The following is a 121896-nucleotide window of genomic DNA, read 5'->3' as shown; positions in this document are numbered from 1 at the left end:
CAATCCGGGGGCGTCCGGTTCTGATCCGACCCCCCCCCCTCCCCAGACTACCGCGCTGGCCTGGAGCCCTTTTGGGCATAGAAAATAAATTTACACCGCGGCTTCGGCCTAGCCGAAGCCGCCGCCCATTTTCTGCCCCCCGGATGATGATTTTTACTCACTGCGGTGTCACACGGGGGCGGATCTAGGCTGCAGGGCGCTCATCTCCATAGCAACTGCCGCCCTTGCAGCGTTCAGCCCCCCTTCTCCTTCATCTCTGCAATCAGGAGAAGAGCTACGGCGGCCATCATAAGCTGCAGGACGCATACAGGCCAGCCAGGTCTCCGGGGAGGCACAGGACCAGGCTCTTTCAGCGCTGTTCACATGGGCACATTGGTGGGGTAAGTTCACAGTCTGAGTTACCTCAGCTGTCAATTTTATTACTCTGTATCCTCCTCTGCACAGTTAGCCCCCTTGCATAGCCACTCCAGGTGCACTATGCCGGGCTCAAAGTCTAAGAAAACCAGGCAGGACTGCTTTTACGCTTTCTGTACAGCCTGCAGTAATGCTCTTCCCAACGGCAGCACATATCCGCATTGCAAGGATTGTACTCAGACTACTGTGCCAGAGTCCCAAGTAGCCCCTACCAACCCTTCAGTGTCTAATGCTATGCCGGAATGGGTCACTCAAATGTCACAATCTATGACACAGTCCATAGATAACATGACCTCCAAATTGCTTCAGGCTCTGCAAAGCCATACCTCTACTATGAATGCTACCCAACAAAGGGAAAGCCGGACTCAGTCACATACTGACCCAGGCACATCCATGTCAAGGTCAGGACGCAAGCGCACCCATAGGTCACGCTCATCTGCGTCATCCCATAGCACACGGTCATCCCTGTCTAGGGAGAGATACCGTAGTCACAGGTCATCTACACAGTCCCCTACCAGGGACAGACATGATATTTCTCCGCACCAATCTCCGTCAAGACAAATCCTTCATTCTGGGTCACCTAGGACACACCTTAGTGATACACAGGAGTCAGAAGGCGTCTGCGATTCTGACTCAGACAAGGAAACTGATGGATCCCTAACTCCAATCCCACCTAGCAATGCAGCACTAGTTGAGGACATAATCTCGTCCATACATCGGGTGGTGGACATCTCTGATCCGATCCCGGACGCACCACAACATAAGATTTCATTTGAAGGAGCTCTGAAACCACCTAAGGTTTTCTTGGATCATCCAGAATTTAAATCTATCCTAACAAAACAGTTCTCACAGCCTCACAAGAAGCTTAACAATCTCAAGTTTCTGGAGGCCCGTTACCCCTTTCCAAAGGAAACCACCAAAGAATGGGCAGACCCACCAGCAGTGGACCCCCCAGTCTCCAGACTGGCAGCACAGACACTTCTTTCACTGCCAGATAGCTCAACCCTTAGGGATGCAGCAGACAAGCAGGTAGAAAGTATGGCTCGCTCAATTTGCGAAACCACAGGGGCCTCCCTAGCCCCCGCGTTCGCTTCAGTCTGGGCAGCCAAGGCCATACTGGCTTGGGCAAAAAATCTACGAACTGGCCTCCAAGCTTCTGCCCCTGAACTGTCGGACCAAGCAGTTCAGATAGCAGTTGTGGCAGATTACATGCTTCATGCAGCTCTGAATTCTGCAAGGGGTGCAGCGGGCGCAATTTCACACGCCATCACAATTCGGCGTATCCTTTGGCTGCGTGAATGGAAAGCGGACGCAGCCTCAAAGAAGTCCCTCACGCATCTTCCATACCTCAGCGGTCGACTTTTCGGTGAAAGCTTGGACATGATGATATCCAATGCCACAGGGGGTAAGAGTACCTCTCTTCCCCAACTGAAACCCAGGCGCAATTATAACAAGCGTAACCAAGTTCGCTTCCGATCCTTTCGGAACTCTTCCGGCTGGTCCTTTTCACGGCCACCACAAAATAACAGCCGCTTCACACGCAGGGAAGACTCGAGGCCGACACAAAAGCCGGACAAACCCTGGCAGTCAAAGGCAGGCCACTCAAAATCAAAAGGAGGAAAATCTAAGAATTTCTCCTCCTCATGACTCACGGACTCAGGAAGACACTCCACCTGTAGGAGGCCGACTTTTACTCTTTCATCAAGTCTGGCTACCTATTACAGAAGACAAGTGGGTCAGGGAACTAGTGTCTTCAGGATACAAAATAGAGTTCACTTCCAACCCACCAAACAGACTCCTTATATCTGTTCCCCCAAAATCGCCAGTAAAAGCTCGCGCCTTCCACCAAGCGTTCTCATCGCTTCTTCAAGCACGTGTCATAATAGCTGTTCCTGTACGCCGACATCGTACGACTCAAAGCAGACGTTCCCTGGCGTCTTCCCGACCGCCCGGATCTTCTGTCACAAGGCCCGTTTTACCACCAGAACTTAGAGGCCCTCAATTTGACGGCGTGGCCATTGAGACCTGGGTTATAACCCAGGCAGGTTTTTTCGCCAGACGTCATTAAAACCATGATCAGAGCATGAAAACCAACCTCTGCCAAGATTTACTACCGTACCTGGAAAACTTTCTTTACCTGGTGCGAATCTCGTAACCAGACCCCACTCCCTTATTCCCTACCCAGGGTACTCGGTTTTCTCCAATCGGGTCTGGAAGCCAGACTATCCCTGGCCTCCCTTAAGAGCCAGGTGTCGGCTCTTTCAGTGCTTTTTCAAAAATGCATTGCTCATAAACCGCAAGTAAGAACATTTCTCCAGGGGGTTTCCCGATTGGTTCCCCCCTACAGACGACCTCTAGAAGCGTGGGACCTCAACCTGGTGCTGACAGCATTACAGGAAACACCCTTTGAACCCTTTAGGGAAGTCCCACTCCGTCTTCTATCCCAGAAAGTGGTTTTCCTCGTGGCAATCACCTCGCTACGCAGGGTGTCTGAACTCACGGCATTCTCCTGCAGACAGCCTTTCCTGATTTTTTTTTTTATTTTTTTTTTTCCAGGACGAGGTAGTCCTTCGTACGGTTACATCCTTCCTTCCGAAGGTTGTATCCAGCTTTCATCTCAATGAAGAAATTTCACTACCATCCCTCTGTCCGGTTCCGGTTCATAGAGTGGAAAAGGCTTTGCATACGCTTGACCTTGTCAGGGCACTGCGTATCTATGTGTCTAGGACTGCGCCCTTCCGGAAGTCTCATTCTCTTTTCCTTCTTCTGGAAGGCGGCCGCAAGGGTCTACCAGCTTCCAAAGCTACCCTTGCCTGGTGGATCAAATCCACCATACAAGAGGCCTACCGCCTCAAAAATTTGCCTATTCCAGCAGGTATTACGGCACATTCTACACGTGCGGTAGGGGCCTCCTAGGCCCTTCGGCACCAGGCTTCGGCACAACAAGTGTGTAAGGCAGCCACCTGGACTAGCCTACACACATTTACAAAACACTACAGGGTTCATACCCAGTCCTCAGCAGATGCGAGCCTGGGCAGACGTTTTCTGCAGGCGGCGGTGCCCCAATTGTAGGGGCCCGTCTACACAATATTCGTCCATTGCTTCCCACCCAGGGACTGCTTTGGGACGTCCCAAGGTCCTGTGTCCCCCAATGAGGCGACAGAGTAAAGGAGATTTTTGTGTACTCACCGTAAAATCTCTTTCTCTTAGCCTCTAATTGGGGGACACAGCACCCACCCTTTGCCCGTTCCGGGCTGTTAAGTTGAGTTCTCATATTGGTTTTCCTTTGAGTTCTTACATAGTTGCCTTCTTATAGGCATGGTTATGTTATCTATGTTACGTTCCTCCTACTGCTTTTGCACAAAACTGGAGTAGGCTGATGCTGTCCGGGGGTGTATACTGCAGAGGAGGAGCCACGCTTAATCTTTTTCAGATAAGCATAGTGTCGCCTCCTAGTGGACGGCAGCATAACACCCAAGGTCCTGTGTCCCCCAATTAGAGGCTAAGAGAAAGAGATTTTACGGTGAGTACACAAAAATCTCCTCCTTTTTTAGGGTTCCCTTAGTATTGCACATGTGATGGAATTATCACCTGTGCAATACTAAGGAAATCATGAAAATATGACCTGTTGGGGGACACTGATGTAATGCCTCATTCCGATGTCCCTGCATTACTGACAGTGCAGGGCTACAATAAAATGGTGCCATCTATGCCTCCCAGCCAGGGGCGGTAGTCCTGTTCTCGGATGCAGTCAGAAACTGACCGCAGTCTCCTATGGCCTGGGGCCACCATATTTGTGGTTTGAAAGTGTTGTGCGCAAATAAAAAAATGGCAGCGGGGAAAAAAATTTTTTAAAACATGACATTTCATGTATTTAAAAATAAATGCTCATGTAATTAATAGTATAAAAATCGCAACACATTACCTTTTTAAAGGGAATGTATCGTCCCAATTTTTTTTTTTTAACAATTGAGTAAATAAGGCTTTCATTTTTTATTAAAAAAAGCAGCTGTTGAAATTTTGCCATGGAAGCCTAGTGTAGTGCTAGCTAGCATTACGACAACATTACTGTAAAGTTCACACGAAGCGTTATCCCGCCATGGAAACTGTTCGAAAACGCTTGTTAATAGGTCTGCCAGGTATAACAACGCTAATCCGAATGTGCTGTGCACATGATGAGGAAATTTCCGCTCCTGATTCGCATTGTGTTAAAAAACGCAGTATGACCATTGTTTAGGCGTTTCCTCCCCGAATTCGCGCCAATTGACTTGCATTGAATCGCAGCAAACCCGCAGGTATAATATCTAATACTTGTGGATTTGCTGCGTTTCAATGAAAGTCAATGGGCGTGAATTCACGCCGGAAACGCGGTGCGGGTGGTACCCGGGTTGGGAAAGGAGTACTACCGCTCCTCTCATTCGACCACCGCTCGCGCTAACAGCGAGAGCGGCGTGAATGGGAAGGGGAGTAGTTTGCCCTGCGTGCCTGCGGTAAAAATAAAAAAAAATAAACCTCTATACTCACCTGTCTGGCGGTAATCCTCTCCACCCGGGGGTACACTGTGGGAGCGCACCGAGCTGATGTCAGCGATCAGTTGATTGGTTTCGTGACGAATGTTCCCCGGGTGGTAAGTTCATCGGGGCTGATCAACCCCAGTGACCTCCTGCAGCATGTATACTGACAGGAGTGATTTTACACCCGTCAGTATACATTGCTGTCTTCTACAGCAGTGACATCAGTGATGGCTGATGTCACTGCTGTAGAAGTGACACGGATCCTCATGGGACAATCGGTGGTACGTGGACTACTTCGTTGACAGTGGATAGGTGAGGGATACGGTTGTTTATTTTAGTTTTTTTCAGGAGAGCGAAGGCTTCGGCGTAATAAAAAAAAACTGTAGAACCATGTGTTTTTTTATTTCATTAAAATACTTTATTCTGGCCGTGTCCATTTTTTGAAAAAGTGGCGACCATTTTACTATGCGGTTAGTAATTGCGTCTTATAGACTCCCTCCATTACTAACCTGTGCTTCACGTCAGCCGCCAATCCAAGGCTGATGTGAACCCCAACCCCATTACCCCACTCGCCACTGCTACAGGCCAGTGGGAAGAGCGAGGCTAAGCGCCAGATTTGCCGCATCTTATGGATGCGCCATTTCTGGGACTGCTGACGGGTGATATTAATAGCTGCGGAGGGGGCTATTATCCATGGCCCCTTCCCTGGCTATTAATATCAGCCCGGAGCTGTCTAGTTTACCTTTGGTTAAATTTTATAGGGGGACCCTATGTCAATTTATTTCTGGGGTCCCACTGTAATCTGGCCAGTAAAGACTAAACAAACAGCTGTGAGCTGATATTAATAGCCAGGGAACATTGTTGACTAATAGCCCTTCCCCGGCTACTAATATCAGCCCCCAGTGGTCGGCTTTCCCTCTGCTGGTTATAAAAATGACACGGGAGCCAACTCCATTTTCTTTTAAATTTTACTTTCCGTGCCCACGCAGCGCTTTTTATGCATATTTTTTGCTGCGTCCAAAACGTTGCATTCTATTGAACGCAGGTAAATCCGGATGTGTTCACTGAACCATGCGGATTTACCGCATTCTATACTTTCTAGTGGTCATATTTCTGTTGTGGAGACTAGCGCCTCCGCAAGAGAATTTAACCTGCTGCGTTCCTGAAAGACGCGCCCCATGTCAGTGTCCAGAGGTGATCTGCAGCCTCAGATGCACGCATAGTGAACATGGGATTTCTAGAAAGCCCATCCACTATGCTGTAACATCTGGACACTGCGAGTTTGATGCTGTTTAAACACGCAGCATCAAACCTGCAGCAGCTGCTGATCGTGGCCACGTACCCAAACTCGCCCGCAGCATGTCAGTTTCTGTAGTGGACACGCTAGTCTCCACTGCAGATTTTGACCGATTTGAAGTGTCATTATAGGTGGTGAATTCACATGTACCAACAACAAAAGTGCGGCATTAGAACACAGCGTTTTGGGTGCAACAAAAATATCCTGCATCCAAAGCGCTGCTTGTTGCTGTTCATGGGGACGTAGCGGCTAATGAACCAGCTGTGACGTTAATTATGGCCAGGGAAAATGTTTGCAAATTGCACCTTCTCAGGCTAAAAGTTACATGAATAGAAATGCTAATGAAGATTGGGTGAATGGGACTAGCTGACACCTAGCTCTATTGTTTGGTGATATCAAGGTGTTAATCAGATCTTTTCATGACCAAACCCAATTAAAGTAAAGAGTTAAATAAACACACAGAGTAAACATTTTATTTGAATTATAACAGACACATTCTTTAATCATTCAAATTAACCAATCTACTCTCCCCAGTTCTGATGGTAATCCAAGGTTTTAAGCAATGTCCCACCAAATAACTTTATTTAGCTCCAAAAAGCATTCATTGATGTACAAAAATGCATGCAAAATGCATCAAAAATGGGCAGCGGTTTTCCGGCCAAGGAGATGCGGAAATGCACATGAAATTTCTGCTTCAAATACGGACCGTGCGCACATAGCCTAAATGTAGACGGAATCTGCTCACCTATGTTTGATGTCTCTCATCCCCTCTCCTCCTGGGCGTTTGCAGAAGGATAAGGGATAATGAAGTTTAGGATCACAGTGCAGAGCCATTTTGTGGGTGACTGCAATGTGATACCGAGATGTGGATAGTGTCACCGAGAACAGCCGGCAGCACCAATTCTGTTAGTTGGTGCTGTGCTGCTCACTAGTTTTGAGAGATCTTTGCGAAGCTGTTGTATCGTTGCGGCTGCAGCGCGCAGATCACAGCTATAGCATAGTTCAGCAGTCAGTATTCCACATGCTAGGATTAGATACACAGCTCATAGGTCAATTACTGGGATCTAAGCAGAGCCGTCAAATCATTGCGGTTGCTCTGCTCAGATCACAGTAATAAGAAGTTAACGCTGGTCCGGACACCAGCACTGCAGCGGTGACTACTTCATCTAGTGATGTGTACTTGCTGCTGTGCTCGTGCTCACCGCTCATTACTGTGATCTGGGTGGAGTAGCTGCAATGATTTGACGGCTCTGCTCAGATTACAGGTGATAGAATGAAATACTAGCCAGCGCAGGTCTAAAATAAAACTACGCCGGGGTCTACCTACAAATGGGAATTGGGCATGCCTGGGGTTTACCCAGTTCACAGCTGATGTGACCACAGTATAGGAGATAGGGTAAGAGACCAACCGTAGCCTCTTATGGCATGGGACTGCTGTATTTCCCGTGTGTAAATGTCGTGCTCTGACACTTACCAGCAAATTTAAATGGCAGCTCAGTTTTTTAAAAAAAAAAAGCAAATCGAAAACCATTAAATTTAATTATATACACTAATAAACTTTTTAACATAAAGTAGTAACATTATAACACATTCCCTTTAGTGATTGGAGACCAGTTGACCGGTTTTCGATCAGGGTTTCGTGCTCCATGCTGCTTGTATCCAGGTAATTGGATTTCACAATGCCACATTCTCTTGAAATGCCACCATAAAAAGATGGTGCATCAGTAGTAGGATGATTGATAGACACCGTAAAACCATGATCCGTAAGTACTGAGGACTGAATATAATACTGTTTAAAAGCCAGTGATAGGTACAAGTGCGTCTATCGGCTTCAGAAATGTCAGAAGTTTTGATCGACGGGCATCCAGGTGCTGACACTCCACACCCCACCAGGGTCTTCTTAGACAGATTTTTGGCTGGAGTAAGCGCCTATCTGACTCCATTTACATGAAGCAATCATCTGCATTGTATGTAAATAATCACAAGTGTGAGCGTTTGTTCCATTGTCAGCAGCTCGTCGCCGTCTACCTGGGGCAATGCGCTGCTGCATAAAAGATGAGATCAAATATACACAGAATGTTGGGAACGAACAGTCATACACCTGATCATCGCCCCATGAAAAAATAAACAATTAGTGTCACTATAAGCAGCTGATGGATGACTTATTCCCTTGTTACTACATTTATCAACGCTCAATCATCATAAATTCAATTATATATTCAAAACACCATCTATTATGTTTATAGCTATATTTAAGGAGTATTCCCATCTCCAAGATCCTATCCCAATATGTAGTGGGTGTAATAATAGCAAATACTTCCAATTAGAAATGTAGTATAGTTCTTCCGATTGGCTATGTCACTTGCCCCATGTGCAGGGCATTGCAGGACCTTAGATATTCATGGTTATGACCACTCGTATAGTGACAGTTTGTTGCTAGTGGTCATAATTGGAGGTATTTGTAGAATTATTATTATTATACCTACTACATATTGAGTTAGGATCTTGGTGATGTGAATACCCCTTTAAACCTTCACGTAACTCCACCTAAATTCATGCTGATCAATTCTATAATATCTACTATGTGGAAAAAAGTATGTGCCACCTCCACGTTTCACTTACAGTAGCTTATCTGACCTCTCATTGCACATCCATAGACATTTAATATGGACCCCCTTTGAAACCAGAACAGCTCCCGCTCTTCTGGAAAGACATTCTACAGGATTTTAAAATTTAAAGAGGTTGTCCACTACTTTTACATTGATGACTCCTCAGGATAGGTCATCACTTTGTGATTGGTCTGGGCAAAACACCTGGCACCCCCGCCCCGTTGATCAGCTGTTTTTGGTGTCTATTGATTTGAATAGGAGGCGGATATGTAGTACCAAGCAGTACAAAGTAGTACTATCACAATATCACAAGATGGCTAGCTCCAAAAGTAAGTACTTCCAGCTGGCTGTCGCCGACACTGATAACAGCTGATCGGCGGGGGTGGTGGGTCTTGGACCCTGACCAATCACGCCTCTCATTCACAAGACTGGAATATCTCCAACCACTGAAGATGGAACTACCGAAACTTCAGAGAGGCCGAGCTACGCTGTTTCCATACAAATCAATAGGAGTTATGGTAACTGTGTAGTTCAGTCGCACTGGGCTATTTCCATAGTTCCACCTCCAGTTGTAGGAGATGGACGTAACTTTTTCACCAGCCGGGATATTGCTTGAAAAATAGTGTGTAAAATGATAATTAAAATGTTTTAACGATGAGCATAGCCCAAAATTGCACGATTCCACATAAAGAATAGTTTGTCTACATACCTTTACCATGAATGAAAATTCTCAATAAACCAGTGGCTGTTCAATATAAATCAGGGGTGGAGAACCTCAGGCCGGCGGGCCGTTTATGGCCCTCGATGACCTTTTATCCAGCCCCCAGGCAGATTCCCGGGGACCGCACTGCTTGGGCCGGCAGGTGTATTTAGATGACCGCCGGCCCATTAACTTCCCCTTGCTCTGTGAGCTTGAGCAAGCACTAACTGCTGAACACTGAGGCGCGTGCAATGAAGATTACAGGGACGTACCTTGTAGGCGGAGTTAGTGCACAATTTGTACGGTCCCCGAAGGATGATAGAAATATCCAAATGGCCCTTGGCAGAAAAAATTCCCCACTTCTGATATAAATTGACTCTCAGTAAGATGCTTGTACAGATTTGAACAATATTAAACTCATTAGTATCCTTATGTATATCACATCACATAACTCCAAAATATAATCTACAACAAAACTGGGGTCTAAAAAGAACCCAAGAGACCAGAGTTTTATGGAAAAAATATATCATCTTTATTGAGAAAAAAGTTTTAAAAAAATTATAGCAACATGGTCCTACAAAACAAGAACTCAGTCCTCCACCACTGTATCATGAGTAAGATAACTAATTGATATTATGTAATGATAAAACATGACCTTACCAAACCTAAGTAAAGTGGCTGTGCCACTTGCAATGATGAATATGGTTCCACTATTACACTCCTTGTGGGACTTCTTTGACCATAATTTTTTATATTATTATTAGCTCCACAGGTGCAACCATGAAACTTGATATAGATCCTATGTTGGTGATCATGGGCCTTGCATAATTAAAGTAAGAATATTGCACTTACTCAAGTTCCCAGTGGTGAGTATGCGTCCTCGCGCCCCTACGCGCGTTTCGCCCTTGCTTCTTCGGGGGGGGGGGTGGTTACATGCCGTAATATATAGTGTACCCCATCCAATAAAGGTGCTCACTACACACATGTGACGCATTGTGCCGCTGGATTCAATGTCCGCATACATCCTTTACGGCGCATGCGCCGCCGCACGTCACATCCTGCAGGACACTTCCGCTCTCCGGCGGTGGAACCGAGCGTGCCACCGGTATGCACACGAACGCACACTGTGCCAGAGAAGGGAAAGTCCGATGAGACTCGAGTTTCATGGTTGCACCTGTGGAGCTAATAATAATATAAAAAATTATGATCAAAGAAGTCCCCCAAGGAGTAATATAGTGGAACCATATTCATCATTGCCAAATGCACCAGCCACTTTACTTAGGTTTGGTAAGGTCATGTTTTATCATTGCATAATATCAGTTATCTTACTCATGATACAGTGGTGGAGGACTGTGTTCTCGTTTTGTAGCACCATGTTGCTGTAATTTTTTTAAAACTTTTTTCTCAATAAAGATGATATGTTTTTTCCATAAAACTCTGGTCTCTTGGGTTCTTTTTAGACCCCGGTTTTGTTGTAGATTGTACAGATTTGTGTATAAAATCTGACTGGGTTATCCTCGTTGTCTAACAGCTTTTGAAAGCTTCGACAGGACTTCTACATCTCCCCTCTTTCACTACTAGGAGTGTGTTGCAGATTTTAGCTTTCAGCAGAATAATTCAGAACTCAGACGTGGTTGGAGAATGAATTGTTGTTTAACTTAGGATGTACAGTACATCAGCCATCATCTTCATTATCACGCAATGGAGAATTGCAGGGAAGAGAACATGACACAAACAAGATCGAGAGGTCACGTAATACAGGCAAGAGAGGAACGGCTGTCTGATCAACACAAGTGCAAAAGCATAAGTCTGCAGCTGTTGCATATTCCAACATTACAAACGTATTCGATTTCAGCACTGAATGAACGATGCAACTAGATGTTACAGATAACCTTACCTGCAAGGAAAACTTTATCCAACAATGGCGACATGATTAGAAGTTCAACCAACAAGGCAGGGGGCTTAGTTATTCAGAACAAGTTGATTAAAGCTTTTAAAACTTTTGAATTAAAGATGATTAAAGCTTTTCAAACTTTTAGGAATTTTTGTGTCTGTGAATGACTAAAAGACTCTTATTAATACTGCCTGTAAAAGTCAACTTCTCGCTGAAAAAAACTTTTTTTAAAAAATGACGTGTTTTATACCTGTACCTGTTTTATAATTATTATTTTTTTATCATTTACTAAAAGTTCACAAGTTTGCTTTGAAACCCTTAGGCTATGTGCCCACGTAGCAGATTTGATGCAGAGCGATTTTGCCTCTCTCTGGCAGAGAAAAATGCATGCAGATTTACATGCGTTTTGTCTGCCAGAGAGAAGCGTTTTTACATGCGTTTTCGCATGCGTTTTTTCAAGCACTTTTCCAAGCGATTTTGAGCATCACTTGGAAAAGTACTTGAAAAGTTGGTTGCACAATGTAAATTTTACAGATTCTATGGTACCCAGGTCTGGATGAGAGTCTCCTCTCCTCCAGACTTGGGTACCATCCGCACATTAGAACGTGCCAATTACGCAAGTACAGATGCAGTCTTGCGGAATTGGCGCGTTCTAATGCAAGTCAATGGCGGCGATTACGCTGCGTATCTGCAAAATTAATGGACATGCTGCGGATTTTTGAGCGCAGCATAAACGCTGCGGAAAAATCCGCAGCATGGGCATTGAAAGTGCGGAATTGCATTGGAGACCATGGGGGAAGGTCTACCAGGCGCTTCCCAAGCGTTTACGCTGCAGAAATTCCGCAGCGTAAACGCTTGAAAAACGCATCGTGGGCACATAGCCTTAATCTGTCTCATTATCTTTGGAACCTGTAATCTCTCTCTTTGTTGACTTTCATCTACAAAAAAGTGAGTCACTACGCTGCCATCCACCCAACTTATTCACAATTTGCTGCATTTGAACAATTCCATCAGATTCTCTTAACTTTTCTCATCGCTGATGTGTCTGCGCTAATCCCAATAGAAAGGGAATGTGACCGAATGCTACAATACAGATCATTAATGAAAAAACACAATACTAATATTACCATAAGTGTCATGATACACAGGAGCTCTGTACATACAAGTAGTATGTAAGTGTACAGGTAATGCAGTGATCACCAGTGACATTATACACAGGAGCTCTGTATATAGTGTCAGTGTACAGGTATCTCCGGTGACATTATACACAGGAGCTCTGTATATAGTGTCATTGTACAGGTAATACAGGGATCACCCGTGACATTATACACAGGAGCTCTGTATATAGTGTCAGTGTACAGGTAATATGGGATCACCAGAGACATTTTACATAGGCGCTCTATATACTGTATAGTGTCAGTGTACAGATAACACCCTGACTCACCAGTGATGTCTCTAGTTGAAGCCCTTTATCTTCGCTTTTCTCCTTGATTCAGCGCAGGACACCACCACTTCTTCCAGCCAGGACTCGTCTCTGCAGAAAATAACACAGTTATCTAGAGCACATTCCTCAACTTCTACACTACGCAGCTGAATACAGACGTTCACCCACCATTAATAAATAATTAGTTATTATGCAACCCATCATTTCCAATATAAATTGTAATCCACCACTGCGCCCCACTAACTGTAAATAGCCACTTCCCCACCTAATAAATATATAAATTAAATAGCATCTCTACGGTTTCATTATTGGTCACACTCCGTCATCCTCAACGCCCCCCACCCTCCTGATTCATTAAATTTACATGCCCCCCTCTGCCCCAATTCATTTTGTCATGTCCTCTCTCTCTCCCACCCACCCCCACTTCATCATCATTTACTCCCCCCCCACTTTCCACCTGTACATTTTGTGTATAAACACAGATCTGCTTGACCTCTTTTAAATCCTTCTTCCAATAAGACTTTGTTCATTCTGGTGTTCCATACTCTTGCCGATTGCATAAGACCTTAGAGAGATTTTTGGAGTTTGCAAACGAGATTTTCTTCACCCTCTTTGATATAACCCTAAGGTTGACTCATGTACGAGTCCTCTTCAATGTCAACATTTTAAAAAGGCAGTTTTGATGTCTAAATATCTGACAAACATCTTTTGTACACCAACTATAGCCAGTAGAGTCCTGAATGTGGTCTGCTTAGTAACTGGAGAAAATATTAGTCGCAAAAGGATATTTCTGAGAATATCCTTTTGCAACTAATCTTGCTTTAAATATGTGAACCTTGCCTTCAGAGTCATACTTGGTCTTAAAAACCCATTTACATTTGAATGCTTTCTTGCCTTGAGGTAGTTTGGTGACTTTCCAAATTTGAAGTTGATGAAGGGACTCCATTTCCTCATTAGCAGCATTAATCCACTTTAGTTTTTCATGGACAGATAGTCGCTGCGGCTCTGACTCGGGTATTGTTTTGACAAAGTAGGATAGACGCTTAGCTGGTATTCCCTTGTTTGATCTCGACGATCTCTTGACTTCAGATTCAACCACTGAAGAAGCAACAGAAAAATCAGGTGAAGAACCTAACCAAAGTTCTACATCTTGTTCCTTGTTATTTTGAAATTGTGACTAAGATTGTTGTTGCTTCAGCAGGACTACTTGTATGATGTCATGAAACTTGAGCGACACAATGTTCTAATTAATCATTACATCTCTGCTTATTGTGACCTTGTTTGTTTCTGGGTGCAAAATTCTATATCATCTCTGAGTTTCACTGTAGCACACCAGGATACCCTCTTTTGCATGAGATTCCCACTTGGTAAGTTTTTCTTTGGGAATATGTATGTACAAATACTTTCACTTCCAAATATTCTTGTATTGTAGTTCAGACTTTTTGCTGTTGCATTGCACAAATGAAGTTTTCTCAGTAGCTTTACCTGGTAGTCTGTTTTGATGATAGCAAGCTGTCACCCCAATATGTTGTAGGCAAATCAGCGTCAAATAGCATACTTCTTCCACTTTCACAAAATGTCCGGTTCCTTCTTTCTGCTACACCATTTTGTTAAGGGTTATATGGTACAGTGGTCTGAAACAATTCCATTTTTCCTTAAAACGCTCTTCAGTCGTCACTACTCACCTAACTAAAATCTTCAACCTCTCCCTCTCTTCTGGTATCTTCCCCTCCTTCAAACACTCCATCATTACTCCATTATTAAAAAAACCTTCCTTGACCCTTCCTGCACAAACAACTATAGACCAGTCTCCAATCTTCCCTTCATCTCTAAACTCTTGGAGCACCTGGTCTACTACCGTCTTACCAGTTACCTCTCCATTCACTCTCTTCTTGTCACGCTGTCTCTGTATACTGGAGGTAGGGGGCCTAAGCTGACCCTAAGCTGGGGCCCTGGCTAATCCCTCAACCTGGAGGTACTGTTAAAGGTACAGAGGTCCAGGCCGCCAGCGTAACCCCTACCTCCTGAGGATCCCTGCACCTAAGTAATCTAGTCCTGAGAAGGACCCCGATCACAACAAAAGGGGACAAGTAATAATATGCCCACACACAGTACTTAGACGAACGAGACAGTACAAGGGAAAAACCAAAACCACCTTGCATACAAAAACTACACAACTACAACAGAGGGAACACCAACGGGAAAGGAGATAAATGATAAAGCGAGGAAGGGAAAAAACTCTCCGAATACACTTATCTCTGAAACTCCAAATACCACGATCCGCTCTGTTAGTCTGCATGAAATGCTTTCACCGACACTTCCCTAACAGACCAGCAGGCATTTGAAGGAGTCTCACTACAACAGCATTGATTGCAGCTGGGCGAGGCTGGACCTCGTCTAGCACAGAGAGAGAGAGAATTAACTCCCTCACTGCCGAAAAACACAAAGCACCAAAAAGTCAGCTGCGAGAAGTCAGGCTGTGTAATCGTGACGATCTTCGTGGCGACACACCCGTGACACTTCTAGACCCATCACAGTCCGGCTTCCGCCCCCTACATTCTACAGAAGCTGCACTCATCAAAGTAACCAATGACCTTCTGACAGCAAAACGTAATGGTAACTACTCTGCTCATTGTTCTTGACTTCTTTGCAGCTTTTGACACCGTTGACCACCACCTCCTACTCTCTATGCTCCACTCAATCGGCATAAAGGACACTGCTCTCTCCTGGTTCTCCTCCTACCTATCTGACCGCTCTTTCAGTGTATCATTCGCTGGCTCCACTTCTTCCCCCCCTTCCTCTCACTTATTGGGGTTCCTCAAGGTTCAGTCCTTGGCCCACTTCTCTTCTCTCTCTACACAGCCCCAATTGGACAGACCATCAGCAAATTTGGTTTTCAGTACCATCTTTATGCTGATGACACACAACTATACACCTCATCCCCTGACCTTACCCCCACTGTACTACAGAACACCAGTGACTGTCTGCCCACAGTTTCTAATATCATGTCCCCTCTCTATCTGAAACTCAACCTTTCCAAAACTGAACTTCTTCTGCTCCTGCCGTCTACTCACCTCCCTAAATCTGACATCTCTCTCTCCATGTGTGGCACCACAATAATACCGAGCCAGCAGGCGCGTTGTCTGGGCGTTGTGTTTGACACCAATCTTTCCTTCACCTTCCATATACAATCTCTTGCCCGCTCTTGTCGCTTGCACCTGAAGAACATCTCTAGAATCTGCCCCTTTCTCACCTTGGAAACAACAAAAACCGTCACTGTTGCCCTGATCCACTCCCGCCTTGACTACTGTAACTCTCTATTAATTGGCCTGCCCCTCACTCAACTTTCCCCTCTCCAGTCCATCCTTAATGCTGCAGCCAGGGTCATCTATCTGGCTAATCGTTACTTAGACTCCTCCGCTCTGTGCCAGTCATTGCACTGGCTGCCCATGAATTATAGGATCCAATTTAAATTGCTTGTTTTCACCCACAAAGCTCTCCACAGTGTGGCACCCCCTACATCTCTTCCCTCATTTCTGTTTATCGGTCTACCCGTTCTCTACATTCCGCAAGCGACTTTCGACTAACATCTGCACTAATCAGTACCTTCCACTCCCGGCTTCAAGACTTCTCCCGAGCTGCACCTATTCTTTGGAATGCTCTACCCCAAGAAATTAGGACGAACGACAACTTACACAGTTTTAGGCTCTCCCTAAAAACACACCTGTTTAGGGCGGCCTATCACGTTCCCTAATCGAAGTCCTTTTATATTCTTATAGCCCACCCTTATTTCTCCAAACATAAGTCTCCACCGAACCCAAAAGCACTACAGATACTGACTGGTGATGAGCTCATGCAGCCTTTATCTATCCCTCATCCCCTCAAGATGGCTGGACCATCATTGTAAATAAGCCATTGTCCCGTTGTGTCACCCCCACCTCATTGTAGATTGTAAGCTCTTACCAGCAGGGTCGTCATTATTTTTGCTTTAATTATTGTATAATCTTTAGCTATGTTACTTATGACTGTTGAATATGAACCTCTGAATTGTAAAGCGCTGCGGAATATGTTGGTGCTATATAAATAAAGATTCTTCTTATTATTATTATCTGTGACTCCTTACTTGTATATTCATTTCCATTATGTGCACACAGAATTTTTGGCATTCTCCCAAATTTGTTATATATTTCAGTGAGATAGATTTCAAGTTTCTCTGGAACTTAATCTTTGCCGTGAAGCAGATAGACAACTGTATATCTTGAATAATGTCGAAAAATGTGAGAAAATATCTCGTCTTCCCAGGAGTTTGAGTACTCATTGGACCACAAACATCTGTGTGTATTAAGTCCAGAAGCTGTTCCAATTTTGAAGTTCTATTCTTGGGAACAGATTTTCGTGACATTTTCCCTTTAAGAAAGCTAGTACATTTCTTTCTTTGATTACACAGATCGACTGTAATACCATCAGCAAGTTATTTTTGAACTCAGTGTTTAAATACTTTCATTCTGCTATAGGGCGGCACCGGTGATATTCACATGTTTCCTTGTGAAAGCTTGGAGCGAGTGCAGTCTGCTTACTTCCTCTCTGGAGCAAAGAGGACGTGTGTGTTATCTCTCTGGAGTCGACTAAAGCTAAGCTATTTTCCCCCGTGTCTGTCTACCTTGCTGTCTTTAGTGTTTAGTGGGCACTGACTAGTGTTCATCCCCCCCTTCCCTAGCCAGGGCCAAGCGCTAGAGAAATACAGGAGTAGGTTCCTGTGCGGTGATTGGTGAAGAAGCAATATAGGGACGGTAGGGAAGACAAGGTGATATAAGATCAGCCTAGGAGATCTCCACTCCCTTCTTTCCCTACCTAGAGTCTAGGCTCCCTTCCCCTCTTCCCTTTGTGTTGCACTTGGTCTTTCCTACACAGAGCGTGACATATACTGACTATTAGCCAAGATCACTTTCTCTGACTTACTTTGGTCAAGGTTAGAAAAGAAGCTTCTGTCATTAGTCATATGACCAGTTCCACCAGAGTCTATACACCATGCATGATTTGTTGTACTTGCATTAACAGTAAACACAGCTTCAGTACTTGAAATGTCATAATCTTCAGTAATAGTTCTTTTAACCCTTTGATTATTTTGATTTTTCAGCTGATTCATTCTAGCTTTCCAGACTCTGCAGTCAGCCTTTAGGTGCCCTGATTTCTTACAGACAAAACACTCACGGTTTCCTTCAAATGTCTTTTATTTTTGGTTAAATCTTGGGTTTTTAAAGCGTATTCTGCTTTGGATACCCTATTGCTGCTTACACTTTCTGTCTTTCGCTTATAGTCATCTACAAGCTTTCCTCTGACATACTCCAATAAAAGCTCATAATCTGGTAATCTGGGCATGCAACTAGTACAGTTACAAGTGTGTCATAGCTTTCTGGTAGACCACTTAGTAGTAGTGCAGCAACATGGAAATCCTTTAGATCTTCCCCAACGCAGGTGCTTCACAATTTCTACAGTATTTTCTTATGTAATCCTGCATATCTTACTTAGCTTAGACTGATACAGCTTTCTCATTAAATAGAACTTATTGATGAGATTTATCCTTTCATGCACTTTCTGCAGCTGCTCCCACATTTCTTTTGCAGTTTCATATTTACATACATGCAAGATCCGATCATCATCTATACTGAGGGAGATAGTGCTTTGAGTTCCTTCTCTACCCAGTCTTCTGGTAGTTGGTCAGGTCTAGACTCCTGTGTATATTTCCATATTCCTTCTCTTATCAGCAGCATCTTTACCATGAATTTCCAGGATTGGTAGTTCTGGTTAGTCAGATTTGGCACTGTGAACTTCACAGAGTTGCTTCTGGTCGCCATCTTTGCTTCTTCTTCTTAGTATACTGTTGTTCTCTCTCCTCTGGGCTGTTCTCTGGTCTTTGGATCTCTGGGCCCATAACCTATTGGGAGCAGATTAATCTCTGTACTGTCCAGCAATTCAACAGTGAATACATATTTATTCAGGAACAAAGATAACACGGCTTACAACCAATATTTCTTATAGCTTAGGATCTTAGCATCTTGGCTGTCAGCTTGCAAAATTAAAGTAAGAATGTGCTCCAGCTACACACACAGTGAACAGGAACTTCCTGGTTCCTTTTTTTTTATTTTTTTTTAACAATGCATTATTGGCAATACAACAGTACTGTGGGAGACAAAAACTCATGCCCTACTATACAGTAGTAAATAGTAGTTGATGCAATATGTGACATGCAGAAGTAGTGCTGTTGCTTCAAAAGCATCTAGCAACTATTACAAATAACACAAACACAAGAGACAGGAAGTGTTGTGCTTCAGAAGCATCCAGCAACTAGAAGGGTTAACACAGTCACAGGAGACAGGGAGTGTGTTAGCAGAGCCCCAGGGGGATAGTGGGGAACTTGTTATTGTAGTCTGACAGAAGGCAAGGGAACATAATTCAGATCAGGAGAGAAACCAAACACAGGTCAGATAAACTCCCTGAACTAACAGTGCTGAGTATTATCGGGCAGAAAGATAAGGACTGGAAGGAATTGTCTCACAGGGATCATCTCCCTCATCAAACCCTTCCCCCCTCCATCTCCATGCAGGATAAAGAATGTTGTGTACTATTGTGTCCTTGTGAAGGAAAAGCCTGTGGTTGAGTATGCATAGAAGTGTGCTGCTAAGAGATCTAACCTGTGCTGAAATATGCTACTGAAGAGACTGACGTTACTGTGCCTCCTTTAATAGACTGTACTGTAATGAAGAGTGTTGCTGTAATATCCCTGAATTGCACTGGCCATGCTTCAGATTGAATCCACTGTTAAACTGTTGAAAAAGACTCTTGTCAGATGTGTCTGGTCAGCAATTGAATCTATTGTGTGCCTGAGTGAAGCTGCAGCCTATGGTCTCCCTGAGTAATGCTTCCCCCAGGATTCCAAAGAATTCATGAAACCCGTCTCGTCCTATCTGAACCTAGCAGCGTGCGTGTAACATTATATATATATTAACGGGAAATCCTGAGCGGGAATTAGCGTATAGAGGGAGAAGAGGAAAAGTGTCTGGAAAAACACAGCAGCACAGCACCTCAACTCAACTCTGCTACACCAGTTAAAGAGGACCAGCCCTAAAGAAACTCACTAGCAGCAATGGATGTGGAAATACAAATGGACAGAATTAGTGAGCTGCTTCTTCAGTTAACCTATGAAGAATTGAGAACAGTAGCAGAACATATAAAGATGTCAGAAGAACAGATTTCTAAAGCACACAACCGCAGGCAACTGTTAGCTGCCATTAATGCAAAAATGGATGAGCTGCGGGAGAAAGAAGCTGAAGACGTCATGGTGACGTTCCTCCAGGAGCTAACACAGTTTCTAACCAGGTTGAAGTTGGAGGATGGAGGGGCAGCACCAATTACCAAAAGCGTGAATCTCCGTCCGCAGACTGAACTACAGGAATTGAAAGAACAATTCAAAGCCCTAACAGCCCTGCAGGAATCTACCAAAACCTCTGAATGGGTGATAGACTCAGACAGAACCTTTAACCTGCTCGGGTTAGATAAATCAGGAAGACAGTCCTCTCTAACACCACAAATCACCATAAGAATTCAAGATCCTTGGACAGATTGGAGAGTGTGAACAGAAAGAGAAACTGTCTTATATGAACTTGTTGCACCGGATTGATGCAGGCTTACAGAAAGGCTACCAGCCAGATGAGATCATTGAGGGGGTGGTGAAAGCGATCAGCCCAGGACTGAACCTCCATAGTATGCTAGAAATGAAGAGTCAATTGACCTTGCAACAGCTGAAGATGATTTTAAAAGGATACTATAAAGAAGAGAGTGCTTCAGAATTGTTCCACCAACTCATTAACCTCTCACAGAAAAATAATGAATCACCCCAAAGTTTCTTGTTCAGAGCAATTGAACTGAAGGATACACTGTTGTTTGCATCCAGAGATGTAGAAGCAGAGGAGAAGTTTGATGCTGGCCTAGTCCAGAAGAAGTTCTTGAGATCATTGGGAACGGGGTTAAGCAGCAAAGACCTCAAGTTGCAGCTGAAACAGGACCTAGAAGATCCTGGCATTCTGGACGAAGTCCTAATTGAAAAAATGAATGAGGCAGCATGTTTGGAGTCAGAGAGTGAACAGAAGTTAAAGAAAGGCTCTGCTCCTAAAATCACCAAAATAAGTCAGCTGAAGTTGGAGACCCCAGTGGCCAGTCTGAAGATCATCATGGAGACCCTCCAATGCCACCTCTGAGAGGCAACCTTAAATCACCAACAAAAGAGAGGACACCAGCACTAACTGGGAGGAAGTAATAGGAGAACTGTGAGCCCAGTTGATTGAGGTGAAAAAGTTGATTTGTTCCAGGCCAGAACCTGTATCCCTCAGACCCAGGAGTGGGTTCCAAAACAGAAGATACCCGGCTTGTGAAGCGTGCCGTTCATCAAATCAGAGTACGGTATGTGTCCACTGTCTAAGATGTGGTGAGGAAGGACATTATGCCAAGGAATGCCAATGGTCATGGTCGTTTGGGTTAAAAGACAGGAGGTTGCCAGTGCGCGGCGACTGGTAACAGCAACACGGAGGAGGCCCCAGAAGCAAATCCAAATCTCACTAAACCTCAGAATGGCGTATGAGGTAAAACGGCTGAGTTAGTACTATCCCCAAGTGTGTTCCCATCTACAGCATCTGCAAGAGAGACAGGGGCATCCGTTACTTAATGCCCTGTGTGGAGGTCAAACGATGTACTCCTGGGAGGAGGATTCCTCGGTCAGTAAAGATAGCCTCACCAGCCTGATCGGTGAAAGGTGCTTTATACAGTGCCAGCTAGATGGACTCGTGGTAAAAGCACTGTGGGACACAGGAGCCCAAGCGAGCCTTTTAAATGAAGAATGGAGAAGGCGTTACCTGACACATACCTGCCTTCGGTCGCTAAAAGATCTCTTAGGACCAGTGGAACTCCACGGCAAAGCTGTCAACCAGACCGAAATCCCTTTGATAGGCTGGGTGGAAGTGACTTTCCAACTGAGGGCCACGAAGAACAGCAACACCATTGAGGTTTTGGTATGTTTTCTCGTGACCAGTGATCAGAACATGGCTTAGGATCCTATCCTGGGTTATAATGTAATCAGTGAGGTCATCACGAAACACAAGTCAGGGACGTTGGTGGTGGATGCAATTGCCACATCGCTTGCCATACCCAACTCTGTGGCGGAAAATGTGATTCATAGAGTAAAGAAAGCACAGAATACAATAGACCAAAAAGAAGTCAAGGTAGGCTGGCGCCCAACCATCATCCCTGCAAACCAAATGGTGAGGGTGAGGTGTGGAGTCCGGGTAGAACTGGGAAGAAAAGTCCAGAAAAGACTGTTAGTGCCAAAAGACTCCTCACAACTTTCGGAAGGCCTAGTTCAAGGTGAGACTGTGCTTACGACTCCTACTGGTGGGTTTGCTCGAGTGACAGTACCGGTGATGAATACTATGGAACACGAAATTAGACTGGATCCAAAGAGCGTGTTAGGTCACATTGAAACCGTTAAAACGGTATATCCAGCCAGTGTGAGACCAGCCCAGGGATCTACCTTGAATTCAGTCTTCCCACCAACGAACAGGAGTTGTCCAGGAAAGGAAATTGCATGACCCACCTCGGGGTTCTAGGATCCCCCAGTACCCCTGGAACACTTGTGTGCTGAAGATCAAGCGGTAGCAAAACAGATGCTGAGAGAAGAGTGTCATGCTTTCTCCAAAGATTACTCTGATATAGGCTGTATCCCGTCGTTGCAGTTGAAAATCAATTTGAAAGACACGACCCCAGTAACCAGAAGTTACATGTCTGTGCCGAAACCATTACACCGTGAAATAACATAGTAACATAGTTTTTAAGGTTGAAGGAAGACTAAGTCCATCTAGTTCAACCCATAGCCTAACATGTTGATCCAGAGGAAGGCAAAGAGTATTTACAAGACCTAATCAACAGAGGTTGGGTCCAAAAGTCAAAGTCGTCTTATTCCTCTCCTATTGTTTGTGTTAGGAAGAAGGACGGTACGTTGAGACTCTGCTGTGATTACCCGGAGCTAAACTGAAAGTCAGTACCTGATTGTCACACGATACCAAAGATTTAAGATATGCTGGATAGCCTATCAGGAAGTACCTGGTTCTCTGTCCTTGATAAGGGTAAAGCATACCATCAAGGGTTTGTTGAAGAGTCCAGAAGACCTTTGACAGCGTTCATCACACCGTGGGGGTTATATGAGTGGATTCGCATACCATTTGGGCTCAGTTCAGCTCCAGCAGAATTTTAGCGTAGCATGGAGACCTGTTTAGAAGGATTGAGGGATGAAATCTGCCAGCCGTACTTGGATGACAATGTGGTACACAGCAAAACCTTCCGGGAGCATGTTGAATACGTGAGGACCGTATTACAGCGGTATGAACAACACGGAGTTAAGTTGACCCCAAAGAAGTGTGAACTGTTCAAAGATAAGGACTGGAAGGAATTGTGTCACAGGGATCATCTCCCTCATCAAACCCTCCCCCCTCCATCTCCATGCAGGATAAAGAATTCTGTGTACTATTGTGTCCTTGTGAAGGAAAAGCCTGTGGTTGTGTAGGCATAAAAGTGTGTTGCTAAGAGATCTAATCTGTGCTGAATTATGCCACTGAAGAGACTGACGTTACTGTACCTGCTTTAATAGACTGTACTGTAATGAAGAGTTTTGCTGTAATATCCCTGAATTGCACTGGTCGTGCTTCAGATTAAATCCCACTGTTAAACTGTTGAAAAAGACTCTTGTCAGATGTGTCTGGTCAGCAATTGAATCTACTGTGTACCTGAGAGAAGCTGCAGTATATGGTCGCCCTGAGTAACGGTTCCCCCAGGATTCCAGAGAATTCATGAAACCCGTCTCGTCCTATCTGAACCTAGCAGCGTGCGTGTAACATTATATATATATATATTAACGGGAAATCCTGAGCGGGAATTAGCGTAGGGAAAATAATGCTGACATTCCAATTTGGTATTTAGGTATTGGTATTTAGAAAACCAATGACTCCTGATCAAAAGACATGAATCACCTGGAATTTCCATATCTTAAACAAAAGCCTTCCCTGCCATACATCACTGGAGGTTTTTTCAGCCTCATTTGAGATGGATGGCGACGAACTGGAAGTTGTAAAGGACTTTAACCTAATCCGATCAATGATAACTCAAGGTGCAGCAAAGACACCGGAAGTCAATAGACACCTACTTCTGATCAGGACTGTATTTTCCAGTATGGTCAGTAGTAAAAAATATTAAAAAGTAATATCCATCCATGGACATTGTGCTGCTGAGCCAGTGTATATAGGCCTTACATGTACAACTTATCTCTGACATGAAGTGGGGATTCGGTACATATGCCTTGGCATTTGGGCCCATGATCTTCAAAGTACCACTCCAGTGGCTTTTCATTTTATTTTACTAATCGTTAGATATTAGTAATGCGCATGCATTAAAATGATTACTGGTTGCCGTCCTCTGCTATTTCCAGCTCTGTTCCAGTCCTCTCCTGAATCGCCTTTCTCAATTTAAGGCTACGAGACTAAAAAGAAGGATCTCATAGACTTACATTAAGAGAGGTGTAAGCCAGCAAAAAACAACTGCAGTCACAAGATCCAGGAGACGGACCGGAAAAGCATTATAAACTGAAGACAGCAACTGGTAACTGTTAATGCGTGCATTGAACATACATTACTGAAAGGTAATGGATGGGGATATATAAAAAAAAATGCTGGAATGGGATTTTAACACCCTAGCAAACACCTGCAGGGAGGTAACAAAGGGAAGATTGTAGCCAAAAATACTTTATCCAACTTGATCAAAAAGGCTACATGTGAAGCTTACGTACCCTGAGGATAAAATGATCTTTGGCTATTTTTCTGTGGTGATGTCAAGGATTTGAGATAATATAATTCGTTCTTACTGGTAATTTGGTTTCTCGGATTCCTCCATATTTATTTCCTATCATTATATATTTACTAGTGATGAGCGAACACTAAAATGCTCGGGTGCTCGATGCTCGGGTCGAGCACATTGGAATACTCGGGTGCTCGTGACGCGCCCCCTGGGCCATGGGTTACTCGGTAGCCGGGCCGGTCAATGCTGGGGGATGTCACAGTGGCGGTGACCCGGTCCGTGACCCAGGGCGGTCAATAAAAAGGGGAAAAAGTAAAAGGGGAATGAAGTTTCTAGAGATAATGTTCGTGACGCCACCTGTGATATGCGGCTATATGGAGCCACCGCTGCGGTGCAGATCCACTAGAGCTGATGGTGACGCAGCAGAGTTGGTTCAGCTCTCCACAGGCAGAGCTTAGCTCCAGGACAGTGTAGATGATGATTAGATGAGGTAGATGTTGCTGGACGGTGCAGTGCAGGGCTGGTGATGGCACAGCAATAATTCTAGGACACAGTGGGGTGCAGTCTTCAGGTTTTACTCACAGTTATCACGCTGCTCCTGGTTACAACTGCCAGCTTATAACCACCCACGTCGTCCTGTGTTCACCAAGGAAGGGGTTCAGCAGCTCTCAGGTATTTCAGGAGTACTTAAACGGGACCCCATTCTATGTTCCTTCCTCGGTTGTCTTCCTGCGCTGACTCTTGCCCTCCTGCCCTGCGCCTCAAAATCAGTGTCCCAAGCCAGTAGCCTCGGATCTTGTTGGGCGACAAGCAGTCCCCTGGACCCTATGCGACCACCTTTTCGGCTATATAATTGTGGTAGTGGGCAGCTGCACCTTGAAAGTACAGTAGCCTCCGGTTATCTAGCTGAGCCTGGTTGTTCTCCACTAGTTAGGGGCCGGTCCCCTCTGCGGCATGATCTCTCTACATCCGTGTACATTCGGGTGCACGGGTGCCTTCCTGCACTCACCGTGCCCCTGGGATCCCCTCTGTCTTCTGGAGCCCTCCTCACTGCTCCTCTCTTCTCTTCCTTCTTTCGTCCTCCTGGGCCTCTCTCTCTGGGCCCTGCTCCTTCCTCCATTCCTCCTGAGCAGAGCACCAGCTGAGCTCCTGCTCCCAACTCTCTCTCCTCTGACTGGCTTCTGACTCTGAACTCTTTCTAGATGTTTCCACTCTCCTTCTTATACTGCTTCCCTTCAGTGCTCCCCTGAACTACTTCCTCCACCCACACCGACTACATGGTTCCCCCTCTCTTGGTCCCCAGCCTTCTAGCCAGGGGCAGGGCTCAGCAGTGAACAAGTGCATCTTGCCCCTGCCTGCTGGCCTGGAATGGTGTAGTGTTGGATGCAGATGAATGGGTCCCGGGCAGTACTCCCTCCTTACCTGGCAGTGGGGCACCACATCTCTGGGTGAGATGCAGTACCTCTGTAGCGACTGAACCCACAGGGGCGCCGCACTCGACCCGAGCAACAAGCCCAATGTATGTCTATGGGAAACTCGAGCATTTTTTAGGCGGCTCCCCCGGCGGTCTGCAGAGGGCCTAAAAATTGCCCAAATCGATGGGAACAGTGCTCAAATTACAAGGGGACAGCATGGGGAAGACCCGTGGAAGCATTTCTGACTCCCAGGTCACTTCTGTCAACAATGTTGTCAGAAGTATTACGCCACTTTTACGGACTCACAATAAAACACACCAAAACAAAACCGAAATGGATTTTCCTGGGAAATATGTTAAGGAACATCCTTTCCAGGGTAATGACTTGTATATAAAGCAAAATAAATAACCAAAAACAAAAATTCTCCTCCACACCTTGGGCTATGTTCACACGTAACTTTTTTGATGCGTTTTTGCACTTTTGCATTGCTTTCAACCGTGACAAATGCATTCACCAGGAAATGTCATTTTAACATTTTATAACCTTATCTGGCCATGTGGTGTGTGAGATATCATCAGACACATCGTGTTTCATTTATGAAGGAGGGACTAGTCACAAAGCCTATTTTTATAGGGCCATCAGGTAGCCTTTACTATTCTTAAAGGCCCAGCAGTCGGCCCTCACTATTCTTATAGAGCCATCAGCCGGCTATGTTTTATTGTTCCCATTACTAAAGAGTGGGTCTCCTATACTGTTATTGCGTATGCAGTGAGTGGCAAAGCTACCCAAAATTTGGACGCACCCCAATACTACTTTGAAAATTTGGATGCACCCCAATACCCCTTTGAAGAGACTTAGAGGAGGGCCTCCTGAAAACAATGTTCCCATTATTAGGAAGTGGGTCTCCCATTGTGTTTGCCTATGCAGTGAATGCAAGGGCTGCCAAAAATTGGGAGGCACTCCAATGACCCTTGGAAGAGACGTGGAGGAGGGCCTCATAAAAAATGTTCCCATTATTAGGAAGTGGGTCTTCCATAGTGCTGGTCTATGCAGTGAATGCAAGGGTTTCCAAAAATGTGTAGGTACTTCAATGCCCCTTGGAAGAGACGTGGAGGTCAGAGGGCCTCCTCAAAACAATGTTCCCATTATTAGGAAGTGGGTCTCCCATAGTGCTGGCCTATGCATTGAATGCAAGGGTTGCCAAAAATTTGGAGGCACTTCAATGCCCCTTGGAAGAGACTTGGAAGTCAGAGGGTCTCTTCAAAACAATGTTCCCATTATTAGGAAGTGGGTCTCCCATAGTGCTGGCCTATGCAGTGAATGCAAGGGCTGCCAAAAATTTGGAGGCACTTCAATGCCCCTTGGAAGAGACGTAGAGGTCCTCATAAAAAAATGTTCCCATTAGAAAGTTGCGGGCCTCCTTTACTTGTTGCCCATGCACTAAGTGTATGGGCTGACAAACATTTACCCCTGGGGGGTATACATGAACATACTGTATAAAAAAAAATTAATACGGGCATCATAAACACCCATTAAAAAAATTATATGGGTGTTGCATCACGGACCAGGGTCACCCTGGTGATATGGTGGTGAAGGATGAGGAGAAGGAGGACAAGAGCAAATAGCCAAAATCAGGAAGCGTATACCCATGTCTGGGTGTGAAAAGGTGCATGGGAATACGCCTCCCAAGAAAAGACACTGGATTTGAGTTTATGTTACGCTGCTATCATTCGGTGATGTTGAGAAGTCTGGCCCAACCCAGCCCTTGTTCATTTTTATAAGAGTCAACCTCTCTGCATTTTCAGTTGACAGGCGGATGCGCTTATCAGTTATAATTCCACCAGCGGCACTAAAAACCTGCTCTGATAAAACGCTGACGGCAGGGCAGGCCAGGACCTCGAAGGCATAGAGAGCCAGTTCATTCCACGTATCCTGCTTGGATACCCAATAATTATAAAGCACAGAGGAATCACGGAGGACGTTGGTACAGTCGGCAAGGTACTCCCTCAGCATCTTCCCAAACTTTGCACTCCTTGTGAGAGTACCCCGCGCCTCAGGGCTTGTGCGATGGGAGGGGCTGAGAAAATTCTCCCAGAACTTTGACAGTGTTCCCCTGCCTCTGCTGGATTGGAGTTGTGTCTCTCTCGCCTGTACTCCTTGCTTGTCCAACGAAGTGTGCCCTCTGCCACCAGCGTTTTCAGATGGGAATTTTTTTAATAGTTCCGCTGTAGTATCGGCGTCTCTGCCCCCTGACAGGCAGAGACACCGTCCCTCTTACCGCCGAGCTCCCCGTCTGGCGTCCCCCGGCGCTCCTGCTGCTGCTGCCAGCGCGCGCAGCATCCCGGGCACTGTGCTTAGGGCGTGCGCGCACGCTCCCTCCCTCTTAAAGGGGCCGCGCGCGCCATCCTAAGGAGTCCCCGGCCAATGGCCGGAGGACCCCTCATATAAAAGGCACCTCCTCCAAAATGGAGGTGCCCGTGCAAGGTTGTAGCTTTGTGTCCTAAACTCTGCTTCAGCCCTCAGGTTCCGCTGCTAGTCTGACTACTAGTCCAGTCCGCCAGCCTGACTACCAGTCCAGTCCGCCAGCCTGACTACCAGTCCAGTCCGCCAGCCTGACTACCAGTCCAGTCCCCCAGTCTGACTACCAGTCCAGTCTGCCAGCCTGCCTACTAGTCCAGTCCGCCAGCCTGACTACCTGTCTCTGCCAGCCAAGTGTACTCTCCAGCCCGACGGTCTGCCTACGATCCTAACCCGCCAATCTGTCTATGGGCCTGGCTTGCCTGCCTACCCGGAGAATGTACCAGTTACCTGCCGTGCCTATCTGTCAGCCTACCTGGAGGCTCCTACCAGTTACCTGCCTTGCCTATCTGTCAGTCTACCTGGAGGCTCCTGCCAGTTACCTGCCGTGCCTATCTGTCAGCCTACCTGGAGGCTCCTGTCAGTTACCTGCCGTGCCTACCCGGAGGCTCCTGCCAGTTACCCGTGGGAGTCACCTGCTCTCATACAAGGACAACCCCAGAGTAGCAACTGGTCCCTCTGTTCGGTCCTTCCCTGGTTCACGGAGTCGATTGAGCCGCCGTGCGACCTTGGTCAGTCTGAGTTGATACCTAGTTACGCCCCTCTGGTCCCTCCTTGCACCGCAGCACAGAGGTTCCACCACCCGGATCCGTAACATCCGCAACTAGGACCTTCTGGTACAGCCCCATTTTTGTAGACCTGTCCGCCTCAGGAATAAGACATATAAAGTTCTCCTTGTAGCGTGGGTCTAGAAGTGTCACCAACCAGTAATGACCGTCACCCAAAATTTTGAGAACGCCAGGGTCATGGGAAAGGCAGCGTAACATAAACTCAGCCATGCATGCCAGACTACTAACAGGCAAGACTTCCGTGTCCTCACCAAGAGGATGACTGACCATGCTCTCCTCCTCCTCCTCTTCCTGCTCCTCTCGGTCCTCTGGCCATCCACGCTGAACAGACGGTATGACAGCTGTGCAGGTATTACCGTTTATAGCGCATGAAACAAGCTTCTGTTCTTCCTCCTCCTCCTCTTCCTCATTGTCACCCAATCCACGTTGGGATGAGATGAGGCTGGGCTGTGTGTAATCACCCTGTATGGTTCCTTGCTCCATCTCATCGTGCTCCGCCTGCAATGCATCCTCTTTGATTGTGAGCAGAGAGCGTTTCAGAAGACAGAGAAGTGGGATGGTGATGCTAATTATGGCGTCATCGCCGCTCACCATCTTGGTGGAGTCCTCAAAGTTTTGGAGGATGGTACATATGTCTGACATCCATGTCCACTCCTGAGGTCTTATGTGTAGAGTCTGAACTGAATACCGACGACCTTGTTGATGCTGGCACTCAACAACTGCCCTCTTCTGCTCACAAATCCTTCCCAATATCTGCAGTGTAGAGTTCCAACGCGTGGGGACATCACACACCAGTCTGTGAGCCAGAAGCTGCTAACGCTGCTGAAACACGGCAAGGGCGGCGGAAGCTGTAGGTGACTTTCTAAAATAGGCACACAGGCGGCATACTTTAACAAGCAGATCCGGCAGCTCCGGGTAGGATTTGAGAAACCGCTGAACCACGAGGTTAAGCACATGGGCCAGGCATGGTACGTGTGTGAGCTCGCCTCGCCTCAGAGCCCCACCAGGTTCCAGCCATTGTCACACACGACCATGCCTGGCTGTCGGTTCAGCGGTGTAAGCCACAGATCTGCCTGCTCTTTCAGAGCTGTCCACAACTCTTCAGCATTGTGTGGTTAGTCACCTAAGCATATTAGCTTCAGCACAACCTGTTGCCGCTTGGCTGAGGCAGTGCTGCAGTGCTTCCAGCTTGTGACTGATGTGGTCATTTCGGAGATGGAGGCTGAAGAGGAGGAGGAGGCTGAGGAGGTTGAGGTGCAGGAGCTGTAGACCGTGGGGGCAACCCTGATTGACCTAGGGCCCGCAGTCCTTGGCGTCGGAAGGACGTGTTCCGTCCCAAGGTTCGACTGGGTCCCGGCTTCCACTATGCTATCCCAGTGTGCCGTCAGCGAGATGTACCGTCCCTGCCCACAAGCACTTGTCCACGTGTCCGTGGTTAGGTGGACTTTCCTGGTAACTGCGTTGTTGAGGGCACGGTTAATGTTTTGGGACACGTGCTTGTGTAATGTGGGGACAGCACACCGGGAGAAATAGTGGCGGCTGGGGACCGAGTACCATGGGACGGCCGCCGCCATCAGGTTGCGGAATGCTTCCGTCTCCACGAGCCTAAAAGGCAACCTTTCGAGCGCAAGCAGTCGTGAAATGTGAGAATTTAGTAGTGTGGCCTGTGGGGCGTTGGCTGCATATTTGCGCTTGCGTTCCAAGGACTGGGGTATGGACAACTGAACGCTGCGCTGGGACAAGGACGTGGATGTGCATCCTGATGCTGCTACTTGAGGGTGTGCAACAACAGGTGCAGGGCAGGAGGCATCTTTGCATGCACCATGGACAGGGGATTGGCTTGCATGCACAACAGCGGAAGAAGCAATGGTGCCACCCACCGACACTGTTGCTGGACCCTGGGGTTTGGCCCACAAAGTCGGGTGCTTTGCTGCCATATGCCTGATCATGCTGGTGGTGGTCAGGCTGGTCATTTTGCCACCCCTGCTGATGCTGGCCTGGCAGGTGGTGCAACTGGCCTTTTTGGGTTTATCGGCAGAGTCTTTAAAAAGCAACCAGACTCGGGAAGACCTAACAGTTGTACTGGCAACTTCCTTTGTGTTGGTGTTACGGGGAACGGTTGCCTGCCTTCTGTCTGCGGCCATCACACTGCTTCTTCCTGCCTGTTGGCGTGCTCTGCCTCCCTCCCCCTGTGTGCTGCTGTCCTCGCTCTGCATGTCCTCCTGCTCGGTTGGGTCAGTTACTATTTCATCCACCACCTCGTCTTCCACTTCCGCACCCTGGTCCTCCTCCTGACTTTCTGGCAATTGTGTCTCATCATCATCCACCTCTTGTGACACTTTCCCACGGTCGCCTTCGTGTGTCCGTGGCCGCTCAAATATTTGGGCATCGCTACATGCGATCTCCTCTTGCCCCGCTTCAAGTGGACCGGGCGAGAGGTCCGAATCTATAAATGGAAAAGTGAACAGTTCTTCAGAGTGTCCAAGTGTGGGATCAGTTGTCTCCGGGCACTTGGCATGGTGGGAGGAAGGAGGATCAGGGTGAGGAATATGCGGTCCAGACTCACGGCTACTGAGACTTGACCGTGTGGAAGACAGGGTGGTGGTGGTGGTGGTGGCTAAGTGACTGGAAGCATTATCCGCTATCCAGCCAACAATCTTTTGACACTGCTCTGGGTTCAATAGTGGTGTGCTGCGGTCCCCTAGGAATTGGGACAGGAAGGTCGGGCGAGAAGATGTGGGTGTTTTTTGTGGCACAATTTCAGCTTGCCCACGGCCTTGACCTCGGCCTCTGCATGCACCATCACCATCACGTCCAGTTCCCCGTCCCTTGCCACGTGCCTTGCCCATTTTAAATGGAGGACAATATCTTCCACGCTCACTACAAATGACTGAGTTTGGAGCGAACTTATATGTGATCTGTGTGACGGAGGAAACAGAGTTTTAAATACCTGGCCTGTAGGTAAGTAGTTTGAACAGCAAACTGGTGTGAATTGCTTCACTGACACACTGAAACAAATTTTAATGGAGGCCAGAAATGGCAGTATTTTCTGACAACATATATGTGATCCGTGTGATGGAGAAAACACAGTTTTAAATAGCTGGATTTTTAGCACTGTAATATGGAAAGGACCTGGCTGTATTCTGCAGTGCCAACATGCAAATGGCGCAGAAACACGGTGTTCTCTGTATTGCTTTTAAAGCAAATAATGAGGATTAAGATCCAAAAAAAGTATTCCTGGCCCCTGAGACCTGGGCCTTTGTATAGAAATATCTAACAGCAGCAGAAGGCAGAATTGGAATGGAGCCTCTTGTGCTATATGCACTGCAGTCTGCTATATACACTGCCTGCCTATATACACTGCCTGCCTGATATCTCTGCAGATGGATTAGTCCTCAGAAGGACTGTTTGTTAAGATGGATATGTGTAATGAACGTTTTTTCTCCCTACACTACCTAATAGACAAGCGAATCTCTCCCTGACTCAGCAGCACCTCTCCCTACACTGTCTGATCCGGAGTGACTGTGACGAGCATGGTGGCGCCAGGTCTCATATAGACCTGATGATGCTGTGCGGCCAGCCAATCACTGTAATGCCACAACCACCATGGCTGTGGCATTACAATGAGTGGCAGGCAATCCCTGCATGTTGATTGGCACTCTAAAGAACGCCAAACATGCAGGGAGGGGACCCGAGCATCCACCCGAGCATCTCGCAAGTATTCGGCGAGCTCCGAGCATCTCGAGTACTGAGATGCTCGGGCGAGTACCGAGTACTTGCGAGTATGCTCGCTCATCGCTAATATTTATATATTGTAAAAATGATGATTCAGAAATCACTAGTGTCTTGACAGGGAGGAGTTGTCACACTATGATTTTCTTCCCTGGAAGGGAGTGGTGAACTCCTCCTAGAAACCAAACTCTTGGTAAGAACTAATTTTATTTTTAATATATTTTGTGATTGAACAGAATGCAGCTAGAAATTGCTGACAAGGTGTGGATTTTTATTTTACAAATTTAGCTGCACAGGTATTTAAGGAAGGTAGGAGTGTTTTCCATGAAGAGCGCATCGTGGCAAAAGTACAAGACAGAACAGTTGTTTAAAACAGGCAGAGGTTTCATTGGTGAGTACTTGATCTGACTTTTTGCAATGCAACACTGGTCTGGCTGCCTTGGAAGTTGGGATGGTGTCGGATTTGTATATGGATATCTGGGGACATTGCTAGGCTACAGGCCTTAGTTTTGCACTCTTTAATCTGAAGATGTAAGACTATCCCAGCCAATGATTTTTATCAAGGAGAAAGGTGAACAACCACCCCTGAAGTTCTCAATGGGAAAAGGACAGTTTGGACAAGTGTTGGTTCTGCGAGGGTGTTAGTGGTGAACCATCATCAATTATTAAATTGTTTTTCCAAACTAGATGGTGATGTAGCTGTTGTCCCTGCGTGTTTGGCCTGTTCTTAAGTGGAGCATGAGACTGCTGCCTGTATCAAGGAGCTTTAGGGGGTCAGCCCCTTCTACTAACTGAATTACACTGTGACTTTAAGAGACAATGCTTCCCTCTGATGTGTGTGCACTTGGACTAGTCCTTTCTCTCCAGCAGCTTGCTATGTGGTGGTTTTGACAAGAAGCATGAAATTAAAGTTCAGGAAGGATCTGTGAGACTCGTGCTGCTCTGTGAGAGACTTGTGGTGCCTATGAGAGACCGGTGCCTGTGAAAGACAGGCAGGACAATAAGTTTGTCCTAACAAGGGAGAAGATAGTGCCTGGTTATCACAGGATCGATTTCCAGGACCGTGACAGAAGGAAAGAAGTGCCTGTAACCTGAGGGAGGAAATAACTCTGTGGTACCAGTGATCCCTCAACATTGAAAGTGGGAACGAAACTTGCCCGGATCCAGAAGAGGACGGATCCATTAACCTGAAGGTAGAGCTCAACACAACAAACTCAGCCCTGCTACATCAGGACCAAGCAGCAGCTACCAGACTTTCCCCTAAGTGCTACAGAACTGTGAGTGTGACACTGGTGTTCAACTGTGTTAGGGTTTAGAGCAGGTTTCTCCAGTTAGGGCGCTGTGGCAATGCGGCCCGATTATCGGAAGCCAGGTAGGAATTTAGCAGAGAGTAGTTTGTAGAAATTGTTTATACTGTTTGTATTGAACTTTGCATTGCCATAGCTGGGGCCCAGCTTGTGTGGCACGCTTCATCTATCTCTCATTGGATCTATTATTGCTATTATCATTACAATAACTGTTACTCTTATTTTCCGGCATATAATCCTCTGTCTTTCAATAAAGCTGGTGTTTTTGTTTCTGCCTCCTCGTCTACTGTACCGTATTTGAGCCCTGCCCAGAGGTGTCGTTCAGGCACGGATACAGAGCAATGATGATGATGTCTGTGTCTGAGAATGGTCAGAGAGGAAGTGTGACAGTTCATACAGAGCGCCGGTGAAATGAGTGTCCACCTGAGGACAGGGAAAGACCATATGGGGAGTGTGTAGCCTGGAAAAGAGCCTGAGAGTAAAGAGACCGGCTAGTGCTAACATACAAGGTGCAAAGTTTGATTATGGCCAAGTGGGAGATGCTTCTTATAGAGTGTGCGGCAGGCGCTAGACTAATGTCATGGCCTACACACCCTGCTAGAAGATGGGCTGAGTGACAGGTGTCAGTCTAAGTGTGTGAGACCTTCCTGAGGATGAGAGCAGCAGAGGGACTGTGGTGAGGAGCAATTCAATGCAAGAGGGTGAGAAATACTGCGAGCCTGAGGGTAGAGTCATGGAGAAACAGGAGAGTGGCGTAGGCAAGCAAATCATGTAAAGTGTGGAGCAATCCTTGCCTTTCGGTCCCTGATAAGTGGACTGGAACTAGTTGTTTTAATGTTCAAGATCGGCACCTCCCAGTGAGAAGAAGAACCATCTATAGAACTGACTTTGCATTGCTTTATTCCCTCCGCACTTTTCCGAAAGTCAGGAGCATATTACACCAATAGGATGTACGTACATCTTGATCATGTTAAAGGTGTGAGCAAGGACAAAGTCATGGAGAAACAGGAGAGTGGCGTAGGCAAGCAAATCATGTAAAGTGTGGAGCTATCCTTGCCTTTCGGTCCCTGATAAGTGGACTGGAAATAGTTGTTTTAATGTTCAAAAATGGCACCTCCCAGTGAGAAGAAGAACCATCTATAGAACTGACTTTGCATTGCTTTATTCCCTCCGCACTTTTCCGAAAGTCAGGAGCATATTACACCAATAGGATGTACGTACATCTTGATCATGTTAAAGGTGTGAGCAAGGACAAAGTCATGGAGAAACAGGAGAGTGGCGTAGGCAAGCAAATCATGTAAAGTGTGGAGCTATCCTTGCCTTTCGGTCCCTGATAAGTGGACTGGAAATAGTTGTTTTAATGTTCAAAAATGGCACCTCCCAGTGAGAAGAAGAACCATCTATAGAACTGACTTTGCATTGCTTTATTCCCTCCGCACTTTTCCGAAAGTCAGGAGCATCTCACACCAATAGGATGTACGTACATCTTGATCATGTTAAAGGTGTGAGCAAGGACAAAGTGGTCTTTTACCGCTGTTGCTTCTACAGCCATAATGGTCTCCACTTTTCTGGGGAGACTTCTTACTAGATATGGGAGTGTGTCTTTGGGATGTTGTGTTCCTCTTCTGCCCAAAAAGTATTTATGAGGTCAAAAACTGTCGCTTGCGGAGAAGTGTTACACTCACGCCACTAGGTTCAGATAGGGCGGAACAGGTTTCATGAATTCTTTGGAATCCTGGGGGAACCGTTACTCAGGGCGACCATAGGCTGCAGCTTCTCTCAGGCACACAATAGATTCAATTGCTGACCAGACACATCTGACAAAAGTCTTTTTCAACAGTTTAACAGTGGGATTTAATCTGAAGAACGGCCAGTGCTGTTCAGGGATATTACAGCAACACTCTTCATTACTGTACAGTCTGAGTTTCTTGAGCAACTAGCTCCAGTAACAATACAGTAGTTTCTTCACAAGGCACAGTATTACAGTCTCTTTAGTAGCATAACTCAGCATAGATTAGATCTCTTAGCAGCACACTTCTATGCATACACAACCACAGGCTTTTCCTTCACAAGGACACTATAGTACACAGCATTCCTTATCCTGCATGGAGATGGAGGGGGGGGGGGGGTTGATGAGGGAAATGATCCCTGTGACACAATTCCTTCCAGTCCTTATCTTCCTGCCAAATAATACTCTGCACTGTTAATTCAGGGAGTTTATCTGACCTGTGTTTAGTTTCTCTCCTGATCTGAATCCTGTTCAGTTGCCTTCTGTCAGATACAGATAACACACCACCTTTCTCTTCGGCTTCAGCCAGACTACAGTAACAAGTTCCCCACAATCCCCCTGGGGCTCTGCTAAAACACTCCCTGTCTCCTGTGACTGTGTTAACCCTTCTAGTTGCTGGATGCTTCGGAAGCACAATACTTCCTGTCTCCTGTGCTTGTCTTATTTGTAACAGTTGCTGGATGCTTTAGAAGCAACAGTACTACTTCTGAATGTCACACTCTTCCCTCCTTTTTGAATGTCGTCCTCGACATTCGTCTTAATTGGTCAATCTGACCAATTCTGAGACAGTGGTGAAAGTTGAGCAACTTTATATACAAATTGGCATTGTCAAATTGGCATAAAATTTATAAACCTATTCTACGACCTTTGTCTTGTAGTACTACTGTAAGAAATAAACAATTAACACAATCAGCGTCTCTTCAGCTGGAGCTTTTCGTATGTCTTCAACCAGCTCTCTCTCTCTCACTAGGCCTTAACAGTTCATTGTTTCTACAAAGTCTTTTAAGGAAAATCAAACCATGAAAACAAGTGTTTCCACCAGGCAACATCTTCCATACTGCCTCTCGGTGGTGAATACCACTCCAGTGGGCTTACCAGGTCCGTCGGCAGAGATACCTGTTTCCAGTCGACAGTCCTTGGCACTTGACTCGATTCACCAAGTGTCTCATACATCAGCATCACAGCCCTCCTCACTTCTCGAGTCGAAATCCTCCTGGTGGGTTGTTCCTCAGATACCACGGGTTCTTCAGTCACAGGAGTTTCTTCCACTGCACTCATTTCCCGTGCTTCCTCAGATGCTCCTGGAACTGCCTCTGTGAGTTCCTGTGCTTCTCTTGAATCATCCGTTTCCACCTGGTCTGGTAATTCTGCTACTCCTAAGTGTCGATCTGTCTCTTCAGTGACTGGTGTTCGATCATCAGATCTGAATTGGACTTCATCTGTACTCCTTGGTACAAACTCTGGAGCCTCGGGACTTAGTTCACTCTCTTGAGGATGGTACGTCCCTCTCCTTGCCGGTCCTAAAAATACAGTACAGACCAAAAGTTTGGACACACCTTCTCATTTAAAGATTTTTCTGTATTTTCATGACTATGAAAATTGTACATTCACACTGAAGGCATCAAAACTATGAATTAACACATGTGGAATTATATACTTAACAAAAAAGTGTGAAACAACTGAAAATATGTCTTATATTCTAGGTTCTTCAAAGTAGCCACCTTTTGCTTTGATGACTGCTTTGCACACTCTTGGCATTCTCTTGATGAGTGGTAGTCACCGGAAATGGTCTTCCAACAATCTTGAAGGAGTTCCCAGAGATGCTTAGCACTTGTTGGCCCTTTTGCCTTCACTCTGCGGTCCAGCTCACCCCAAACCATCTCGATTGGGTTCAGGTCTGGTGACTGTGGAGGCCAGGTCATCTGGTGTAGCACCCCATCACTCTCCTTCTTGGTCAAATAGCCCTTACACAGCCTGGAGGTGTGCTTGGGGTCATTGTCCTGTTGAAAAATAAAAGATGGTCCAACTAAACGCAAACCGGATGGAATAGCATGCCGCTGCATGATGCTGTGGTAGCCATGCTGGTTCAGTATGCCTTCAATTTTGAATAAATCCCCAACAGTGTCACCAGCAAAGCACCCCCACACCATCACACCTCCTCCTCCATGCTTCACGGTGGGAACCAGGCATGTAGAGTCCATCCGTTCACCTTTTCTGCGTCGCACAAAGACACAGTGGTTGGAACCAAAGATCTCAAATTTGGACTCATCAGACCAAAGCACAGATTTCCACTGGTCTAATGTCAATTCCTTGTGTTCTTTAGCCCAAACAAGTCTCTTCTGCTTGTTGCCTGTCCTTAGCAGTGGTTTCCTAGCAGCTATTTTACCATGAAGGCCTGCTGCACAAAGTCTCCTCTTAACAGTTGTTGAAGAGATGTGTCTGCTGCTAGAACCCTGTGTGGCATTGACCTGGTCTCTAATCTGAGCTGCTGTTAACCTGCGATTTCTGAGGCTGGTGACTCGGATAAACTTATCCTCAGAAGCAGAGGTGACTCTTAGTCTTCCTTTCCTGGGGCGGTCCTCATGTGAGCCAGTTTCTTTGTAGCGCTTGATGGTTTTTGCAACTGCACTTGGGGACACTTTCAAAGTTTACCCAATTTTTCGGACTGACTGACCTTCATTTCTTAAAGTAATGATAGCCACTCGTTTTTCTTTACTAAGCTCCTTTTTTCTTCCCATAATACAAATTCTAACAGTCTGTTCAGTAGGACTATCAGCTGTGTATCCACCAGACTTCTGCACAACACAACACTTTTTCATTTTTATGAATCAATTTGTGAAGCACCTGGGGGATCCAAGTGCTCACTATGCATCTAGATTGGTGCCTTGGGGGTCTAGTTTCCAAAATGGCATCACTTGTGGGGAAGCTCCAATGTTTGGGCACACAGGGACTCTCCAAATGCAACATGGTATCCGCTAACAAATTGTCGGCTCAAATTGTTAGCGGACGCCATGTTGCGTTTGGAGAGCCCCCGATGTGCCTAAACAGTGGAGCTCCCCCACAATTGACCCCATTTTGGAAACTAGATCCCCAAGGCACCTATCTAGATGCATAGTGAGCACTTGGAACCCCCAGGTGCTTCACAAATTGATTCATAAAAATGAAAAAGTGAAAAAAAAACACTTTTTCATTTTTATTAATCAATTTGTGAAGCACCTGGGGGATCCAAGTGCTCACTATGCATCTAGATTGGTGCCTTGGGGGTTCTAGTTTTCAAAATGGGTTCACTTGTGGGGGAGCTCCAATGTTTGGGCACGCAGGGGCTCTCCAAACGCAACATGGCGTCCGCTAACAATTTGAGCCGATTTTCCATTCAATTTGTTAGCGGACACCATGTCGCGTTTGGAGAGCCCGTGATGTGCTTAAACAGTGGAGCTTCCCCACAAGTGACCCCATTTTGGAAACTATACCCCTCAAGGATTTTATTAAGGTGTATAGTGAACATTTTGAACCCAGAGGTACGACACAGAATTTGTTTACATTAGGTCATCATATTGAATAAGTTGTCATTAGTCTTGAGCGCAAGTGCTCGCTACTTGAGTTTGCATCGGGTACTCAGGTATGCACCATGTATAGCGTGTGCTCGAGTGACATGCTCGAGTCCCTGCTCCGCATGTTTCACGGTTATTAGACACCCAAAAAAAAACATGCGGGGATTGCTCGTGCATGGCAGGCAATCCCCGTAAAGTTTCTTTGGCCGCGAAGTATATGGGGCAGAGACTTGAGCATGTCACTCAAATACCCACGATACTCAATGCATACCAGAGCACCCAATGCAAACTCAAGTAGCGAGCACTTGCGCTCAACACTAGTCGCCATATCGTCATCTTTTTTTCTTACTTTTGAAAAAAATCCCAACCCCATCACAACCCTAACCCCAACCCTAACCCCAACCCCAGCCCTAACCGTAGCACAACCCTAACCGTAGCACAACCCTAACCCTAGCACAACCCTAACCCTAGCACAACCCTAACCCTAGCACAACCCCAACCCCAAACCCAGCCCTAACCCTAGCCCAATCCTAACCCAAGAGTTTATTTTTGACGCCGTTCCTCGTGCGGTATAAGTGATTAGACAACTTTATTCTTCGGGTCGGTGTGATTACAGCAATACCAGAATCATATGGTGTTTTTATGACTGACAGCTGTCACACACTAAAAGACGCATTTTTTGTAAATCTAGTTTTTGCATCGCCATATTTTGAGAGCTATAATTTTTCCAGATTTTGGCAGACAGTCATGTGACGGCTCGTTTTTTGCGGGATGAGTTGACGTTGTTATTGGTGCCATTTTCAGGCACGTGACATTTTTTGATCGCTTTCTATTCCGATTTTTGGGAGGCAGAATAAACAAAAACCAACAATTCAGGAATTGTTTTTTTTGTTTTTTTTTATTCTGTTCCGCGTGTGGTAAATTTGATAAGGCAGCTTTATTCTTCGGGTCAGTACGTTTACAGCGGTACCACATTTATATCGTTTTTCTTTGTTTTGCACTTTTACATAATAAAAGCAATTTTATAGAAAAAATTATTTTTTAGCATAGCTTTATTCTGAGAGCTATAACTTTTTTATTTTTCAGCTGATGGAGCTGTATGGCGCCTTGTTTTTTGCGGGACGAGATGACGTTTTCAGCGGTACCATTTTTATTTATATTTGTCTTTTTGATCGCGTGTTATTCCATTTTTTGTTTAGCGGTATGGTGATAAAGCATTGTTTTTTGCTTCGTTTTTTTTTTTTTTACCGTGTTCACTGAAGGGGTTAACTAGTGGGACAGTTTTATAGGTCAGGTTGTTCCGGATGCGGCAAGACCAAATATGTGTACTTTTATTGTTTTTTTTTTGTTTTTTTTATAATAATATTTATTGATGGGTACATTATATTTTTATTTTTGGTGGATTATTTTTTTTACTTTTTTTTTTATATTTTTGCAATTTTTTTTTTTTTTTCCACTTTCTGAAAGTTTATATACTTTTTCCCACTGTGGGACTTTCACTTTTTTTATTCTGATCGCCTGCATGGCACAGGAATGCAGCACCATCCCTGTGCCATGCAGGCTGTCAGCGCTGGAAAGGGAGAAGATTGTTTGGAGATGCACTGCGCATGTCCAAACAATCTTCCTGCTGTCTGGTGACCCGGATGTTGTCATGACGACATCGGGTCGTCATGGCAACACCCGGGAAGCCTTTGCAGACAGCGCTGGAAGCCGGAAGAGGAGGTGAGTATCTGCGATCACCTCCCCTTGCCCCCGCAATGCTGCGATCGACTTCGATCGACTTCGATCGCAGCTTCGCGGGGGTTAATGTGCTGGGAGCGGTGCAGGACTGCTCCCTGCACATAGTATCGGGTGTCAGCTGTGACAATCAGCTGACACCCGGCGGCGATCGCGCCCGCACAGCCTGTGTGCGCGCGCGATCGCCATGACGTACTAATACGGGTCTGGCTCTTAAGTTCCAGGGCACAGACGCGTATTAGTACGTCAGATGTTGTTAAGGTGTTAAAGACTAAACTTCAGACAGAAAGGCCCACAAACAAACAAAAACTGAAAATCACCGCAGTGAAGGCCTGGCAGAGCATCAAAAAGGAGGAAACACAGCGTCTGGTTATGTCCATGAGTTCAAGACTTCAGGCAGTCATTGCCAACAAAGGGTTTTCAACCAAGTATCAGAAATGAACATTTTATTTACAATTATTTAATCTGTCCAATTACTTTTGGTCCCTTTAAAAACAGGGTGGCACATGTTAAGGAACTGAAACTCCTAAACCCTTCATCCAATTTTAATGTGGATACCCTCAAATGAAAGCTGAAAGTCTGAACTTCAACTGCATCTGAATTGTTTTGTTTAAAATTCATTGTGGTAATGTCTAGAACCAAAATTAGAAAATTGTTGTCTCTGTCCAAATATATATGGACCTAACTGTATATAATTCCACATGTGTTAATTCATAGTTTTGATGCCTTCAGTGTGAATGTACAATTTTCAAAGTCATGAAAATACAGAAAAATCTTTAAATGAGAAGGTGTGTCCAAACTTTTGGTCTGTACTGTACAACAGTGTGCTCTTCCTCATCGGAACTTTCAAGGTCACTATCCACCTCCGGAGCTTTAGTCTGTGGTGGTCCTTTAGTCAATTTTGGTCTGCTTCTGGGAAGTTTTGTTGTGGTGGGAGATAATCACAGGATAGTAATAAATTCCGATGGACTATTCTGGTTTTCTTGTTCCCTCTTTCCAATCGGATTTCATATACTGGACTGTCATTGGCTTTCCTCTTTACGACCACATACACCTTGTCTTCCCAATTCGAACGAAGTTTTCCTGGACCACCTTTCTCACGTACGTTCTTGACTAACACTCGGCTTCCCGGTGCCAATTCTGCTCCATAACATTTTCGATCATAGTACTCCTTACTCTTGCTCTGTCCTTGCGTAACCACTTTGGACACTATGTTGTATGCCTCTGCCATCCGTTCTTTCCATTTCCGAACGTACTCCGGATACGTTCTGTAAGTCTCTGACACTGGAGTATCGAACATGATGTCGATTGGCAGTCTTGGCGATCGTCCATACAATAGGAAGAAGGGTGAGTAACCCATTGCATCGCTCTTTGTACAGTTATAGGCATGTACCACTTTTGACAGAGAACTCTTCCAGTCTTTCTTATCGTCAGCTGTTAAAGTGCGCAACATTAACAATATTGTGCGGTTAAAATGTTCCACTTGTCCATTGCCCTCTGGGTGATAGGGCGTTGTGTGGGATCTCTGAATTCTACAGTACTTTCCTAGCTTGGGAAAGAGCTGGTTCTCAAATTCTGTTCCTTGGTCGTGGTGGAACCTCGTAGGGAACCCAAACCTCAAAGCATAATCATTGAAGATCTTCTCTGCCACTGTTCGACTAGCTTTATTGGTGGTGGCATATGCTTGGGCAAATCGAGTAAAATGGTCCATCACCACCAATATGTATTCGTAACCACCCTTGCACATCTCGAGATGTAGAAAGTCTATTGAGACCATCTCAAACGGATACATAGTTTGGATGATGCCCATAGGTGTCGGGGTTGATGTGTTGGGACGTTTATCTTTCAGACACCCACACTCCCTGGTCACGTACCTCTCAATATTTCTATGCATGTACAGCCAGAAGAAACATTCACGGATCAAGTTGGTTGTCCTTTTCACTCCAAGGTGTCCCATGTTTTCATGGAGTTCTTTAAAGACCAACCTGCGGAATACTCTGGGTAGTACAAACTGCCGGTTTTGTCCTCCTTTACAATACAGGATGCCGTCTTCACTGAGGTAGAGCTTCTTCCATTCTTTAACTAAAACAGATACTGCTGGTGACTCATTATCTCTCTCCCATTTACTTGGAAACCGATTTTGGTCCACATAAGGTAGAATTCTACCAATTATCTGATCTTCCCATTGTGCTCTACTGATTTTTCCTTTTGGTAGTTGTTAAATGGACAGGGGGTGATCTTGTTCTCTCGCTTTTATGGTGGTTTCCACCGTCAACGGACACCACAGTGGTGTGACTTCCTCTTGATAAGCTTGCACTGCTTGGGTAGTGCTCTCAATTGCTTCCAGACTGACTTCCTCCGAGCATTCTTGCATGAACTCCTCAGGCTCTAGTGGCATTCTCAACAATCTGTCAGCATCCGCATTGCATTTTCAGCTAGTTCAGCGACCCATCTCTGACCCGTTGCATTCAGTTTGGCTGTAGTGAGGATATAGGTCAAAGGGTTGTTGCCAGTGTATACCTCAAACTCTTTTCTGTAGTAGAGATAATCTCTAAATCATTCACAGATGAATGCCAGGAACTCCAAATTTCCGGAATGTAGATGGTAATTCTTCTCGGCATCTGTCAACATTCTAGAACCGTAACCGATGACTCTCAATTTTCCATCTTGATGCTGATACAGGGCAGCTCCCAGTCCAATTTGAGAAGCGTCACAATGAAGAACAAATGGTAAGGTGAAATCAGGACATCCTAAGATGTGTGGTTTTACCAGGTAGTCTACTAGTTCTTCCAATACCTCCTGGTGGTCTGCTGTCCAGAGAATGGGCTGTTGGGACGAAACGGCGTTGTTTCTTTTAAGCCCAGTCCTACCCGCGTTCTTCTTTTTCTCCATGGGTGTTGTTGACTCTGTCGTCTGTCCCAAGAGGAGGTATAGCGGGGCGGCAATCCTGGAGAAGTTCCGAATGTAAGTACGATAGTAGGAGAGGAATCCAAAGATCTGCCTCAACTCCCCGACAGTAGAGGGCTGCTTGTCTTTTAAAGCCAGTACCGAAGCGATATCTGCTGGGTCCCTGGTATAGCCTTCTCTGGACACAATTTTCCCTAGAAATCGGACTTGCCATTTGAACAGTTCACACTTCTTAGTGGTCAACTTAACTCCGTGTTGTTGATACCGCTGTAATACGGTCCTCACATGTTCAACAAGCTCCCGAAATGTTTTGCTATGTACCACATTGTCATCCAAGTACTGCCGGCAGATATCGTTCCTCAATCCTTCTAAACAGGTCTCCATGCTCCTCTGAAATACTGCTGGAGCTGAAATGAACTCAAACGGTTTGCGGATCCACTCATATAACCCCCACAGTGAATGCTGTCAGGGGTCTACTGAACTCTTCAGCAAACCCTTGATGGTATGCTTTTCCCTGATCAAGGACAGAGAACCAGGTACTTCTTGATAGGCTATCCAGCATATCTTGAATCTTTGGTATCAGGTGCCGATCTGGTAATGACTTTTGGTTTAGTTCCCGGTAATCACAGCAGAGTCTCAACGTACGTCCTTCTTCCTAACACAAACAATTGGAGAGGAATAAGACGAGTACGACTTTTGGGCCCAACCTCTGTTGATTAGATCTTGTAAATACTCTTTCACTTCACGGTGTAATGGTTTCGGCACAGACATGTAACTTCTAGTTACTGGGGTTGTGTCTTTCAAATTGATTTTCAATTGCAACGACGGGATACAACCTATATCAGAGTCATCTTTAGAGAATGCATGACATTCTTCTCTCAGCATCTGTTTTGCTATCGCTATATCTTCAGCACACAAGTGTTCCAGGGATACTGGGGGATCCCAGGACCCTGAGGTGGGTCGTGCAATTTCCTCCCCTGGGCAACTCCTGTTCCTGGGTGGGGAGACCGAATTCACGGTTTACCCTTGGGCGGGTCTCACACTGGCTGAATATACCGTTTTAACAGTTTAAATGTGACCTAACACAGTCTTTGGATCCAGTCTTATTTCGTGTTTTGTAGTATTCATCACCGGTACTGTCACTCTAGCAAACCCACCAGTAGGAATCGTAAGCACAGTCTCACCTTGAACTAGGCCTTCCGGAAGTTCTGAGGAGTCTTTTGGCAACAACAGTCTTTTCTGGATTTTTCTTCCCGATTCTACCAGGACTCCTCACCTCACCCCCACAATTTGGTTTGCAGGGATGATGGTTGGGCGCCAGCCTACCTTGACTCCTTTTAGGTCCATTGTATTCTGTGCTTTCTTAACTCTATGAATCACATTTTCTGCCACGGCATTGGGTATGGCAAGTGATGTGGCAATTGCATCCACCATCAGCGTCCCTGACTTGTGTTTCGTGATGACCTCACTGATTACATTATAACCCAGAATAGGAGCCTCTGCCACATTCTGATCACTGGTCACGAGAAAAGGTACCAAAAGCTCAATGGTGTTGCTGTTCTTTGTGGCCCTCAGTTGGAAAGTCACTTCCACCCAGCCTATCAAAGGGATTTCGGTCTGGTTGACAGCTTTGCCGTGGAGTTCCACTGGTCCTAAGAGTTCTTTTAGAGACCGAAGGCAGGTATGTGGCAGGTAGCGCCTTCTCCATTTTTCATTTAAAAGGCTCGCTTGGGCTCCTGTGTCCCACAGTGCTTTTACCAAGAGTCCATCTAGCTGGCACTGTATAAAGCACCTTTCACCGATTAGGCTGATGAGGCTATCTTTACTGACTGAGGAATCCTCCTCCCAGGAGTACATCGTTTGACCTCCGCACTAGGCATTAAGTAACTGATGCCCCTGTCTCTCTTGCAGCTGTTATAGACAGGAACACACTTGGGGATAGTACTGATGCAGCCATTTTACCTCATGCGCCGTTCTGGGGTTTGGTGAGATTTAGATTTGCTTCTGGGGCCTCCTCCGTGTCGCGGTTACCAGTCGCCGCGCATTGGCAACCTCCTGTCTTTTAACCCAAACGACCGTGACTATTGGCATTCTTTGGCATAATGTCCTTCCTCACCACATCTTAGACAGTGGACACACACCGTACTCTGATTTTGACGCTTCACAAGCCGGGTATCGTCTGTTTTGGAACCCACACCTGGGTCTGAGGGATACAGGTTCTGGCCTGGATCAAATCAACTTTTTCACCTCAATCAACTCGGCTCGCAGTTCTCCTATTACTTCCTCCCAGTCAGCTCTGGCGGTCCTCTCTTTTGTTAGTGATTTAACGTTCCCTCTCGGAGGTGGCATTGGGGTCTCCAACTTCAGCTGACTCATTTTGGTGATTTTAGGAGCAGAGCCTTTCTTTAACTTCTGCTTGCTCTCTGACTTCAAACTAGCTGCCTCATTCATTTTTTTCAATTAGGACTTCGTCCAGAATGCCAGGATCTTCTAGGTACTGTTTCAGCTGCAACTTGATGTCTTTGCTGATTAACCCCATTCCCAATTATCTCAAGAACGTCTTCTGGACTAGTCCAGCATCAAACTTCTCCTCTGCGTCTACATCTCTGGATGCAAACAACAGTCTATCCTTCAGTTCACTTGCTCTGAACAAGAAACTTTGGGATGATTCATTATTTTTCTGTGAGAGGTTAATGAGTCGGTGGAACAATTCTGAAGTACTCTCTTCTTTATAGTACCCTTTTAAAATCATCTTCAGCTGTTGCAAGGTCAATTGACTCTTAATTTCTAGCATACTACGGAGGTTCAGTCCTGGGCTGATCTCTTTCACCACCCCTTCAACGATCACATCAGGCTAGTAGCCTTTCTGTAAGCCTGCATCGATCTGGTGCAACAAGTTCATATAAGACAGTTTCTCTTTCTGTTCATACTCTTCAATCTGTCCCAGGATCTTGAATTCTTTCCTTATGGTGATTTGTGGTGTTAGAGAGGACTGTCTTCCTGATTTATCTAACCCGAGCAGGGTAAAGGTTCTGTCTGAGTCTGTCACCCGTTCAAAAGTTTTGGTCGATTCCTGCAGGGCTGTTGATAGGGCTTTGAATTGTTCTTTCAATTCCTGTATTTCTGTCTGCGGACGGAGATTCCCGCTTTTGGTAATTGGTGCCACCCCTCCATCCTCCAACTTCAACCTGGTTAGAAACTGTGTTAACTCCTGGAGGAACGTCCCCATGACGTCTTCAGCTTCTTTCTCCCCCAGTTCATCCATTTTTGCATTATTGGCTGCTAACAATTGCCTGCAGTTGTGTGCTTTAGAAATCTGTTCTTCTGACATCTTTATATGTTCTGCTACTGTTCTAAATTCTTCACAGGTTAACTGAAGAAGCAGCTCACTAATTCTGTCCATTTGTATTTCCACATCCATTGCTGCTAGAGAGTTTTCTTTAGGACTGGTCCCCTTTAACTGGTGTAGCAGAGTTGAATTGAGGTGCTGTGCTGCTGTGTTTTTCCAGACGCTTTTCCTCTTCTCCCTCTACACGCTAATTCCCGCTCAGGATTCCTCATACAGGCCACCAATGTTACACGCAGGCCGCTATGTTCAGATAGGGTGAGACGGGTTTCATTAATTCTTTGCAATCCTGGGGGAACCATTACTCAGGGCGACCATAGGCTGCAGCTTCTCTTCAGGCACACGACAGATTCAATTTCTGACCAGACACATCTGACAAAAGTCTTTTTCAACAGTTGAAAAGTGGAATTTAATCTGATATTACAGCACAATCTTCATTACAGTACAGTCTGAGTTTCTTGAGTAACCGGCTCCAGTAACAACTCAGTAATTTCTTCACAAGGCACAATATTACAGTCTCTTCAGTAGCATAATTCAGCATAGATTAGATCTCTCAGCAGCACACTTCTATGCATACACAACCACAGGCTTTTCCTTCCAGTCCTTATCTTCCTGCCAGGGAATTTATCTGACCTGTGTTTAGTTTCTTTCCTGATCGGAATCCTGTTCAGTTGCCTTCTATCAGATCCAGATAACACACCACCTTTCTCTTCGGCTTCAGCCAGACTACAATATCAAGTTCCCCACAATCTCCCTGGGGCTCTGCTAAAACACTCCTGTCTCCTGTGACTGTGTTAACCTCTCTAGTTGCTGGATGCTTCTGAAGCACAACACTTCCTGTCTCCTGAGCTTGTGTTATTTGTAACAGCTGCTGGATGCTTTGGAAGCAATAGCACTACTTCTGCATGTCACAAAAGGTCTAGCTGACGTTCTAGTTAATCTCACAGATGGTAAATGCGGTTGAGGTCAGGGATTTCATGTGCAGACTGGGCTTGGAGGCATGTAGAAAATATATGGTCTACTCATATCTGTGACGCGCCCCTGGGCCTGTGTCGCGCTGCGTTGCGCACGCGGGACCTTACCCGGAGCCGGATCTCTTGAGGGTTGTAGTCTCGTGGCGGGGATCCGGTCCGTGCCCAGGGAGTCAGACTAAGTGGCGCTGTATTAGCGGTAGATGTTGGACGACTACGCCACCCGTTGAGTACAGCTGAGGAGCTGCTGCTGCAGGGCAGACCGCTGAGGCCGGTGGTAGGATTGTGCAGCGTGATAGTATAACCCCCAACGGGAGGGGTATGGCCTCAGGGCAGCCGACGTGGATGATGGGGGTAGCAGGAACCACTCGGAGACGGTACGGTGTAGTTCAGGGTCTTTACTGGTGACAAAGATAGACCCTCCCGGAGTACTGGCTAGCGATTGGGGCCTGGTCAGTCCTTGAGCAGATGGGATCTCCCCTGGCCAGGCGGAGTTGTAGGTCTCCCAAACTAACGATACTCTTCCGGCTACCTTGCTAGAGGCGGGTATAAGTAGCCCACGTCCCTGAGTGTACCGTGTGGTGCTCACCCGTATGGCCGGTGACTCGGGGCCTTCTAGTAGCTTCCGCTCCACGACGGCGGTGCTGGTCCCACGCGTGTGACCGTGCCTTCGGGTTTCTGGGCCAGAGGACCTGCAATCCCCTGCCGGTCGGTTTCTGCTGCTGGATAGGAGTTAGTCCCCACAGCCTCGGACTCCGGGTCCGGTGATAACTTCTCAGTCAGGGCGAGCTCTGCAGCTGCCAGCCCCTGACTCCTTGTATCACTGCTCCCACAGAGCTCCTGATGTTCTTTTCCTATATCTGCTTCTCTGTCTCTACTTCTTCTCTACTCACTAACCCTGCCTCAGCCCTAGGTTTATATAGGGGAAGTTCTTCCCCTCCCAGGACTGGGCAGGAGGTGTGGCATGCATAGGATCCCTGACCAAGAGACCTCCCACCTGCTCTCAGACGTAATATCTCTATCACTGTGGCAACCAGACCCCTGGGGTGTCACATTCCCCCCTAGTGAAATTTAGTACTCCGGGACTAAACATATTTTTAGAAAAACATAACAAGGTATAAACAATAATAATACAATAAGAAAAACACATAAAGATGGTCACGGCGTGTCCGCAACCGGGTGCAGTTTTTGAAGAAAAGCAAGGTGTCCATTTCACCAAAACAGGGAGACGTAACCAGGTAGGGGTCTGTCCTGCCCCGAGTCCTTAACAGTCTTTAGTCCATTCCTAGGTTACGCTCCAACCATGTACAAAGGATTCCCGGTAAATCCACCAAGGACTCCTATAAATAACTAGAAACACATAATTATACACAAGCAACAAGAAAAACAGGTAACCACAAATAAAACAATTTATACATTTCAAATCCTCCAACGTGCGGGTAACTGGCCTCTAGTGGCCCTAGTGGACCTATGGAGCTGACTGTCTAGCCCTGAACTACAGGGTGTAGGAGCTGTCAAGGGTAAACTGGGCAGCTGTCTACCGGCTCTTTGGCTCACTAGGGGTACGGCAGGCTCACTATAAGCAGAGGGTTGATCCTCCTGTTCTGCTTGTGTGGAGTCTTCTGCCTCCTGGACCGGCTGTTCTTCCAGCTCTACCTGTTGCTCCGTAGGTGCTTGGGATGCTGGTTGGAGGAAGGTGAGTACGGGTACCACAACTGCGCCATTGACTTGAGTCCAAGACCGAGGGAAGTCTCCGAGCACAGTACTAACCATGTCTTCCCTTTCCTCTACGGGTCGAGGGTCTTCTTGTTCCTCTTCAGGGTTCCGTAGCTGTTCGGGACACTTCTTCAGGTGATCCCGGGATACAATGGTTGTGGTTTCCCCTCCGTCTTTACTGATGGTACAGACCTTTGGGTTGTCGTGGCTTGAGGGCAGTACGATGTACGGGTCCTTCTCCCACTGGTCGTCCAACTTGTGGAGCCGCCTTTTCCTCTTCAAGACCTGCTCTCCGGGTACCAGGGGAACAGCGGGAGCATACTGGTTGTAAGTTTTCTCTTGTCTTTCCCTAGCTTGACAGAGACTTCGCTCCACGCTCTCCTGTACTTTCCGGTACTGCTGCTGCCTCTCTGTGTCCCAGTCTGCTTCTGGTGAAGTGTCCTCGGGTGTCAGGACTCCCATCTCCAGGTCAACAGGTAGCTTACCAGGCCTTGCCCTCATCAGGTAAGCCGGGGTACAGTTGGTGGAACCTACCGGGATGTGGTTGTATAGGTCCACCAGATCGGGCAGCTTGTATGGAATCTTGATTGATGGTATACAATTTGGCTAGCGTGGCATACCGGGGCAGGTACACTTCCCTCTTCCCGATATTTATTATGCGAACGGGCACCCTCCCATGGCGTACATTGACCACCCCCCGTGCTGTCAAAATGGTGGGCCTACTGTCTGAGTAAACTGGTTCTACCATTGCCTGGTAATCTCTACCTCTCAGACCAATAGCTGCCCGGCACCAAATCATCATTTCACTTTTCGGGGGCATGGCAATAGGGAAAGGGTCACACATTCGCACGCTACCAATCTCACCACCGGAGAGTTCTAGCTGTTGCCGTCGCATCAGTGCCCGGATCTCTTTCTGGAGCACTCGCTGCTGGCCGGAGCTGGCGTTCTTGGCAACCTGCTGTAAAAGGAAAATCACCTCTGCAAGACAATTTTCAATTACATTAGTTCCTAGAGTTATCTTTGGGTGACTCTCGTGTTTGTCAATGTCTACAATGATCAGTCCCTGTGCTGCCAATTCGACTCTACCGATTTTAATGGTCACCTCTTTAAATCCAATCTGTGGCACGGGCTGACCATTGCTGGCGATGATACTCAAGTCGTCGTCAGGGTAGCGGGTGATATCCGAGTCATTCCAGTACTGCTTGAAGAGCACGTACGGGATGGTGGTGACCTGTGACCCGGTGTCCAGTAGGGCACTCATAGGAATGCCATCCAGTACCACGGGTAAGACTGGACATCCTCCCACATATTTGTCGTGCCAGTTCGATGGGCCTGGTTATCTTTTTCCTGGAGGTTGGCCCTCTACCCCAGGTTGTGCCAGTTTAAAGGACAGTACCTTGCCATATGTCCGGGTTGATTGCAGCGGCGGCAGATGGGTCGTCCGTCCTCGTTGTATCGGTCGCTGGGTCTTCCTCTGGCCGGTGGGGTCCTCCTTGGTCGACGCCACGGGATTTCCTCCGGTCCGGATGCCAGCTGGATCTTCCCTGGAGTGGAAACCTGTAAAGACTGCACAGTTCGGGTTAGCGCAGCAACGCTTTTAGCTAGCTCTTGGACCTGATGGTGCAGGTCTGGAGCCGGGTCATTGTTCAAAGCCTGCGCATCAGCTCCCACAGGCCCTGCCGACAAGGGCGCCGCCTCCTGGTGGTAAGTGGTAGTGGGGCGTCTGTGGGTCACAACGCCACCTGGTGCCGGTTCTCGAAGCACCCGGATGGCTCTGTCCTTGAACTGTGCAAATCCCAGATGAGGGTCCTGTAAGGCCATTGCCCGCAACTGGGTTCGGTGGGCATTGCAATATAAACCCTCTATAAATTGTTCAGTCAACAGCCTGTCCTCGTCTCCCACGCCGTCAGGGTCGGTCTGCTTAATGGCTCTCAGGGCCTCTTGTAGGTTCAGGGCATAGTCCCTTATACTCTCATGTGCCCGCTGTTTGCACCCGTAGAATCTAAGCTTGATCTCGGCTGAGGTGCGGGTATCAAAGGTGTCCCTCAGCCGGGTTAGTATCCCTGCGACAGTCCTCCCCCCAGGTGGCCAGGACTTTACCTCCCTTTGGGCTGCCCCGGTTAATTGGGCCACCAGGATGCTCACTTTTTGCTCCTCTGTGAGGGGGTACACCTGGAAGAGGCTATCCAGCTTTTCTCTAAAGTCATGCAGGGTATGTGACTCCCCTGAGTACTGGGGTAGTCAGGCTGCCCCCGGGATATAGGGCATGGTGAAAGGCATGACCGCAACAGCGGTGGCGCTGGCGGGGGTTGAAGCGGTGAAGCTCTCCTCCGTATCCGACATCCTTCTCCCCCCTAGTGGACCGTGGCCTACCTTGCGATGATCCTCTTCCGTAGGCCGCGGCTCCGCAGTGGATCGTCAGGGTTGAGGACCTTCCGTCGCGCTCCTGTGACGTCGGCGTCTGCTGGGCTCCTTCCAGGACCTTACGCAACGTCCGGACGTGAGGCGGGGCTTCAGTTCTCGCGCGCTTTCGGAGTCCACGCCCCTCTTCTTCCCGCGCGGCGTCCTCAAGATGGCGTCCAATGGCGGGAAAACTCCACGTATGGCGGGAAGAAGGCCGAAGATGGCGCCGGATGGCGGGAAAACTCCACCGATGGCGGGAAGGAAGCGGAAGATGGCGCCGGATGGCTGGAATCTTCACCACAGGTAAGTTTGAACAGTCTTTTTCAGGCACGCAGTACCCAGTGGTTGCGGGCACGAAATCCTGCCGACTACGCCAAAAGTTGACGCGCCCCTGGGCCTGTGTCGCGCTGCGTTGCGCACGCGGGACCTTACCCGGAGCCGGATCTCTTGAGGGTTGTAGTCTCGTGGCGGGGATCCGGTCCGTGCCCAGGGAGTCAGACTAAGTGGCGCTGTATTAGCGGTAGATGTTGGACGACTACGCCACCCGTTGAGTACAGCTGAGGAGCTGCTGCTGCAGGGCAGACCACTGAGGCCGGTGGTAGGATTGTGCAGCGTGATAGTATAACCCCCAACGGGAGGGGTATGGCCTCAGGGCAGCCGACGTGGATGATGGGGGTAGCAGGAACCACTCGGAGACGGTACGGTGTAGTTCAGGGTCTTTACTGGTGATAAAGATAGACCCTCCCGGAGTACTGGCTAGCGATTGGGGCCTGGTCAGTCCTTGAGCAGATGGGATCTCCCCTGGCCAGGCGGAGTTGTAGGCCTCCCAAACTAACGATACTCTTCCGGCTACCTTGCTAGAGGCGGGTATAAGTAGCCCACGTCCCTGAGTGTACCGTGTGGTGCTCACCCGTATGGCCGGTGACTCGGGGCCTTCTAGTAGCTTCCGCTCCACGACGGCGGTGCTGGTCCCACGCGTGTGACCGTGCCTTCGGGTTTCTGGGCCAGAGGACCTGCAATCCCCTGCCGGTCGGTTTCTGCTGCTGGATAGGAGTTAGTCCCCACAGCCTCGGACTCCGGGTCCGGTGATAACTTCTCAGTCAGGGCGAGCTCTGCAGCTGCCAGCCCCTGACTCCTTGTATCACTGCTCCCACAGAGCTCCTGATGTTCTTTTCCTATATCTGCTTCTCTGTCTCTACTTCTTCTCTACTCACTAACCCTGCCTCAGCCCTAGGTTTATATAGGGGAAGTTCTTCCCCTCCCAGGACTGGGCAGGAGGTGTGGCATGCATAGGATCCCTGACCAAGAGACCTCCCACCTGCTCTCAGACGTAATATCTCTATCACTGTGGCAACCAGACCCCTGGGGTGTCACATCTGCATATCTTTGTAGACCTACAGATACTAACATAGCAGCTCACACAATACTCTGTGGGAATTCCATCTGTTCTCTCTTCTGGATTGTGGCTCTCCACAGTTATGGACAAGTTCTTCTCTATGTCTTGCATGCATCCCTACCAAGAATCTCTGCAAAATTTAGATTTGTCATGGCTTTTTATGCAATTTGGTGGAAAAACTGATGCAAAACTGCAATGTCCATCATAGGTTTGGGCCACCAGGGTTCCTAGGGTGGTCGCTTAGTCCTCCTACTTTATAATCCACAACCGGTCATGTGCAATTAGATTCTAGATTTAGATGTTAAACTTGCTCGGAGCAATCTTTAATAATGTTCATTATGATTCCTGTGCAAATACTAATATGTAAAGTTTTATGGTTTTTAAGCACACATTTTGATCTTCAAGGTCTATAGGTGCTTCTGGCGGAGAGCGAACAACATGGAAAGCCTTTCAGTAAGAGGAAGAGAAATTGACTCAGAAATTGACCTTTTGGAACAGGGATTTCTGATGTGTTTGGAGGATCCATATGACAAGCACAGTAATCCTCAGGTTAGTAATTCCAACCCCTGGTGGTCCATGTTGTGGGAAGGGGCTTTTCCTCCATAGACTAAGACTATGCTGCTCGAAAAAATCACCACAAGTCTCTTGGCTGCCATACGGAAGGCCCAACATGCCATTGTCTCTCATGGTCTTGTCCATTCTGTCCTCCCTTCTGATATATACTTATCTTTTCTTTTCAGGGGTTTGTCAATATTGGAACCACTGAAAACAAGGTCTGCTTTGATTTACTAAAAGAAAGGGTGAGTAATCACAATAGAACAGAAGTTTTCCCTGTCCTTCCAATTAAAAAGTTTTTTTTTATAGGAAAAATGTCTCTTTAATTTTAGTTGCTTTCATTAGATTTAATTCTACACAGTGCTAGAGGCATGGTTGGACCAGGATGCACGAGAGCAGCTAATCCGGCAGAGAAAAAGAAAACACTTTAGGTCCTGCTGATAAAACACTAATTGTATTGAAACAACAGCACACAGCCTAATAAGTGACATCTCCCTGAAATCAGTGTCTCAGCCCCTACCTCATGCTGCTCTCAGATTACATAGCAAAAACCTGATGACAGATTTCCTTTAAAGAAACATCTTTTTTTGGTGTACAATATAAACTTATTATTAATAATATAAAATATGTAATGTGTATAGTATAAAGCTAATTTTAATTTTATTTGTATGGTATGCTCTTTTAAAGTATTTGGTTGTCTCCTAAAGCTTTTTTTTACTTAAATGTATGCATTTTGGTAAAAAAAAAATCATTTTTGAAATTGGGTTTCGTTAAAAATTTTGCACCTTTTGGCTTTAACAAGCTCTTTGTTTTACAAGCTCTTTGTTACACATTTCCAGCTGTGGAGTGAGTTAACTGAGAATCTGTCAGTGAGGTAATAGGGAGTTTATAACTGTTTTATCCGTCTTTTTCAGCTCTCCTTTCACCTAATATATGATCATGAACCATATCAACGTTGAGCTGAACTTTGATGTGGTCATAAATTAGCTGAGAGGAGCTCATAAAAAGACAGTTACGAACTCCCTATCCAAACCAGATTCTCAGTTAACACATTGTATGGCCACCTATGTGCAAGAAAAAAAAATGTATTTAAAACAAACTAAAAAAATTATTTTCAGCCCATTGCAGTAAAAAAAAACAACTTCCCTGAATTTGTGTTTTTTTTTAATTTACAGAATACTGGCTTTAACCCCTTTAAAGCCCAAGATGTACTAATACGTATCTGCGCCCTGGGCTTTAAGAGCCTGATACGTATTAGTACGTCTTTGCGATCGCGCCCGCACACAAGCTGTGCGGGCGCGATCGCCACCGGGTGTCATCTGATTGTCATAGCTGATACCCGGTGCTATGTGCTGGGAGCGGTCCAGCACCGCTCCCAGAACATTAACCCCCGCAATGCTGCGATCGAAGTCGATCACAGCATTGCGGGGGCAAGGGGAGGTGATCGGAATACTCACCTCTCCTGCCGGCCTCCAGCGCTGTCTGCGAGGCTTCCCGAATGTTGCCATGATGACCCAATGTCGTCATGACAACATCCGGGTCACCAGATAGCAGGAAGATATTTTAGTCATGCGCAGTGCATGACCAAAGTATCTTCTGCATCCGCAGCGCTGACAGCCTGTATAGCACAGGGATGGTACTCCATCCCTATGCTATACAGGCGATCAGAATAAAAAAAGTGAAAGTCCCATAGTGGGACAAAGAATAAAAGTAAAAAAAAAAGTGTCAGAAAGTGAAAAAAAATAATTGTAAAAATATTAAAAAAAAACTAAAAAAATAATCCACCAAAAATAAAAATATAATGTACCCATCAATAAATATTATTATGAAAAAAAAACACAAAACAATAAAAGTACACATATTTGGTATTGCCGCGTCCGGAACGACCTGACCTATAAAACTGTCCCACTAGTTAGCCCCTTAAGTGAACATGGTAAAAAAGAAAACGAAGCAAAAAACAATGCTTTATCATCATACTGCCAAACAAAAAATGGAATAACACGCGATCAAAAAGACGAATATAAATAAAAATAGTACAGCTGAAAAGTCATCTTGTCCCGCAAAAAACAAGCCACCATACAGCTCCATCAGCCGAAAAATATAAAAGTTATAGCTCTCAGAATAAAGCGATGCAAAAAAATATTTTTTTCTATAAAATAGCTTTTATTGTGTAAAACATAGAACAACGATATAAATGTGGTACCGCTGTAAAAGTGCTGACCCGAAGAATGAAGCTACCTTATCAATTTTACCACATGCGGAACAGCATATAAAAACAAAAAAAAAAAACAATTCCTGAATTGTTGGTTTTTGTTTATTCTGCCCCCTAAAACTCGGAATAGAAAGAGATCAAAAAATATCACATGCCTGAAAATGGCACCAATAAAAACGTCAACTCATCCCGCAAAAAATCAAGCCACCACATGACTCTGTCGGCCAAAATATGGAAAAATTATAGCTCTCAAAATATGGCAATGCACAAACTAGATTTTACAAAAAATTGGTCTTTTAGTGTGTGACAGCTGTCAATCATAAAAAGCCGATATGATTCTGGTATCACTGTAATCGCACCGACCCGAAGAATAAAGTCGTCTAATCACTTATACCGCACGAAGAACAGCGTAAAAAATAAACTCTTGGTTAGGGTTAGGGTTGTGCTAGGGTAGGGGTTGGGGTCAGTGTTAGGATTGGGCTAGGGTTGGGGTTGGGCTAGGGTTGTGCTAGGGTTAGGGTTGGGGTTAGGGTTGGGCTAGGGTTGGGCTATGGTTGGGGTTAAGGTTGGGCTAGGGTTAGGGTTGGGCTAGGTTTCGGGTTGGGGTTAGGGTTGGGCTAGGGTTAGGGTTGGGCTACAGTTAGGGTTGGGATTTTTTTCAAAAGTAAAAAAAAAAAGATGACGATATGGTGTAGTGTTGAGCGCAAGTGCTCGCTACTTGAGTTTGCATCAGGTGCTCGGGTATGCACTGAGTATCGCGGGTGCTCGAGTGACATGCTCGAGTCTCCACCCCATATGCTTCACTGCCAAAAAAAACCTGCACGAGCGATCCCTGCATATTTTTTTTTGGGTGTCTAATAACCGTGAAACATGCGGGCGGGGACTCGAGCAGGTCACTCGAGCACCCGCGATACATGGTGCATACCTGAGTACCCGATGCAAACTCAAGTAGCGAGCACTTGCGCTCAAAACTAATGACAACTTATTCAATATGATGACCTAATGTTATCGATTTTTGTGTCGTACCTCTGGGTTCAAAATGTTCACTATACCCCTTGATAAAATCCTTGAGGGGTGTAGTTTCCAAAATGGGGTCACTTGTGGGTGGTTTCCACTATTTAGGCACATGAGGGGCTCTCCAAACGCGACATGGCGTCCACTCTCGATTCCAACCAATTTTGCGTTCAAAAATTCACACATTGCTCCTTCCCTTCTGAACTCTGCCGTGCGCCCAAACACTGTATATGCTCCACATATGGGGTATTGACGTACTCAGGTGAAATTGCACAAAAGTTGTTGGGGTCCATTTTCTCCTCTTACCCTTGTGAAAATAAAAAAAATGGGGCTAAAACATAATTTTTGTGGAAAAAGTTCGAGTTTGTTATTTTCACGGCTCCATGTTATAAACTTCTGTGAAGCACCTGGGGGTTTAACCACACATCTAGATAAGTTCCCTGAGGGGTCTAGTTTCCAAAATGGTGTCACTTGTGGCGGGTTTCCACTGTTTAGGCACATCAGGGGCTCTCCAAACACAACATGGCATCCGCTAATTATTCAAGCAAATTTTACAATCAAAAAGTCGAATGGCGCTCCTTCCATTCCGAACCCTGCCGTGCGCCCAAACAATGGTTTTCCCCCACATATGGGGTATCTGCGTGCTCAGGGAAAATTGCACAGCAAATTTTGGGGTCCATTTTTTCCTGTTACCCCTGCGAAAATAAAAAAAATTGTGTCTAAAGTAACATTTTTGTGAAAAAAGTTAAATGTTAATTTTTTTCTTTCACATTCCAAAAATTTCTGTAAAGCACCTGAAGGGTTAATAAAGTTCCTGAATGTGGTTTTGAGCACCTTGAGGGGTGCAGTTTTTAGAATGGTGTCACTTTTGGGTATTTTCTGTCTTAAAGACCCCTCAAAGTGACTTCAAATGTGATGTGGTCCTAAAAAAATGGTTTTGTAAATTTTGCCCCGTCTCATGCTGCACATAACACATCTGCATCTCTGGCTGCTATGGGCATAAAAGGGGACAAACTTATGGTGTGGCCAGCATGCTCCCCTGACCTCAACCGCATTGAGAACCTCTGGAGCATCATCAAAAGGAGTGTCTATGATGGCGGGAGGCAGTTCACATCTAAGCAACAGCTCTGGGAGGGTATTCTGTCCTCATGCAAAACAATTGAAGCAGAAACCATCCAAAACCTGACAAATTCAATGGACGAGAGAGTTCAGAAGCTCCTTTCGAACAAGGGGTCCTATGTGCAAATGTATCATCACCTAGAATAAAGTTTTGAGTTGAAAACTGTTTGATTTCAGTTTGTAATAACCTGCTAATGCTTAGAATTTCAAAAATGACCATTTTTTTGTTCTTTATTAAAATGAAAAGGTTGAAAACTCTGCTGTGCATAATAATTTGGAACATGCATTTTGAGTGCAGTTTGAGTGTTTTATTTTTTAAAAAATATCCTGTTATCATAGGCAGTTTGTACAAAAACCTTTCAATTGTACTCTAATAGTTATTTGACTGGAAAATTACAATGACTGCAATTCATATAGGTAATTTGGTAAAATCTGAGAAAATATTATTTGCATAATAATTTGGAACACAGTGTATATGCGTTTCAATGTGCGGATGGTACCCAGTTCTGGAGGAGAGGAGACTCTCATCCAGACCTGGGTACCATTGTACCTGTGAAAAAAAGAATAAAATAAAAAATAAAGTTTATATTCAACTTCCGACGGTCCCCGGTCTCCTACCTTGGGCTTGCGGGCAGGACTGAAGGACCTGCGGTGACGTCACAGTCGCAGCAACACACGCCGGGCCATCAGAAGGTAAGTATAGGTTTATTTTTTTATTTTTAAACATTCTTACGGTCACACTATATAAATCCATGCAGTTTCCATGGATTTATATAGTGTGACTTAGTAGTCAAGCACTTTCCAAGTGATGCTAAAATCGCCTGGAAAGCGCTTGTCAATCCGCATGCAGAAACGCATGTGAAGAACGCTTCAAATCCGCATGTATTTGGCAGGAAAAATGCATGCACAATCTGCATGCATTTTTTCAGCCAGGGAGATGCAGAAATGCTGCAGAAATTTTCTGCTTCATTTCTGCATCGTAGGCACATAGCCTTAACAAAAAAGTGTGAAACAACTGAAAATATGTCTTATATTCTAGGTTCTTCAAAGTAGCCACCTTTTGCTTTGATGACTGCTTTGCACACTCTTAGCATTCTCTTGATGAGCTTCAAGAGGTAGTCACCGGAAATCGTTTTCACTTCACAGGTGTGCCCTGTCAGGTTTAATAAGTGGGATTTCTTGCCTTATAAATGGGGTTGGGACCATCAGTTGTGTTGTGCAGAAGTCTGGTGGATACACAGCTGATAGTCCTACTGAATAGACTATTAGAATTTGTATTATGGCAAGAAAAAAGCAGCTAAGTAAAGAAAAACGAGCGCCCATCATTACTTTAAGAAATGAAGGTCAGTCAGTCCGAAAAATTGGGCAAACTTTGAAAGTGTCCCCAAGTGCAGTTGCAAAAACCATCAAGCGCTACAAAGAAACTGGCTCACATGAGGACCGCCCCAGGAAAGGAAGACCAAGAGTCACCTCTGCTTCTGAGGATAAGTTTATCCGAGTCACCAGCCTCAGAAATCGCAGGTTAACAGCAGCTCAGATTAGAGACCAGGTCAATGCCACACAGAGTTCTAGCAGCAGACACATCTCTTCAACAACTGTTAAGAGGAGACTTTGTGCAGCAGGCCTTCATGGTAAAATAGCTGCTAGGAAACCACTGCTAAGGACAGGCAACAAGCAGAAGAGACTTGTTTGGGCTAAAGAACACAAGGAATGGACATTAGACCAGTGGAAATCTGTGCTTTGGTCTGATGAGTCCAAATTTAAGATCTTTGGTTCCAACCACCGTGTCTTTGTGCGACGCAGAAAAGGTGAACGGATGGACTCTACATGCCTGGTTCCCACCGTGAAGCATGGAGGAGGAGGTGTGATGGTGTGGGGGTGCTTTGCTGGTGACACTGTTGGGGATTTATTCAAAATTGAAGGCATACTGAACCAGCATGGCTGCCACAGCATCTTGCAACGGCATGCTATTCCATCCGGTTTGCGTTTAGTTGGACCATCATTTATTTTTCAACAGGACAATGACCCCAAACACACCTCCAGGCTGTGTAAGGGCTATTTGACCAAGAAGGAGAGTGATGGGGTGCTGCGCCAGATGACCTGGCCTCCACAGTCACCAGACCTGAACCCAATCGAGATGGTTTGGGGTGAGCTGGACCGCAGAGTGAAGGCAAAAGGGCCAACAAGTGCTAAGCATCTCTGGAAACTCCTTCAAGATTGTTGGAAGACCATTTCCGGTGACTACCTCTTGAAGCTCATCAAGCGAATGCCAAGAGTGTGCAAAGCAGTCATCAAAGCAAAAGGTGGCTACTTTGAAGAACCTAGAATATAAGACATATTTTCAGTTGTTTCACACTTTTTTGTTAAGTATATAATTCCACATGTGTTAATTCATAGTTTTGATGCCTTCAGTGTGAATGTAAAATTTTCATAGTCAAGAAAATGCAGAAAAATCTTTATATGAGAAGGTGTGTCCAAACTTTTGGTCTGTACTGTATCTCTCTGATTTAAGGGCATAATGTTATGTTCTGCTACCAGAGCTAAGGAAAGAGAGGAGATCTGTCCCTACGATAGAACTCAGCTTAATCCCTACGATGTAACAGGGGACCTGATCCTGCGATCAGACCTGCTAAAGTCCTAAGCTAGTCTGTACGGAGACCTATAGATGTGGGGAAGGAATCCCTACAAGTACTAAGGACTGGGAGGAATATGGGACACCTCCTAACAGAAATAGTAGCAGACAGACGAACAAACAAAATATATAGAACATAGAGGTCAGTAGACCAAGCAAACTAACAGAGCAAGACACAGAGTACAGGCTAGCTAGAAAGTAGATATACAATGAAGTCCAGCAAAGCCAGAAGGGCGGAGCAGGATTAAATAGGCCAACAAGGTCATGTGACCAGCAAAGGAAAAAAGACCTAAGAGCAAGGTTCTAACAGTACCCCCCCTTCTAAGAGGATCCTCCGGATCCCCTAGGACCAGGCTTATCAGGAAATCTCCTGTGAAACGCTCTGATAAGTCTGGACGCGGAAACATCATCCGACCTCACCCAAGAGTTATCCTCGGGACCGAAACCTTTCCAGGCCACAAGATACTGCAAACTACCTCTATACCGTCTAGAGTTAAGGATGCGAGAAATTTCATATTCCCCGTCCTCCACCACCGGAGGAACAGAGGCAGAGGCGTCACAATCCGATACAACAGCTTTTTTCAACAGAGAGACATGAAATACCGGATTAATTCTCCAGGAGGTAGGAACCTCCAACCTAACAGCAGATTGGTTGACAACCTGAAGCACCTTAAAGGGCCCTACAAACTTGGGACCCAATTTCTTTGAAGGAATCCTCAACCGCAGATTCCTAGAGGACAACCAAACCATGTCACCAACAGCGAACAAAACCTCCTGTCGTTTCCTATCAAAGTAGTCTTTAGATTTTCTGTTGGCCTCCTGAAGATTACCACGCACATCCGTCCAAACTCTCTCCAAATCACCGGAAAAATTCTCCTCCTCAGGCACGGCAGATCCCAACTTTGAGAACGACCCAAACGACGGATGTCTCCCAGAACAACAAAAAAAAGGCGAACAACCAGCAGAAGAAGATGTATGATTGTTCAGAGCAAATTCAGCAAGTGGCAGAAACTCAGACCACCCCTCTTGATTGTCTGCCACAAAACAACGCAAGAACTGCTCAACATCCTGGTTTTTCCTTTCTGTCTGGCCATTAGATTCAGGATGATATCCGGACGAGAACGACAAATGAATTCCCAACCTATCACAAAAGGCACGCCAAAAACGAGCCACGAACTGAGGACCCCTATCAGAAACAATGTCAGTAGGAACGCCATGAAGTCTGACAATTTCCTTGACAAAGGCCTTAGCGAGAGTTTTAGCGCAGGGCAGTTTGACGAAAGGAACCAAGTGACACATCTTGCTAAAACGGTCCACGACCACCCAGATGACAGTAAAACCCTCAGAGGGGGGAAGGTCAGTTATAAAGTCCATAGCCAAATGTGTCCAAGGAGCACTGGGAACCTCCAAAGGACAAAGCAACCCCGCAGCAGGAGTATGTGAGGACTTAGATCTAGCACATATAGTACATTGACGCACCCACTTAATGACTTCCTTCTGCCATCCAGGCCACCAAAAACTGCGACCCACCAGTCTCTTGGTCTCAGAGATTCCGGGATGACCTGCCAACCGAGATTCGTGACACTCAACAAACAAATCTCTCCTAAAGGTCCCAGGCACAAACAACCTCCCATGAGGAGTGTTAGAAGGGGCATTCTCCTGTGCTTTAAGAATCTCATTTTCCAAAACGGAGTCCAAAGCAGCTATCACAACACCTTCTTGTAAAATGTTCTCCTCTTTCTCAGCACCGACTATGGGAGAAAAACTGCGAGACAAGGCATCCGCCTTAACATTCTTAGTACCAGGGATGTAAGTAACGGAGAAATTAAACCGCGAGAAAAACAGTGCCCACCTAGCCTGACGGGCATTCAGGCGCTTGGCAGCATCAAGATATATCAGATTTTTATGATCCGTAAGAACCTGAACGGGAAATTCCGCACCTTCCAAGAAGTGGCGCCAGTGTTCAAATGCGAGTTTAATAGCCAATAATTCCCGATTACAAATATCGTAATTCAGTTCAGTCTCCGAAAATTTTTTTGAAAAAAAGGCACAGGGATGTAATCCATCCCCGTTATCCTGAGACAATACTGCGCCAACCCCCACAGAGGAAGCATCAACCTCAACCAAAAACGGCTTAGTAACATCAGGCTGCATAAGGATGGGAGCAGAGGTGAACCTCTCCTTGAGATACACAAAAGCTTCAATGGCCTCAGAAGACCACTGAACCGCATCAGCACCTTTCCTGGTGAGATCAGTCAGAGGTTTGACAATACTAGAAAAATTTTTTATGAATTTTCTGTAGTAATTGGCGAAACCCAAAAACCTCTGTATCGATTTCAAACCAATAGGCCTAGGCCATTCCTGCACAGCCTGAACCTTAACCGGATCCATCTCAAAACCTTTGCTGGAGATAATGTAGCCCAAAAAACTAATTCTCTGTACAGCGAACTCACATTTCTCCAGCTTAGCAAAAAGCGAATTGTCCATTAATAACTGTAATACCTCACGCACGCTCCGCCAATGAGACTCCAGATCTGGCGAATAAATCAAAATGTCATCCAAATACACAACCACATTTTTACCGATCAAAGGTCTAAGGATGTCATTAATCAGATTCTGAAAAAATGCAGGAGCATTAGTAAGACCAAAAGGCATAACCAGATTCTCAAAATGACCCACAGGAGTGTTAAAAGCAGTCTTCCATTCATCACCCTCCTTCATGCGCAACAGATTGTATGCCCCCTTAAGGTCAATTTTAGAGAACCACTTGGCCCCCATTAACTGGTTAAACAGATCAGGAATCAATGGCAGTGGGTAAGGATTGCGTACAGTAATTTTGTTAATCTCACGAAAATCCAGACAAGGACATAAACCGCCGTCCTTTTTTTTTACAAAAAAAAATCCAACCGCCACAGGAGACTTAGAAGGCCTAATGTGACCGGCGGCCAAACTTGTCTGTATGTATTCCTCCAAAGCCTTCCTCTCAGGAATAGTAAGGTTAAATAAACGACTTTTAGGAAGAGTCGCTCCAGGGACAAATTCAATAGAACAATCATAGTCTCTATGGGGAGGCAAAACCTGCGATTCCTTCTCAGAAAAAACTCTCCAAAAATCCTGAATAGGAACAGGCAATTCTCCCCTATCCAAAGCTGCAATACGCCCGTTACAACACTTGTCATAACATTTATGGCTCCAGGATTTAATTTCACTGGTAGACCAATCCAGTACAGGATTGTGAAATTTTAACCAGGGCAATCCCAATATTACTGGAGAAGGCAAGTTATTCAACACTACCAAATCCAATTTCTCATGGTGAACACCATTAATAGTGAGAGGAAATTCACAGACCTTGAGAGTAATATTCTTCAAAGGGGAACCATCCACAGAAACCACAGCAATGGGGGATGATAAAGGTTCGGGTTTTAAATTGAGTCTTTCCAAGAATCCCCCATCAATTACATTCAGAGAAGACCCACAATCAACAAACACCCGAAATTCCATTAATTTTTTCTGAGCAATCGTGGAAGCAGCTAAAAATATACCCTTGGAATTTAAACAGGCAATACGGGCATGACTGACCATTTTTTTTTCTTTCTTCATACGAAGCTCACAGCCTTTAATCAAATGACCAGATTTTCCGCAATAGAAACACAAGCCTTCAGAAAATCGACGATCTTTTTCTTGAGAGCGAGGTGCCACCGATCCAATCTCCATCGGTTCACCACTGTTAGTACACACATTCTCATAACCAGAAACTGACATAGCAGAGGATTTGCTCTCATTAACCCTTGCACGCAGTCTTCTATCCACCCGTATAGCTAATTGCATAGCCTGTTGCAAATCTTCAGGTGTAGGATAAGCAATTAGCAGGTCTTTAACCCTTTCACTGAGCCCAGCAAGAAATAGACTTTTCAGAGCAGAATCGTTCCACCCTGTTTGAGTAGACCAACGACGGAAATGAGTACAATATTTTTCCACATTACCTGATCCTTGTTTTAAACGTCTCAACTCAGTCTCAGCTGATGCGACACGGTCAGGATCATCATATAATAGTCCCAAAGCAGAAAAAAACCTATCCACTGATCTGAAGCATGAATCACTAGGTTGCAAAGAAAAGGCCCACTCCTGAGGCTCTTTGCGCAAAAGTGACATTATGAACCCTACGCGCTGGGATTCATCCCCAGAGGACTTAGGTCTCAAACGAAAATACAATAAGCAAGCATTTTTAAATGAAAAAAATTCTCGGTGTTCACCAAAAAATAAATCCGGCAAACATACCTTAGGCTCCAAGAAATGTGCTCCAGGACAGTTACTCACGTGCTGACGGAGCTCGGCCACCTCCAGAGAGAGTCCCTGCAGGCGATGAACCAAATCCTGAACCGACACCATGATGGAACAGAAAAATCTTTCCTTAGAGAATTTGCTGGCTGGACTTACTGTTATGTTCTGCTACCAGAGCTAAGGAAAGAGAGGAGATCTGTCCCTACGATAGAACTCAGCTTAATCCCTACGATGTAACAGGGGACCTGATCCTGCGATCAGACCTGCTAAAGTCCTAAGCTAGTCTGTACGGAGACCTATAGATGTGGGGAAGGAATCCCTACAAGTACTAAGGACTGGGAGGAATATGGGACACCTCCTAACAGAAATAGTAGCAGACAGACGAACAAACAAAATATATAGAACATAGAGGTCAGTAGACCAAGCAAACTAACAGAGCAAGACACAGAGCACAGGCTAGCTAGAAAGTAGATATACAATGAAGTCCAGCAAAGCCAGAAGGGCGGAGCAGGATTAAATAGGCCAACAAGGTCACGTGACCAGCAAAGGAAAAAAGACCTAAGAGCAAGGTTCTAACACATAAAAATTCAAATTATGAAAATTGCAAAATTTTCTAAATTTTCGCCAAATTGATATCAAAGAAATTTTACCACAATCATAAAGTACAGTATGTCACGAAAAAACAATCTCAGAATCAGGTGGATCCGTTGAAGCGTTCCAGAGTAATTACCCATTAAAGTGACAGTGGTCAGAATTTTAAAAATTGGCCTGGTCATTAACGTGCAAACCACCTTAGGTTGTAAAGGGGTTAATACAAATACAGACTGATTCTGACTATGCGGTGTAGCAGACATAGTTGTACTAAATTGCTCTGGGTTTGACATCTACTTTTTTATATATATTTATGTCTCAGCTTACGAGGCCTGATATGACCTATCTGGAGCCAGCACTGTTGGGATATAATGACTTTGTGGGCATGAAAAGGTAAGATAACCGGCACTAGCGAATAAATATATATATACAGTTGTGCTCAACAGTTTACATACCACGGCAGAATTTTTTCTTTCTTGGTCTTGTTTCAGAGAATATGAATGATAACAACAAAAACTTTTTCTCCACTCATGGTTATTGGTTGGGTGAAGCCATTTATTGTCAAACTACTGTGTTTTCTCATTTTAAATCTTAATGATAACCATAAACATCCAAATGACCCTGATCAAAAGTTCACATACCCTGGTGATTTTGGCCTGATAACATGCACAGAATTTGACACAAATTGGTTTGAATGGCTACTAAAGGTAACATCCTCACCTGTGACCTGTTTGCTTGTAATCAGTGTGTGTGCCTAAAAGCTGAGTGAGTTTCTGGGATCCAGACAGATTCTTGCATCTTTTATCCAGACACTGACATTTCTGGATTGTGAGTCATGGGGAAAGCAAAAGAATTGTCAACGGATCTACGGGAAAAGGTAGTTGAACTGTATAACACAGGAAAGGGATACAAAAAAATATCCAAGGAATTTATAGTGCCAGTCAGCAGCATTCAAACTGTGATTAGCAAATGGAAAATCAGGGGCTGTGTAAAAACCAAACCTCGGTCAGGTAGACCAACAAAAATTTCGGCCACAACTGCCAGGAAAATTGTTTGGGATGCAAAGAAAAACCCACAAATAACATCAGCTGAAATTCAGGACTTTCTGAAAACTAGCGGTGTGGCTGTTTCAAGATGCACAATAAGGAGGCACTTGAAGAAAAATGGGCTGCATGGTCGAGTCGCCAGAAGAAAGCTATTACTGCGCAAATGCCACAAAGTATCTCGCCTACAATACACCAAACAGCACAGAGACAAGCCTCCAAACTTCTGGAGCAAGGTAATTTGGAGTGATGAGACCGAAATTTAACTTTTTGGCCACAACCATAAACGTTACATTTGGAGAGAGGTCAACAAGGCCTATGATGAAAGGAACACCATTCCTGCAGTAAAGCACGGAGGTGGATCGCTGAAATTTTGGGGATGTGTGAGCTACAAAGGCACAGGAAACTTGGTAAAAGTTGAAGGAAAGCTGAAAGCAGCAAGTTATCAGCAAATACTGGAGGCAAATTTGCTCTCATCAGCCTGGAAGCTGCGCATGGGACGTACTTGGACGTTCCAACATGACAATGATCCAAAATACAAGGCCAAGTCGACCTGTCATTGGCTACAGCAGAACAAACTGAAGGTTCTGGAGTGGCCATCTCAGTCTCCTGACCTCAATATCATTGAGCCACTCTGGGGAGATCTCAAGCGCGCAGTTCATGCTAGACATCCCAGGAATTTACAGGAACTGGAGGCTTTTTGCCAAGAAGAATGGGCAGCTTTACCATCTGAGAAAAAAAAGAACCTCATCCACAACTACCACAAAAGACTTCAAGCTGTCATTGATGTTAGAGGGGGCAATACACGGTATTAAGAACTGGGGTATGTGAACTTTTGATCAGGGTCATTTGGATATTTTTGGTTGTCAGTAAGATTTAAAAAGAGAAAACACAGTACTGTAGTTTGACAATAAATGGCTTCACCCAACCAATAACCATGAGTGGAGAGAGTTATCATTCATATTCTCTGAAACAAGGCCAAGAAAGGAAAAATTCTGCCGGGGTATGTAAACTTTTGAGCACAATTATATATATATATATATACACAGTTGTGTTACAACTCCGGCAGAATTTTTCCTTTCTTGGCCTTGTTTCAGAGAATATGAATTTGGTAAATTCTAAAAAGTTCATTTTTTTTCTCATTAAAGTACACTCTGCACCCCATCTTGACTGAAAAAAACAGAAATGTAGAAATTTTTGCAAATTTATTAAAAAAGAAACACTGAAATATCACATGGTCATAAGTATTCAGACCCTTTGCTCAGACACTCAAATTTAAGTCACATGCTGTCCATTTCCTTGTGATCCTCCTTGAGATGGTTCTACTCTTTCATTGGAGTCCAGCTGTGTTTAATTAAACTGATAGGACTTGATTTGGAAAGGCACACACCTGTCTATATAAGAGCACACCGCTCACAGTGCATGTCAGACCAAATGAGAATCATGAGTTCAAAGGAACTGCCCAAGGAGCTCGGAGACAGAATTGTGGCAAGGCACAGATCTGGCGAAGGTTATAAAATAATTTCTGCATTACTCAAGGTTCCTAAGAGCACAGTGGAATCCATAATCCTTAAATGGAAGAAGTTTGGGACCACCAGAAGTCTTCCTAGACCTGGCCATCCAGCCAAACTGAGCAATCGTGGGAGAAGAGCCTTGGTGAGAGAGATTAAGAAGAACCCCAAGATCACTGTGGCTGAGCTCCAGAGATGCAGTAGGGAGATGGGAGAAAGTTCCACAAAGTCAACTATCACTGCAGCCCCCCACCAGTCGGGCCTTTATGTCAGAGTGGCCTGACGGAAGCCTCTCCTCAGTGCAAGACATATGAAAGCCTGCATAGAGTTTGCTCAAAAACACATGAAGGACTCCCCGACTATGAGAAATAAGATTCTCTGGTCTGATGAGACGAAGATAGAACTTTTTGGTGATAATTCTAAGCGGTATGTGTGGAGAAAACCAGGCACTGCTCATCACATGCCCAATACAATCCCAACAGTGAAACATGGTGGTGGCAGCATCATGCTATGGGGGTGTTTTTTTTGCAATTGAAGGAAACATGAATGTGGCTAAGTACAGAGATATCCTAGATGAAAACCTCTTCCAGAGTGCTCTGGACCTCAGACTTGGCCGAACTGGCTTCAGAAGAACTCTGTGATCATTCTTGACTGGCCCAGCCAGAGCCCTGACCTAAACCCAATTGAGCATCTCTGGAGAGACCTGAAAATGGCTGTCCACCAACGTTCACCATCCAATCTGATGGAATTGGCAAGGAAGAATGGCAGGTGTGAAAAACTTGTTGCATCATTCCCAAGAAGACTCATGGCTATACTAGCTCAAAAGGGTGCTTCTACTCAATACTGAGCAAAGGTTCTAAATACTTATGACCATTTGATATTTCAGTTTTTATTTTTTTAATAAATTTGCAAAAATTTCTACATTTCTTATTTTTTTCAGTCAAGATTGAGTGCAGAGTGTAACCCCTTAATGACACAGAACGTATTAGTACATCCTGTGTCATCACACCCGATTCAGTGAGGGCACCAGCAGTGAGCCCGCACTGAACCGAGCACATGTCAGCTGATTATTACAGTTGACATGTGCCCGCAACAGCCGCGGGTGGAATTGCGATCCACCCGCGGCTGTTAACATGTTAAATGCCGCTGTCAATCTCTGACAGCGCCATTTAACATCGCCGCGCCGAAAGCGCGTCACTTACCCCGCCCATCGGTGACCCTGGTTCTGCAGCAGACTCCAGTTGTTGTCATGTAAAGATTGCTATGAGTGCCACCTACTGGTCGGCACTCATAGCACAGGAGTATTTCTGCTACATAGAGGTGATCTGCTGATCCCCTGTATGTAGCAGAGGCGATCGGACAGTTGCTGCTTCTAGTCTCCTATGGAGACTATAGAAGCATGCAAAAAGTTTAAAAAAAATGTTTTTAAAGATATTAAAAAAAATTAAAAATATAAAAGTTTAAATCACCCCTCTTTTGCCCCATTCAAAATAAAATAATAAAAAATAAATCCCACATACACATATTTGGTACCGCCGCGCCAGAATCGCCTGATCTATCAATATAAAAAAAGAATTAATCCGATCGGTAAACGGCGTAACGAGAAAAAAATTCCAAACGCCCGAATTACTTTTTTTTGGTCGCTGCAACATTGCAATAAAATGCAATAACGGGCGATCAAAACATCATATCTACCCCAAAATGGTATCAATAAAAACGTCAGCCCGGCGTGCAAAAAAACGCCGTCACCCGGCCCCAGATCCCGAAAAATGGAGATGCTACGGGTCTCGGAAAACGGCGCCATTTTTTTTTTTTTTAGCAAATTTTGGATTTTTTTTCACCACTTAAATAAAAAAGAACCTATACATGTTTGGTGTCTATGAACTCGTAATGACCTGGAGAATAAGAATGGCAGGTCAGTTTTAGCATTCAGTGAACGTGGTAAAAAAAATAAAAAAAAACATCTGTGGTATTGCAATTTCTTTGCAATTTCACCGCACTTGGAATTTTTTCCCCGTTTTCCAGTACACGATATGGTAAAACTAGTAATGGCATTTAAAAGTACAACTCGTCCCGCAAAAAATAAGCCCTTACATGGCCATATTGCCCAAAAATAAAAACGCTATAGCTCTGGGAACAGAGTTTGGACACACCTTCTCATTTAAAGATTTTTCTGTATTTTCATGACTATGAAAATTGTACATTCACACTGAAGGCATCAAACTATGAATTAACACATGTAGAATTATATACTTAACAAAAAAGTGTGAAACAACTGAAAATATGTCTTATATTCTAGGTTCTTCAAAGTAGCCACCTTTTGCTTTGATGACTGCTTTGCACACTCTTGGCATTCTCTTGATGAGCTTCAAGAGGTAGTCACCGGAAATGGTTTTCACTTCACAGGTGTGCCCTGTCAGGTTTAATAAGTGGGATTTCTTGCCTTATAAATGGGGTTGGGACCATCAGTTGTGTTGTGCAGAAGTCTGGTGGATAGTGGACAGCTGATAGTCCTACTGAATAGACTGTTAGAATTTGTATTATGGCAAGAAAAAAGCAGCTAAGTAAAGAAAAACGAGTGGCCATCATTACTTTAAGAAATGAAGGTCAGTTGGTGTGAAAAATTGGGCAAACTTTGAAAGTGTCCCCAAGTGCAGTTGCAAAAACCATCAAGCGCTACAAAGAAACTTGCTCACATGAGGACCACCCCAGGAAAGGAAGACCAAGAGTCACCTCTGCTTCTGAGGATAAGTTTATCCGAGTCACCAGCCTCAGAAATCGCAGGTTAACAGCAGCTCAGATTAGAGACCAGGTCAATGCCACACAGAGTTCTAGCAGCAGACACATCTCTTCAACAACTGTTAAGAGGAGACTTTGTGCAGCAGGCCTTCATGGTAAAATAGCTGCTAGGAAACCACTGCTAAGAACAGACAACAAGCAGAAGAGACTTGTTTGGGCTAAAGAACACAAGGAATGGACATTAGACCAGTGGAAATCTGTGCTTTGGTCTGATGAGTCCAAATTTGAGATCTTTGGTTCCAACCACCTTGTCTTTGTGCAACGCAGAAACGGTGAACGCATGGACTCTACATGCCTGGTTCCCACCGTAAAGCATGGAGGTGGAGGTGTGATGGTGTGGGGGTGCTTTGCTGGTGACACTGTTGGGGATTTATTCAAAATTGAAGGCATACTGAACCAGCATGGCTACCACAGCATCTTGCAGTGGCATGCTATTCCATCCGGTTTGCGTTTAGTTGGACCATCATTTATTTTTCAACAGGACAATGACCCCAAACACACCTCCAGGCTGTGTAAGGGCTATTTGACCAAGAAGGAGAGTGATGGGGTGCTACGCCAAATGACCTGGCCTCCACAGTCACCAGACCTGAACCCAATCGAGATGGTTTGGGGTGAGCTGGACCGCAGAGTGAAGGCAAAAGGGCCAACAAGTGCTAAGCATCTCTAGGAACTCCTTCAAGATTGTTGGAAGACCATTTCCGGTGACTACCTCTTGAAGCTCATCAAGAGAATGCCAAGAGTGTGCAAAGCAGTCATCAAAGCAAAAGGTGGCTACTTTGAAGAACCTAGAATATAAGACATATTTTCAGTTGTTTCACACTTTTTTGCTAAGTATATAATTCCACATGTGTTAATTCATAGTTTTGATGCCTTCAGTGTGAATGTACAATTTTCATAGTCATAAAAATACAGAAAAATCTTTAAATGAGAAGGTGTGTCCAAACTTTTGGTCTTTACTGTATATACATACATACATGTATACATACTGTATATAATGTATATATATAAATATATATAAATATATATATATATATATATATATATATATATATATATATACATATAAACTCATCTCTACTAACAGAATGTTCCTGTTATGTTTTTCCTTTCTTTTTAAAACAAGCATTTTATGACTCCATATAGGATAGGATTTTTTTTTTTAAAGGATTATACAGCCATTCTAGACTTACTTTTAGAAACTAAGTGCACCATTAGATTTAAGAGGTTTTATTAAAAACATATGTTGTGTGTAATAAGGCTTCATTATTGTGGGATATAATTTTTTTATATATATTTTAGATATTTTTATGACACAGTTCTGGGCGTTTATAGTGACTTGTACCTGTTCTTTTCCTGTGTGTTACAGCCTGCGAGAAGAAGCAGCGCGATTTCTTACAGATTATTGTCATTCTCCGGTCCCATTAAATCCAAATAACGTAAGACATTTCCACCTGTACTTAACAACTGCAGGGCCTTAAATTTATTGTGGCTTTAATTGTAATGGATAATAGGGACTCCAGCCTGGGGTCATAGCGTCCTATGCTGATACCTGCTTAGGTATTTTACAGTACCTCTTTTAAGGCCCCTATTCACATTAGACTAATGTTGGCCAAACCTGGAATTGTCCTACAGTCTAATGTGTATGGGTGCCTCCTGACTCTCTCTTGACAGATAATGTCAGGGGAGAGAAGGATTCGGCACATTGGATTTCTGACAGACAATCCTTTCATTCGCCAGGAGATAAGCCGCCACCGGTACAGTCTGCCAAAACTGATATACTACACAGTGCCAAAAAAATATCGCCACCTAGTTTTCAAAGAGGTTGTCCACTACTTTTACACTGATTGCCTATCCTTATGATAGAACATCATTGTCTTATCAGCTGGGGTCCGACACCAAGGACCCCCACCGATGAGCTGTTATCGGTGTCGGTGGCGGCTGCTGACCGGAAGTACTTGCTTGCAAAGCTGGCTGTGTACAAGTAGACGGCCAGCTCTGCAAGCAAGTACTTCCGGCCGGTGGCTAGCACCGATAACAGCTTGTTAGCGGGGGTGCCAGGTGACAGACCCTGGCCGATCAGACATTGATAACCTATCCTAAGGATAGGCCATCAAATTAAAAGTAGTGGACAACCTCTTCAACTAATATCACAAGAGACCAATAACAACTCATTGCGTGAAGTAATCGAATAAACGTTCTACTAAATGTCTAACTGATAATATTAGGATTTGTGATATTCACAAAGCACAGGCATCAAATAATCTACAGCTCCCTCTTCCAGAATGGCAACTGATGTGACGCGCCCCCTGGGCCGTGGGGTACCCGGTGCCGGGGCTGGTGGATGCTGGGGAATGTCACAGTGGCGTTGACCCGGTCCGTGACCCAGGGCGGTCAATAAAAAGGGGATTTATGGTGTTTATAAAGTTTGTGACGCCACCTGTGGAATGCGGCTAAAGGGAGCCGCCGCTGCGGAGCAGGTCCTCTGAAGCTGGTGGTACTGCAGCAGGGATGGTGTGGCTCTCCACAGGAAAAGCTAGCTCCAGGGCAGTGTAGATGTTGCAGGTTGTGCTGGGCGTTGTAGTGCAGGGGTTGATGGTGCAGCAAGAAACACAGAGACAAGGAAGTGCAGTCCCAGGGTCTTTACTGGTGGTGATTAGACAAGCCGGGACTAGGGTAGTTGGAGGCCTTCCCTTTCCACTAAACTCTTTGGCCCTGCTGCTTGTGCTCGTTTCTGTGCTCACCCATATGGCAGGCAGCTCGGGCCTTGCTAGTGCGTCGCTCCCACGTGGCGGTGCTTGACCCTGCGGTGCTGCGGAGCCTCCGGGTGTCTGATGGGGCCAGGAGACCTGCAGTCTCCTGCCCTCCGGTTTCTGCGGCTGGGCCTTCAGTGCCCCACAGCCTCGGACTCCGGTGTCCGGTTCTTCTGTGCTGATGCTTCTGGGGTGAGCCTCCGCGCAGCTCCAGTCCCCAACTCCTCTCTTCTCGACGTCCTCTCTTCAACTCCTCACACGAAGTCTAACTAACCCCGCCCCCAGATACCAGTTGCCAAGGGGAGGGACTCCCCTTGTTGGTCTGGAGCCAGGACAGTGTTGCATGCTTAGCAAAACCTGATTAGGGGACCCCTCCTTGCTTCTAGGCATGGCATCACCTCTTATGAGGAAGGCAAGCCACTGTGGCAACTGGACCCCTGGGATGCCACATTCCCCCCTAGTTAACTTCAGTACTCCCGGACTGAGGATACTTTTCAAAATTAACAATAACAATTTACATTACTAACAGGGTACAAAGTCAAAAATTACAAAAAACAAACTAGAATTGAAAACAGTCATTGCGGCGCTTAGTCTCTACGCCACAATTCGGGAATTGTCTATTTTCCGGATAACTAAAGTTTGGCTGGTGGGAACTGCATCAACCCACTTTGTGTATCGTTCCTGGGCGTGGTTTCAGGGCACTCTTTCGTTGGGTCTGGTCTTCAGCCACGCCTGCGGTTTATTTTCTAGGCCGATTAGCAACTATTTTCAATTTTGTCCTGACCACACCTAGTCCTGTGGTCCAATTGTCCATAAATTCAACAAATATACTTTTCCAAGACTATTTAACGAGTACAACTATAAACAACATACACTTTAGTTCTCTTATACTTTATACTTAATTTCTCCAGCGAGCAGGGAGCTGACCTTTTGTACTCCTGGTCGATCTACGTAATACGTTAGTTGTCACTGCCCTACCCTGGTCCCTAGTGTCTACCCCTGGTGTGGTGGATTCAGTGTGAATTACACTACGGGTAGTTTGAGGTAACACTGGTAAGCAGGGTAATTTCCTACGAATTCTTTGGCTCACCATGGGTACGACAGGTTCACTGCTAGCAGAGGGTAGATTCTCCTGGTCTGCTGATGATGAAACCTCTGTCTCTGGGGCCGACTGGTCTTCCAGCTGTTTTGGGACTTCTGCAGCTTCCGGTGAGGCCGCTTGGAGAAAGGTAAGGACCGGTACCACAATCGCACTGTTCACCTGCGTCCAAGATAGGGGAAATTCTCCGAGTACTGTTTGGACCACTTCCTCCACTCCTTCAGTGGGCTGAGAGTTGTCATGATCTTCTTCTGTGTGTTTCAACTGTTCAGGACAGATCTTCAAGTGGTCTCTTGAGACTGCCGCTGAAGTTTCCCCTCCATCTTTGCTGATGAGGCACACTTTGATGTTGTCGTAATTCAAGGGTAGGACAGTGCATGGCTCAACCTCCCACTGGTCATCTAACTTGTGGACTCGTCTTTTCCTCTTAAGTACCTGTTCTCCAGGTGAAAAGGGAACTGCAGGTGCGTGCTGATTACAAGTTTTCTCTTGCTTCTGTCTTGCCTGGGACAAACTTCTTTCAACACACTCTTGCACTTTGCGGTATTGTTGCTGCCGCACAGTATCCCAATTCGCATTTGGTGATGTTGTCTCTGGTGTTAAGACTCCCATGTCCAAGTCAATGGGTAGCTTACCAGGTCTTGCTCTCATCAGGTAAGCGGGTGTACAGTTGGTGGAGTTCACTGGGATGTGATTATATAGGTCCACCAAATCTGGTAACTTCTCTGGTCACAGGCTACGTTCTTCAAGGGGCAACGTCTTCAACAGGTCGATTACCACCTGGTTCATCTTTTCGCACAGCCCTTTGGTCTGGGGATGATACGGGATCGTCCTGATTTTCTTGCAGCCGTACAAGTTACAGAATTCCTGGAACACATCTGCTTCAAAGGCTGGGCCTTCGTCGGTAAGCACCCGTTCAGGATACCCGTGCGGGCGACAAAAGTGCTGTTGGAACACTTTGGCTGTCGTCTGAGCCGTCTGGTCTTTCACTGGCACTACTACCAAGAACCGGGAGTAGTGGTCTACTATGGTGAGAGCATAGACATAGCCTGACCTGCTTGGAGCTAGCTTCACGTGGTCCAAGGCTTCCAGTTCAAGTGGTTGTTTGGTGATGATGGGCTGTCACGGTCTTTCCGTCTCAAGTTGCATGGACCACATTCTCGACACCACCTCTTGATTGCCTTCTGTTATGATCTGCAACATAAACTAAGGAAAGATAAGGGAAAGCTGTCCCTACAGTAAGACTAAGCTGAATCCCTACGATGTAGCGGGCTGCCTGTTCCTTGTAAACAGACCCGCCTACGTCCTCGGCTAGTCTGAACGGAGACCTATAGAATTAAGGGAGGGGTCCCTAAAAGAACTAAGGACAGGGACAAAAATGGGACACCTCCTAAACAAAAGTTGTTGCAGAGAAAAAAGGACAAACTGACAAAAAGTACTAAAGGTCCCAGAGGACCAAGAACTGACAGAGATAGGCACCGAAGCACCTGGCTAGAGAGACAGTCAAAACAACACTGAAGTCCAGCAAAGCCAGATGGGCAGAGCTGGAATATATAGGCAGCTGGTCACGTGACCGCAAAACACAAGATAGCAAAAACTAACAGGAGGGTTCTAACACCTTCCTCATGCCAACCCAGTAGAACCGCTCACGTAGCAGTACTTCTAACTTCTTCTACCCGAAGTGTCCTGCTCCATCGTGGTACGCTTCTAAGACCATTGACACATCGCACCTCGGGACTACCACCTGCCAGACCAGTTCATGTGTCCGTGAGTTGATGCTTCTTCGACATAGCTTTCCTTCGTAGATGAACAGTTTGCCCTTTTCCTTCCACAACTGTTGGGCCTCCTGTGGAGCATCTGGATCAGGGTGCGAGTCCGCTTGTGTCAGCAACTCCTTTACTAGGCGGACAGCCGGGTCGCTATCCTGCGTTTCTGTCCATCCACGGTGGGGCAATGGGTTGAATGTGGCCTCTCTGTTGGCAGAGCGCTTGTCCATTACACAGTGGGAGCACTGGGTCACCCCATGACGATGGAAAGCGGGTATCTCTATCTCCTCCAGCTCTTCCGGGTCTTCTCCCCCATCTGGCAAGTTGGGCATCCTGGACAGCGCATCAGCATTTGCATTTTTATGCCCCGCCCGATACTTGATGGTGAATTCATAGTTAGACAGTCGGGCCATCCATCGTTGCTCTAGGGCACCAAGCTTCGCAGTCTCCAGGTGCGTCAGAGGGTTATTATCTGTGAAGACTGTAAATTTGGAGGAGGCGAGATAGTGCTTGAAGCGCTCTGTTACAACCCAGACTATGGCGAGAAACTCCAACTTGAAGGAACTGTAGTTGTCGGGGTTCCTTTCCGTGGGCCGGAGCTTCCTGCTGGCGTAGGCAATCACTCTCTCTCTGCCTTGCTGTACCTGGGACAGCACCGCTCCCAATCCCACGTTGCTGGCATCTATATGAAGTATAAAGGGTAGGCCATAGTCGGGGTAGGCCAGGACTTTGTCTCCGGTCAGAGCCATCTTCAGTCGGGTGAAGGATTCGTCTTCTGGTTTACCGCATTTGAACCGAGGTTTCGGGTTCTTGGCCTTCTTGGACTGGCCTACCAGGAGGTCCTGCATGGGTGCTGCTATCTTGGTGAAACCCTTGATAATCCTCCTGTAGTAGCCTACCAGCCCGAGTAACTGCCGCACTTCCTTGATAGTGGAGGGTCTTGGCCAGTCCTTGATCACGGTGACTTTTTCAGGGTCTGGCGCTACACCTTCGGCGCTTACCACATGACCTAGGTACTGCACCTTGGGCTTCAACAGGTGGCATTTGGACGGCTTTACCTTCAGGCCAAAACCGGATAGGGCTTCGAACACCTCGGCCAGGTGCTCCAGGTGGTCTTCATATGTCTTCGAGTAGACAATTACGTCGTCCAGGTACAGCAGGACAGTTTCGAAGTACTTGTGTCCTAGGCAGCACTCTATTAACCTCTGGAAGGTTCCTGGGGTGTTGCAGAGCCCGAATGGCATGCAGTTGAACTCGCTGAGGCCCATTGGTGTTGTAAACGCGGTCTTTTCTTTGTCCGCCTCTGCCACAGGAACCTGCCAATACCCACTGGTGAGATCCAAAGTGGAGAAATAATTAGCAGATCTTAATGCAGCTAGTGACTCCTCAATCCTGGGTAGTGGGTAGGCGTCCTTATGTGTAATGCGGTTAATCTGCCTGTAGTCAACACACATCCTCATTGTACCATCCTTCTTTCTCACGAGAACTAATGGAGCTGCCCAGGGGCTACAACTATCTCTGATCACCCCAGCCTCCTTCATCTCCCGTAACATTCCTTTGGCACATTGATAGTGAGCTGGAGGTACAGGCCGGTACCTCTCTTTAATGGATGGATGATCTCCTGTGGGGATATGATGTTGGACCCCTTTTACCTGCCCAAAGTCTAATGGGTGTTTACTGAAGACCCGCTCATACTCTTGGACCACCCGGTATACGCCATGCTTTTGGTGCAAAGGGGTGGAGTCAGTGCCCACTTGTAGCTTCTGACACCAATCCTCCATCTGCCCCTTGGAGACATTATCCTCTGCCGGTTTGGATGGAGGCAAGGGTTCCACTGTCTTTTTTGTGTTGTTACTGACAGTAAATAACTTAGCAAGGGTAGCATACCGGGGCAAATGAACCTCTTTCTCCCCACAATTCAGGATGCGTATCGGTATTCTCCCCTTGCGGACATCGACTACCCCCCTGGCTGTCAAGATGGTGGGCCTACTGTCAGAATATACGGGTTCAACCAGGGCCTGATAATCTTGACCCCTGAGACCAATTGCTGCCCGACACCATATTAACATTTCGCTCCTAGGGGGCATTGCAATGGGGAACGGATCACTCATCCTCACACTGCCAATTTCCCCTCCAGACAGCTCTACCTGTTGTCTTTTCATCAGGGCTCTGATTTCTCTCTGCAGAACCCGCTGCTGACTGGAACTGGCAGTCTCTGCGACCTGCTGCAACAAAAGAATAATTTCTCCAAGACAATTTTCTATCACATTAGTGCCTAAGGTTATCATGGGATGACTTTCTCGGCGATCAATATCAACAATAATCATTCCTTGTGATGGCAATTCTAAGGTTATCATGGGATGACTTTCTCGGCGATCAATATCAACAATAATCATTCCTTGTGATGGCAATTCTACTTTGCCAACTTTTATGGTCACCTCTTTATACCCCACCTGAGGCAAGGGCTGACCATTGCTGGCATAGATGTTCATCTGGACTGTGGGTAATGTCTGAGTCAGTCCAGTATTGTTTATAAAGGATATATGGCATCGTTGTCACCTGGGACCCAGTGTCCAGCAACGCGTTCATTGGGATGCCATCAAGCACGACGGGTAGGACCGGTCGTCCTCCCACGTACTTGTCTCGCCAGCTTTGTGGGCCTGGTCGTCTTACTCCTGGGGGTTGACCCTCTGCCCCAGGTGTTGCTCGTTTAAATTGCAGAATCTTGCGTAGTGTCCCGCCTTTTGACAGCGGCGGCAGATGGGCTGTCCGTCTTGGTTGTAGCGATCGCTGTTCCTCCCTCTGATCGGTGGAATTCTTCTCTGTCGTCGCCACGGGACATCATCTGGACTGAAAGCCTGCTGGATCTTTTCCTTCAGAGACACTTGCATGGCCTGCACGGTTTTGGTTAGTGTAGCCACACTTTTGGTCAGCTCTTGGACCTGAAGGCGCAGGTCTGCAGATGGATCATTATCTAGGGTCTGCGCGTCAGCCTCCACAGGTGCCGGGGAAAAAGACGCCACCTCCTGGTGGTAGGTGATAGCTGGGCGCCGGTGGGATGCAGTGCCTCCTGGTGTTGATTCCCGCAGCACCCGGATGGCTCTGTCTTTAAATTGCGCAAAGTCCAGATCAGGGTTTTGCAGTCATAATGCGCAGCTGTGTCCTGTGAGCGCTGGACAGGAGCCCCTCAATAAACTGCTCAGTCAGCAATCTGTCCTCATCATGCACACTGTAAGGGTCTACCTGTTTGATGGCCCGCAGCGCCTCCTGCAGGTTTAGAGCATAGTCCCGTACACTGTCCTGCACCCTTTGTTTGCACCTGTAAAACTTCATTTTAATTTCTGCTGCGGTGCTTGTGTCAAAGGTATCCTTTAACCGGGCCAGTATTTCTTTTACAGTGCTTTTGTCTCTGCCTGGCCAGGACTTCACCTCTCTCTGGGCTGCACCGATTAGCTGGCCTATGAGGATGCTGACTTTTTACTCCTCAGACAGGGGGTATACTTTACACAAACTGCGCAGTCTCTCCTCAAAGTCGTTCAGGGTGTGCGACTCCCCTGAGTACTGGGGCAACCACGCCGCCCCTGGTATATATGGCATTGATAACGGCATCACAGTGGCAGCGGCCGCGTCTGTGGCTGAACCCTCCTCCATGTTGGGCATCTTCCTCCCCACTAGTGAACCTCAGCCTGGTCCTGGGCATCTGCTGACGTACCAGTATGCTGCTCTGCAGGCGGAGGGATCTCTTACCCGGCGGTTCCGGATCGGGGCTTCTTTCTTCCCCCTCGGCGGGCGGCAAACCACGTGATAACACAGTTCAATAAAGTTTATGGCACACAGGACCTGGTTATACCGGGCTTCGTGAATCCTGTTCGTGACGCCAAGTTGACGCGCCCCCTGGGCCATGGGGTACCCGGTGCCGGGCCGGTGGATGCTGGGAAATGTCACAGTGGCGGTGACCCGGTCCGTGACCCAGGGCGATCAATAGAAAGGGGATTTATGGTGTTTATAAAGTTCGTGACACCACCTGTGGAATGCGGCTAAAGGGAGCCGCAGCTGCGGAGCAGTCCTCTGAAGCTGGTGGTACTGCAGCAGGGATGGTGTGGCTCTCCACAGGAAGAGCTTAGCTCCAGGGCAGTGTAGATGTTGTGTGGCGCCCTGCTGCACACTGGTGCCACAGATCCCAGAAGGGTGCATGGATGGATTTCTCCACAAGAGGCCCTCACACATTCACACACCTCCACCCTACCACCTCAGACCAGCAGAGGGAGCCCTGTTAGGGACATATATAGGGAGGGTGTAGCCAGGCAGCTCAGTTTGTGTCTAGTGTTGAGTTCCTACTCAGACACAGAGAGGGACACAGCTCAGAGTTGAGCAGAGAGCGTGCTGACGCTCAGAGAGCAGCGAAGAGGCAGCACGCTGGCTGCCGAGATTAGGCGAGCCAAGGCCTACAGCACAAGTGAAGGCCTAGTGAGGGCCCTGAGTGTGGCCGAAGGCAAGAGGAGAAGGAAGAAGTAGTGAGGGGGCAGAGGAGCATACCAGGCTCACCCCGAGATATATACCGGACACCGGGTCCGCGCCTCCAGGGACCCTTAATGCCCAATAGGAACCACCGAAACCCCTGGAGAACTACAGGTCCCAGGTTTACCAAATGCTGATTGCAGTACCAGGGCTAGGAGTCACGGAGGCCCCAGCATCCAAGGAGAGTGATCTCCAAAGAGAAGGCCCTACCACCAGGTCAGCAGGTGCAAGGAGAGACAGTAACCAAGCTAGTTCCAGGCAGGCCAGAAGCTTAGAGAAGAAAGTCACAGATCAGGAGGCCCTATACCAGCTCACTGGGGAGACTCCAAAAGTGCGCCCTTCGCCTGGAGTACCCTGGACCGTGCCTGCAGCATCACCAGTAAAGGTACTGAAGCTTACCCCCGTGTGAGTGTCCGTCTTTCCTCCGTGACCGTCCTGCCGTCTCTCCCCTGCACCACCATCCATTACAACCCACGCTGCCCTGGAGCTAGCTCTACCTGTGGAGAGCCACACCATCCCTGCTGCCGTATCACCAGCTCCAGAGGACTGCTCCGCAGCGGCGGCTCCCCTTAGCCGCATTCCATAGGTGGCGTCACGAACACTTATAATCCCCTATAAATATTCTCCCCTTTTTACTCACCGCCCTGGGTCACGGACCGGGCCAGCCACCATGATATCCCCCAAGCAACCAGGGGCCCGGCTGCCGAGAACTCCACGGTCCAGGGGCGCGTCAGTTGCAGGTTGTGCTGGGCGTCGTAGTGCAGGGGTTGATGGCGCAGCAAGAAACACAGAGACAAGGAAATGCAGTCCCAGGGTCTTTACTGGTGGTGATTAGACAAGCCAAGACTAGGGTACTGGCTAGAAGTGGAAGTCCGGGCACCCTGGAAGCAAGTAAAGAATCCTCCTTTTCAGGTGAAGTTGGAGGCCTTCCCTTTCCACTAAACTCTTTAGCCCTGCTGCTTGTAGCTGTGCGGTGGCCCTCGTCCCTGATTGTAACGTTTCTGTGCTCACCCGTATGGCAGGCAGCTCGGGCCTTGCTAGTGCGTCGCTCCCACATGGTGGTGCTGGACCCTGCAGTGCTGCTGAGCCTCCGGGCGTCTGATGGGGCCAAGAGACCTGCAGTCTCCTGCCCTCCGGTTTCTGCGGCTGGGCCTTCAGTGCCCCACAGCCTCAGACTCTGGTTCTTCTGTGCTGATGCTTCTGGGGTGAGCTGCCGTGCAGATCCAGTCCCCAGCTCCTCTCTTCTCGACGTCCTCTCTTCAACTCCTCACACTAAGGCTAACTAACCCCGCCCCCAGATCCCAGTTGCCAAGGGAGGGACTCCCCTTGCTGGTCTGGAGCCAGGGCAGTGTTGCATGCTTAGCAAAACCTGATTAGGGGACCTCTGCTTGCTTCCAGGCATGGCATTGTGACGCTCGCAGCCCTGCCCTGGGAAGATGAGGGGTACTCGGAGCCGGGTCAGATGTTGAAGTGATGCAGTCGTGGCCTAGACCCGTTCCGTGCCCAGGGCCGTCACATTAAAAAGGATGTAAGGGCTTTCAGGGTTGAGTGGTATTTATCGACTACGCCACCTGTGGTGTCTGGTGATGGCCACCAGCGCTGCTAGCAGTCCTCTGAGGCTGGATGTAGTGGCAGCAGGCGATGTTATAACTCCCCACAGGCAGAGCTGGGCCTCAGGGCAGATGTAACAGGAGGATGGGGAGAGTAGTCCTGGGTCACTCAGGTGCGGTGTGGTGCAGCGCAGAAATAAAGGAACCATAGGCCATAGGGATAGTCTTCCAGGTCTTTTACTCACAGTTCTTTTAAGCAGCGGCAAGGCTTCTCCCTGCTCCTCACGGTTCACTGCGGCCACCAGGGATGAGGGCTCAGCGCACCCAAGGAATTCAGGTACTTCGATCAGGACCCTCTGAGTGTTCCTAACAGTCCCCTTTGAACCTCTCCTGTGTGTGTGCGTGCAAAGGCTGGGTCTCCCTCTGGACTATGCACAGATATAGGGTAAGGCGGCAATTCCGTTCCGCCCGTCACCCGACGGGATCCACTGTAGCCTACCGGGCTTCTCTGACAGAGACGTGAAGTGGCAAAGTCAGATGTCGGGGGCCGGTACCCCTCTTGCAGCAGGAGTCCCTCTGGCAGGGCCAGAATGGACAGTACAGGTGGCGTACGCCGCTCCGTCCGTGCTCCCTGGGATCCTTTTGCTTGTGGAGCTGTCACTATAGCTCCCGACCTTCTTAAGCAAGGGAACTTGACCAGGATAGAGACACTGTTAACTCCTTCCTGCTCCTCGTGTCAAGGTCAGAGCACGAGGACCGTGCATCTTCAGCACACTGCAGGCTCCTACACAAGGCCACTGTCAGCTGCAAAGACCACAATCAAAGAACCTTGTGCTTAAGATGGCTGGCTATTATATATGAAACTATGTGTGCAAACTAAAAGTGTGTTCTACCCTTCACCCACTACATGGTTCCCCTAACTTTTGGTTCCCCTCACTTGTGATCCTGCTGAGGCAGCACTATGGTGCATACTTGCCTCCCATAGGTCAGGAGTGTGTAGTGTTGAATGTAGATTCAGGGTCCTGACCAGTGCACCTTCCCTACCTGGGTGAGGAGACACTACACCTGCTGACAGGCTGCAGAATCCCCCCTTGTGGCGACCGAACCCTCAGGGGCGCCACAGCATCACCTCTTGTGAGGGAGGCAATGCCACTGTGGCAACCGGACCCCGGGGGTGCTACAGATGCGCCAGATGCAACCGGCCGCCAGTCCAGACCAGCCCCCGCCGGGTAGTAGCTTTTAGTTTTTTCCTCTGGTGGTGGTTCTCCAGGATGGGGCCCAAGGGTTTTTCGATCGTAGATTTCAAGGGCATAGCTTTATTATGATCATAGTTGATCCATCCTCTGAGACCCCCACCGATCCTGGGGTGGAAGAGGCCACAGTACTGATTTAACTCCACGTGTGACCCCTTTAATAGTGAAGTAACGTATCTTTGGGTTTCTTATATTAATATAGTTGTATATGGTAACATTTTACTCCTTTATATAGATAATCATCATGAACGGGTGCTGCTCCATCCTGTGCGCTCTCTCCTCTGTCATTTGTAATCCAGGAGGTTAGTAAAAACAAACTCCAGAAATATAGTCTTGTATAGGGATTCCTCATTATAATAATTTACTATGTAGTAATAATTAGTAATGATACGACCAGAAAGGAACAGTTACCACGATATCCAACCAGTGCAAGCTTGTCATAGACTGCAATATATTCAGTAACAGTTGGGGCTACATACTGTATATACTTATTATATAGGTCTACGCCGTAAACTGGAAAGACTTGGTTGTCCTCCACTCCTCTCAGCTGAAGTGATTTATTTTTGTGTCTCACCTAATTATTTTATTGCATATCCCAGCCAATCATTTTCTCTCATTTTCCCACTCAAATAACTCGACCAATCAGCTAGTCGGGTTATTTTTCCCTCCAATAAGCTGAAACTTCTGTTACTGGGCAGATTAGCTTAGTTCAACATATATAACACCAAAGAAACCCTTAGTTATATTACATATTTCTTTCGATCTATTTACAGGGTACTGTGCAAAAGTTTTAGGCAGGTGTTAGAAGTGTTATTGAACAGTAGATGGGTGTATCTGGATCCCACTAATTGCTGCGAGTTCTGAGTTGATGGCACTGCTGGACATCTTCCAATTTAGAAAGGCAGTAATCATGATGTTTCATCTGTTGCACTAAGTTTCCTTGGCCGGCCACTGTGTCTACAGTCATCAACGTAGCCCATTTCTTGGTGCTTCCTCAATGGAGCTTGAACAGCACATCTTGAACAGCATGTCCTGACCCTTCCTCCACACATTACTGTCTTTTCCAGATGGATTCCTGACTCCTACGCCCTACTATTCCGGGATTGCCTTATACACTGGAGCATATTCTGGCCTACAGCCTGTGTACGTCCACTTGAACAGCCAGGTCTGATGTTCTATTACATATACCGATCATTGCTATTTAGACTCATGGAACTTGCACCCTCAAGATTGTTTAGGGGCTGGATGCCACAATTAAACAATAACGGCATATCCTACAAAATGTCGCAGAGTGCATCTTCTTACAGTCACCACTGTACTTACGAGAGCTTCAATCAGCAAGATATCTTGTGTTAACAGTATTTACTTCATACTGGATAAACATGAGATACAATTCAGTGTCACACAGTCCGTGTGCTGCTGGCATAACACATTCAGGAAAAAAAAACAGGAAGTAAGAACAACCAACAATTGAGAGCTTCCCTCCCCACATTACAGCAAGCATATAACTTTACACACTATCGCCATCTGCTGTCTGGTTAGTATAAAGTCCTCCTTTCACTTATAATAAGTCCTAATCTGTTGCATATGCCAATACAAAATCCCCTTTAAAGTCAGTGTCTACTATTAACATTTTTTGTGATACATGCTTCTAAATATTTAGCACAGACATAGCTAAATGTAAAATTCTGACTACCTGAAGCCACCACTAGAGGGAGCTTAGCATCTCACTGCACATTGTTTATACATTAAAGCTCCCTCTAGTGGTGACTAAAGACTGTCAGAATTTTATTACTGAATTCTTTATAGTTACCATTATCTGTGCTGGCAATTTAGAGACACCTTCTTGCTACCCAGAACCATCTCATCCCCCATGGAAATGCCAATTTGCGGGCAGGGTTTGTTTAAATACTGTTTTTTTCAGTCTCAGACATTGCAAATTCAGCTCATAATTTAGTGCCACAGGCTTTCCCATTGACTTCAAGCCATAGGCTTCCCCATTGACTTTGAGCCATAGGCTTCCCCATTGACTTTTTCCCCATTGACTTTGAGCCATAGGCTTCCCCATTGACTTTGAGCCATAGACTTCCTCACTGACTTTGAGCCATAGGCTTCCCCAGTGATTTTGAGCCATAGGCTTCCCCATTGACTTTGAGCCATAGGTTTCCGCATTGACTTTGAGCCATAAGCTTCCCCATTGACGTCGAGCCATAGGCTTCCCCATTGACTTCGAGCCATAGGATTCCCCATTGACTTTGAGCCATAGGCTTCCCTATTGACTTCGAGCCATAGGCTTCCCCATTGACTTCGAGCCATAGGCTTCCCCATTGACTTCGAGCCATAGGCTTCCCTATTGACTTTGAGCCATAGGCTTCACCAATGACTTTGAGCCATAGGCTTCCCCATTGACTTTGAGCCATAGGCTTCCCCATTGACTTTGAGCCATAGGCTTCCCTATTGACTTTGAGCCATAGGCTTCCCTATTGACTTTGAGCCATAGGCTTCACCAATGACTTTGAGCCATAGGCTTCACCATTGACTTTGAGCCATAGGCTTCCCCATTGACTTTGAGCCTTTGAGCTATAGGCGTCCCCATTGACTTTGAGCTATAGGTGTCCCCATTGACTTTGAGCCGCAGGCTTCCCCATTGACTTTGAGCTATAGGCGTCCCCATTGACTTTGAGCTATAGGCTTCCCCATTGACTTTGAGCCATGGGCACCCCCATTGACTTTGAGCCATGGGCACCCCCATTGACTTTGAGCCATAGGCTTCCCTATTTTTACTGCTTCTGTTTCCACAACCAAGTGGTACATTGGTGCCTGTATAATAGATTTATATTGGGGTCACTTGACTTTCATCCTCTGCTGCCTCCACCCAAATAAGATAAATACTATTATATTTTCTCTTAAAGGTTACAGAAGATCACAGTCTTCCATTCTCGTTAACGATACAGAGGTTAGAAGAAGGGATGGAGAAAGCAAGACAACAGGTAACATTTTAAGTTAAAGGTGTATTTCCAAAATTATAAATTAACCCTAATCCATAGGATAGGGGACACCTTATTGAGCGCTGGGGTCTGACCGTTAGGACCCCAAAAAAAGGGCTTTAAATAATAAAAAAGGCTTTACAGAGCCCCATCTTAAACTGAACGGAGATGCCCATGCTTGACCTTTGCTCCATTCAGTATCTATGGAGCTGACGGAAATATTTGAGCAAAGCCATAGAATCGGAATGATCACATTTTTGGTATGTAATATGGCAAAGATGGCAAAGATGTAACTTTGAGGACCCTGAGTCCAAATCTGTGACATCTATGTCCCTTTAGTATGAATAAAATTGTGCTTTATATTTATTTTTATTTTTTTTCAGGGCATCAGAGTCAAAGTATTAATCCTAATAAATCCCCAAAATCCTTTAGGAGAAGTCTACTCTCCCTATTTACTGAAGGAATGTCTTGAGTTTGCCAGCAGGTAAGAGCCATATGGTTGGAGGTTGCACCTTGCCTGGGACATGCATGCTGCAGCACAAAAAATCCAAGATGCCCAATGCCTTTTGAAGAATATCGAACGTTCATCTGCCGAAACGATCATTCGTTTATTTCACCGATCTGATACTGGCCACCTCGGGCGACTTTTATCTTATAGCCTGCATGGAAATTTGGAATGATCTATATATCTACAGCTTCAGATGGATGTGACTTGTGACGCCTGGACTGTTCATCAGGAGGACATGTAACCTCCAAAACTACGACCTTCAGACACGATGGTGGACATGACTTGGACTACAGTAATGATTAATAATGGTTAGAGGTGTCATGGAGGCCAAAATGTAAATGAGTAAGAGCGCCACCTTATGTACAGAAGTGGTTCTTCACCTTTTTGTGTTTTGCTGTAAACCAAAAGTGCCACCAACTTGCAAGATATTTTTCTGTTATCAAATATTGGGCAAAACGTAACCATATCGTATAAAGGCACAAAACTGGTGCAGAGATGGAGAATTTAGTAAAAGTTTTATCCATTTACACACTTTTATTCCTACTTGTCTCTAGGTACAGCTTGCACGTGATTTTGGATGAAATATACATGCTGTCAGTAATGAACAACGACTTTACCAGTGTGCTATCCTTCCAAGAGTAAGTAATAAGCTGGAGTATATCTGAACGTTCTTCTGTTGGAGATGGTAATTATTTGCCCAAAAATAATATAAATATATAATACAGACATCAAAGTGGAAGCGGAAACGGGAAAAATGGAGAAGCGTGTGGCTCGGAGTGGCTTTGACTAGGGCTAAATTGTGATGTCTACTAGGTTAAGAGGATCTCCAAGTTGGCAGGTCTTGTGTCGTGTTCCCTGTATGCAATGGTTAAAACTTACCTAAAGTGATCAAAGGAAGGACAACCGGTGAACTGGTGACATGGTCATGGCCATCCATGGTTCATTTATATATGGTTGATGACAGAAAGGTTCTTCCGCTAATGTTTCGGTGCCAGATATCACAGGACACCTTCGAAGGTCTTGTAGAGTCCATGCCTGAAAGGTACAGAGCTGTTTTGACTGAATGAAGGAGACCTTCACAATATAGATCTAATGTTCTGAGTATTCAGTATATGTATCATGCTCCTTTTAAAGCTGCTTTCAACTGCTGCTCAAAATATCCTTACAATACATTCTTCAGAGTATGGAACTTTCCCTGTCTGAGCCTCTCTGTTCTGACCACTGTGTTCAGACAGGGAAATTCCCATACTTTTGATGAATATAGTGTATCGATTTTGCTGAGCAGCAGTTGAAAGCAGCTTGTAAAGGAGCATACACTGGATATTGAAACAGCACTTTTAGCATAATGTTTTGGCGAGAACAATGCAAAATAAGGTAATGAAGGATATTACAAATCTTCATAACTAAACCTAAAAATAAACTAGTTACAATTTCTCGAATTGTTCTTCAGGACAGATATTACAAAACAAATCAACCTAACAGTCAACCAGCCCCAACCCACTGCTCAAACGTTACGACAAGACTATCTTAAAAGGATATATGGACTGGAAACCGTCCCTTTTTTGTCTCCAAAAGTCAGAGACAAATCCAGAGTCTTTAAATCTTATAGTTATTAATACCATTGCTATTATTTGTTTATTTTTTTTTTTATGTATTTAGTCTTCCTGATCCTAAGAGAAGGCACTTCATATGGGGACTCAGTAAGGTAAGGTCTGAACCCTCCACAAAGTAAAAGATCCTTTTATTTGTATGTTCTTTTAAAAGATATGGACATTTTTTTTTAAATTAATGTATTTTAGGCAAAAAAATAATTTAGCAATTTTTATCAAAAATATTGCAACCTCTGGCTTTTACAGGCTCTTTTGATTCTTCGCACATTACTGGCTGCTGAATGAGGTAACTGAGGATCAGTCAGTTAGCTTTTTCTGAAGGGGGTTTGTAACTGTTATATCTGTCTTTTCTGAGCTCCCGATTGACAACATCAAAGCTCAGTGCAATTTTCATGTGGCCTATGGTCATAACTCGGCACAGAGGAGCTCAGAAAAACACTCTCAAAGCTCACTGTTGGATTTCCAGTTAAATCATTCTGCAGCCAGCAATGTGCAGAGAATCATAGAGCCTGTAAAAGTCAAACCGTGCAAAATTTTTAAGGAAACCCAATTGCAAAAATTATTTCTAGGCCAAAATGCATGCATTTAGGTAAAAAAAATACTGTTAGGTGTCCATATCCTTTAAGAGCTTATTCACACGTTGCAGTCATGTTTTACCTAGATATGTCAGACAAAAGAAATATCTGTGGGGTTTTGTGTTTCTGATTAATTTGTAGGATTTTGGAATGAATGGCCTCCGAGTCGGGATGCTGTATACTGAAAATAAGCACGTAGTACATCCCATGAGTCGGCTGGCAAATTTCCACCAATGTTCAGGAACTACCCAATACATGGTCTATCAGCTACTCCGGGACAGAGGTTAGTCATTTAATTTTGCAATCTGATCTCCATCACAATACTTATATTTCTTAGAAAATGACAATTCTAGAACTTTTTTTTTTTTTTAGTCCCTCTGTTGTTCCTCCTGGAAATGTTTCAATAATTTGACAACTGGATGTTGTTATCCCATTGTCCACACATAATCTGTCACTATCAGCACTGATTGGACACCCCCTATGGTGTCGGACCCCCACCAATCCTAAAGATATATCATCAATATAAATATAGTGACGACCCCTTAATCATCATTTACTTTACAGACTGGTTGGACAATGTGTTTTTTCCTACCAATAAAGAACTTCTTAGAGAATCTCAGACGGCGATGGTTACTGGGCTAGAGGAACTTAAAATACCGGTCCTCCACCGCTCCACGGGGATGTATGTCTGGGCCGATTTCAGGAAGGTATGTCCATCAGAATCAGCGCTATGAACATGATATCTACTGGTAGTAACAAGCTGCAAGATGTTTGTGATAAAAGGGTTTGTCTCACATACTGGACACAGCCCAACCTGAAGCTCTGATCACCGGTAAATCTATGGCAGCCAGGAAAAATGTAACCGATGCTTCCAACTAAATCACCATCCATACGTGTAATACATGGGCAAGTGGGCCTGAGAATGCCTTGTGCCACGCAACCTGGGTAATACATGGGCACTATTTGCATTTGGTCTAGAAATGTTTTATTGTTTATTAGTCTGGGCCAAATGCATAAAACTGTGCACATCCCTGCCTCATGTACTCCCTCCCTATACGTATTCAGTTCTCTGCACTGCCTCCAGTCCACTTTTTTACTTTTCTCTTTTCTTCATTCCTTTTATTTTTACATTTTTCTTCCTTAATTGTATTTTTCTCTTTCTTCTTTCCTTTCTTCCCCCTCTGAACTCATCATAATTCTTCCAGACCTCCTTACCCTTCTTTCCTTTTCGTACTTCTCCCCATTCTTCCATGCCTCCCTTCGTTCCTTCCTCTTTTGTACTTCTCCCCATTCTTTTCTTTTGTTACCTTCCTTTTTTAGCTCCTTTCTTACCCTTCCTTTTTCCTTCCACTCTGTAGTTACTTCCTTCCCTACCTCCCCTAATTCTTTCTACCTTCTTTCCTTTCCCCATTCTTCCCTTTCCTTCTTTACTTTCATTAATCTCTTTACTTCCTTTCTTTCATCCCATTCCTTCCAGTGGAGCTCCTTCTCCAGCTGACTTTCACCTTTCTCATCTCTTCCTTCCTTTTTTCTTCTTTTGTACTTCTCATCAGTCTTACATTCCTTCTCTCTTTTTTCCCTTCCTTCCTCCCTCCTTCCTTCCTTACCTTTTGCATTCCTCCCATTCTTCCATACCTCCTTACTTTCTTCTCCTCCTTCTTTTCTTCCTTCTCTCCGTCCCCTTTTGTACTAATTCCCATTCTTTCATACATCCTTACTTTCCTTCCTTCTTTCCTCTTTTTTACATTTACCCATTCTTCTCTTTTCTGTTGCCTTCCTTCTTTTTTTCTTTCCTTCCTTATCTTTCCTTTTTTTTCTTACCACTTCCTTCCCCCATTCTTCCCTTTCCTTCTGTACTTTCATTAATCTCGATTAATCTCTTAACTTCCTTTTTTTCATCCTATTCCTTCTGGTGAATTCTTCTCTCCTTCTCCAGCTGACTCCAGCTACAGCTCACATTTTCTCTTATCTTCCTTTATTCCTTTCTTCCTTCCCTTTTGTACTCCTCCCCATTCTTACATACCTCCTTACCTTACTTCCCTCTTGTTTTCCTTCCTTCCTTCCCTCCTTCCCCTTTTGTACTTCTCCTCATTCTTTATGGCTAGCTTTCTTTTTTTTTCTTTACTTTCTTCCCATTCCTTTGTTTCTTCCCTTGTTTCCTTTTACCCCGTTCCTTACTTCCTTCCCTAGTTAATTCCCTGCCTTCTCTTCTCTTCTTTCTTTCTTTCCTTCCTTCATTCCATGCTTTCATTAATCTCTTTCCTTCCCTTCTTCCCTTCCTTCCGGTGGATTCTTCTCTCCAGCTCATTTTCACATTTTCTCATGCGCTTTCTACTTTTGTTGTCTTTATTCATAAATGTAGTTCCTGACGTCGCAGACATTTGAAGCAGAGATGGATTTATGGAAACGGTTCATTGCTGAGAAACTTTGCATAGCGCCGGGTAAAGCCTTTGTATGCAGTGAGCCCGGCTGGTTTCGTCTGACAACCTGCATCCCAAGTGATATCTTACAAGTCTGTAAGTGAATCTCCTTGTGAACAGGCGGCTAATCACATCTCCTGGGCTTTCCTTCTACTTGGGATATTCATGCAATGGGACTTGCCTCCGTAGTGTGACCTTCGCCTCCATAGTGTGGCCTTCTCCTCTGTAGTGTGGCCTTCTCCTCCGTAGTGTGGCCTTCTCCTCCGTACTGTGACCTTCTCCTTCATAGTGTGGCCTTCTTCTCCGTACTGTGACCTTCTCCATAGTGTGGCCTTCTCCTCCGTACTGTGACCTTCTCCTCCATAGTGTGGCCTTCACCTCCGTAGTGTGGCCTTCTCCTCCGTAGTGTGGCCTTCTCCTCCGTAGTGTGGCCTCCTCCCCATGTAGATGATAGACAGATTGCACAGTTCTTCCACTTGTCATACAGAATGGAGCCACTGTCAAATGGCATCCGTTCTATTTCCTTTATAATCCCAGTTATATATGGGAAAGAGCTAGAACGAGAAGAGGGAGAGACGGTAGCCAGCGAGAAAGATGGTAAGTGACCATGAGATCTGCTTGGACACCGGGCAGGTTGGTCACTTTGTCTTTACAATCTTGGGCGCAGAAAGATTGTAGAGGCCCTAAAAAGACCCCATATGTAGAAAAAAATGTCTCTGTGCCATACTTTTATTATTAGGAATGTAAAATGCGGGATTGATTGCTAATAATTCTATTTTACTTTTTTTCTAGTTTTAGAAAGATTAAAAAAAGTTTTACAGTGTGGACCACAATCAAATCACTCAAGTATTTCCCAAAAAATGAATGCAAGCGACATTTATTAACTGTAGCATAATTTTGATTTCAATAAAGAAATTCAATTTTTGTTGCTGTTTATATTTTACGTATGATATTACATTGATCAAACCCAATATTTGCCCAATGTGAATTTTTAGCTACCAATAGTTCCAAATACATTGGGACTGTCTCAATTTTTTGAAAACAATCCTGGGATATTCAGGCCAATTTATGGAGGTTGAAGGGGGACGGTGGACTATGTAAACACTATACGATGTGAAGTGGGCGGCTGCGGGTGTTCTAGGAACGTTGATGGGGAATTTACACATCACTACAGTATGTTCCCCTGTTACAAAGTTGGGAAGTAAATAAAATATGTAAGACATAAATAAAGGGATATTATAGCTGTTACGGATCAGGGTGGTGGAACCTCTGTGCCGCGATGCAAGGAGGGACCCAGAGGGGCGTAACTAAGTATCAACCTAGACCGACCCTGGTCGTACGGCGGCTAACGACTCCGTGACCAGGGAGGGACCGAGCAGAGGGACCAGGTGCTACTCTGGGGACGACCTTGTAAGAGAGCAGGTGGCTCCCATGGGTCAGATGACTGGGACTGACCGGTATAGCGGATGGGCACAACAAGCAGGCAGAAGTCTCTGGGTTAGCTGACAGGAGGTCATGGCACGTGACGGCAGAACAGGCTGAAGTCTCTAGGTTAGCAGACAGGTGGTGACGGCAAGTGACAGCCGGAGCCTCCAGGTAGGCTATCAGGTGGTCACGGCAAGTGACGGCCAAGCAGGCTGAAGTCTCTAGGTTAGCAGGCAGGTGGTCACGGCAAGTGACGGCAGAGCCTCCAGGTAGGCTAGCAGGTAACAGGCCGGTAACAGGCGAGTGCTCCCAGGTGAGCGGGCTAGCAGGCACGGCAGGTAGCAGGCTGGTAACTGGCAGGTGCTTCCTGGTAAGCAGGCGGACTTGCCCATAGACAGACTGGCGGGTTGAACGGAAGACAGACTGTCGGGCTGAAGAGTAGTCAGGCTGGCGGACTGGAACAGTAGTCAGGCTGGCAACTGGACCTGAGGGCTGAAGCAGAGGTAAGTATACTATGCATCAACTATTGCTCGGGCACCTCCATTTTGGAGGAGGTGCCTTATATATGGGAGGACCTCCAGCTATTGGCCGGGGACTCCTTAGAACGGTGCGTGCGGCCCCTTTAAGAGAGAGGGAGTGCGCGCGCCCTAAGCACAGTGCCCGGGAAGCTGCGCGCGCCGGCAGCAGCAGGAAGAGGAGCGCAGGAGGTCACCGCGAGGGGAGCGGGGAGGTGAGAGGGACGGCGTCTCTGCCTGGCAGGGGGCAGAGACACCGATGCTACAATAGCTATTCCTTGCATAATCAAAAGTAAAGTTGCATAATTTTCCAAAAAATACTTTATTAGTTTCTCATGATTTTCATGACCCATGCTTGTTGCCGTTTCCTTGGAACCCTAAATTATGGACAATTCTTTTTTTTATTTTATGTTACATTCACACCGCCTAAGTTCAGATAGGTGCGAGACAGGTTATATGAATTCTTTGGAATCCTGGGGGAACCGTTACTCAGGGCGACCATATACTGCGGCTTCTCTCAGTTATACAGGGGTATTGACCCTCAGGCACAGACAGGTGGGTGGATTCACTTGCTGATCAGACACATTTGACAAGAGTCCTCCTGAACAGTTGAACAATAGCATTTAATATGAAGCCGCACGGCCAGCGCAATTTAAGTCTCTTGAGCAACAGGCTCCAGTAACAAACAGTACAGTTTCTTCTTAAAGCACAAGAATAAACAATATTTCCAGTAGCACAGTACAGCACAGATCAAGTCTTTTTAGCAGCACACTTCTATGCACCCACAACCACAGGCTTTTCCTTCACAAAGGCACAGTAGTACACAGCATTCCTTATCCTGCATTGAGATGGGGGAGGGGGAGGGTTTGATGAGGGAGATGATCCCTGTGACACAATTCCTTCCAGTCCTTATCTTTCTGCCTGATAATACTCTGCACTGTTAGTTCAGGAACTCTATCTGACCTGTGCTTAGCTTAACTCCAGATCTGAATCCTGTTCACTTCCCGGGCGCGTCTGTGAGATACAGATCACACACACACCAACTTTCCCCTTGGCTCCAGCCAGACTAACCAACAAGTTCCCCACAATCCCCCTGGGGCTCTGCTAATCACTCCCTGTCTCCTGTGACTGTGTTAACTCCTCTAGTTGCTGGATGCTTCTGAAGCACAACACTTCCTGTCTTCTGTGATTGCTTTAACTCTAATAGTTGCTGGATGCTTTTGAAGCAACAGCACTACTTCTGCATGTCACACTCTCCCCTCCTTTTTGAATGTCATCCTCGACATTCGTCTTAATTGGTCAATCTGACCAATTCTGAGACAGTGGTGAAAGTTGAGTAACTTTATATACAAATGGGCATTGTCAAATTGGCATAACATTTATAAACATTTATAACAACCTATTATACAACCTTTTTCTTGTAGTACTCCTGTAAGAAATGAACAATTAACACAATTAACACAATCAGTGTCTCTTCAGCTGGAGCTTTTCGTACGTCTTCAACCAGCTCTCTCTCTCAGTAGGCCTTAACAGTTCTTTGTTTCTACAAAGTCTTTTAAGGAAAATCAAAGCATGAAAACAAGTCTTTCCACCAGGCAACATCTTCCATACTGCCTCTTGGTGGTGAATACCACTCAAGTGGGCTTACCTGGTCTGTCGGCAGAGATACCTGTTTCCAGTCGACAGTCCTTGGCACTTGACTCGGTTCACCAAGTGTCTCGTACGTCAGCATCACGGGCTTCCTCACTTCTCAAGTCGACATCCTCCTGGTGGGTTGTTCCTCAGATACCACGGGTTCTTTGGTTATAGGAGTCTCTCAATTCCCGTGCTTCCTCAGATGCTCTTGGAGCTGCCCCTGTAAGTTCCTGTACTTCTCCTGAATCGCCTCTTTCCACACCGTCTAGTAATTCCGCTGCTCCTGAGTGTCAGTCGGTCTCTTCAGTGATCGGTATTCGATCATCAGATCTGAATTGGACTTCATCTGTATTCCTTGGTACAAACTCTGGATCCTCGGGACTTAGTTCACTCTCCTGAGTATGGTACGTCCCTCTCCTTGCCGGTCCGAGAAATACAATGGTGTGCTCTTCCTCATCGGAACTTTCAAGGTCACGATCCACCTCCGGAGCTTCAGTCTGTGGTGGTCCCTTAGTCGATCTCGGTCGATGTCGGTCTGCTTCTGGGAAGTCTTGTTGTGGTGGGACATAATCACAGGGCAGTAATAAATTCCAATGGACTATTGTGGTTTTCTTGTCCCCTCTTTCCAATCAGATTTCATACACTGGACTGTCATCGGCTTTCCTCGTTATGATCTCGTACACCTTGCCTTCCTGGACCACCTTTTTCATGTATGTTCTTGACTAGCATCCGGCTTCCCGGTGTCAGTTCTGCTCCATAACATTTTCAATCATAGTACTCCTTACTCTTGCTCTGCCCTTGCTTAACCACTTTGGATACTATGTTGTATGCCTCTGCCATCCATTCCTTCCATTTCGGAACATACTCCAGATACATTTTGTAAGTCTCTAACACCGGAGTATCGAACATGATGTCGATTGGCAGTCTTGGCGATCGTCCATACAATAGGAAGAAAGGTGAGTAACCCATTGCCTCGCTCTTTGTACAGTTGTAGGCATGTTCCACTTTTGACTCTTCCAGTCTTCTCCTCATCAGCTGTTAAAGTGCGCTACATCGACAATAATGTCCCGTTAAAATGTTCCACTTGTCCATTTGGTGATAGGATGTTGTGTGGGATCTCTGAATTCTACAGTACTTTCCTAGCTTGGCAAAGAGCTGATTCTCAAATTCTCTTCCTTGGTCGTGGTGTAACCTCGTAGCGAACCCAAACTTCAAAGCAAAATCATTGAAGATCTTCTCTGCCTCTGTTCGACCCGATTAATTGATGTTGGCATATGCTTGAACAAATCGAGTAAAAAGGTCCATCACCACCAATATGTATTTGTAACCACCCTTGCATGTCTAGAAATGTAGAAAGTCTATTGAGACCATCTCAAACGGATATGACGCGCCCCCTGGGCCTGTGTTGTGCTGGGGATACCCGGAGCCGGATCGCTGGGGGTTGTAGTCTCCGTGGCGCTGACCCGGTCCGTGCCCAGGGCGGTCAATTCAGTGGCAGTCTTAGTGTAATAACAAGTGTCCGACTACGCCACCCGTGGATTGTGGTCAGTGGGGACCGCCGCACTGCAGACCGCTGAGGCTGATGTTTGCGCAGCCGAATATGGGATAACTCCCCACGGGAGAAGTATTGCCTCAGGGCAGCTAGTGTGGATGATGGGAGTGATGGTGTGAGCGTCCCAGTAGTAATGGTGCTGGTGCGGCGATGAAACACAGAGACGTGTGGTGCAGTTTCCAATGCTTTACTCACAGTTCTCATCCAGGTCACTTGTGCACATGAAGGACCGCCTGAGCCGTGCTGCGTTCACCAGGCAAGGGGCTCGACCAACTCCCAGGCAATTCCAGAGCGTGGCACATGGCTCCCTTCTCTTCCCTTCTCTGGCCGTCCTCACCAGTGACCCACCTTTGTCCAGCTTCCTCGGACCTTCTCTTGGCGAAACCTATCTCCGGTTTCCCTGACCCTATGTGGTATGCTTTCCTGGTGGATGTAGTGAGGGGTCGCACCAAGATGTGGTCACAACCTCCGGTCCTTGGCTGAGGAATCTGTTGCCTCCACCAATTTGGGTCCCGGTACCCTGCTCTGCCAACCCTTCACCCGCAATCTCCTGGGCCTTTGGGGTTCCTTCTGCCTTCGTGTCTCTGGCCCTTTCTCTGTGTTCCAGTTCCTTGTTTCCTTTCTTACTTCCTTTGCTGTTCCTTCTCCTCTCTCTCTCTCAGGCCCCGGCCTCCTGACAAGGCCTGCCCGTGGAGCAGAGCCCATGCAGCAGCTCTGCTCCCTGTCACTTCTCCTCAGACGGCACACTGATCTAAGATGGTGCCCACCTTATATACCTCCCTTATGTGTGAGCCCAGGTGACTAGCAACCAATGGGCTCCTACCTATGCCCAGAGACCCACCCCTATCTGCTCCTACACCACTGGGTTTTCCTTCCCCTCCCAACTCCAGCCAGGGACAGAAGCTGTCGTGCCTGTACTTCTGTGGGAGCACCGTTGAGCTGTCCCTCGGAAATGGGGTGTGTGTGGTGCATGCAGCCTAGCGAGCCCTAGTCCACACTCCATCCTTACCCGTGAGTGGAATATCACACCTCTGGTTTGAGGTACAATACCCCTGTAGCAGCCGAGCCCTCGGGGTGCTACAGATACGTAGTTTTGATGTTACCCATAGATGCCCGGGTTGATGTGTTGGGACGTTTATCTTTCAGACACCCACACTCCCTGGTCACATACCTCTCAATATCTCTCTGCATGTACGGCCAGAAGAAACGTTCACGGATCAAGTTGGTTGTCTTTTCCACTCCCAGGTGTCCCATGTTTTCATGGCGTTCTTTGAAGACCAACCTACGGAATACTCTGGGTAGTACCAACTGCCGTTTTTTTCCTCCTTTACAATACAGGATACCGTCTTCACTGAGGTAGAGCTTCGTCCATTCTTTAACTAAAACAGATACTGCTGGTGACTCATTATCTCTCTCTGTTTACTTGGAAACCGATTTTGGTCCACATAATGTAGTATTCTACCAATTATCTGATCTTCCCGTTGTGCTTTACGGATTGTTCCTTTTGGTACTTGTTGAATGGACAGAGGGTGATCTTGTTCTTTTGCTTTTATACTGGTTTCCACTGTCAACGTGGTGTGTCTTCCTCTTGATAAGCTTGGTAGCTTGGGTAGTGCTCTCAATTGCTTCCAGACTGACTTTCTCCGAGCATTCTTGCATGAACTCCTCAGGCTCTAGTGCCATTCTCGACAATCCGTCAGCATCCGCATTGCATTTTGCTGGCCTGTACTTGATACTGAAATTGAAGTCAGCTAGCTCAGCGACCCATCTCTGACCCGTTGCATTCAGTTTGGCTGTAGTGAGGACATAGGTCAAAGGGTTGTTGTCAGCGTATACCTCAAACTCTTTTCTGTAATAAAGATAATCTCTAAATCGTTCACAGATAGCCCTTTTCAATGCCAGGAACTCCAATTTTCCGAAATGTAGATGGTAATTCTTCTCGGCGTCTTTCAACATTCTAGAATCGTAACTGATGACTCTCAATTTTCCATCTTGGTGCGGATACAGAGCAGCTCCCAGTCCAACTTGAGAAACGTCACAATGAAGAACAAATGGTAAGTTGAAATCAGGATATCCCAAGATGGGTGGTTTTGTGGCGCCCCTGAGGGTTCGGTCGCCACAAGGGGGGATACTGCAGCCTGTCAGCAGGTGTAGTGTCTCCTCACCCAGGTAAGGAAGGTGCACTGGTCAGGACCCTGAATCTACATTCAACACTACACACTCCTGACCTATGGGAAGCAAGTATGCACCATAGTGCTGCCTCAGCAGGATCACAAGTGAGGGGACCCAAAAGTAGGGGGAACCATGTAGTGGGTGAAGTGTAGAACACAGTTTTAGGTTACACACATAATTTGATATATAATAGCCAGCCATCTTGAGCACAAGGTTCTTGATCCCGTTCTTGGCTCCGTTCTTGATTCTTAGTTCGTTGAGTGTGATCTTCACAGCTGGCAGCGGCCATGTGTTGGAGCCTGCAGCATGTGGTAGATGCACGGTCCTCGTGCTCTGACCTTGACACGAGGAACGGGTATCAGTTAATATTGTCTCTACCCCGGTCAAGTTCCCTTGTTTAAGAAGGTCGGGAGCTATAGTGACAGCTCCACAAGCAAAAGGATCCCAGCGAGCACGGACGGAGCGGCGTACGCCACCTGTACTCTCCATTCTGGCCTGGCCAGAGGGACTCCTGCTGCAAGAGGGGTACCGGCCCCCCGATATCTGACTTTGCCACTTCACGTCTCTGTCAGAGAAGCCCGGTAGGCTACAGTGGATCCCGTAGGGTGACGGGCGGAACGGAATAGCCGCCTTACCCTATATCTGTGCATAGTCCAGATGGAGACGCAGCCTTTGCACGTACACGGACAAGAGAGGTCGAAAGGGACAGTTTAGGAACACTCAGAGGGTCCTGATCGAAGTGCCCGAATATCCTGGGTGCGCTGAGCCCTCGTCTCTGGTGGCCGCAGAGTGCCAGGAGGAGCAGGGAGAAGCCTTGCCGCTGCTTACCAAAACCGTGAGTAAAGATGTGGAAGACTATCCCTAAGGCCTCCGGACTTTTATTATTACACCGCACCGCACAGCACCAGAACTTCCTCACTACTACTACCTCCTCCATCTGCACCTCTGCCCTGAGGCCCAGCTCCGCCTGTGGGGAGTTATACCATCGCCTGCTGCCACAACATCCAGCCTCAGAGGACTGCTAGCAGCGCTGGTGGCGCATCACCAGACACCACAGGTGGCGTAGTCGATAAATACCACTCAACCCGGATACGCCCATTACATTTTTAATGTGACGGCCCTGGGCACGGAGCGGGTCCGGGCCTCGGCTGCACCCCATCTCTCCATCACAGGACCTGACTCCGAGTACCCCTATCTCCCAGAGTAAACAGGGGCTTCCGATAAGAGGCGTCACTCAGCCTGGAGTAGTCGGCAGGATTGCGTGCCCGCAGCAACGGAAGAAGATTGCCCATTGCTACCAGGTACTGCGCGCCTTTCTAAACAGACTGTCGCTTTTTCACCTAAAATGGCGCCCGCCCAAGAAGAACGGACGCCATAATGTGCAGAAAGGACAGCGTCTTGGCACCTCCCATCGTGGGCCTGGCTCCCCAATGGCGCCAAAAGAGCAGACCGCCCCCTCGAGCAGAGACAGTCCGCGCAGGGATGTCTGTCAAAACAGATGGGATGTCCCTGGGAGGGTCCATCAGCCAGCCGCCCTGGAGCCGCCCCAAAAAGAGGTGGAGAAAAGAAAAACAACAAGGTGCAGTGATTAGAGTCCTAGCATCGCCACCATTGGAAGCAGTCATGGACGCCGCGGAGGGAACTCAGCAAGAGCCTTCTGCGGCTGGCCCGGCTGCCAGCACCAGTGGAGACAGAGCCAGTATACACCCACACTTGGGAGTTCCCCTATTTCCCAGCTATGGACCGAGCAATGTGGTCTGGAGGTGCATGAGGGCGGCTGCGCGGCAGCAGGAGGAGCAACGGCGGGAGAGTGAAACCCTCCGCCAAGGAGCAGCAAACCAGCAAGAGGAGGCTTCGGAGGGCACCTGCGGCCCAGAGACAGGTGAGTCAGAAATCCTTACCCCGGCCGCTGAGCAAACCGCACCCCTCCTGGACTTGTGGTCCGAGTACCTGCTGCCCGGCGCAGTGACCTGGGAGCAAGCTCTGGCCCCGGAGCTCCAAGCTGCCGCCATCTCCGGAAACCTCCGTGGTCTCGCACCTCCATTACCGGAAGACCTCAGGCCTGCATGGGAATCCACGGGCCCCAACCCGGAAAGGCCCGCGGACTCGGGCCTGCTGCAGCGCCCCCTAACGCTGCTTCATGGCCCCACGGTTACCTGCCCGGCGGCAGAAGAGAGGGCTTGGGACAACCAGGGGGGCAACCTAGAAGGCTCTCCCCGGGTGTCCCGGGCCGAAGAGAGGAGAAGGGAGCCATGCCTCCAACAGATCCTCCAACTAAACCGACAAGAATGGGAGGTTCGGTGTCAGCAGCTCCGAGTGCAGGCCAAAGCTGCTAAGTCCAAAGCCCACCAAAGGGAGGCGTCCCACCTGAGCCCCCGTGAAGAAGGGCAGGTGGTCCGCTTCCTCCAGGAGGCGGGATGGGGCTTCATCAGGAGTCCCGGGCTGAGGCAGGACGTCTTCTTCAACCGTCGCGACGTCGAGCCCCAGATCAAAAAGGGACACCCTGGCCGGAACCTCACCCTGGGTGATATAGTGTCCTTCACCAGCCACAGTGGAGTGCGGGGGTGGTACACCTTGGAGGTCCACAAAGTCTCCAGGAGTGATGCCCCCGCGCACTCACCTGCGGAGGGCCGGTCAGCCTCTGTCGGGAGGAATGAGCCCTTTCCCCAGTGGGAATATATGGACTAGGCAGCCCCCGGCTGCTGTTATGGTTGAAGTTAAGTTGTTCTACATTCTGAGTTGATTTTCTACCTGTTACTAGAGACATTGGTCCCTGCAGACTATGGCAGGTGGCAGACTTTCTTTGTACATAATTTGCATCTATTTAGGTGCTTCCTATTGGTTTTTTGCAAAGCCGTGCCTTGCTCTTCTACCTCAGACCTCAGAAGCAAAACCTGTCGGGAGTGGCTCTCTTGGAGGTCCAACACAGGATCTTCATGCCCCAAAAAGAGGTGGAGAAAAGAAAAACAACAATTAGTTATTCCAATACCTCCTGGTAGTGTGCTGTCCAGAGAATGGGCTGCTGGGACGAAACGGCGTTGTTTCTTTTAAGCCCGGTTCTGACCACGCTCTTCTTTTTCTCCATGGGTTTTGTTGACTCTGTCGTCCCCCCCAAGTGGAGGTATAGTGGGGCGGCAATCCTGGAGAAGTTCCGAACGTAAGTACGATAGTAGGAGAGGAATTCTAATATCTGCCTCAACTCCCCGACAGTAGAGGGCCGCTTGTCTTTTAAGCCAGTACCAGAGCGACTTCTGCTGGGTCCATGGTATATCCTTCTCCGGACACAATTTTCCCTAGAAATCGGACTTGCCTTTTGAACAGTTCACACTTCTTTTGGGTCAACTTAACTCTGTGTTGCTGATACCGATGAAATACGATCCTCACGTGTTCAACATGCTTCCAGAAGGTTTTGTTATGTACCACATTGTCATCCAAGTACCGCTGGCAGATATCGCCCCTCAATCCTTCTAAACATGTCTCCATGCTCCTCTGGAATTCTGTTGGAGCTGAACTGAGCCCAAACGCTATCCACTCATATAACCCCCACGGTGTGATGAATGCTGTCAAGGGTCTACTGGACTTTTCAACAAACCCTTGATGGTATGCTTTACCCTGATCGAAGACAGAGAACCAGGTACTTCCTGATAGGCTATCCAGCATATCTTGTATCTTTGGTATCGGGTGTCGATCAGGTACTGACTTTTGGTTTAGTTCCCGGTAATCACAGCAGAGCCTCAACGTACCGTCCTTCTTCCTAATACAAACAATAGGAAAGGAATAAGACGACTTCGACTTTTGGACCCAATCTCTGTTGATTAGATCTTGTAAATACTTTCACTTCACGATGTAATGGTTTCGGCACAGACATGTAACTTCTGGTTACTGGGGTTGTGTCTTTCAAATTGATTTTCAATTGCAACGACGGGATACAGCCTATATCAGAGTCATCTTTAGATAATGCATGACAGTCTTCTCTCAGCATCTGTTTTGCTGTCACTATATCTTCAGCACACAAGTGTTCCAGGGATACTGGGGGATCCCAGGACCCTGAGGTGGGTCGTGCAATTTCCTCCCCTGGGCAACTGAATTCATGGTAGACCCCTGGGTGGGCCTCACACTGGCTGGAAATACCGTTTTAACGGTTTCAATGTGACCTAACACGGTCTTTGGATCCAGTCTAATTTTGTGTTTCATAGTATTCATCACCGGTACTGTCACTCGAGCAAACCCACCAGTAGGAGTCGTAAGCACAGTCTCACCTTGAACTAGGCCTTCCGAAAGTTGTGAGGAGTCTTTTGGCAACAACAGTCTTTTCTGGACTTTTCTTCCCAGTTCTACCCGGACTCCACACCTCACCCCTACCATTTGGTTTGCAGGGATGATGGTTGGGCGCCAGCCTACCTTGACTTCTTTTAGGTCCATTGTATTCTGTGCCTTCTTTACTCTACGAATCACATTTTCCGCCACGGTGTTGGGTATGGCAAGTGATGTGGCAATTGCATCTACCACCAACGTCCCTGACTTGTGTTTCGTGATAACCTCACTGATTACATTATAACCCAGGATAGGATCCTCTGCCACGTTCTGATCACTGGTCACGAGAAAAGGTACCAAAAGCTCAATGGTGTTGCTGTTCTTCGTGGCCCTCAGTTGGAAAGTCACTTCTACCTAGCCTATGAAAGGGATTTCGGTCTGGTTGACAGCTTTGCCGTAGAGTTCCACTGGTCCTAAGAGTTCTTTTAGCGACCGAAGGCAGGTATGTGGCAGGTAGCGCCTTCTCCATTCTTCATTTAAAAGGCTCGCTTGGGCTCCTGTGTCACACTGTTCTTTTACCAGGAGTCCATCTAGCTGGCACTGTATAAAGCACCTTTCAACGACTAGGCTGATGAGACTATCTTTACTGACCGAGGAATCCTCCTCCCAGGAGTACATCGTTTGACCTCCACACTGGGCATTAAGTAACTGATGCCCCTGTCTCTCTTGCAGCTGTTGTAGATGGGAACACACTTGGGGATATTACTGATGCAGCCATTTTACCTCATGCGCCGTTCTGGGGTTTTGCTGAGATTTGGATTTGCTTCTGGGGCCTGCTCCGTGTCGCGGTTACCAGTCGCCCCGCACTGGCAACCTCCTGTCTTTTAATCCAAACGACCGTGACCATTGGCATTCCTTGGCATAATGTCCTTCCCCACCACATCTTAGACAGTGGACACATACTGTACTCTGATTTGATGAACGGCACGCTTCACAAGGGTCTCCATGATGATCTTCGGACTGGCCATCGGGAGTTACCAACTTCAGCTGACTCATTTTGGTGATTTTAGGAGCAGAGCCTTTCTTTAACTTCTGTTCGCTCTCTGACTCCAAACTAACTGCCTCATTAATTTTTTCAATTAGGACTTCATCCAGAATCCCCGGATCTTCTAGGTACTGTTTCAGCTGCAACTTGATGTGTTTGCTGATTAACCCCGTTCCCAATGATCTCAAGAACTTCTTCTGGATTAGTCCAGTATCAAACTTCTCCTCCAGTTCTACATCTCTGGATGCAAACAACAGTCTATCCTTCAGTTCAATTGCTCTGAACAAGAAACTTTGGGGTGATTCATTATTTTTCTGTGAGAGGTTAATGAGTCGGTGGAACAATTCTAAAGTACTCTCTTCTTTATAGTGCCCTTTTAAAATCATCTTCAGCTGTGGCAAGGTCAGTTGACTCTTCATTTCTAGCATACTACGGAGGTTCAGTCCTGGGCTGATCGCTTTTACCACCCCCTCAACGATCTCATCTGGCTAGTAGCCTTTCTGTACGTCTGCATCGATCTGGTGCAACAAGTTCATATAAGACAGTTTCTCTTTCTGTTCACACTCTCCAATCTGTTCCATGATCTTGAATTCTTTCCTTATGGTGATTAGTGGTGTTAGAGAGTACTGTCTTCCTGATTTATCTAACCCGAGCAGGGTAAAGGTTCTGCCTGAGTCTGTCACCCTTTCAGAGGTTTTGGTCGATTCCTGCAGGGCTGTTGTTAGGGCTTTGAATTGTTCTTTCAATTCCTGTAGTTCCATCTGCGGTAGGATATTCCCGCTTCAACCTGGTTAGAAACTGTGTTAGCTCCTGGAGGAATGTCCCCATGACGTCTTCAGCCTCTTTCTCCCCCAGCTCATCCATTTTTGCATTAATGGAAACTAGCAGTTGCCTGCGGGTGTGTGCTTTAGAAATCTGTTCTTCTGAGATCTTTATATGTTCTGCTACTGTTCTCAATTCTTCACAGGTTAACTGAAGAAGCAGCTCACTAATTCTGTCCATTTGTATTTCCACATCCATTGCTGCTAGTGAGTTTTCTTTAGGGCTGGTCCCCTTTAACTGATGTAGCAGAGTTGAGTTGAGGTGCTGTGCTGCTGTGTTTTTCCAGACACTTTTCCTCTTCTCCCTCTACACGCTAATTCCCGCTCAGGATTCACCAATGTTACATGCACGCCGCCTAAGTTCAGATAGGGGCGAGACTGGTTTCATGAATTCTTTGGAATCCTGGGGAAACCGTTAGTCAGGGCGATGATAGGTTCCAGCTTCTCTCAGGCACACGATAGATTCAATTGCTGACACATCTGATAAGAGTCTTTTTCAACAGTTTAACAGTGGAGTTTATTCAAGTACGACCAGTACCATTTAACTCTTTGAAGAAACAGGCTTCACCACAGTACAGTCTATTAAAGCAGGTACAGTAACGGCAGTCTCTTCAGTAGCACAGTTCAGCACAGATTAGATCTCTTAGCTGCACACTTCTATGCATACACAACCACAGGGTGTTCCTTCACATGGACTCAATAGTACACAGCATTCTTTATCCTGCATGGAGATGGAGGGGGGTAGGGTTTGATGATTGAGATGATCCCTGTGACACAATTCCTTCCAGTCCTTATCTTCCTGCCCAATAATAATCTGCACTGTTAGTTCAGGGAGCTTATCTGACCTGTGTTTAGTTTCTCGACTGATCTGAATCCTGTTCAGATGCCTTCTGTCAGATACAGATAACACACCACCTCTGTCTTCGGCTTCAGCCAGACTGCCATCACAAGTTCCCCACAATCCCCTTGGGGTTCTGCTAAAACACTCCCTGTCTCCTGTGACTGTTATTTCTAATAGTTGCTTGATGCTTTTGAAGCAACAGCACTACTTGTGCATGTCACATATATATTCACAATACACTATATTGCATATTGTACTATATGACCTGCATTTATCCTCTCTGCCATGTTGTCTTTTTGCCCACTGTGTTTCTGTTTTTAAACTCCCAGACCTTCTGCTTTGGCTGGGTGAGAAAAACTGATCTCATACTTTGCATTTATGAGGGGTAAGACCCCGAAACATAAAGTCTGAAAATTGAGATTCTGATTTGGCTTTTAACCTAAGTCATGTGGCAAGGGTTAATATTGACTTATAGAATCACTATTTTCAATAGGGGGCATTAGAGTTAGGCCACAGCCCCACTATCAGTATTTGGTCAGTATTCAGTCAGTATTTTTTCTCAGGAGTGGGAGAGAAAACCAGGTTAGGAACAATCAGAGAAAAGGTATAATAGAAACAAGTCACCAATTCTGCATTTATCACCCACTCCTGGTTTTGTCTCCCACTCCTGAGAAAAAATACTGACCGAATACTGACCAAATACTGATAGTGGGGCCGTGGCCTTAGTCTTGCTCTCTGAAGAGGCAATTTGCATATTCAATTTTAAATGTGGTGTTCATCACAACATATTTCCTCTCTTGTGCTAGCTCGCATGACAAATGCAGTAAATGTGGGCCTATGTGTCTGATGTTGCTAGCTCCCCTCTCTTGCTCGCTGTTTGCAAAAGGATAAGGGATGATGAAGTTTAGGATCACAATGCGGAGACATTTTTGTTGGTGACTGCAAAGTGATCTCAAGATGTGGACAGTGTCACCGAGCTGATAGTTGGTTTTGCATCACACATGAAAGGATTAGCTACATATCTTAGCGGACTGTATCTCACATGATGGGATTAGATACACGGCTCTGCTCAGTCAGTGTAACAGTGTTCCCCAACTCCAGTCCTCAAGAGCCACCAACAGGTCATATTTTTAGGATTCCCTTAGTATTGGACATGTGATGGAATTATCACCTGTGCAATATTAAGGAAATCATGAAAATATGACCTGTTGGGGGACACTGATGTAATGCCTCATTCAGATGTCCCTGCATTACTGACATCTGAATGAGGCTTTACACTGATTGAACAGAGCTGGATCCGTGTTCAGAGCACAGCAACGTGATGATTGCTGTGCTCTAAATACTGGTGACAAGTGATGAGTACAAGTCGGGCAGCCTGGTATTGTAGTGCTAATGCAAGGCTACCGAGCTGTTCTCATCGATGGACGATGTCAGTGCCGCAGTCAGTTCTCAGAGTAGGGCTACAGCGGTGATATCAACTCTGTATCCTAGTATTAGTGCAAAGTCAGGCTGCTGACCTATGGGCACCGCCGCTGCCCAGACTTCCTGTCACCTACTTCCTGTCCACTACTTTTACATTGATGGCCTCTCCTTGGGGTAGGTCATCAATGTCTGATTGGTCTGGGTAAAACACCTGCCACCCCCAGCTGATCAACTGTTATCGGTGTCAATTGATTGGAATAGGAAGCAGATGTGTAGTACCAAGCCACGGCCACTATCAGAAGACAACTAGCGCCTCAAGTAAGAACTTCTGGCTGGCTGTCGCCGACACCAATAACAGCTGAATGACTGGGCCAGGGGTATTGGGTGTCGGACCCCAGCCGATCCGACATTGATGAATTATCCTAAGGAAAGTAGTGGACAACCTCTTTAAATAATTAATCCCGTCCCCGCCTCTCATGAGAAGACTAGAATATCTCCAACCACTGAAGGTGGAACTACTGAAACTTCAGAGAGGCCGAGCTACGATGTTTCCATACAAAATAATAGGAGTTATAGAAACTACGTAGTTCAGTCGCACAGGGCTATTTCCATAGTTGCACCTCCAGTTGTAAAAGATGGACGTAGCTGTTTCACCAGCCGCGATATTGCTTGAAAAATAGTGTGTAAATGATAATTAAAATGTATTAGCGATGAGCATAGCCCAAAATTGCGCCATTCCACATAAAGAATAGTTTGTCTACATACCTTCACCATGAATGAAACTTCTCACTAAACCAGTGGCTGTTCAATATAAATCAGGGGTGGAGAACCTCAGGCCCACAGGCCGTTTATGGCCCACGATGACCTTTTATCCAGCCCCCAGGCAGATTCCCGGGGACCGCACTGCTTGGGCCGGCAGCTGTATTTAGATGGCCGCCGGCCCATTAACTTCCCCTTGCTCTGTGAGCGTGAGCAAGCACTAACTGCTGAACACTGAGGCGCGTGCAATGAAGATTACAAGGACGTACCTTGTAGGCAGAGTTAGTGCACATTTTTATGGCCCCCAAAGGATGATAGAAATATCCAAACGGCCCTTGGCAGAAAAAAAGATTCCCCACTTCTGATATAAATTGACTTTCAGTAAGACCCTTGTACAGATTTGAGTATGAAATCTGACTGGGTTATCCTCGTTGTCTAACAGCTTTTGCAAGCCTCGACAGGACTTCTACATCTCCCCTCTTTCACTACTAGGTGTGTATTGTAGATTTTAGCTTTCAGCAGAATAATTCAGAACTCAGACGTGGTTGGAGAATGAATTGTTTTTCTTAGGATGTACATGTACATTATCTTTGGAACCTGTAATTTCTCTTTGTTGACTTTCATCTACATAAAAGTGAGTCACTATGCTGCCATCTGTACCACCAGAAGGAGTGCAAACATCCCCTAGAGGACAAAACGATTCAAACACCAGATTGCTCCTAGGACCAAATACAGTAGATCCCCAAAGTGAGGGATGTTAAAACTTTACTTTTATTCAAAAATATATTTAAAAAGTGGTCGGGAACACTAAATGTTAAAATTCTATCAGCATAGATGATCACATATATGTTATTGTCAGTTGAACCTAGCCAGGTTTCAGATATTTTAAGCAGCAGTCTCCCTATACTTATCTGTACACCCAATGCCGCAGATGCAGCCTGCGTTCATATCATATTAATTGGGTGCCTCTACTGTTGCTAACTAGACCTATGCTCCTTAAAAGACAATGTGGCCACCCCAACAAGTTTCGCCCTCATGGGCTTCCTCAGGGGGCAGTGGCTAGAATAATTCTCAGAGAGGGGGTAAGACCTTTTTAGGTCCTTTGTTCTATTTCCATTGGCTCCCTCATAGGAGCCTGTTACATAGGATGATACAACTGACCTATGAGCCAATAATATGCCCACTACCATTCAAAGAATCACATTCATTGGTCAGCCGCATATTGCCATGCCGACCTTCCAGGGTTGACAATGTGAGTCAGAGATTATGACCAGTCAGATTCCGATACGTCAGACGCTATTGAGGTAATCTCTTATGTCAGCTGATATCTTACGGCCAATTGCAGGTCCCCAGTTCGCGCATGTGTTAGCTCGCTATGTTAATATGCGTCTTATTGGGCAGAGATGCAGACCTACAAATATAGTGTTCAATCTACTCCTATAGAGCAAAATCAATATTTAATTATCCCCATAGAGATGAAATTTAAGTTATCATAATAATATATTACAACGATGAACATGTTGCCATTAAAAATAGAAACATATCTCAATGGATATACCCATCACAAGAATCCACATATTTCCTATTCAAATCAAATGACGAATGAATGTTATATACATTAAATCCGACATTATATAAATGGCAGGTTTTCTTACTACACAATTAAATCATCATAGAAGATTTATTTATTTCAATTAGAGAAATGCACTATAACTAAAGCCTTCATTCAGGCCCAGGGGGTTCCTAGAATTTAGCCTAAAAATCCATCTAGATTCCTCTTGTAATAAAAGTTTATCCAGGTTACCCTTTCTTGAGCCAGGAAACATCCTCTTAACAGCCCAAATTTCCAGATGCAATGGGTTTAAAGCATGAAAACCTCTCATATGAGACAGAGGGGTATCAGTTTCAGTATTTATACAGCTCAAGTGTTTAGAGATCCTCCTCCTAAACTGGATCGTTTTTCCCACCTAGAGCTTGGGACACAGACATTTGGCTATATAGACTATCCCCTTCGTCATACAGTCAATTTGGTCCCTGATCTGATATTTATGCTCATCAACAGGATTAATAAAGTCCCTCTTACAAGGTAAATACCTGCAAAAGGAACAACTTCCACATGACCGTGAACCGGTCCGATGTTCATCCAGCCAATTCTTTGGGGTAGCTTTTGGGCTACTGAAATGGATATGTGTCAGATAGTCTCTAAGGTTTTCACCTCTGCGAAAGGTGATCGCCAAACATTCACCAACAATCTCCCCCACATCGGGATCCGCCCTAAGAATTGGCTAATATTCCAACATTATTCTGTACATATCGTCTGCCCTATTGTCATAAGTCCCAATACATCTAATGATCTTCTTCACCTGTGGGGTACTTATATTCGTACGTATTAGGGTATCTCTATTTTTTGATTTTGCATTATTAAAGGCCTTATATAGGGTTTTCTTGGGATATCCACCCAACTTATTCACGATTTGCTACGTTTGAATAATTCCATCAGATTCTCTTAACTTTTCTCATCGCTGATGTGTCTGCGCTAATCCCATTAGAAAGGGAATGTGGTCTCAAAATATTTTTGATCTAAAGATACTTACATGCCATTTCGCCATTGGGTATTTTTAATACCCTCTGATGAAGCTAGATGCGAAACGCGAGTCAGGTGTGTTTTCTTAGACTGGTGAAGTTCTCTATAGGCCATTATGCTTTTTTACTTGTGTTGACCTTTACATCCACCTCTATACTTTGTACATTTGACATCTTCTCCCACCCCTTATATTGCTATATATATTTTTTGGGCTGTGGTCCATTTTACATACTATATCTAATATTTACCATTTTGGGTCCAGTTTTTATTCCAGTATTGCCTACTAGAAAAGCGCAGCTCTGTAAACCGCGTAGTGGCCATTTCTGGGTACTACTGTTTTAGCTTCTATTTTATTTTATTTTTTTAACAATTGGTAAGTGCCCAGATTTGGCATGCAACATTATCTAGAAAAAAAAGCAGGGACACTCACATTACAGGTAGAACGTATTTAAATATACATTCAATATACAGTAACAAGTGCTAAGCATCTCTGGGAACTCCTTCAAGATTGTTGGAAGACCATTTCCGGTAAGAATGCCAAGAGTGTGCAAAGCAGTCATCAAAGTAAAAGGTGGCTACTTTGAAGAACCTAGAATATAAGACATATTTTCAGTTGTTTCACACTTTTGTGTTAAGTATATAATTCCACATGTGTTAATTCATAGTTTTGATGCCTTCAGTGTGAATGTACAACTTCCATAGTCATGAAAATACAGAAAAATCTTAAAATAAGAAGGTGTGTCCAAACTTTTTTTCTGTACTGTATGTAAGAAAACAGAACACTTTGTATAGAGAGACATTGGCTAAACCCGTCATTCGACATTATATGCATATGACGCGCCCCTGGGCCTGAGTCGCGCAGCGTTGCGCACGCGGGAGCCTACCCGGAGCCGGATCAGATAGGGGTAGTAGTCTCGTGGCGATGACCCGGTCCGTGCCCAGGGAGTCAGACTAAGTGGCGGTATATTAGCAGTAGATGTAGGACGACTACGCCACCCGTTGAATGCAGCTATGAAGCTGCCACTGCAGGGCAGACCGCTGAGGCCGGTGGAAGGATGGTGCAGCGTGGATGGTGTAACCCCCAACGGGAGGGGTATGGCCTCAGGGCAGCCGACGTGGATGATGGGGGTAGCAGGAACCACTCAGAGACGATGCGGTGTAGTTCAGGGTCTTTACTGGTGACAAAGATAGACCCTCCCGGAGTACTGGCTAGCGGTCGGGGCCTGGTCAGTCCTTGAGCAGATGGGATCCCCCTTGGCCAGGCGGAGTTGTAGGCCTCCCCAACTAATTGTACTCTTCTGGCTCCCTTGCTAGAGGCGGGTAAAGGTAGCCCACGTCCCTGAGTGTACCGTGTGGTGCTCACCCGTATGGCCGGTGACTCGGGGCCTTCTAGTGGCTTCCGCTCCACGACAGCGGTGCTGGTCCCACGCGTGTGACCGTGCCTTCGGGTTTCTTGGCCAGAGGACCTGAAATCCCCTGCCGGTCGGTTTCTGCTGCTGGGTCAGGGTTAATCCCCACAGCCTCGGACTCCGGGTCCGGTGGTAACTCTTCAATCAGGGCGAGCTCTTCAGCTGCCAGCCCCTGATTCCTTTTAGCACTGCTCCCACTGAGCTCCTGATCTTTCTTTCCTAAGCTGTTCCTCTTCTTCTCTCTAACCCTGCCTCAGCCCCAGTTTTATATAGGGGAAGTCCTTCCCCTCCCAGGACCGGGCAGGAGGTGTGGCATGAATAGGATTCCTGACCAAGAGACCTCCCACCTGCTCTCAGACATAACATTGCTATTACTGTGGAGACCAGACCCCTGGGGTGCCACATTCCCCCCTAGTGAAAGTTAGTACTCCGGGACTAAACATACTTTTGTAAACATAACAAGGTGCAAACAATAACATTCTAATAGAGACAACACATAAGGTGGTCACGGCGTGTCCGCAACCGGGTGTAACTTTTGAGGAAAACAAGGGTGTCCATTTCACCAACACAGGGAGACGTAACCAGGTAGGGGTCTGTCCTGCCCCGAGTCCTTAACAGTCTTTCAGTCCGTCCTGGGTTACGCTCCAACTATATGCACAAAGGATTCCCGGTAAATCCACCAAAGACTCCTATAAATAACTAGAAACACATAATTATACACAAGCAACAATAAACAGGTAAGCATTAATAAAATAGCTTGAACATTTAGATCCTCCACCGTATGGGCAGCTGGCCTCTAGTGACCCTAGTGGACCTACGGAGCTGGTTGATTGGTCCTGAGCTACAGGGTATAGGAGCTGTCAAGGGTAAACTGGGCAGCCGTCTACGGACTCTTTGGCTCACTAGGGGTATGGCAGGCTCACTATAAGCAGAGGGTTGATTTTCCTGGTCTGCTTGTGTGGGGCCTTCTGCCTCCTGGACCGGCTGTTCTTCCAGTTCTACCTGCGTCTCCGTAGGCACTTGGGATGCTGGTTGGAGGAACGTGAGGACGGGTACCACAACAGCACCATTGACTTGAGTCCAAGACCGAGGGAAGTCTCCGAGCACAGTACTAACCATATCTTCCCTTTCCTCTACGGGTCGAGGGTCCTCTTGTTCCTCTTCAGGGTTCCGTAGCTGTTCGGGACACTTCTTTAGGTGATCCCGGGATACAATGGCTGTGGTTTCCCCTCCGTCTTTACTGATTGTACAGATCTTTGGGTTGTTGTGGCTTGAGGGCAGTACGGTGTACGGGTCCTTCTCCCATTGGTCGTCCAACTTGTGGAGCCGTCTTTTCCTCTTCAAGACCTGCTCTCCGGGCACCAGGGGAACAGCGGGAGCATACTGGTTGTAAGTTTTCTCTTGTCTTTCCCTAGCTTGACAGAGACTACGCTCCACGCTCTCCTGTACTTTTCGGTATTGCTGCTGCCTCTCTGTGTCCCAGTTGGCTTCTGGTGAAGTGTCCTCGGGTGTCAGGACTCCCATCTCCAGATCAACAGGAAGCTTACCAGGTCTTGCCCTCATTAGGTAAGCCGGGGTACAGTTGGTGGAACCTACAGGGATGTGGTTGTATAGGTCCACCAGGTCGGGCAGCTTCTCAGGCCACAGACTGCGTTCCTCCAGGGGCAATGTTTTCAGGAGATCTATCACCACCTGGTTCATTTTCTCACAAAGTCCATTAGTTTGCGGGTGATAGGGTGTTGTTCTTATCTTCCGGCATCCATACAGGGTGCAGAACTCCTGGAAGACCTCCGCTTCAAAGGCAGGCCCCTGGTCCGTCAGCACCTGCTCCGGGTATCCATGCGGACGGCAGAAGTGCTGCTGGAAGGCTCTAGCTGCTGTGTGAGCCGTTAAGTCCTTGACGGGGACGACAACCAAGAACCGGGAGTAGTGATCCACGATGGTTAACGCGTAGACGTAGCCACTTCTGCTTGGGGTCAGTTTTACATGATCCAAGGCTACCAGTTCCAACGGCTGTCTGGTGATGATGGACCGCAGGGGAGTCTTCTGGCTGGCACGGTCCCTCCTTCTTAAGTTGCATGGGCCACAGTCTCTGCACCACCTCTCGATGGTTCCTCTCATGCCTACCCAATGGAACCGCCCGCGCAGCAGGAACTCCAGCTTCTTCCATCCGAAATGCCCAGCTCCGTCGTGGTATGCCTCCATCACCATAGCTGCGTCTCTTCTTGGCACCACTACTTGCCAGATTAGTTCATGCGTCCGGGAGTTAACCATTCTGTGGCACAACTTTCCCTTGTAAAGGAACAGTCGACTCTTCTCAGCCCACAGTTGCTTGGCTTCCTCCGGAGCGTCTGGGTCAAGGCGTGCATCTGGCCGAGTCAGCATCTCCTTTACCAGACGGACGGCAGGGTCACTGTCTTGCGTCTCCACCCAGTTGTAATGAGGTAAGGGGTTGAACGTAGCGGTTTGCTTACTTCTTACACGGTGGGAATACTGGATAGTCCCATGACGGTGGAACGCGGGGAGCTCAACTTCTTCCAGTTCCTCTGAATCTTCCCCTACGTCCGGTAGGTTTGGCATCCTGGACAGGGCGTCTGCGTTTGTATTGGAGCGTCCTGCCCGGTATTTGATTGTAAACTCATAGTTGGACAAGCGGGCCATCCACCTCTGCTCTAGGGCACCGAGTCTTGCAGTGTCCAGGTGTGTCAACGGGTTGTTATCCGTGTACACGGTGAACCGGGAAGAAGCGAGGTAGTGCTTAAAGCGTTCGGTGACTGCCCACACCACTGCCAGGAACTCTAGCTTAAATGAGCTGTAATTCTCAGGGTTTCTTTCGGTGGGTCGCAGTTTTCGGCTGGCGTAAGCAATTACCCGTTCTTTCCCCTGCTGGATCTGGGATAGTACGGCTCCTAGCCCGATGTTACTGGCGTCGGTGTAGAGGATAAAGGGCTGGCTATAATCAGGGTACACCAGGATTTCATCCCCCGTGAGGGCCATCTTCAGCTGGCGGAAGGACTCTTCTTCCAACTTCTCCCATCTGAAGGGCGGCTTCTGGTTCTTGGCCTTCCTGGACTGGCCTATCAGGAGGTCCTGCATAGGAGCTGCCTTTTTGGTGAAACCGGGAATGAACCTTCGGTAGTAGCCTACCAACCCGAGGAACTGCCTCACTTCCTTTATGCTGGAGGGGCTTGGCCATTCCTTAATTGCGGTGATCTTATCAGGGTCGGGAGCCACTCCGTCAGCACTCACCACGTGTCCAGGTACTGCACCTTTGGCTTCAGAAGGTGACACTTGGAAGGTAGGTTTCACCTTTAGGCCGTAACTTGCCAGAGCTTCAAACACTTCCGCCAGGTGCTTCAGGTGGTCCTCGTAGGTCTTGGAGTAGACGATGACATCGTCCAGGTATAACAGGACCGTCTCAAAGTTCCGGTGTCCCAGACAGCACTCCATCAATCGCTGGAAGGTTCCTGGCGCGTTGCAGAGTCCAAACGGCATGCAGGTAAACTCGCTAAGTCCCATCGGGGTGGTGAATGCGGTCTTCTCCCGATCCGCCTCTGCTACAGGAACCTGCCAGTACCCGCTAGTGAGATCCAAGGTGGAGAAGAAGTTAGCAGATTTTAAAGCAGCCAAAGACTCCTCTATTCTTGGTAAGGGGTACGCATCTTTGTGTGTGATACGGTTAATTTTCCGGTAATCTACACACATTCTCATGGTGTTGTCTTTCTTTTTGACCAAGACTAGTGGAGCTGCCCAGGGGCTACAGCTATCCCTGATTACCCCAGCCTCCTTCATGTCTCTAAGCATCCCCTTGGCGTGTTGGTAGTGTGCAGGGGGTACGGGCCGATACCTCTCTTTTATGGGAGGATGGTCTCCCGTGGGGATGTGGTGTTCTACCCCCTTGACTCGCCCGAAGTCTAACGGGTGTTTACTAAACACTCTCTCGTACTCTTGAACCACCCGGTAGACTCCCTGTTTCTGGTGGGAGGGAGTGGAGTCAGTACCCAAATGTAGTTGCTGACACCAATCCTCCATTATTTTCTCAGAGCCGTTACCTTCCTCCGGATGAGATGGAGGCAAGGGTTCCACAGACTGTATAGAATTTTGGTTGATAGTATATAATTTGGCTAGCGTAGCATACCGGGGCAGGTATACTTCCCTTTTCCCAATATTTATTATGCGAACGGGTACCCTCCCATGGCGTACATCAACTACCCCCCGGGCTGTCAAAATGGTGGGCCTACTGTCTGAGTAGACTGGCTCTACCATGGCCTGGTAATCTCTACCTCTCAGACCAATAGCTGCCCGGCACCAAATCATCATTTCACTTTTCGGGGGTATGGCAATAGGGAAAGGGTCACACATTCTTACGCTACCAATCTCACCGCCGGAGAGTTCCACTTGTTGCCGTCGCATCAGTGCCCGGATCTCTTTCTGGAGCACTCGCTGCTGGCCGGAGCTGGCGTTCTTGGCAACCTGCTGTAAAATGAAAATCACCTCTGCAAGACAATTTTCAATCACATTAGTTCCTAGAGTTATCTTTGGGTGACTCTCGCGCTTGTCAATGTCCACAATGATCAGTCCCTGTGCTGCCAGTTCGACTCTACCGATTTTAATGGTCATCTCTTTAAATCCGATCTGCGGCACGGGTTGACCATTGCTGGCAATGATACTCAAGTCGTCGTCAGGGTAGCGGGTTATATCCGAGTCATTCCAGTACTGCTTGAAGAGCACGTACGGGATGGTGGTGACCTGTGACCCGGTGTCCAGTAGGGCACTCATAGGAATGCCATCCAGTACCACAGGCAAGACTGGACGTCCTCCCACATATTTGTCGCGCCAGTTCGATGGGCCTGGTGATCTTTTTCCTGGGGGTTGGCCCTCTACCCCAGGTTGTGCCAGTTTAAAGGACAGTACCTTGCCATATGTCCAGGTTGATTGCAGCGGCGGCAGATGGGTTGTCCGTCCTCGTTGTATCGGTCGCTGGGTCTTCCTCTGGCCGGTGGGGTCCTCCTTGGTCGACGCCACGGGATGTCCTCCGGTCCGGATGCCAGCTGGATCTTCCCTGGAGTGGAAACCTGTAAAGACTGCACAGTTCGGGTTAGCGCAGCAACGCTTTTAGCTAGCTCTTGGACCTGATGGTGCAGGTCTGGAGCCGGGTCATTGTTCAAAGCCTGCGCATCAGCCCCCACAGGCCCTGCCGACAAGGGCGCCGCCTCCTGGTGGTAAGTGATAGCTGGGCGCCTGTGGGTCACAACACCACCCGGTGCCGGTTCTCGGAGCACCCGGATGGCTCTGTCCTTGAACTGTGCAAAGTCCAGATGAGGATCCTGTAAGGCTATGGCCCGCAACTGGGTTCGGTGGACATTGCAATATAGTCCCTCTATAAATTGTTCGGTCAACAGCCTGTCCTCGTTTCCCACGCTGTCGGGGTCGGTCTGCTTAATGGCTCTCAGGGCCTCTTGTAGGTTTAGTGCATAGTCCCTTATACTCTCATGTGCTCGCTGCTTGCACCCATAGAATTTAAGCTTAATCTCGGCTGAGGTGCGGGTATCAAAGGTGTCCCTCAGCCGGGTTAGTATCCCCGCGACAGTCCTCCTCCCAGGTGGCCAGGACTTTACCTCCCTTTGGGCTGCCCCGGTTAGTTGGGCCACCAGGATGCTCACTTTTTGCTCTTCTGTGAGGGGGTACACCTGGAAGAGGCTATCCAGCTTTTCTCTAAAGTCATTCAGGGTATGTGACTCCCCTGAGTATTGGGGTAGCCAGGCTGCTCCCGGGATATAGGGCATGGTAAAAGGCATGACTGCAGCAGCGCTGGCGCTGGCGGGGGTTGAGGCAGTGAAGCTCTCCTCCGTATCCGACATCTTCCTCCCCCCTAGTGGACCGTGGCCTACCTTGCGATGATCCTCTTCCGTAGGCCGCGGCTCCGCAGTGGATCGTCAGGGTTGAGGACCTTCCGTCGCGCTCCTGTGACGTCAGCGTCTGCTGGGCTCCTTCCAGGACCTTACGCGACGTCTGGACGTGAGGCGGGGCTTCAGTTCTCGCGCGCTTTTGGAGTCCACGCCCCTCTTCTTCCCGCGCGGCGTCTTCAAGATGGCGTCCAACGGCGGGAAAACTCCACGGAAGGCGGGAAGAAGGCTGAAAATGGCGCCGGATGGCGGGAATCTTCACCGATGGCGGGAAGAAGGCTGAAGATGGCGCCGGATGGCGGGAATCTTCGCCACAGGTAAGTTTAAAAGTCTCTTTTTTTTCAGGCACGCAGTACCCGGTGGTTGCGGGCACGGTATCCTGCCGACTACGCCAAAAGCTGACGCGCCCCTGGGCCTGAGTCGCGCAGCGTTGCGCACGCGGGAGCCTACCCGGAGCCGGATCAGATAGGGGTAGTAGTCTCGTGGCGATGACCCGGTCCGTGCCCAGGGAGTCAGACTAAGTGGCGGTATATTAGCAGTAGATGTAGGACGACTACGCCACCCGTTGAATGCAGCTATGAAGCTGCCACTGCAGGGCAGACCGCTGATGCCGGTGGAAGGATGGTGCAGCGTGGATGGTGTAACCCCCAACGGGAGGGGTATGGCCTCAGGGCAGCCGACGTGGATGATGGGGGTAGCAGGAACCACTCAGAGACGATGCGGTGTAGTTCAGGGTCTTTACTGGTGACAAAGATAGACCCTCCCGGAGTACTGGCTAGCGGTCGGGGCCTGGTCAGTCCTTGAGCAGATGGGATCCCCCTTGGCCAGGCGGAGTTGTAGGCCTCCCCAACTAATTGTACTCTTCTGGCTCCCTTGCTAGAGGCGGGTAAAGGTAGCCCACGTCCCTGAGTGTACCGTGTGGTGCTCACCCGTATGGCCGGTGACTCGGGGCCTTCTAGTGGCTTCCGCTCCACGACAGCAGTGCTGGTCCCACGCGTGTGACCGTGCCTTCGGGTTTCTTGGCCAGAGGACCTGAAATCCCCTGCCGGTCGGTTTCTGCTGCTGGGTCAGGGTTAATCCCCACAGCCTCGGACTCCGGGTCCGGTGGTAACTCTTCAATCAGGGCGAGCTCTTCAGCTGCCAGCCCCTGATTCCTTTTAGCACTGCTCCCACTGAGCTCCTGATCTTTCTTTCCTAAGCTGCTCCTCTTCTTCTCTCTAACCGTGCCTCAGCCCCAGTTTTATATAGGGGAAGTCCTTCCCCTCCCAGGACCGGGCAGGAGGTGTGGCATGAATAGGATTCCTGACCAAGAGACCTCCCACCTGCTCTCAGACATAACATTGCTAATACTGTGGAGACCAGACCCCTGGGGTGCCACACATATATACATTTTGTATAGGGAGACATTCGCTAAACCGGTCATTCAACATTGTGTATTTATCAGAAATCGAAAAATAGTTAGCATCTATGTTTATCTAGAAAGCACTATGCTGAATACATCCAATGTTATCTGCCATAGTCTAGAAGGGCTGTTTGAGCATTAAGCCATGGGTCCCATATTTGAAGGAATTTGTATGGAGTTCCTGTTGGCAGCGGATTAGTCTCTGTACTGTCCATCAATTCAACAGTGAATATATACTTCAGGCATAAAAATAACATAGCTTACAACTGGTATTCCTTATAGCTTAGGATCTTAGCATTTTATCTATCAGCTTGCAAAATTAAGAATGTGCTCCAGCAACACAACTTCCTGGTTCCTTATTTTTAACCATGCAACACTACTGCGGGAGACAGAAACTTATGCACTATTAAACAGTAGTTGATGCAATATATACAATAATAAGCATTATTCCAACACCCTCACTCAACAACTATTTATCCTGTTAGTCCCATAGTGATTCTGAATTCTTCAAACTTGGCTCTTGGAAGTGGCTTTGTTATAACATCAGTTATCATCTGGTCAGTCTTGCAATAAACAAACTCAATTATGCCATGTTCTATCAAATCACACAGGTGATGATGTTTAACGTCAACGTGTTTGGTTCCACCATTGATCTTCTCATTGTATGCAAGTTTAATGCATTCTTGGTTGTGTTCATCAATCACCGTCAGTTGACTTGATGGTGTACCAAAATCGCCTAATAATTGGTTTAACCACATTACCTTGACTTGCGTGGTCTGCAGACAGATACTCTGGTTTTGTAGATGACAAGGCTACAGACACCTGTTTTCTGCTAGACCAGGAAATTGACGTTTCTCAAAGCTTGAACAAATAGCCGCTTGTCAATTTACGATCACTTAATTCACCAGCCCAGTCTGCATCCACATAGGCTGTGAGTTTTAGATCTGTTGTAGATATCCTTAAACCTATGTCTTGAATCTTTTTTCAAATATCGAAGGACTCTCTTAACGACATTACAGTCCTTTTGACGCGGCTTTTCCACATATCTGCAGAGACTTCCAACCTTAAGTAGGATTGGTTCCATTGGGGATATATATATATATATATATATATATATATATATATATATATATATATATATATACAGTGCCTACAAGTAGTATTCAACCCCCTGCAGATTT

At 46.6% G+C, this 121896-nt stretch overlaps 1 protein-coding gene across 3 annotated transcripts; it reads left to right on the top strand.

Annotated features, from left to right (window-relative positions):
- The first annotated feature begins 244 nt into the window (after positions 1-244).
- LOC141264930 (1-aminocyclopropane-1-carboxylate synthase-like protein 1) lies at positions 245-93898 on the top strand. 3 transcript variants are annotated; one of them, XM_073677357.1, is made up of 16 exons: positions 247-380; positions 17387-17472; positions 54586-54729; positions 54921-54980; positions 66907-66977; positions 73304-73373; positions 85109-85175; positions 85941-86038; positions 87786-87863; positions 88244-88344; positions 88923-89006; positions 90028-90073; positions 90695-90836; positions 91118-91260; positions 92916-93069; positions 93766-93898. In XM_073677357.1, exons 3-16 carry the CDS (start codon positions 54619-54621, stop codon positions 93855-93857), a joined length of 1317 nt encoding a protein of 438 aa, XP_073533458.1. In that variant the 5' UTR covers positions 247-380; positions 17387-17472; positions 54586-54618; the 3' UTR covers positions 93858-93898. The 3 variants fall into 3 exon arrangements, with proteins under 3 accessions (XP_073533459.1, XP_073533458.1, XP_073533460.1); XM_073677359.1 differs by lacking the exon at positions 17387-17472; XM_073677358.1 differs by lacking the exons at positions 85109-85175; positions 85941-86038 and having other exon boundaries at positions 245-380.
- Positions 93899-121896: the final 27998 nt, after the last annotated feature.

Source organism: Phyllobates terribilis, unplaced genomic scaffold (genome assembly GCF_046119375.1).
Source record: "Phyllobates terribilis strain yellow unplaced genomic scaffold, ASM4611937v1 Scaffold_4__5_contigs__length_816908805, whole genome shotgun sequence".
In the NCBI taxonomy this organism is placed as follows: domain Eukaryota; kingdom Metazoa; phylum Chordata; class Amphibia; order Anura; family Dendrobatidae; genus Phyllobates; species Phyllobates terribilis.
This window is presented reverse-complemented; position numbering and strand designations above follow the sequence as displayed.

What these genes read in the sequence shown, in the direction of transcription:
- LOC141264930 (XM_073677359.1), top strand. Translation starts at nt 54,619, where the DNA reads ATGGAAAGCCTTTCAGTAAGAGGAAGAGAAATTGACTCAGAAATTGAC. An exon ending in GACTTTGTGGGCATGAAAAG is followed by an intron (nt 66,978 to 73,303) that starts GTAAGATAACCG and finishes TGTGTGTTACAG; the next exon opens with CCTGCGAGAAGAAGCAGCGC. An exon ending in ACGTCCACTTGAACAGCCAG is followed by an intron (nt 86,039 to 87,785) that starts GTCTGATGTTCT and finishes TTTCTCTTAAAG; the next exon opens with GTTACAGAAGATCACAGTCT.